Source organism: Physella acuta, unplaced genomic scaffold, assembly GCF_028476545.2.
Source record: "Physella acuta isolate Inbredline_101_S28 unplaced genomic scaffold, ASM2847654v3 ptg001413l, whole genome shotgun sequence".
Classification (NCBI taxonomy): Eukaryota; Metazoa; Mollusca; class Gastropoda; family Physidae; genus Physella; species Physella acuta.
The window spans coordinates 28,454-172,632 of record NW_026732928.1 but is presented as its reverse complement, the minus strand read 5'-3'; the positions used below and the strand labels follow the sequence as shown (position 1 = coordinate 172,632).

General features: G+C 36.6%; 10 protein-coding genes and 1 long non-coding RNA gene across 20 annotated transcripts; 7 read left to right on the top strand and 4 right to left on the bottom strand.

Moving 5' to 3' along the window:
* Positions 1–47,590: 47,590 nt before the first annotated feature.
* LOC131927507 (B9 domain-containing protein 1) lies at positions 47,591–51,795 on the bottom strand. Its single transcript, XM_059283190.1, has 6 exons — positions 51,733–51,795; positions 51,190–51,258; positions 50,910–51,021; positions 50,097–50,193; positions 49,433–49,563; positions 47,591–49,218 (listed from the first exon to the last, which is right to left on the bottom strand). Exons 1-6 carry the CDS (start codon positions 51,787–51,789, stop codon positions 49,073–49,075), a joined length of 612 nt encoding a protein of 203 aa, XP_059139173.1. The 5' UTR covers positions 51,790–51,795; the 3' UTR covers positions 47,591–49,072.
* A 468-nt stretch (positions 51,796–52,263) lies between these two features.
* On the top strand, positions 52,264–59,387 carry LOC131927518 (tetratricopeptide repeat protein 4). 2 transcript variants are annotated; one of them, XM_059283208.1, is made up of 13 exons: positions 52,264–52,287; positions 52,673–52,718; positions 54,074–54,246; positions 54,613–54,721; positions 54,926–55,087; positions 55,349–55,426; positions 55,856–55,923; positions 56,240–56,296; positions 56,500–56,586; positions 56,973–57,175; positions 57,839–57,929; positions 58,084–58,166; positions 58,781–59,387. In XM_059283208.1, exons 1-13 carry the CDS (start codon positions 52,279–52,281, stop codon positions 58,869–58,871), a joined length of 1,257 nt encoding a protein of 418 aa, XP_059139191.1. In that variant the 5' UTR covers positions 52,264–52,278; the 3' UTR covers positions 58,872–59,387. The 2 variants fall into 2 exon arrangements, with proteins under 2 accessions (XP_059139191.1, XP_059139193.1); XM_059283210.1 differs by lacking the exons at positions 52,264–52,287; positions 52,673–52,718 and adding an exon at positions 52,723–52,793.
* A 108-nt stretch (positions 59,388–59,495) lies between these two features.
* LOC131927517 (uncharacterized) lies at positions 59,496–69,021 on the bottom strand. The gene is made up of 4 exons (XM_059283207.1): positions 68,838–69,021; positions 66,714–66,857; positions 64,385–66,304; positions 59,496–60,175 (listed from the first exon to the last, which is right to left on the bottom strand). The coding sequence occupies exons 1-4, from the start codon at positions 69,019–69,021 to the stop codon at positions 60,006–60,008; spliced, it is 2,418 nt and encodes an 805-aa protein (XP_059139190.1). The 3' UTR covers positions 59,496–60,005.
* A 1,356-nt stretch (positions 69,022–70,377) lies between these two features.
* On the top strand, positions 70,378–76,543 carry LOC131927508 (piggyBac transposable element-derived protein 2-like). Its single transcript, XM_059283191.1, has 2 exons — positions 70,378–70,450; positions 75,114–76,543. The coding sequence occupies exon 2, from the start codon at positions 75,115–75,117 to the stop codon at positions 76,429–76,431; it is 1,317 nt and encodes a 438-aa protein (XP_059139174.1). The 5' UTR covers positions 70,378–70,450; position 75,114; the 3' UTR covers positions 76,432–76,543.
* Positions 76,544–84,471: 7,928 nt separating this feature from the next.
* Positions 84,472–92,006, bottom strand: LOC131927512 (monocarboxylate transporter 9). 3 transcript variants are annotated; one of them, XM_059283198.1, is made up of 5 exons: positions 91,218–92,006; positions 89,526–89,779; positions 89,083–89,226; positions 87,747–88,955; positions 84,472–87,152 (listed from the first exon to the last, which is right to left on the bottom strand). In XM_059283198.1, the coding sequence occupies exons 2-5, from the start codon at positions 89,704–89,706 to the stop codon at positions 87,007–87,009; spliced, it is 1,680 nt and encodes a 559-aa protein (XP_059139181.1). In that variant the 5' UTR covers positions 89,707–89,779; positions 91,218–92,006; the 3' UTR covers positions 84,472–87,006. The 3 variants fall into 3 exon arrangements, with proteins under 3 accessions (XP_059139181.1, XP_059139182.1, XP_059139183.1); XM_059283199.1 differs by having other exon boundaries at positions 91,703–92,006; XM_059283200.1 differs by having other exon boundaries at positions 91,726–92,006.
* Positions 92,007–93,817: 1,811 nt separating this feature from the next.
* LOC131927509 (leukocyte elastase inhibitor) lies at positions 93,818–106,314 on the top strand. Of its 5 annotated transcripts, none has more exons than XM_059283196.1 (6): positions 93,818–94,016; positions 98,894–99,274; positions 99,363–99,524; positions 100,024–100,238; positions 101,514–101,612; positions 104,779–105,977. In XM_059283196.1, exons 2-6 carry the CDS (start codon positions 98,920–98,922, stop codon positions 105,109–105,111), a joined length of 1,164 nt encoding a protein of 387 aa, XP_059139179.1. In that variant the 5' UTR covers positions 93,818–94,016; positions 98,894–98,919; the 3' UTR covers positions 105,112–105,977. The 5 variants fall into 5 exon arrangements, with proteins under 5 accessions (XP_059139179.1, XP_059139178.1, XP_059139177.1 ...); XM_059283195.1 differs by having other exon boundaries at positions 93,819–94,007; positions 104,779–105,976; XM_059283194.1 differs by lacking the exons at positions 93,818–94,016; positions 104,779–105,977 and adding an exon at positions 103,859–104,242 and having other exon boundaries at positions 98,783–99,274.
* Positions 106,315–106,998: 684 nt separating this feature from the next.
* Positions 106,999–107,569, top strand: LOC131927516 (leukocyte elastase inhibitor-like). The gene is made up of 2 exons (XM_059283206.1): positions 106,999–107,031; positions 107,243–107,569. The coding sequence occupies exons 1-2, from the start codon at positions 106,999–107,001 to the stop codon at positions 107,567–107,569; spliced, it is 360 nt and encodes a 119-aa protein (XP_059139189.1).
* A 933-nt stretch (positions 107,570–108,502) lies between these two features.
* LOC131927515 (leukocyte elastase inhibitor-like) lies at positions 108,503–109,379 on the top strand (the record flags this gene model as incomplete). The annotated part of the gene is made up of 1 exon (XM_059283205.1): positions 108,503–109,379. A coding segment is annotated over one exon (360 nt), but the record flags the coding sequence as incomplete, so codon positions are not given.
* Positions 109,380–109,565: 186 nt separating this feature from the next.
* LOC131927511 (leukocyte elastase inhibitor A-like) lies at positions 109,566–110,084 on the top strand. Its single transcript, XM_059283197.1, has one exon. The coding sequence runs from the start codon at positions 109,733–109,735 to the stop codon at positions 110,006–110,008; it is 276 nt and encodes a 91-aa protein (XP_059139180.1). The 5' UTR covers positions 109,566–109,732; the 3' UTR covers positions 110,009–110,084.
* Positions 110,085–120,187: 10,103 nt separating this feature from the next.
* On the bottom strand, positions 120,188–123,035 carry LOC131927514 (uncharacterized). The gene is made up of 3 exons (XR_009383654.1): positions 122,513–123,035; positions 121,638–121,753; positions 120,188–121,175 (listed from the first exon to the last, which is right to left on the bottom strand). It is a non-coding gene; the product is annotated as an uncharacterized LOC131927514 (long non-coding RNA).
* A 108-nt stretch (positions 123,036–123,143) lies between these two features.
* LOC131927513 (leukocyte elastase inhibitor) lies at positions 123,144–142,857 on the top strand. 3 transcript variants are annotated; one of them, XM_059283202.1, is made up of 8 exons: positions 123,144–123,270; positions 125,604–125,725; positions 127,375–127,450; positions 127,803–128,303; positions 128,398–128,559; positions 129,062–129,276; positions 129,895–129,993; positions 140,756–142,857. In XM_059283202.1, exons 3-8 carry the CDS (start codon positions 127,414–127,416, stop codon positions 141,077–141,079), a joined length of 1,338 nt encoding a protein of 445 aa, XP_059139185.1. In that variant the 5' UTR covers positions 123,144–123,270; positions 125,604–125,725; positions 127,375–127,413; the 3' UTR covers positions 141,080–142,857. The 3 variants fall into 3 exon arrangements, with proteins under 3 accessions (XP_059139185.1, XP_059139186.1, XP_059139187.1); XM_059283203.1 differs by having other exon boundaries at positions 123,157–123,220; XM_059283204.1 differs by lacking the exon at positions 123,144–123,270 and adding an exon at positions 124,062–124,402.
* The last annotated feature ends 1,322 nt before the right edge of the window (positions 142,858–144,179 follow it).

Below are 144,179 nucleotides of genomic sequence, written 5' to 3'. Positions count from 1 at the left end.
TTCATCCTACCAACCCTGTATCCCCACATGACGCTCACCATGCCCCGACCCTAGTTGAAGGGCATCAGGAGAGGATGTGACAAGCGACAATCTTCCCTCCCTTTACCCCCTACTTGTATTTCTTTCTTTTCGATTAAAATAAAACTGTTGTCAACGCAACGTTTCTTAATCCCATCTACTTCACCTTAAGACGTCTACTCCCACACCACTCCCATTCCACACAAAACCCATCCGCTCACCCCACCCCCCCCCCCCCCACCACACTCCCCCACCACAGCCCACCACCTCACCCACACTCACAAAGAATAATTTCCTTGGGCCACGCGAGTTTGCCTTTAGTTGTCTTTTCTTTAAATTGTGTTAAGTTAACCGAGCGAATGTTGCCCCACCCCACCTCCCTCACCCTGTCTTTGGTCTAGCCCAACCGCCAGGATTTCAACACAGGACCGATGACCTCATAGACCCAATAACGGCCCAAGTGTGAAGGTGCCAGACATGCTTCGTACAATTCCGACAACTTTTTCTCAGTTCTTTTTTAGTCCTTTAAGGCGCCTAACAATGTCAATTTTTTTTCTCGAGGCGCGCAATATTTTTAATACTCAACATAGGTCTTTATGTACAAGTATAATGGCTAAATGTATATACAGGAGATGGATATTTCATTTTACAGCCCAATTAACAACGTATTAATTTTTTTAATGTGTTCACAGAACCACGTTTTCAGCCCCTGTCCCCACTTCAACCTGCATCACTAACGAAACGCAATGAGTTCAAGTGAGGATGGTCAAAATCGAACAGAGAAACATTAATAATTAGACTTGGCGATAGATTATCATATTTTCCATAAATTTATTTACTAAAAAGACAATATATTTATTTTAATATGGAATTTTTATACTATAGAATTACATCTGATGGTTTTAGTGTTTTAATTTTCAATTAGCAGGATAATTAATTTAATTAATTTTATGGGCTAGTGTTCAGTTCTTCGTTCTTAATTTTAGTGTTGGAAGTGGTCGCCTCCAACACAATTAAGGATACGTGTCAACTGGTTATGCGCCATTAAGGCCGTTGACTCCGATTTCAGCCTGCTTTTCTTTTTGGATTTGCTTCCATAGCTTTTGTCCAACCAAGAACAAACTACAAGGCAGCAGTAGTTTGATTTTGGAGTGGCTGACCCAGCTAATGAGCTTCATCTGTCCGAGGGTTCGAACTCGAAACTTTACGGTTTAGAAACCATGAGCTTTACCGACTCGACCACGCTGACCCCCTAGTTAATTAACTACGGTCTATTTGGCCAGGTAAACTGCATGAGAAAATAAATTTGGCATGTGATGCTGCATAAAACTGGCCACAGAAATTGCTTGAGTGATTTCGTTAATACATGTTTTTAAAGTTATCTGTAGAGAATTAACCGCAGAGTAAATTCTTAAGCCTCAAGAGAGTTCCTCGCTAGATAAAATATTTAACACTATCACTGGGATTAATTTTAAGTCTTTAAGTCTTAATCATCATACTAGGAATGTACTGGCTGAATAAATAATAAAATCTCAATTAGACGATCCTCGATTCGCTAAGTTAGGCTTCAGCTTAATGAGGCGAACAGAAAAATAAAACTGATTTATATTTTTACTTGAATTATTTACGTGTGGGTATGTGTGAGAGTATACTGTTCGGCTAAGTCTAAAACTCGTGCACTACGATCTGCAATGTGATGCCTCGCTAATGGAGTGTGTATAATGTAGATCCATTACCTGATGTAATGGAGGCTCGGCGATCAGATATTCACGACGATGCAACGATAATAGGTAGATTTCAATCTTTAAAAGATACACCGTCGCACGCGTTCACAGACAGACAGACAGACAGACAGACAGACAGGCAGACAGACAGACAGACAGACAGACAGACAGACAGACAGACAGACAGACAGACAGACAGACAGACAGACAGACAGACAGACAGACAGACAGACAGACAGACAGACAGACAGACAGACAGACAGACAGACAGACAGACAGACAGACAGACAGACAGACAGACAGACAGACAGACAGACAGACAGACAGACAGACAGACAGACAGACAGACAGACAGACAGACAGACAGACAGACAGACAGACAGACAGACAGACAGACAGACAGACAGACAGACAGACAGACAGACAGACAGACAGACAGACAGACAGACAGACAGACAGACAGACAGACAGACAGACAGACAGACAGACAGACAGACAGACAGACAGACAGACAGACAGACAGACGGACGGACGGACGGACGGACGGACGGACGGACGGACGGACGGACGGACGGACGGACGGACGGACGGACGGACGGACGGACGGACGGACGGACGGACGGACGGACGGACGGACGGACGGACGGACGGACGGACGGACGGACGGACGGACGGACAGACAGACAGACAGACAGACAGACAGACAGACAGACAGACAGACAGACAGACAGACAGACAGACAGACAGACAGACAGACAGACAGACAGACAGACAGACAGACAGACAGACAGACAGACAGACAGACAGACAGACAGACAGGCAGACAGACACACACACACACACACACGCACACACACACACACACACAAATTCCTGTAAGCAAATACTGTTTTATCCCTTCACCAGATGCAATACATAATCTCCAACACAGAAAATAGAAAAATCTAGAAGCCAATCCAAAATGCGATAAACTGTTATGCAAAACCATGAGCACTTTGCGAATTTTAAATTGAACAGGAAGACAAAAATACGTTCTTAAATAGGAAGAAAAATGTCGAAAGGAAAATTTCAGCCTTTGTTTTAAAAAACAATTTTAAAATTCAGATCAGGGTATGTGTAAAAGTGGTTAAGGACATCGGATTAGGCTAATGATATGTGTCACCCACGTACACGTTCTGTTCCGGCGTTGAGCTTTCTAATTTTGACACACATACATACATATAATCCTATTCGGTGTATATAGACGTTTGCTTACTTCAGTGTTTGTGTATATGATTAGCCCATTACTTGTGTAAATGATTCACTCTAAATTTATGTTTATAATTAGCAAGTACTTGTGTCTCCGATTAGTCAGGTATTTATGTCTTTGATTAGCTCGGTGTTTGTTCCTCTGATTAGCTCAAGGCTTAAATAATGTGATTAGTCCATGACGTAAGAGAGTCATTAGCCCGGGGGGTGGGGTACGGGAGAGTCGGAGAGACATCACGAGTACACTAAACAGATAGGTTTAACCTCAGCACGGATCACCTGTGGGCAGGGTGGACTGGCCCACCGGTCTACCAGGGGGGGGGGGGGGGAATCCTGATGGGCCTTAAGGAAAAAATTCTCGGTGGGGGCCCCCAGGAACTGTACTCTACTCTAATAGTCCTGGTAGGTGTTCGATTATTTATTTATTTTATTTTGTTGGTATTTCCTCATTTTATCATTTCTATTCCTTCATACCAAGATGTAATTTTTTTTTAAAAATTCGATTGAGAAAAAAATATAAGTTCAATCTGGGTTTGGGGCCCCTTTTAAACATTTCCCGGGTCTCATGGACACAGCCAGTCCAGCCCTGCCTGTGGCCCAATCACCTGAAAGCCGATCACCTGTGGGCCGGCCAATCACTTGGAAACCTGAAGGCCGACAACCTGAAGGCCGACCACCTGATGGCCGACCACCTGAAGGCCGACAACCTGAAGGCCGACACCCTGATGGCCGACACCTTGATGGCCTACAACCTGATGGCCGACAACCTGATGGCCGACAACCTGATGGCCGACCACCTGAAGGCCGACAACCTGAAGGCCGACACCCTGATGGCCGACACCCTGATGGCCTACAACCTGATGGCCGACAACCTGATGGCCGACCACCTGATAGCCGACAACCTGATGGCCGACAACCTGATGGCCGACCGCCTGATGGCCGACAACCTGAGAACCGACAACCTGATGGCCCGACTACCTGTAGGCTGATGACTTATGGACTTGTCGCCTGTTTGCCGATCACCTGAGAACAACCTGATGGCCCGACAACCTGATGGCCGACAACCTGATGGCCCGACTACCTGTAGGCCGTTAATCTAAGGTCCTGCTGTACGAGCTGAAGAGGTTTTAATGCAAGTCCCTGCAGCCTAGCACCTGTTGGCTAGAGTACAACACTGTGAAGTTTCTCTCCCTGTACAACACTGTGAAGTTTCTCTCCCGTGACCCGCTACAAGCAGATGAAAGGCTACCCGGGGGCGGGATGTGGCACTCACCTGAGCGCCGGGAGAAAAGGTAACAACCACACGCTGGCGCCCGCAAGCAGGTGAAAACTGTTGGAAAATAATTAGGGATTAGGGGAACTTAGGTAGGGATTACATGGGATGAGTGTAAGATGTAGGGATATAGGCCAACTACTTACAGGGTTTAACGCATGTAAATATGACGATGACATTGTTACAGTGGTTATTTCATCAAGGTTGAAATAAATATTTGTAATTTAACGTTTGTATAAATATTGAATGGGAAAGCTATAGAGCGCTAGACTGCTAACCCGAAAGTCTCGAGTTCGAATCCGGGTTAAAGTCAGTAAAACGTCCCTGAGTCCACCCAGCTCTGATGGGTATCAATTAGTGAAGTAAAGGCGGCTGGAATAGTGCTGATCATACCATCTCTTCATATGCCGAAGTCAAGAAACGTGAACTCTACTACATCTACCAAATTGATCGCTATGTCTGAAGAGGAATCTTTACTTTTTTTACTAAGAAAAATCTGCATTAGACAAATTATCATTGACCTTTTATGTCATTCGTGCTTTTGAAAGGTGGTACCTATAGTCTCTCCTCTCTCCTCCCAATGCTTTGGTCGAATCTCCTGTCATTTTATAGCGACGGTGTGGTCTAGCTGTATTATTATTAGTAGGGACACGTGTCAATCCAGGTGGCGCCACACCCGAGGTAGGTAACAAAGTCCTAACGTAACCAAAGGCTATGAGTAAAAGATATCCTCTCCCTGTTAAAGTTTACCTGACCGAATGAGAATAGTTTAACCTTATACCCGATGGACGCATCTTAAAACCGTTTAGCCTACAGATGGGTGCTAGCGTTTTGTGACTCTTCGGAAAAAGTAAATCTGCCTTCAACTTTAAACAAAGAACAGTTTAATCAACTGCTGCCCTAACCGAGCTGGATGAGAGAAAAAACTCACCAAGAAAACGACGATCACATGTCACTCCGAACATCTGGGGAAGCTCAAGAAATATTCAACTCTTCCAAAAAATTGACCGACAAGCGTTTATGGGGCTTTAAACTACACAACTACTGGTCGGTGTTTGGGGAGTTACAGGCGCCAATCTACTCAAACAAGCAGACGTGACAACTTGGACGATACACGGAATTCGTAGATGAGCAACGTCTGTGTTTGCGTGGAAGTTTCTAGACAGGTCTTGTAAGTCAAAACTTGGAGGTTAAAGCAGTGTAAACGTTAAATTCGGTCAGCAATTAAAGTCAACCGAATCTCCAAATATTTTATTCGAATATTTTAGGGGACGAAGTGGCCTAGCGGTGGATAGCTAGGCTGCTAACCCGTTAGTCTCGAATTCAAATCCGGGTTTAAGTCAGAAGACCGTCCCTGAGTCCACCCAGCTCTGATGGGTACCTAACTCACGTTAGGGAAAGTAAAGGCGGCCCGAACTTCAGTTGCCCTATAGGCCGTCAGATTTGGAAGGGGAACTTTACTTTTACATTATGTTTATCTTAAAATGTTATTTATTTGTCAAGTGCAACGTAAGTTGTATAGGCCTACATCTCAGTGCAGAAACTAATAGTTCTATAAATATATACTTTACTGAATTAATACTATGTAGAAAGTTGTAAAAAGTTTTTTTTTTTATGTTTGCAGAGGCTTTGGTTCTATTCAGGACATCGTGACGTCATGTAAAAAATATAGAACGATTGTTTCTAACGTATTGTGACATCATGGGTAATGCAGTTTAAAAAAAACAACTAATCTCTACATTTCTATTTGTTTCGCCACAACTCTAAAACAGTGAGATATAATGAAAAACTGTACTGCAGGATCAGTAAGATGGTCCCATCCCGAGGTTGTAGCTTCAATCACATCATCTACATCTAATCACTGCGTTTGTCTTAGTTTGTCGCTGTTTTAAACCTTGCTCAGAAACAGAGTAAGATAACGAGCAAGTCTCAGGGTTTAAGTGTTGGATGTGGGTTACACCGCGTGATTTAGGAAAAAGAAAATATTATGTTAGAGTTTAAGATAAGATTTAGTATTAAAAATACGTTTTAAGGTTAAAGATATGTTTTAGTATTAAAGATACGTCTTCAGGTTTTAATATAGGGTTTAGTGTTAAAGTTTCATACCATGCTTAGATCTAATATTGTGAAGACTCACTTGATGGTTTGAGTGATAAAATGTAATTAAAGTTAGGTGGCGGTATATATACCATCCTTCTAATTATATTTGTCTCGAATCTAATCAGGGTCCAACATTCAATAAGATTTAATTAAAACGTGACTTAATTAGGATTTAACGATCAGACAATGACCCCGCGGGTCAAATCATATGGTGTCCAGAAACCAGGCAAGCTGAATGCCACGTGGCAGTTTTTAAATACTTGCCCTTGACCTTCCTCTAAGGTGACTTACGACACACCGCTGCTTATGATCCCGCGCTGATCCAGGCCTCCCGCAGCTCAGCTAATGGCACTGGACCGTCCATCTGTGCTGGGGGGGGGGTGAGCTAATGGTGCCGGACCGCCCATCTGTGCGGGGGTGTGACGAAATGCTGGACTTAACCTGTCGTCTGGCATCAGCGGTCTCAGACAGCCAACACCGCCTACAGTACAGGATTATTTCCCTTCGGACACCACCACACCCCTCCCCCACCCTGACGTACACCACCACACCACTCCCCCACTCTGAAGGACACCACCATACCCCTCCCCCACACTGACAGACACCACCACACCCCACCCTAACGGACACCACCATACCCCTCCCCCACCCTAACGGACACCACCACACCCCTCCCCCACACGGAAAGACACCACCACACCCCTCCCCCACACTGACAGACACCACCCCCACTCCACCCTAACGGATACCACCACACCCCTCCCCACTTTGATACTTAACACGGTCTTAAAATAACCGCTCGATTTATCGAATATCGTCTACGCGATTGTATTTCTTTCAATATTTTTGAGTCCGGCTATTTTAAGAATTGTTTAAAACGGAATGCAGTTTCAACGTTTTATAATTGTTTTTTTTAATTAGATAATTATGGTTTCGAAGGTGCACATTTGATCTTAGAGTGTTGGGCCAAGGTTAATAGTTTTATTTTATTTCAGAGCAACCTTATCCGAAACAAAAAACGGAATTTCAAAATAAAATTGCTACACAAAGAGAGTTATCGATCGCTTGTTATTGTGTAAGTTTAAGACAAAAATAATAAAATGGATTTTTCCGTTTCCGGAACCGGCAGCGGTGTGCAAATCGCGGCTCCGGAAATTGATACGACTCGTGTAGGTGACTATAAGTCGCTGTTTTTTTTAAACATGTAAATATTAATTGTGTTTATGTGGAGTTTTTTTTTCGTTTTTTTTTTGTCGGTAATTTTAAGTGATACTAGACTACCGTGTGTTTCGAGGGTTATCCATAAATGACGTCACGTTTGTTTGACGATTTTTATCTTTCCCCCTTCCCTTCCCACTGTCACACATCTTCACACAAAGCCAGACCCCACATTCAAAAAGACGTTACACCTCAGGCAACGTGTTTAAAACACCTATTTTGGCTGAGCATGGGTCTGACCACACTATCCATTCATATGCTGAGAAGACAGAAACAGGTGCACTCTACTTCACCTGCCCCGTGTCCAGCCAAGTCCAGACAAAAGGACAGACAAGACAGACAGGACAGACAGGACAGACAGGACAGACAGGACAGACAAAAGGACAGACAGAACGACGGACAGAAGGACAGACAGACGGAAGGACAGACGGAAGGACAGACGGACGGAAGGACAGACGGACGGAAGGACAGACGGACGGAAGGACAGACGGACGGAAGGACAGACGGACGGAAGGACAGACGGACGGAAGGACAGACGGACGGAAGGACAGACGGACGGAAGGACAGACGGACGGAAGGACAGACGGAAGGACAGACGGACGGAAGGACAGACGGACAGAAGGACAGACATGACAACATAAGGACGTTTTGAACACACAAAAAGATCGTATAAGAACCCATACTGACCATACCCAATAAGTTCACCCATACTGGCTGCAAGCAATTAGCGAACCTCCACGGAATACACATAATATGTTCATCTTATTCAACAAACACTTGTATCTAAAAACTAATCCAGCACAAACCAATCAGTCATTACCATCTGCGCCGTTTCAAAAAGAAAACGCAACTTGTTTCAATTTTCCCTGTCCCTTTCAAGCTTCCCGCTTCTAATGAATTAGTTTTGACGTACAATAATGTAAAACCATGGGGGGAAAAAACAGATTTGTTAAGCTGAGCATCACGGATAAATATCGCGTTTAAACGCACAATCCCAGCTTCTAATTAGGTAAATGTCTTTTAAAATATTTTACCACTCTAAATGTGGATGGCGTTTAAAGGTGCTAGAGTGGTGGGGGGGGGGGGGTAATTTAAAAATAATGACTTTATTTTATTTTTGTTTGGATTGTGGAATTTTAGCGTGGGCGTGATGACGTAGTAATGAGATCCGGTGTGACGTAGCTGGCTGTGAATGTGCCCACAAAAAATGTCATGCTTTGGTTGGAAACTTTCTGACACCATGACGACATTTTTTTTTTGTGCTGTACGCTTGGAGTAATTTTTTTTTAATTACCAGCTTGGTGTAAGGGATGAATATATTTTTGTTGCTTTTTTTTTAAGTTGATTCAATAAACTGTGAATACCGTTTAAAATTTTAGACCAGTCTAAAACTTTGGATGAAGTTTGGCTCCGGGTTAAGTTAGTGCATGGGTGAACTACTGTGAGCCGTGGTTTGGGTCAGGTAGGCAAACTAGAGCCGTGGTTAGCGCCAGGTGGCAAACTGTAGCCGTGGTTAGGACTAGGTAGGCAAAGTGTAGCCGTGGTTAGGACCAGGTAGGCAAACTGTAGCCGTGGTTAGGGTCAGGTAGGCAAACTGTAGCCGTGGTTAGGCTAGGTAGGCAAACTGGAGCCGTGTTTAGGTGAGGTAGGCAAACTGTAGCCGTGGTTCGGGTCATGTAGGAAAACTTTAGCTGTGTTTAGGCTAGGTAGGCAAACAGATTCATCCATTGTGTCGACTACGTCAGTGCACAGCAATCAGACGGCATTGACTTACTCCTCATGGGCCTTCGTCTACCTAATAGGCCATCTTCACCTAGCGGTAGAGAGCTGGACTGCTAATCCGTAAGTCTCAATTTCGAATCCGGGTACAAGTCAGTAGACCGTCCCTGAGTCAACCCAACTCTGATGGGTACGTTAGGGAAAGTGAAGGCGGTCACAGAAACAGGTGAACTTTGTTTCACTTGCCCGATTGACCGTCAGATTTGGAAGGGGAACCTATTTTTTGTGCATGTTGTTTAGGTAACTTCCCAGCCCTTTGGGTCCATTAGGGGACGTAATACAGCTGACCCTACAAAACTTCACTTACCCCGTGGATGTGAGGTTTGAAAGGGAATTTTACTTACTTACTACCTACCATTCAAATGACCTTAACCTATTTCACAGCGACCACCGATTTTATGGTGACTTTGACCTACCATTCAAGTGACCTTCACCTGTTTTAAAGAGACCTTGACCTGCTTTAAAGTGACCTTCACCTGTGCATCCTAAATCAATCGTTTGTCCTTCATTTGAATTTAAGCCGACCTTCTTCTCTTGTCAAACTATGAAAGATTTTGAAATGCCAGTCAGTGGCATGTCAAAGAACTCTGTCCTCTCTGACCTCGGCCAGACATCTAATGTCACGTTTGGCCCCAGCCAGACAGCCAGTGTCACGTTTTGTCACGCCACGTCACACTCTGCGCATCTTCTCCGTGCAGTGTAGCAGCCACATGACCGTAATTTGGCTGCACACTTGACCGCCCTGCTCGGCCCTGCTCTCGTATTCTGCGACGGTGGAATTTTCCCGACGGCAAAGGAGATAATCCGTATAATACTTTTTTCATGCGTGAACTCCCCTTGTGTGTAGGCATCCGGTGCAGACCGCTGTTCTGGTGGAGAACAGAAGAAAATGAAAACATGCGAGCTACTGGCAGTGGGTATGGTGGGGCGGGGGGGGGGGGGGAGTGGGGGGGCATTTGTCGGCATCGCATGGCAGAGGGTAGGGTGAAAAGGGGGGGGGGGGCATTTGTCGACATCTCAAAGCTCGTCCTGTGTTTTCTCCCCTTATTTTGGGGGTTTATTGTAGCTCCATTTGCTTCCCATTTCAAGTCGGGCTAGAGTGATCGGACTTGGAAAATTGAAACGAGACGTATGGATACACTTGACGTCTGATCACTGCGTCTGACTTTTTTTTTTTCAACTAAGGGAAGATCAGTCTTCTTTTTTTAAAAAATTAAATGATCTCCCTTGGTCGATTCAGACGACATCGTGACATGGAATATTTCTAAACTCAGAAACTCTGCAAGACCAAAGTCTACCTTATCGTCTGAGTAAAGTTTGAGCTCTTGTGGTTCCCTGTAGCTGCCAATTACCCCCCCCCCCCCCAGACAGGTGAGAAAGGCACAAGCCAGGCTTTCACATATCATTACGTAACAAGTCTTGCTGTAGAAAGAAAAGACGAATAATTAAATAGTATTTAAGTTGTAATTTGTAGGGAATTAATTTAAAGACCCGTGCTCAAAACGTATACAAAGTAGGCTGTGGAGAGAATTTTTGTTTCGATCGTTTGGAGGGTAGTAATAGAGGGAACTTGTATAGAGAACTTGTATAGGGAACTTGTATAGAGAACTTGTATAGGGAACTTGTTTAGAGAACTTGTATAGAGAACTTGTATAGGGAACTTGTATAGGGAACTTGTTGATGCAACGTGTAGTTTTACCTAGCGTCTATGCTTGTTTTATCGTCAATGATACATCAGATCTAATCATAATCCCAGTGCTATATGGAGCTGAGAAATAAATCTAGTCTTAAGTCTACCCATGACGTTTTATCGTTAACTGAGATTCTCGTTGTTTAGTACAGTCCAACGATGAAGCTAAAATATTGGACGTTATAAAAATAATAATGCAATACTTATCTTGAACAGATTTTCCTTCTTCGTTCTTAATCGTAATGTTGGACTTGATTTCCTCCAACACAATTAAGTATTACGTGTGAACTTGTTATACGCCATATAAGCCGTTGAATTCACTTTCGTAATGCTTTTCTATTGGTCTATGGAAGTTGAGTGTAGTATTGGTCTATGGATATTCCGTACTATTGGTCTATGGCTGTTGAACGGAGTGTTGGTCTATGGCTAACTTTACGGATCTGACCTTGTACATGTCCAGAAATCCCCACCCCTCCCATCAACTGATCAAGTTGACAAGACCCTAAAGTGTCTGGCGTACCTGGTACCAACTAACGACTTCCGTTTTGACGAGTTCACTCACAGAGACCTTATACGGCTTCCTATGTTCCTATAGGAGTTCACGTGCTTACAAAAGTTAACAGCCCAGGGTCGGTCAAGTGGATGTGGGGTGGTCAAGTTGATGTGGGAGAGTCAAGTGGGTTTGGGGTGGTCAAGTGGGTGTGGGGTGGTCAAGTGGATGTGGGGTGGTCAGGTCAAGTGGATGTGGGGTTGTGAAGTGGATGTGGGGTGGGCAAGTGGGTGTGGGGTGGTCAAGTGGGTGTGGGGTGGTCAGGTCAAGTGGATGTGAGGTGGTCAAGTGGGTGTGGGGTGGTCAAGTAGATGTGGGGTGGTCAAGTGGATGTGGGGTGGTCAAGTAGATGTGAGGTGGTCAAGTGGATGTGGGGTGGGGTGGGGTGGTCAAGTGGATGTGAGGTGGTCAAGTTGGTGTGTGGTGGGCTTTTAAAGAAACAGCCTTACCTTAAAATAAATGTAGACATAGCCAGTGCACTATTCAAGCAACAACTGATCTAGAAACCATCACAGAAATAGAGTCAGTTACCCATTACAACAATTTTCGTTCAACATACCCTGTTTTGATCTGATTTCATACATTTGAATTATATATTTTATGCAGAATAATTAATTGGTTTAAATATATAATCAAATTAAAGATCAGACAGAAAGCTGTATTTTTAAAAGACGCATCTATGCTTTATTCAATGTAAATAAAATTATCGCATTAATTTGATTACAATGTTATGGGTCAGGGGGTTTCCTAAGTACATTTATCCTCAGTACATTTATCCTAAGAACATTTATCCTAGAAACTCTTAGTTCGGAAAGGTTGTGTTAAACATCATTGACCTGATTCATGTGTGCCTACTTTTACGGTTTCATGAATGTCTTCTTTTAATTATAACTTTTTTTTTTTAAATAAACCTCTCTTTATCCCCCCACCCCCATTCCATACCAGCACTTGGTACTAGCAGACTAGAGAACTATGACATGGACCAACAAAATGAATAGACAGCAACATCCGGTATTTAGTATAACCCTTTATTCCCCTCCCTCATCCTAATGACACCAGTCAATTTTTCCCGGCCTACAAGTCCTGATACTAAATACTTCCCCAGACAATCTTCGTGCGGCCGAGAAATTATCTCTCCGCTCTAAGTCTCCAAGCCGGCCATTTGAAACACGCGAGGTCTTCGTCTGGGCCCCAAATTTTCTGCACGGAAATTTTTCCTGGGCAATTAGGCTGGGGCTGGGAAAAACAAGGCTCTTTACCGTCTGCTCTGAGCGGCTGACCCAAGTGTCTGCTGCACAGTTCCAGGATAATGTACATTTCGCATTTAAAATGTTTTTCAAAAGATGTTCAGCGTTACTTTGATATCTAAACACTTATGAGCAAGCTATTTATTTATTTTTTTACCTTGTTATAACTGTCTTCACACTGTCCTTCAATGTCCTCTTACATTAATTACTCCTTTCTACCCAATATAATAAGCTCTTTCATTTCACCCCTTTTTAAAGATGCCTTACCTTTTTGCACTATACAACGATTTATCTCCTTCCTGTTATATTTCAATCTCCCCTTAAAATAAATGTCCTTCGTACCCCATATAACGATAGCATCCTTTCCTACCCTATTTACACCAATATCTCCCCTCCCTCCCATGTACATAACGATATATTTCTATGACTATATTTCTCTCTACCCCTCCTCTCTCCATCACCCCATAACTTCCCCCTTCTCCCACAACCTTCAACTTTTTCTTGACCTTTACAACATCGCACACCTCCCCACATACAATTGCTACATAACAGTGCACTTCATCTACCTCTGCTCACCTTCGACATATTTATATAATACCCCTATTTTCTAGCATTCCAATCAAAAAGCATACAAAACAAATCAAATTTAGATTAAACAAACTAGATTAATTAAAATTATTAAGCATCTAAAGCAGTGGTTCCCAACCTTTTTCGAGTGGCGACCCCCTTTTATAAAAAGTAAGTGACCCGCGACCCCCATAAAATTAAAAGCCGAAATTAGTATGGACATTAATAAGGACTAAAATAAGATTTCCTATAAGACATTCAATATGAACTACTCTTGATAACTGTTTTAATACGATGAGTAAAATTGCATGCTATTTACTAAACATTCGCGGTTAAGTTTTTGTTAACGCCAACCTATGTCATTATCAACATTAAATGTATTTCTTAATTTTGTTTTTGAAAATTGTTTTTGTGTTGAAAGTCGATTCTCGAAAATACGTTTGGGTATGAATGGTGAATACTACACCAAAATTATGTGTGCAGTTTTTCATCTTACGCGGAATCATTCTGCAAATCAAATAATTCATCTTGTAATTCATCGGGAATGCTGGCAACATCAAGGGAAGAAGGGAATGTGACATTCTTCTTCTTTCTACTCAGATAAATGGCGCCGCAGTTCGTTTTCAAGAGATTCAAGATGCCCAGAAATCGCTTCTTTCACAATTTTAATTATCTCACAATCAGTTTCATCTACCACACTGCAGAGTTTCTCAAATTTACATTTCCAATATTTATTTTCTTCGCCAATTCTGCAGCTTTGATAAAAATGCCCCGAGATTATCATGGAAAGTGATAATATTCGTTCATTTTCCCTGAAGCTTCAAGTTAAGCTTATGTTCAGAGTTTCTTCCAGGCATCTCTTCGGGCCACCCCGAAATTTTTTTACCGCCCCCCCCCCCCCCCCGAACGAAATGAAATTTATATAATTTATATAGAAAATCTATACTTTTAACAGTGTCCGCCCCCCCCCCCCCCGAAGAAAGTCTACCGCCCCCCCCCCGAAAATTTCAAGTGCCCTCCCCCCCGGAGAAAAAGTCTGGAAGAAACACTGCTTATGTTGATGTTCGATTGTATCTCTCCAACCACTCTGAGTCGTTTTAAGTATACCAAAAGATCTTGTTTCCTTTGCACTCCCAAGAACAATTTGATTTCAAATTTCTATTCAAAAACACGATTCACAACAATTCGTTTGACAGCCAGCGTACTGTAGTGTAGAAGATCAGAACCTCGTGATCTATATTGTCTTTGTTCAGTTTCTTAAAGGTTCCAGATTTAATATAATGTACGACTTTTACTAGAAATGGAGTCTTGATGGAGAGGGCATACTGGTGAATCATGCAGTGGTTAGGGAGCTATATCTTTTATGTTTTCAGAAAGTCCGATGTTGACCTAAACATAGATAGTGCACCATCCGTACAAACCCGCACAGCCGTTTTTAACCCATTTTAGTCATCAAATTTAAAAAAAAAACGTATTTATTTTCTCCACGCTATCTTCACAAAATAGCAACTCTTCTTTGCTATCATCTGAATGAATATAGACAAAGACCAGCAACTGCGAACACGAAGTCACGTCTGTCGATTTATCAAATTGAAAAGCCAACAATGGTGAAGGCTTGATTTAATTAAAAATTTGTTGTTTAACATCTACGGACATGTCTGCTATAAGCTGCTGAATAGTATTATTAGACAGAGATATTTGTTGCATCTTTACTGCACTGGAATCCCCAAGAGTTAATTTAACCATCTTCAACATGCAGAGGTTGATGAGATTTTCTCCTACTGTGTTTTTTTTTTGTTTGGCATTTTCTATCGGGACTTCATTTGATGCTTGCACTAATGCTGTGTTTCCTTGGTGAAAACTTCCTGTTCGATAAAGTCTCTGGCGTTTGCAACTAGCTTCATGCCGACGAAAGAACTCCATATCTTTTTTGGTGTGTTCAGAATGACTTGTCTCAAATGACGTTTTAGTTTTGAAGATTTCATAAACTCGTGACTGAGAACAACTTTATATAGTACTCTTTGCTTCTTCTCTATTCCATTTCCAGGGATGTTAGTAAAGCCGAATTTTAGATATTCTTCTAAATATTTATGTTTTGTTTCTCATTAATAAGGTTTAATATACTAGTTGGCGACCCCCCAGAAAGCCCTTCGCGACCCCCAGGGGGGTCGCGACCCCCAGGTTGGGAACCCGTGATCTAAAGTGTTACCAATCAATGAATTCAATCAGGGGCGGAACTACAGTGCCGCCAGACCCCGCAATGCGGGGAGGGGGGGGGGGGGCACGCCAGTTAGGGGCCCAGAGCCGACCATAATAATTTTTTTTATAGTTAAAAAAAAGTAAATTTTCTTTCATTTTTGACTTGATGGTTGTTTTGTAAAAAATTACCGTAACTGCGGTTGGATTATCTTTATTCTATAGACACCACCCCACGCTCTTGTATATTCTTTTTCCCTTTGTTTTTAAACCACTGTGAAAGACGAGTGTTTCTCATTCGATTAAACGTATCAAAGATAAGCAAATGTTCAAACCACTTTCATGACTTATTTCCCTTTTTTTTAAAATAGTCAAATAGGGGTGATCATAAGCTCCTTTTAATAGATTTGTACTAAACAAATTAAAAAGCAATTACTTCTCTTAATTATTATTTTTTAAATAAAGTAATTACTAAAGAATGACATTGTATAAAAAGGAATTGTATTAAATCAATAATACTTTTTCAAAATTATAATATAAATACAAAAATAACATAAAAATAAACATAACACGAGACACCATTACTTATACAAAGCTTTCATGTTTTATATTATTGTGACCGACTGGTTGTTATGAGGACTTCTATCAAAAATTAATTAAAACTGATTTTCACAAAACACACTAATGCACTTGCACACATGACATGATGTTGAAATTTTTTCAGGTCAGCAATGAGTATCCTATGTTCGTAATTCGTGATTTTATATATATATATATATATATATATATATATATATATATATATATATATATATATATATATATATATATATATATATATATATATATATATATATATCATATATAGGCCTATATAGATATATATATATATGGGGGGGGGGGCCTAAAAACTTTTTTTGCGGGGTGGCCCTTTTTTTTCTAGTTCCGCCACTGAATTCAATATTTTCTTACGCCGATCAACTTATCTCCCCTCCATATACCAACCATACTAGCCACCCGCCTTTTTTAATCTTCCGTGAATAAGTGTTACAATTGTAAATCATTGACTGTCAACAGCAGAATTACAACAATATAATTAAACGAATAAATCTTGAAATAAATGACAACAACAATGTCCAAAGTTACCCAACCATTTCTTAAGCAATTATTACAGAAAAGACAATAGTTGGGATAATGGTTGGCAGTATAATGAGTTTTAAAAGTTAGAGACGAATAAAGGTAAAGTCTTGGTATATAACCAGTGAAACAGATAGGAAGTTACAGAAGGCACAATACAGGACTATAAAGGTAGGGGCTATTAAGGTACTGAGGTTCTTTAAAGAGATACGGAAGTGCTATGAAGGTACTGATGTGCTATAAAGGTACTGAGGTGCCATAAAGGTACCGAAGTGCTATGAAGGTACTGAGGTACTATGAAGGTACCGAAGTGCTATAAAGATACTGAGGTGCTATAGAGATACGAAGGTGCTATAAAAGTACCGATGTAATAAGAAGGTACTGAATGGTGCTATGAAGGTACTGAGGTGCTATAAAGGAACCGAAGTGCTATGAATGTACTGTGGTGTTATGAAAGTACTGAGGTACTATAAAGGTAATCAGGTGCTTCAAAGGTATTGAGGTATTATGAAGATCCTATTGTGCTATGAAGGTATCGAGGTGCTATGAAGATCCTGATGTGCTATGAAGGTATTGAGGTGCTATAAAGATCCTGATGTGCTATGAAGGTATTGAGGTGCTATGAAGATCCTGATGTGCTATGAAGGTATTGAGGTGCTATGAAAATCCTAATGTGCTATGAAGGTATTGAGGTGCTATAAAGATCCTGATGTGCTATGAATGTACGGTGTGTACGAATAGGAGTAGGGTAGGATCAACAGCCGAACCGAATAAACGCAATTTAAAAATTATTGTTTCAAACTTGATTTTGAAGTTATAATTTAATTTGATGCTGAAAAATAATTAAAACAAAACGGTTGCCATGGAAACAGCCATCTCTATTTATTTCTATTTCGTGCTTCTCGTGCGATATCTTGAAGGCCAAAAACAAAGCTGTTACGTTACATGTAATTTGACTCGATTTTCTTTTTTCATTTTTTTTTTTTTTTGTCGGGAGACACTTTTTTGTTCACAGTGCTGCCGATCTTTATTTGGTAGTGTGAGTGACCTTCTTTTGTTAGTGTGAGTGACCTTATTTTGTCAGTGTGAGTGACCTTCTTTTGTTAGTGTGAGTGACCTTTTGTCATTGTGAGTGACCTTTTTTATTAGTGTGAGTGAACTTTTTTTGTTAGTCTGGGTGACCTTATTTTATTAGTGTGAGTGACCTTTTTTGTTAGTGTGAATGAACTTATTTTATTAATGTGGGTGACCTTATTTTGTTAGAGCGGGTGACCTTATTGTTAGTGTCTGTGACCTTCTTTTATTATTATGAGTGACCTTCTTTTGTTAGTGTTAGTGACTTTCTTTTGTGTCAGTGTGAGTGTTCTTTTTTGTCATTGTGAGTGAACTTGTATTATAAGTGTAGTTGAGATCTTCTGTTATCAATGTGTTTGTGATCTTCTATTGTTAGTGTGTATGTGCGTGCGTGCGTGTGTTTATATGTGTGTGTGTGACCTATATTCAGTGTATGCAACCTTCTAATGTCAGTGTGTATATGTGTGTGTGTGTGCGTGCGTGAGCTATTCAGTATGTGCAACCTTCCATTGTCAGTGTGTGTTTTGCCAATTATCAGCGTTTTGTTTTATAAGCCACATGAAAATTCTCAAACAACTGACTAAGCCAAACGTGCGATCGATGAAGAAAAAAATATTGTCTCGGCTGTTTTTGTTTTATTAATTAAATTTCACATTTGATTTCGCCTGGCAGCATCGAAGATTTATTGAATTTCCCAAAAGGTACATCTTCTGTAGGAAGTTGAAGGTTTTTAAAAGAGAAAAAATAATAGTGTTTTAAAATAACCGTACAATGCCTAATGGTTTTTAATAGGAAATGAAAGAAATAAGAACAAAATTATTTGCGATTTTTTGTGTAACAGTGTCATATGCAGAGGCGTAGCGAGGGGGGGGGGGGGGGGGGCGGGGGGTGCGGACCGCACCGGGTGACACCATTTAGAGGGGTGACACCAAGGCAAAAAATAGCAAAATATATAGAGAAAAACTTGAGGGGGGGATGCAAATCAAAAGTTTGAGGGGGGGGTGCAAATCGAAAATTTGAAAGTTTGTCCCCGGGAAGGGTCGCTACGCCTCTGGGGGGTGACACCCTTAAGTGCCGCACCGGGTGACATCCGACCTCGCTACGCCACTCGTCATATGAGACCTGCTTTGTTTAGGCAGACTTAAGGTGGCCCGGTTTAACATTTAAGGCGTCGAGAATTTCAATAGACAAGACAAGGAATCGAACTCGAAACGTTCGGACTGCTAGTCGTTTGTTGTCCAGGGTAACGCGGTCATGCACACAGGCAGAATGTTAGCGCGGAAGTTCTGACAGTGCACCCCTACTCTTCCCTGCTGATGTAGAGGTTCAAGGGGTAGCCTCCAACATTCAGCACTCATTCCAAGATTTCCTCCCAGTATGCTAACTTACCCTCTCCCCTTTTCACCATCGTACTTAACAACTTCCCTCCCAACATCCTAACCTACCTCACCCCCTCACCATCTTACTCAACAACTTTACTGTTAACATCCTAACCTGCCCACGCCCCCCCCCCCTGTTCACCATCGTACTTAATAACTTTCCTCCCATCCTCCCGCCCTACCCCCCCCCCCCCAAAACCCCAATGTATTAACGTGTGGGTATGAGTGACCCCAGCGTAATCCCTCTCCCCCCTCCCCCCCCCCCCCCACCATCATAACAGTACCCGTTGGTGGATCTGAGCCAGACTTCTGACGTAAGGTTAATCAGCCAAAATAATTAGCGTTATCGGCAACAAATTAGCACTGGCTCACTCCTGGCCGTGGTAAAGGTTCCCTCCACGTACTCACGCTTCACGCCTTACATCGGTCCACGCTTCACGCTTCACGTCTTCACGCTTCACACCCTATGACGATCTACATCGTCACGGCTAATAGCAAGTCACGCTTTCTTCACAGCTTTCATCTTTCGCACTGCTTCTGTCAATTATAGTTTAGCCGGATATTTAATTAGATCAGACTTTAATATTTTGTATTGGTTGTGTCAATAATAGTTTTATGCAGCAAGTAGCTAGAAAAGTCCTTAATCTTTCGTATTGTTTCTATCAATAATAGTTTAAACTATAGGTAGTTAGACCAAGCTTTAACATTCGCACCTTTACTGTAAATAATAGTTTCATGCGTATTTAGACAAGTCTTTAATCTTTCCTATTTTTTCTGTATATAATAGTTTAAACTATATTTAGACAAGTTTTTAATCTTTCGAATTTTTTTCTGTTAATAATAATTTTTGTCGTGCGTTGTACATTTTAAAATAACACCATCAGATGTGTCATATATGATAAGTGCCGAAAGATTTCGAGTTCGAATCCAAGTCGTCGGGCTGTGAGTTCAACAGGGTACCTAGATAAATACGTGTTTAAGAGATAGCGTCTGTTTTCGTGTTTATATGAAATCCATATTCCAGTTAAATATTCCCTTAACTACAAAGTATCTATACTATGCCCCTAGTATGTTAAAAACATGTCCAGCATTAGGCAACGAAAGATTTGCTAAAAATATACCTCGCAATACGCTCCAAATACACCACTCAATATAATTCGAAATATATCCCAAATATGACCCGACATATACCACTCAATACACTCTAAATATACCGCTTCATATGCCCCTATTATACCACTTAGTATACCCCATATATACCACTCAATCTGCCCGAAATAAAATGCTTAATATGCCCCTCACCGTCATCTAAAATATCCCTAAAAACATGCCCCCAAGTACCTAAACTATGCCCTTGACCATACGAGATCCTACTAAATTTACCCACAATATACCTCAAACTAAATACTCCCCAATTATGCCCTAAACCATGGTGTTGAAAATGCCTACGAATCTGCCCTAAACAATGCACACCGTCAAGTTCTAACAACACCACTATTTACCATCCTACACTGCCTTCGTCTAACCTATCTAACCAGCATAATATTTTCTCTCATCCTAACCAGAACGTGAAGATTAGTACTAAACTATTCCTAAACCCGTTCCACTATTATCATCATCCCCTTCTCTGTCGTGTCGTTGATCCAGGTGAAATGATGAAAACATGTCGATGAAAGATCAGCAGACGACGAACTACAAAGATATTCGCTTTGTTCTAACGGGCCAATCATCTTTGACCTGAGAAGTTGTTTTTTTTCATTTTAACGTACGGTCTTCGCTGTGCTGTGGTGTTTTTCGTTTATCCCATGTAACGAAGCTTTAGAGATTTTGTATCCCTGGTGTGTTTACACGTAATGCTAGTATACAAACCTCGAACAGACCAGTAGCTATACTTATACATTTATTACTGGATTTTTACGCTTTAGTCTCCGATTTCGTTAGAAATAAATATATTTTATTTTTATTTCTTTAATTAACTGCAGATCTAAGGAATTGCTTGCAATGTGTTCCGTTTGTTGGTTGATGTTTTGTTTGTTTGCTTTTTCCCCATAGACTTTGCATAGAATGTACATAGACTGTAGATAGATTGTACATAGACTGTACACAGATTGTACATAGACTGTACACAAACTATACACAGACTGTACATAGACTGTACATAATCTGTACATAGACTGTACACAGAATGTACATAGACTGTACATAATCTGTACATAGACTGTACACAGAATGTAAATAGACTGTACATAATCTGTACATAGACTGTACACAGAATGTACATAGACTGTACATAATCTGTACATAGAATGTACACAGACTGTACATAGACTACATAAACTGTACATAAGACATTGTTAACACGGCGCTAATATTTGCCTGCAATAGGTAGGTGTCGTTTAAACACATATTAGTGTTGTAAAGGTATGGTTTAAACACATCTGTGTGTTGTGAAGATGTTGTGAATGTGCTATTTACACATATCTGTGTGATATGAATGTGCTATTTACACATATCTGTGTGATATGAATGTGCTATTTAAACACATATGTGTGTTTTTTATGGTGTTTAACCCATATCTCTTTGTTTTGAAGGTAAGTTTAGACCTCTGCCTCTGCTGTACCTTGTTTGAATCCGTGTATCGTTTTCAAGCTTATGTTGATATGTCCTGTTGACATTTCTAACTATCAATGTGGTGGTCAGCCTTATTTTGGTAACATTTCCCACAGTAACTTTTGGAAATACTATATAGTCGCTTTATGTTACCGTAGTTACACATGTAAATTAGTTAGCATCTTCTACAATGGTGGTTACTGTAGGTAAGTTCCCTTTTCAAGTGAAGTAGAGTTCAATTGTTTCTGTGACCTCGGCATGTGAGATGGTGTGGTCAGCACTATGCCCAGCCTCCTTTACTTTCCCTATCGTGAGTTAGGTACCCATTACGAGTTAGCAGTCCAGCTCTCTACCGCTAGACCACTCCGTCTGGTTACAAGTAAACCTTTAAATGGTCTATATTCTACAATGGTGGTCGCCAATCAACGTGTAAAAGCTGGCAACAGCTGTCACCTGTAAACATGATCTGTAGTATTTTTGTTTACGTCTACGTTGAGGTGTACTTTAAAACCCTCCTTCCTCTCTTCCCCTCCCCCCTAATCTTTTGTCCGTTACTTTAATTTATTTTGTTTCCTCGTGTTTTAACTTTTAGTTTTTCTCCGAATAGAGTTTTTTTTTCGGCTGTCTCGTCTTTCTGTAATAACACACAGGATTTTTTTCTGGGATCCTGTGATTTCCGGAAAATGTTATTTCGTTTTGAAATTGGGAATCAGCATGGTGTCTATAATGCTGGGAGGTGGGCAGGTGGGGCGGGGAGAGGTGTACGAGGTTTAAATGGTTTTTAGGGTAGGGGAAAAAAATGGAAGGGTGTAATTAAGTCTTCACCTTCAAGTTGAAAGTTTTCGTTTTTAACGAGGTTAATTTGTAAAACAAAAATCTGCGGGTTTTTTTCCCTTAGGTTTCGTGCTTGGTACCAGTATCGCAGCCACAGACGCCATCACTACTACAGCTACTACCACAACAACAACCACCGTAGCACTATCCCAGCCACCATATTACCATAAACGCAACCGCAAACATCACAACAACCGATCCGTAACTACAGCCACCGCTACTTAAACCATCACTACCACCATCACCACAACTACTACCACAACAACAACCACCATAGCACTACCCCATCCACCATATTACAATAAACGCAAACGCAAACATCATCACAACCAATAACGTAAATACAGCTATTACGACAGAAGGACAACCACCGTAACCACAGCAACCATCACAACCACAACCACAAACATTACCATAAACGCAATCGCAAACATCAACACAACCAGTACCACAACCACAGCCACCGCCACCTCTACCATCGACAAGGCAACCACACCCACAAAAAAACCACCACCATCACCACCTCGGCTGTAAGTCCCTCAGCTAAGTACCATGAGCACAAAACTAATTAAGATTTCAAGGTAAGTTATAATATCCCACTTAAAACAAAATCGCAAGGTCTCTTTCGGCACCGTATTTACGTAGGTTTTTAATTTTTTTACAATAATTGTTGTGATAGACATTATTTACTATTGCTTGCTTTAATTCTTTTAGATATTTACTGTTAATAGCCTAATCTTGTCAGACATTTATAATAAAATCATTATCCTCGGCAGCTGAGTAATGCGAACTTGCATGTCGTAAACAGTAATAGATATGGACTAAACGTTAATGAAGTGTATATAATTGCGAGAAATTACTAGCACAGAATAACAATAACACAGTAGGCTACTTTCAAATGTTGTATCGCAGTTATTTGATGAATGTTGATTCCCCACCCCCGCTATGTTGACATCAACTCTTCCAGTCTGATATTGTTAGTTTAAATCGATCCACTCCCCTCTCCCCCCCCCCCCCAACTTTCCCATGTCGGGACGAGTAGCATTGCTACTTTTCCGAGGACCGGAAGCCTCATTTATCACAGATTTCCATTAGCACAAATCCTCATTCTGGTCTCAGGTCGTAACTAGCCTGCCAGCCCTACCCCCACCACACACACACACACACACACTCACAGATCACTAAACCACTAGCCTCACCCCAAACACACACACATACACACACACACTGGTCACAGGTCGTAACTAGCCTGCCAACACACACACATACATCACTAAACCACTAGCCCCACCCCCAACACACACACATACATCACTAAACTACTAGCCCCCACCCCAACACACACACACACATACATTACATTACTAAACTACTAGCCCCACCCCCAACACACACACACACACACATCACTAAACCACTAGACCCTCCCTCACACACACATTCATACAAATACACCCTGGTCACAGATCATCACTAACCCACTAGACCTCCACACATACACACATACATACACACACATACACACACCCTGGTTACAGATCATCACTAACCCACTAGACCCACACTCACACACACTTAAATTCCCCCCCCCCCCTGCCATTACACACAAATATTATCCTGTCAAAGACCCTTACTAATCCACTAGATTCCAAACACTCCCCCTCACACACAGATACACACACACACACACACACACAAATACACACACGCAGTAATTAACGCCACATGTAATTGGCAGTTAAATCAAAGAAAATACTTTTTCAAACCAATTTAGTTCAAACAAAGACATTTAAAAAAAAAAACAAAGTCGGAAATAAAATCCAGCTGTGGAATTTGAAGACAAAAACAAACTAAAGCTTGAGTCTTGTAAGACAACATGCCCTCCCACAATTCCGTGGGTAGATCAAACAAACCACAGACAGACCTCTCGTTTTGTCTGCGGCATGTCTGTCTAGTACTGGAGCTTAGAGTAATTAGCTCGTCTTTATTTACTCACTGCTTCAAAAACAAACCCTTTCTCTGACGTCTTGACTTATTTATTTTCCTAATGCAACACGACGCGACCCGGTTGTAAAACTAGATGGGGGATACACTTGTGACTTCCTCCCCACAAACTTTTGACGTCCCGTACAAACTACCATAGGTTGGTGCACGTCTCGACGACACACTACCCACAATCCTCAGCGCCTTCATTCTTTTCAAGTTTAAATAACAGAAACCCAATCCCATTGGGTAGTTGGGTAAAAGTGCTCCGCGGAGAACAATACGAGTTAAACGGATAGTTGAGCTCAATGTAGGTTTAGTAGGGGGAAACTCTCTAAACCTACGTACAAGTTCAGACATGCTACTCTTTAACCACGAGCGGATGGCGAGTCTTATAAAATCAATGCGGGTGTAGTGTGTGTGAGGACGAATTCGGTATTTGTCCAAGGCATGTCGAAATTCAAAACATTGACCAAGTCATAAAGTCTCAGTCATTGATCTGGACATGTTAAAGTTCAAGTAGTTGACTGGGTCGAGATCCCATCTTGGACATAGACATAAAATTTAAGACATTGTGAAAGGCGAGAGAGAATGTCAAAGTTGACATAGACATAAACTTTAAGTTATTGCGATAGGCGATAGAGAATTTCAGTGTTGAATGATACAGACATAAAGATTAACTTATTGCGATAGACGATAGAGAATTTCATTGTTGACATTAACATTAAATTTCAATCATTGACATAAAAAAACGTTTCGTTTGAGCCTGCATATCTTATGTTCAGACACCCGAAGGTAAACCAATCGTTTGTCCTATCTCCCTACAATTACTACCTTTAATTGACCATTATTCGCCTGGGACCGCCATTTATTTAGTTTCTATAGACCCTAAGTTCCTTTAGGCCAATATTTACAAACACTATTGAGCGTCTGCAGGACTTAGGTACGGCAAATGTACTTATGATTCACTTACATTACCAAATAGCCTATAGAAAAAAATGTTTTGCTTTTTGTTTCAAATAATATTTTAATATCTGAAATATGTATAACCAAATATTCATCGTTTGGACGAAAAATGTAACGAATTAAGTTGTTTTTTCTACAATGGCATCTGTGTAAATAAAACAGCACACAAATTTAAAATACTTAATCGCCCTTTCGAAAGTCCAACCTGTTTGCTGTCGTCATATAATGTTTTCGTTATTTTACTAATGATTAACTTGACTTTGCTGAAATATAATTTAACAGGCCGAACACATTATCAAGCTATTTTTAGTTCTAAATTTCAATAGGTTAGCACAGCGACTTTATTTATAACAATATATTAACGCTCCTGTTGTCTGTTTGAATTAGCCAACCACAATCTTAATACCTGGATACCTACCAAATAGCGCCATTCATTACTTTCTATTGCACCCGTCCACGTGAGATTCTCCTATTTTCTAGGGGTCATTTATCAAGACAAGAGTTACCTGCCTTGCTCTGAGCTAGTTTTTCAGATGCCTCCAAGACTAAAGTGTCTCGGGCGGGGGAGGCGGGGAAGGTGGGGGAGAGATTAATTGATGGCACAGAATTATGTGCGCTTGTTTGAGAGTTGTGGGTTTGCCAGGGAATTCCTGCACCAGAATCTCGCTGGTGTTCAACATATCTGGAGTTGATTACAAAGTAGAGTTTTAAAAATCTAGCTACGACATTGCAGATGAGTCTTAATTAGCGCTAATTTGAAAATCTAAAATATAGATTATGTATTTCTTTCAGCAAACACTTTAAAGTTAAGTTATTCCAACATTCAAAGTTTCATCCTCAACATAGACGACACTTAATTTAACTAAATACTAAATGCTACTAAATACCCAAATGTCATATAGGCTTTAATGCTTGTGCTATGAACAGCATGAAGTCAGATGTATTGTTATTGAATAGCCGAAAGTAATACATAAGGTTCATGGTACTAAACAGCTCATGGTACTAATGTCAAATTTAATGCTACTGAATAGCGGAATGTCACTTACAAGGCTATTGCAACTGAATATCCGAATGGCAGAGACAAGATTGGTGCAACTGAATAGCCTAACGTAATCACTACACACTGAAGAGGGTGAATAAAATCTAACTAAAAAGTTGATTTTAAAAAACTATTAAATCCTTGAGAACAGAAATCATGGGTACTTGTCGAAAAAGAAAAAGAAACGGCAATAGAAATTAATTTTGTTATTGTTTTTCTAACAACCCATGTTTTTTGTAGGTCTTCACACCGACCGCGTACAGTAACACAAGATTAGGACTAAAATAGCTTACAATCTCTGCTAACAGTAATAAACAATTCTTCAATTTTTACAAAGACATTTTTTTAAGATTGTCCAAGATAAGAAAAACAACAAAATTGTTTCAAAAATGTTTTTACTAACTTACAGAAACACCATCAACTTATCAGCCACAAAATACAATTCCGATGCGATATGTTGGGCTAAAATATTCGTCAGAGAAGACACTAAACCCCCTCAGCGTCTTACACGGAAATCCTTCACCAACTTTTCTAACTGGCTATACACCACAGTAAACCTGAACCCCCACAAAGGACCTACATACGACGTACATCTATAATAAACTCGACCCCCACCCCTCCACACACACATATAGAATACCCCCTCAACACACACATACATACATTTACACACACATATATATAGACCACCCCTCCACACACACATATAGACACACACACTAGAAAAATTCAACATCAAGATCGTAAACCATCATTTGTATGATAAACTTTCGGATTCATTTTTTTTAAGTCTTGTCTTGGTGAGATTGTGGTCAAATTGCAGCTAATGTAGTCAGTCACGTGCTGTTTACCCGGGTCGTCCATCTTGTAAGGTAAACATCTAGCAGACGATAGTCCGCCCACCCCCAGCAGGACGAGAGCAGCAGGACAGGAAGTACTTGTGCTTAATGGATTGATGCCCGTGGGCGAGAACTTCAGTGGCTGGCAGGTAGGGAAATGGCTGAGTTGGCGGGATATTCAAATGTCTTTTTTATAGCTGCAGCTATGGGCAATTTACTATCTTTAACTAATTTGTTTTTATAGGTGCAAACTGTTGGCAGTTAACAATCTTTAACTATTTTCTTTTTATAGCTGCAAGCTATGGGCAGTTTACTATACTCAACTATTTCTTTTTATAGGTGTCGGTTAAGCACCAAGTTGCTAAAATTTCGGTAGTCATAGTGTAAGCATTAGGTTAGTTCTGCAGACAAGTGATTAGACAGTAATGTTGGTAAAACTGATGAGACATTTGCGTTAGTAAACTGATAAGAAAATACGTCAGTAATCGTTCAGGAGATGTTATCGTTAGCAAACAAGACAGAATTAGCGTTAGCAAACAAGACAGAATTAGCGTTAGCAAACAAGACAAAATTAGCGTGACAAACAAGACAAATTAGCCTTAGCAAACAAGACAGAATTAGCGTTAGCAAACAAGACAAAATTAGCGTGAAAACAAGACAAAATTAGCCTTAGCAAACAAGACAGAATTAGCGTTAGCAAACAAGACAAAATTAGCGTTAGCAAACAAGACAAAATTAGCGTTAGCAAACAAGACAAAATTAGCGTTAGCAAACAAGACAAAATTAGCGTTAGCAAACAAGACAAAATTAGCGTTAACAAACAAGACATAATTGGCGTTAGCAAATAAGACAAAATTAGCGTGACAAACTAGACAAAATTAGCGTTAGCAAACAAGACATAATTAGCGTTAGCAAACAAGACAAAATTAGCGTGAGCAAACAAGACAAAATTAGCGTGAGCAAACAAGACTAAATTAGTTTTAGCAAACAAGACTAAATTAGCGTTAGCAAACAAGACAAAATTAGCTTTAGCAAACATGACGCCTATAGCTTTTGAATAAAAGACAATTTTTGCGTTTACAAACAAGAAAACTTTAGCGAACAATAAACAATTTTAGCGTTAGCGAAAATAAGAACTTTAGCCTTAGCGAACATAACAACTTTAGCGTTTGCGAACAAGACAATATTACAATTTGTGTGACTTCTACTACAAGTGCAATTAACAAAACATTATTCTCCATATCCAACCCGATCAAATAATGTAGTATTCGTGAGTCCCTCTTGGCGGGGAAGTAGTGATCTTTGTTGTTGATGTTCTGCAGCAGACAATACCAGGGGCGTAGCGAAAGGGGGGGGGTACCTATGTCCACGGGCGCCGACCCAAGGGACGCCAAAATAAGTTGGAAAAAAATTAAAAGCTCATTTTAGCTGCAGTTTTGAATTATAAATATAAAAATATTGGAGGGGGGCGCCAAATTGAATGTTTGTCCTCGGGTGCCGTGAGGGGTCGTTACGCCTCTGGACAGTACCCTCATCCCTGGTCAACAACCCAATCGTATACAGTGACAAATTTCCTACAACCCGCACTACGCAATTTCCGCCCTAATTTTATGTATATGTGATGGGGCACTTGAGTGACTCGCACATGCGTACACGTGTTATTATTTCATTGGCTAGAAATCCCACGTGACCCATTCACGTGACTGATCAGAATATTGTGTTGTCGTGGCCTAACCGCAACAGATTTCCGTTCGTGACCAACCCTGTGACGGACCGCCATTAGATTCTCAAGTATTTTCACTTCTGCTATCAGCAGACGGGAAATCCATTCGGTAAATATTTTCCCGCCCTTATCGCCGAGTCTTGTTCCAGGAAGTGTGGACTTAAAAAAGTCAAATCGAGGTTGAATTCATTTCTCTGAAACGAATTCTAAAATAGTATAATTGGTTTGGGGTTTTGTTGTTTTCATTGGTGTGTTGTTGTATTTGTGCACTCTTACTCATAGGTCGATGCACCTTCTACTGCAGCTCAAGGTAGAAAAAATTTCATCGAATAGGCTTCAAAATTGCGCCATAAGATTATACACTCTATTTATATGTTCTGACACTCTTTATTTTGTTATGTTTAATTACGCTTATAACATTTTTACTATTGTCGAAAATTGTAAATATTCTTTCCCTAGTAACGTCAAATGTTACAATGCTCTAATATAGATGCCTTCAAATGCTAAAGTGCCCTGATATTAATTCCTTTAAATGTTAAAATGCCCGATATAGATGCTATCAAATGCTACAGTCTCCTGACATGAACGTTACATGACGGCAAGTCACCTCTACCAAGTCCTGAAGTCACCTCTACCAAGTCCTTAAGTCACTTCTACCAAGTCCTTAAGTCACCTCTACCAAGTCCTGAAGTCACCTCTACCAAGTCCTTAAGTCACCTCTACCAAGTCCTTAAGTCACCTCTACCAAGTCCTCAAGTCACCTCTACCAAGTCCTTGAGTCACCTCTACCAAGTCCTTGAGTCACCTCTACCAAGTCCTTAAGTCACCTCTACCAAGTCCTTAAGTCACCTCTACCAAGTCCTAAAGTCACCTCTACCAAGTCCTTAAGTCACCTCTACCAAGTCCTTAAGTCACCTCTACCAAGTCCTAAAGTCACCTCTACCAAGTCCTTAAGTCACCTCTACCAAGTCCTTAAGTCACCTCTACCAAGTCCTTAAGTCACCTCTACCAAGTCCTTAAGTCACCTCTACCAAGTCCTTAAGTCACCTCTACCAAGTCCTTAAGTCACCTCTACCAAGTCTTTAAGTCAACTCTACCAAGTCCTTAAGTCAAATCTACCAAGTCCTCAAGTCACCTCTACCAAGTCCTTAAGTCACCTCTACCAAGTCCTTAAGTCACCTCTACCAAGTCCTTAAGTCACTTCTACCAAGTCCTTAAGTCACTTCTACCAAGTCCTTAAGTCACCTCTACCAAGTCCTTAAGTCACCTCTACCAAGTCCTTAAGTCACCTCTACCAAGTCCTTAAGTCACCTCTACCAAGTCCTTAAGTCACCTCTACCAAGTCCTTAAGTCACCTCTACCAAGTCCTTAAGTCACCTCTACCAAGTCCTTAAGTCACCTCTACCAAGTCCTTAAGTCACCTCTACCAAGTCCTTTAAGCCAGCCCGCACTAACCCACTGGTCAGCACACATCAAGGGCCATAATTGAATCCACGGGATCGATAAACAGGTCAGAATGCCAATATGCTCATATTTACCTCCCTTGTGCCCATAGCCGGGACTCTAAAACGCGTTTGTCCCGTCCCAAATGGCCTGGACTTGAGCCCAATGACCACCACAAGGCAGGTGACTCGGTACTTTGTTAAGGACATCGGCTTTCTGTACTTTAAGGACTGGAGATCTGCATTTCCTGTTTTTTTTTTTCAAAACGTCATGCACTACACCAGCGCGGAAGAACTGGGAGACGTGGGCGTACGCTGAGATAAATAGGTGAGGTATCTCAGTCAGATGGTCGATTTTAAATAAAGAGATGAGGTAAGACAAGATGAGATGGGCTTGCACTGCAGAGGTTATAAATATGTCTATGTAACACAGAGGTACGCGATTATGATTTTTTTTTTAAATTTGAAAATAAAATGGGTGAGATTTTATAATCAAAATTAGGAGATATTACTATTACTGAGGAAAACATGTCATATTTAACAAGGCTGAATTCAAAACATAAGTAACTGGTTAAAGTTTTCCTTAAACGCAGAATAGAATATGTTCTCTGGTTAGCGATATGCCTATATACCAAAGAGTGGTTTAAATAATTTTTCAACAAATTCATTTAATAACTAACCATTAGGTGAGCACTTGCTATCAAATCATCACAATCCTCCACCCACATGACTATAAAGTCCTCTTTACCCCTTGTGCAGCATAGGGCCTCAACTATAACCTTCTATTTTGTCCGGTCCCCGGATGTTGATTTTAAAACCTCACAAGACATCCCTGCTGTCTTCGGTTAGGTAACTTATCAGCTGGCTATCTTTTGCTATCAACTGACAACTCATAGCCATAAATAGATCTCCCAGAGTTCTCTGTCCTGCTGGAGTATTGGCCGCCAACCAAATATCTCCAGAGTTCTCTGTCCTGCTGGGGTATGGGCCACCAACTACAGCTCTCCAGAGTCATCTCTTCTGCTGTGGTATGGGCCACTAACTGCAGCTCTCCAAAGTCCTCTGTCCTGCTGAGGTATGGGCCACCAACTACAGCTCTCCAGAGTCCTCTGTCCGGCTGGGGTATGGACAGCCACCCAAAAATCTCCACTGCCATCTTTCCTGTGCCATTTCCTCAACAAGACTAGATGTAGCCCATGTTTCTTCTAGTGTCAGCTTCAAGATCCCGTCGTCAGGTTATTTGGTCGACCTTCTCTACTTTGGTTTGTTTTCATAAAACCCTCAGCTCTCGCTTATAGTTATATTCATAAGCACGACAAATTCCCTGCTTGATTTTTTTTTTTAAATATTATGACTTTATAATGTGTCTGCTAATCATTAGAATAAAATCTCTGATTTTACTTGAACTGAAATGTAATTTTTATGTCAATTGTAAGCAAACCCAGACAGCATTCACTTCTCTATCACATAAAAAACGTCCCTACAGAACCTTGAGAACTGTACAGAAATCTCACGCATGAAATGCAATAAGAAATAAAAAGGCTGGGATGAAAGGTTTCTTATTGCTGATGAAGTTTGGAGTGGGTGTGGAGGGGCGGGTGTGGGGATGCAGTGATTGAATTGTTTCGTTACGTGGCCATGGCGAAATACAGGGACATTTCCCCACACAGGTCATCACACGTATACAGACACACAGATACACACAGATAAACACAGATACACACACTTATTCTCATAGATACAAACACTTTTGTTGACTCAAAAATATGTACGCATGTACAAAAACACATATCTATACAAACATACAAATACAAACAAACACACGTACACCAATATACAAACATACACATACACACTAATATACAAACATAGAGTCATACACACATACAAACAGAGAGAAATGCAAACATACACCCAAAGTTTTACTCGCATTCACAGACTCACTTTTACTTGAACAGTTTCTCAAAAGTCTATCGTGTAATTGATGATGGTAGTGGTCTATCACCCATCTCTTCCAAAAGATCATCGTGCAGTTGATGATAGTAGTGGTCTAACACCCATCTCTTCCTAAAGGTCATCGTGCAGTTGACATTGGTTGTGTCTATCACCCATCTCTATCATTTTCTCTTTATTTCGTCAAGACTTGCATTAGGGGCATTTCTCAATCCAGCACTGGCTATTCCTTATACTAGTGGCATTCCCTACTCTTTGAGATTTTTTTATTGCTTAAGTTAGTGGTACTGCAAATTTTCAAAACTTTTTTTACTCTACAGGAGAAATTTCTTGTAAAGAAAAATCAAGAATTAAAATTCTTTACGTTATTAAAACAGCCCATTAAAGAAAATGTTATCTTTTGTTGTATGCACCACTCAACCCACCCATCCCCACCCCCTTTTTATAACCTTACGTGTACACATTCAGACGCAGTTGTATTTACCCAGTTAAAATTAGAAAAGCAGTGAGTAGTTATACACGATAGCGGTGAGATTTTACTTTCCACAATCAACTCCACGTGCATGTGTTTGTGCGACCCAATTGATTTTCCCATCCAGACAGCGTCCTCTGTTGATTCTCAATTTAAGGTGAACTCACTATCGAAACATTATATCATAACATAAGTGTTTTGAAATTCGATTTTTGTCTTATTTCTGGATGTTAACTTGTTAATTTTCCCAACACTGCCAACCATTAGAGCTCTCGAATAAACCGGTCTCAGTGAGGGAAAGCTATTAAAAAAAACAGAGCGCTAGAAACCCTTGCTACGCCCCCACGAAAATCTTGGGGAAACTCGAGCATATCTCCAATAATCTTCAAGCTAAGACCTGTGTGGGCATTAATATACGAGATGATGAAAAAATTAGCAAAAAAATTACGGTGAAACTCCGCTTTGAAATAACGTAGATAAATCCGGCATTCCGGTTTTTGTTTTTTATAAATTCTGGGATTTCTGGGTCGGGGATAATATCTGCTGGCTGCCGTAGGAAGTTGGTTTTAACAGCTTGACCCACATATTACAACATACATCCGTTATTAAATCAACCAGCTCATCAAAGGTATTTTGTGGTTCTAAAAAATAGCTGTAGCGTTATTCGGTATAGATTCTTTTCATCAAAGCCTTCAGACTTACAGTTAAGAATTAACGATGAAACCGTAAACCTGTTTAACTTTCTATAAAAGTTAACTTTCATTGAAGTTAGGACATGGGGAGTTAGGACATGGGGAGTTAGGACATGTGGAGTTAGGACAAGGAGAGTTAGGACATGGAGAGTTAGGACATGGGGAGTTAGGACATGGGGAGTTAGGGCATGGGGAGTTAGGACATGGGGAGTTAGGACAAGGAGAGTTAGGACAAGGAGAGTTAGGACATGGAGAGTTAGGGCATGGGGGAGTTAGGACATGGGGAGTTAGGACAAGGAGAGTTAGGACATGGAGAGTTAGGGCATGGGGGAGTTAGGACATGGGGAGTTAGGACAAGGAGAGTTAGGACATGGGGAGTTAGGACATGGGGAGTTAGGGCATGGGGAGTTAGGACATGGGGAGTTAGGACAAGGAGAGTTAGGACAAGGAGAGTTAGGACATGGAGAGTTAGGGCATGGGGGAGTTAGGACATGGGGAGTTAGGACAAGGAGAGTTAGGACATGGGGAGTTAGGACAAGGAGAGTTAGGGCATGGGGGAGTTAGGACATGGGGAGTTAGGACATAGGGAGTTAGGACATGGGGAGTTAGGACATAGGGAGTTAGGACATGGGGAGTTAGGACATGGGGAGTTAGGACATAGGGAGTTAGGACATGAGGATTTAGGACATGGGTAGTTAGGACATGGGGAGTTAGGACATGGGGAGTTAGGACATGGGGAGTTAGGACATGGGGAGTTAGGACATGAGGATTTAGGACATGGGTAGTTAGGACATGGGGAGTTAGGACATGGGGAGTTAGGACATGAGGATTTAGGACATGGGTAGTTAGGACATGGGGAGTTAGGACATGGGGAGTTAGGACATGGAGAGTTAGGACATGAGGATTTAGGACATGGGGAGTTAGGACATGGGGAGTTAGGACATGGGGAGTTAGGACATGGGGAGTTAGGACATGGGGAGTTAGGGCATGGGGGAGTTAGGACATGAGGAGTTAGGACATGGGGAGTTAGGACATGGAGATTTAGGACATGGGGATTTAGGACATGAGGAGTTATGACATGGGTAGGTAGGACATGGAGGACATCGATTAAATTACAAAGTGCTAACAGACATTGATTCGCCGAGACAAACGCCGTGCACTTTGGTAGACAAATCGATCTGAGACTCACAAATCAATCGAACAGGCATTTCACAGACCTATGAGCTAATCGAAGACTAATCTACGTCCTTAATTGAATGCAAATTACCAGTGAAGTGTAAATGTAGTTTTTTTTTTTAATTAAATCTTTAGAAGGAATAATTTTTTTAAACTTGCGAAATGTCCGCTGGCTAGGTCATATACACGTGCTTTGTTATGTATGGTGTCTAGGTCATGTATGTGGGCTATGTTATGTATGGTGTCTGGGTCATGTATGTGGGCTATGTTATGTATGGTGTCTATGTCATGTATGTAGGTTGTTATGTGTGGTGTCTAGGTCATGTATGTAGGTTGTTATGTATGGTGTCTAGGTCATGTATGTAGGTTGTTATGTATTGTGTCTAGGTCATGTATGTAGGTTGTTATGTATTGTGTCTAGGTCATGTATGTAGGTTGTTATGTATGGTGTCTAGGTCATTTATGTAGGTTGTTATGTATGGTGTCTAGGTCATGTATGTGGGTATGTAATGTATGGTTTCTAGGTCATGTAGGCTGCTATGTATGGCGAGTATGTCATGTATATGGGCTATGTTATGTATGGTGTCAAGAGTAGTTCTCATAAGACCATATAACAGCGTCCCTAATATATCCGATCACACATGGTGATGTTGTTGAAGGCAGCTGTAAAACATCCAGATATTGCTGATGTCGGTTATATCGTTCTCAATGTGTGCTATCTTTAACAGGTTTGTAAGTATCGCTACAATTTACTCGTCCTTTCATTGGCTACAATAATCCACATGTAGGTAAGTCCACAGATTGTACATTCACAGATAGTACAAGTCCACAAGTAGTAAAAGTCCACAGCATAGTTTCTTCCAGGCATCTCTTCGGGGGGGGGGGTTCCATCCCCGAAGAAAGTCTACCCCCCCTCCCGGAGAAAGAAGTCTGGAAGAAATACAGGTCCACAGGTAGTAAAAGTCCAGAGGTATTAAAACCACTGTTATATTCTTTAGCATAAGTATATACTTCGCAAATAAATTTTTAAAAAGTGACTTCATTTGTTATAATTTACTTTCCATTTAATTATCAAAACGAAGACACAGTGTGAAAAGGGCATCATTTATCTCAAGAAACTAATGAGGTTTACAATTACATTTGTCTTAATACTAAATCAAGTCTTTTAATGAAGGTTTACAAATCTTCATTGTAGTCTTGCGATAGTAGATGTTAAACCAAATTGTCCTGGCCTTTGACGGAAAAATAATAGACGCTTTGGATTACACTACAGGCAGGGAAAAAATGTAGACGTTAGTTCTGTTAAATGTAGAAATAAGAAAAGTTGAGGCTTGGAACTGTAGAAATAAGAAGTTGACTTTTGGAGCTGAAGAAATAAGAAGTTGACGCTTACAGCTTTAGAAATAAAAAATTGAGGCTTAGAGCTGTGGAAATAAGAAGTTGACGCTAAGAGCTTTAGAAATAAGAAGTTGACGCTTAGAGCTGTAGAAATAAGAAGTTGACGCTTAGAGCTTTAGAAATAAGAAGTTGACGCTTAGAGCTTTAGAAATAAGAAGTTGACGCATAGAGCTGTAGAAATAAGAAGTTGACGCTTAGAGCTGTAGAAAAAAGAAGCTGACGCTTAGAGCTGTAGAAATAAGAAGTTGACGCTTAGAGCTGTAGAAATAATCGGTGACAATTGGGGTTGCAAAAAACTCTTTGGCGGCAAGAGTTGAAGCCTACCGATAAGAGATGAATATTTAGCATTGAAGCTCTTGACTGGTTGCATGCACTACAGGATGCTGATTTTAAACTATCGTTAGCATTTTCACCTGTACACTTTAACGTTGTTGTACGGCATTTCAATGCCTATTTTGTCTGAGCTCATTACCATTTGTTTTGGAAAAAAAAAACGTGCTGATTAGCATGTTTACACCTTTGTCCTTGCGGGAATCTTAAGTTTTACAACTTTTTTTTTTTTTTTTTTTTTTTTTTTTTTTTGAAAGTCGTGTTTGTTAAAAAAATTACTTTGAACGTTTATGTTACTGCAAGTATGGGTGAATGCCAACAGAAAGAAATAGACTCGCGGTCTGCCGGGAGGTTTCGCACTTTACCCACCTCCTGGCTTTAAGAAATAGACCCGCAGTCTGCCGGGAGGTTCGCACTTTACCCACCTCATGGTTTAAAGAAATAGACTCGCTGTCTGCCGGGAGGTTCGCACTTTACCCACCTTTTGGCTTAAAGAAATAGACCCGCTGTCTGCAGGGATGTTTCGCACTTTACCCACCTCCTGGCTTAATGAAATAGACCCGCGGTCTGCAGGGAGGTTTCGCACTTTACCCACCTCATGGATTAAAGAAATAGACCCGCGGTCTGCCGGGAGGTTTCGCACTTTACCCACCTCCTGGTTTTAAAGAAATAGACCCGCGGTCTGCAGGGATGTTTCGCACTTTACCCACCTGCTGGCTTAAAGAAATAGACCCGAGGTCTTCAGGGAGGTTTCGCACTTTACCCTATCTTTTACCGCGGTCCGCTGAGCGAGCCCGAGAGGAAAGTGAATCTTTGCAATACCGCAGCAAGCAGGCGTCTGGCAGAGTCGGCGCTAGACTGGCATCTTTACGTATGGAATAATGAGACAAGAATGGACGAGAGAACTCCGCATGTCTAATTACATCACTGTGGTTTATCGGCGCCATTTTTTAGCCAAGTTTTTTTTTCTTCAAGGATTACTAGCGCCTCTGTGTAACGGCCACTTGGGAATGAGGTTTCTTTGTACATCGATTGTTGTGTTCATGCTTTGTTATCTGTTCGTTCTATTGATGCCGTGTTGTGTCTATAATCCCTTAGAATTTAGTGCCTTCAGTGGCTCAAATTCCCTTAATCTGATGTTATGTCTAAAAGTCCCCTATATTAATGTCATCTTTTTCTCACAATACGTTATACTGATAACATTTTGTTGAATAAGATCTATCGACAATGTTGATACATTTTTTTTTATTTGAGAGGCATCAGACCTATATTATATATAGATGCTGTTCTAGAAAGTTCCTGATCTACTACCAACCTATGATATGGCGTTAACCCGGGTTTATATTCAGATGGGTTTTACTTTGCCTCGATTTTCGAACACTTGGTTGATGGTGTATCAGCTGTTCAATGTGTATCGGCTGTTAAAGTGTATCGGCTGTTAAAGTGTATCGGCTGTTGAAGCTGTATCAGATGTTTAAGGTGTATATGCTGTTGAAGGTGTATCTGCTGTTGAAGGGAATCGGCTGTTGAAGTATCGGTTGTTTGAAGTGTATCGGCTGTTGAATTGTATCGGCTGTTGAAGTATATCGACTGTTGAAGCGTATCGGCTGTTGATGGTGTATCGGCTGTTGAAGAGTATCGGCTGTTGAAGTATCGGTTGTTGAGGTATATCGACTGTTGAAGTATATCGACTGTTGAAGTATATCGACTGTTGAAGTGTATGGACTGTTGAAGTGTATCGGCTGTTGAAGAGTATCGGCTGTTAAAGTGTATCCGTTGTTGAAAGAATATCGGCTGTTGAAGTATATCAGATGTTGAAGTATATCAGCTGCTGAAGTCTATCGTCTGTTGAATTGTATCGGCTGTTGAAGTATCGGTTGTTGAAGAGTTTCGGCTGTTTAAGAGTATCGGCTGTTAAATTGTATCGACTCTTGAACTACTATCACTGAGAACGCGTTATGGTATGTCTGCACGGCATAAGGGAAATAACCTTCGTGGATTTGTGTAAGATGTGCAAAGCTGAACCAGAGCATAGCAGTTGCTTTTTTTTTCGAGGGAGGAGGAGAGGTTAGACAGAAAGAAAACCAATTGATATATGTGACCTTCCGACATGAGTCGAGTCGTTATTCACCATTGGATGTTGAAGGAAGAAAAAACAACATTTGGCAGTGACGTAAATTTTAGATTTTTTTGTTCAATGTTTCTTATTATTCATTAATGTATGCTTGCTAATATCTGTGTGGTGATTTTTTAAAAATAAACTCAAGTGTAAATAATGGAAAATGTTCTAAGTCTTTTCTACGTATTACCTTTTATTTGACAAGGAAATGTTTTTGAAATAGGCGTATTGACAGTTGCCATGTTTCAACTCTACAGTAGAACTGTGATACTATGTACCAACAGCTTTCTATATTGGCATCAACACACCTAAAGATGTAAAGCAAACTAAACGATTCAACAAAAGGGTTTTTAAAGTGTAAGCTGATCAAGTTTAGTCTGAACAATTTAATTTTGTGAATCCGTGTACGCTTTTTTGTCATTTCAACTTTACAACCAATCAGACATTTTTCTCCAGAATGGGGGGAGGGGGGGGGGGGCACTTGAAACTTTCGGGAGGCCGACTTAAATTTTCGGGTGGGGAGAGGGGGTGGACTTTATATTGTATTTTATTATATATATTTCTTTTTCACTTCCGAATATGAGTGGGGCGGTAGACTAGACGTGAATGCGGGGGAGGGGACAAAGAGATGTCTGAAAGAAACTGCTACTAATCCGCTATTCAGTTGTTGTTTTTTATACCGGGCAATGCCAACTTTTTTTAAAGGGATCAATAAAAAAAAATATTGGCAAAAAAATTAGAATAATAATGTTTTCTTTTATTCTATTAGTGAATCCCCCCCCCCCACCCCCACCCTACCTTGCAACAAGCGACGCCCTACTTTGATCAGCATGGGAAAATCCTGACTCGCCGCAGTGTATATGTATCAGATGAAACCATTATCACATACATGTGAAAGTTGCTGCCTGCCCCTTTTTCCTTCTCCGTCCACACCCTCTCTCTGACCGCTTTAATTTGTGTTTATTTTCTTAATTCTTTGAGGCTTGCCTGGCTATGTGTGAATGTAAAGAGATACTTGGATATCAGCGCTGTGAACTCTATCGTTATATATATATATATATATATATATATATATATATATATATATATATATATATATATATATATATATATATATATATATATATATATATATATATACACACAAATATATATATATATATATACATATATATATATATACATATATATATATATATGGAATTTATTATCTGGATGTTTATTATGATGTTTGAAAATGATTGTTGTGGGCGGCATGATTTTATATTAGTAAATAGTTGTATTTATGTAAATAGCAGGATTCTTCAACCCTTACTATGATAATATTTTAATTGTAATGTATCGTTACTTTGTGGTGTTAGAGTCAAGGTTAAGATAAGTGATCATCAATAAAAAAAAATGCCCTGCTATTTTAACCAGAAATATCCAAACGTAAACTGTGGTGTCTCTCTTCCTCCCCCCCCCCCACCCACCCACCCCCACCCCATACCCCTCACCATACTCCAAATCTTTCCTAAAAACGTTTGTTCTTCACATTTTCGACATGTTTCTTAACTTAACTCAACCCCCCCCCCCCCCACCATCTCAGCCCACTTGTCTAAGATCATAAAAACACCTCTCCCCCGCTCCCCCCCCCCCAACAGATGTAGGTGTGACGTCATTTAAAGACAACCCCTATGACATTTGGAACAGGATAAGTGTCGACATTTCACTAAGTGCTACAATAGTTTTTGGCTTATCGCTCACAACATCCTTTCCAAACTTTCTATAAAGATTCCAGTTGTAACTCTATTGATAACCCAACGCCAATGTCTATGTGAATAAAACACCGATTGTATCAAAGTGTCGTGCGTACAATTTCATATCTATTTTCTTTTAGATGTATGAGTTTATTTTATTTTGAAGAAATGAGAATACCATTTTAATGTGAAAACAAAATTACATGAAACGTGAATGACTGTTGGGAGATGGGAGCGGGGTGGAGGGGATGACGTTGGAAAAGGGTGAGGTTGTCGATTTATAAAGCCATTTCAGATTTGAGACGGATTGAAATCTGTCCTATATATTTATGGAGAGAGCTTGCCGCCTTCGTTGCTGGTGGATGTCGTGTATCTCAAATAAAATCTCGGAACTTATTTGTTTTAGGGAGGGGTGGAGTTAGGGTGGATTTTTAGATTGTTGATAACTGATATCAACTCACGTTAACTCGTTTCGTGTGAGATGGATAGATGATGCGCGTGGGTTGTAAAATGTGTTGTGTTGTTAGTTGTATATTAGAAGTTGGATGTGTGAGGTATGTTAGATATTAGATCTATGATGTCTGCGGTGTATTAAATGTATGAAATGGATAGATGCCATGTTTGTGTGTGTGTGTGTGTGTTGATGGCTGTGTGAGGGTTGTAAGTTAAAGATGGGATGGTAGTAGAATGTATTATGTTGTTAGTTGTATATTAGAAGTTGGATATATGTGAGATATTAGATCGATGATCTTTGCGGTCTGTTGAATGTGTGTGGGATGTTAGATATGTCGGATATGTCTGTGGGAAGTTGGATATGTGTGAGGGATGTTTGGTGTGTGTGAGGGATGTTGGATATGTGTGAGGGAAGTTGGATATGTGTGACAGATGTTGGATATGTGTGAGGGAAGTTGGATATGTGTGACAGATGTTGGATATGTGTGTGGGATGTTGGATATCTGTGACGGATTTTGGATATGAGTGTGGAATGTTGGATACGTAAACGTTTTCTGCATGTGATTGAGTTATTATGGGAGATGTGGTAGAGTTTTGGAATAGTGGATTTGTCTCAGCTGCAGGTTGTGTGTAGCTTCTGGCTATGTGTATCTTGTTGGATGTGTATGTTGTTGGATGTGTATGTTGTTGTATGTGTATCTTGTTGGATGTGTATGTTGTTGGATGTGTATGTTGTTGGATGTGTATGTTGTTGGATGTGTATTGTTGGATGTGTATCTTGTTGGATGTGTATGTTGTTGGATGTGTATTGTTGGATGTGTATCTTGTTGGATGTGTATGTTGTTGCATGTGTATGTTGTTGGATGTATATGTTGTTGGATGTGTGTGTGTTGTTAGCTTTGTGAAAAGTATAAGACCTTAAAGAAAATATTGTCAGTATTATCCCTGTAGCTGCATACAGTGGGTCAGAGGTTAAGAGAAGCCTCGCCGTTCTTTTCATACAATACCTAACCTGGGAAAAATCAGTCATTTATAATTTTAACTTTAAATTTAAAAAATGGTCATACAAATGCTAAGAAAATATCACTCAATCACATTTTAAATACATTTCGTCAAGATAATGATTTTCTACTGAATGTTCGCCAAACACAACCTTCAAATACAAGATTTTCAAATTTTGTTTGACAGTTATTTTTAATCTGCTTCTATTATAAAAATAAATCGAATAAAAATTATTATTTTTTAATTGAACGCAAAATATCTTTAGAGCCAAATTTGTTTTTCTGGCGTTTGTGACAGCCGCGTCATCCCGTCATTTTTAAGCAACCAATTTTTAGACTGTCCTGGCACCATTATGTTCTCTGGCCGATGGTTTGAATAGACGTTGTTACTGGTCATAAACAGGATGGGATCATCGTGGTCTTGACAAGTGCTAGGTCAAACACAGGTCATCGCACTAGTTTGACCTCAGCTCTATCTTCTGGTATGTGGCATAAATACATATACATGTATATATATATATATATATATATATATATATATATATATATATATATATATATATATATATATATATATATATATATATATATATATATATATATATATATATATATATATATATATATATATATATATATATATATATATATATATATATACACATGTATATATACATATATATACATGTATATATATATATGTATATATATATATATATATATATATATATATATATATATATATATATATATATATATATATATACATATATACATATATATATATACATGTATATATACATGTATATATATATATACATGTATATATATATATATGTATATATGTATATATGTATATATGTATATATATATGTATATATATACATATATACATGTATATATACATGTGTATATATATATATATGTGTGTCTGTGTGTGTGTCTGTGTGTGTATAACATTAATAAAAACACACATGCTTATTACATTAGCACTGAAAAAAACCAAACGGTCACTCCCTACCACAAACAACCCCTCTCTTGTTGTCTGCCCTTTGATGTGATGTTGTTTTGAACTTATTGGAGGTTCAGATGTGTGAAGTAAACCACAGTTCCCCGTGTTTACTAGACTTACTGCTGGATTTAACATCTGGAACTTATGAAGGGACATGGGGGGGGGGGGGTGCAGATATTGACCCCGGGTGGGACCAGGAAGGTCATTGACCTTTGCTTTTGAAGTTCAGTGTTTAAACTTATCCCCACCGTCGCAAGCCATATCAGATACACTTAAAATAACGTCATAAGTTTCATTTCCATTCCCCTCACACACACGCATACACACACTAAAATAACAAGGTTATAACGAAAATGAACACACTCACGCCATAATTGTTATTTTTAATACAATCAAAATATGTGATGTCACGATATAACCCCCCCCCCCCCCACCTCCCCCAGCCCTACACAGTGCACCAACTTCTCCATCCCACGCTAGGCAAAAAGCTAGTTACAAATTCATAGGAATGTAATACCATTTAGTGTGGTCGAGTCGGTAAAGCTCATGGTTGCTAAACCAGAAAGTCTCGAGTTCGAACCCTCGGGCAGATGAGGCTCGTTAGCTGGGGACAGCCACTCTTCTAGGAGAGACAACTCCAAAATCAAACTGCTCATGGTTGATAAATTCGAAAAAAGTCTCGAGTTCGAACCCTCTGGCAGATAAGGCTCGATCCCTCCCAACACTAAAAATTAAGAACGAATAATAAGAAGTGACCACCCATTAACATTACAATTTACCATCACAGTTTAACATCTCTCCTGTGTCAACGATCATCACCACCATATCCCAACCACCAGTCATCACCCCAACAATCACCACTCCAATCATCCCCAATCATCACCTCTTACCATTAGCAATCATCCTTAATATAAATCTTACCTTTATCCCTACAAAATCTATTATCCCCAACATCATGCATACCATCACACCTACCGTCAACAATCAACCCTACCCTCATACCCTACCCCCACCCCTCACCCTAACCATTACCCCTTACCCTTAAACCCATACCTCTTACCCAGTGTTTCTTTCAGACTTTTTTCTCCGGGGGGGGGGGCACTTTAAATTTTCGGGGGGGGGGGGGGCACTGTTAAAAGTATATTTTTTCTATATAACTTCCATTTCGTTCAGGGGGGGGGGGGGGTAGAGATGCCTGGAAGAAGCGTTGCTCTAACCCCCCCCCCCCCCCTAATCATCATTCCCAACCACCACCTATTTATTGAAGTGATCATTGCTACGTCTCCTGCCCTCTTGCTCTTATTTTAATTCCCTGTTTGTGATCTTTCTCTGCCTCTCTTCTTGCCATTGACATAAAGACCCAGGGGGCAGGGGGGTGGAGGGGGAGGGGGTGGGCGTGGATCTCGATCTATACATTTTTCAAATTGTTTTGTCTGAAAATAAAATAAATTATTCATCCACCGCGAAATGACGACAGAGACGGAAGTCGCGTGTTTGCGCATGTCTGGCGTGACATGGAAGGGAACCCTTTTCGCGTGCCCACGACACATTCAGGCTTGTTATCTCATTGGTTGACTGACCGGTGTCACGTGTTGGCCTCGTCTGGCCTGTCCAGGGGAGACAATTCATACCGGCCATGATCAGACGATGTTGTTAGCACCTGCAGACGACTGTCTTAACGCGGTTTACCTAACGCTCTGATATTTGTTGCTGACACGTTTTCTTGTCCAGCAGAAAGATTTACGTCAACAGAAGAGATTTACATTAAAGGAAAGATAACTGTAAATGTTGGAAAGATAACTCTGGGAATAAAACTTTCGCCATCTTATATGTTTCCAAATTAAAATTGATGCTTGGACATTAGAAGCAAAATGGAAGGAGTAAAATGGCAAACATATCAAAATGGAAGACTTTCGTTTCTGTTATTGGCTTTGGTCAAACTCTAGATTATATTTTCATTATCATTGTAATAATATAAAAGGTATTATACAACGATCAGAGTTTTATAAAGGTTCCTGTCAGCTTAGATATTGCAATACCTATGAGTGGTTGATCATTGTAGATGACGATCGTCAGATATGATAATGTCAAAATAGAGTGTGGGGCGGTGTGGTCGTACGGTAGAGCAGACCGATGCTAATCGGAAAGTCTCAAGTTTGGACCCGGGCCGAATCCGAAGGACGTACCTCAGTCCACTCAGCCTTAATATGTGCCCGGCTAGTAGTGTTGCGCATAGCGCTAGCCAAACTATCCCTTTTTTATGTGAGGCTAGATCTTTTTCCTCTGCCAGGTTCGGAAGGGTATTTTTTTTTATCATGCCCACATGTATAATATACACTAGTGCAATGAAACGATCATCACATTTGCGCTATTATAATTAAATATTCACTATCAGCAGAATGCAATACACACATTTATCATTAGTTTTAAATAATTAAACATTTAAAATGGAATTTTTCAATTATTTTTTTTTACATGTCAACAACATTATAATAAATCAGAATTTTCTTTAAGGAAAGCTCAGAATGGGTCGCTGGAGATCACGGAAACTTCAGAACTATAGAGAACAGTGAAGCTGAAAATGTAACTAAACATGATGTCTTTGGAGATGAATATACCTGAAAAGTTTAAATGAAATCGCTTTATAGTAGAAGTGGATCCACATTTAGTTATAAGATTTGCTAAAAACTAACAAATGGACAGACAAACTGGACATTATGAACTAAATAAAAGCTTAGTTTTCTAAATTATCAAAATTATTATTTACATTTAACGAAACAAAATACATTAAAATATAAGCCTACCTGCCATATCACATTCTTGCTTTTGGTGTCACCCCCAACCTAAATTGATGCCATCAAGCGAGGCTAATATTTCACATTATTTTATTTATTTATTTATTTTGTTTATTTAGGCGAGGGTGTTGATGATAGTGAAAGCTATCTTTAAAAAAAAAAACCAGCCAGTAAACAAAGCGAAGTAACTCTATTTAAATACAGATAAAAATATCGAAAGGGAGAAAACTATATGTTTATTATTGAACGTTATCTTGTTAAATAAATGCTAGGATAAAGAGTAAGCTTGATCTAGGCTGTCAGTGAAATCCTGCGCTCTCTAACGTACCCAAAACAACATCTTGGCCGAAATCGAGTTGCCTGTTTGGCCTTGCTGACGCCCAATCAGGACACTATTGTGTGGTGATCACAGCCAGCCCCATCCCTTCTCGTACTACAACCTCCTGCTAAACGGCACTCCGTATCTGGCCCAATCAGGACACTCTTGTGTTAAACACACACCAGACTCACCCCGCCTGTTAATACAATCTTCTGTTAAACAAAATTCTTTTTACTAACAAAAAAAAAAAAAAAAAAACCTTGCACTACCCAAATCAATCATCTCCACCATTAAACAAAAATTAGCGTTATTGCAAGGGACGTTTGTGTGTGTTCACCACGTAGGCGGAGTTTACCAGAACCTACAATGTGAATGGGACGAAGAGCAATAAATCTATTCTTTAAAAAAAAAAAACGCACTCTCAACATAATAAATCTTCTCTGTGTAATGTCTTGAGTCAGCCAGATATAGAAGGTAATTCTGACTAGTGTTATAATTATTTCACATAAATATTCGAATCACTAGGCTTATGGTGTGACGGGTAGTCAAGTGTTAGTAGGAGTAGAAGAGGGGGGGGGGGGGTGGGGCGTGGAAATAGAGATGAATTTTCTTCTGCAAGGGAAATAACTAGAAAGGTTAGATATAATTTCAGTGTTTTAAGTTTAGCAAAGAAAATGGGGGATAATTTTTGTATACCTGTTCTACTTTCAGTCACATAAGTGGAAGCAGTGTCACTTGATAATTGAGGTGCTGGTAGTTGTATGAATGAATGGGAGTTTTGAATGTGAAGTCTATGAATGAATGTGAATTTTGAGGATACGGTATGTCTGTATAATACATTGCGAAGTAGCATATGTTGATATTTTGTTTCTGTATCACCTGATAAAATATTGTCGGTGGCATACGTTTATATGTTATTTGTAATGTTTGTCGATATGTGGCCTGTGTTGTTAATGAAAACCAGATAAATAACACAAGCCCATTTGGAAATGAACCGGTATAAGCCCACAAGCCCACTGGAAGTGGACCACAAGCCCACTAAAAGTGGGCCAGTATAAGGCCACAGGTCCACTAAATGTGGACCAATATAAGGCCACAGAGCTGCATGAAGTTGAGTAAAGACACAAGCCCACTGGCGTAGAGAAGATTCTGGTAAAATCACCAATGCAGTCCCTTGATGAGTTGCAAATGGAATGCAAACTCTGGTGTTCAAAAAACAAAAAATGCAAAGTGTCATGTTTAATGAAGTTAGCTCAGCACAATTCAACTGGGCTGGTGGGGAAATGAAGAAAAATGAGCTGCCGCGAAGTCCTGACACAACACATTGGTCCCTTGTCCCACACAAATTGAGACTTCAGATTTGTTTCGTTTATTGTAATTTTGTTTTTAAATTCCGCTGGACCGAAATGGAGACATTCTTGGAGTATCATTTGTCTTCATAATGATAACAATATGTGAACTACAACGAAAATTATCTAAGAACCAGAGTGAAGTACATTAAAAAGATTTTATTTTCTACAATACTCCATAAAAAATATATTGATATGAGTCCGTTTTCCATTTTTAACCAACATGCTGACATTTTTTTTTAAAAGGCTAACTAAAAAAACTAATATTACAAGTAGTTATGAGTAGTGTTTTCTTTAACCACACACACAGGGAGTCCAATTTCTCAGTGAAAAGACTCAGCTGACTAAGTAAGCAAATCCCACTAGTAAACGTTGTAGGACTTAATCAATCAAGTTGTCTCCCTTAGATCAACCAACAGAGTTATTTCCCTTTCAACAGCTGCACTCATAGAATTTAGTTTCAACTTCAGAAGTATAAATAATGTTACAAATTACTACATCTTTAAGAAGTTAATTAACCTCATATAAAAAATTAGAAAGAAAATATGTATTGTTTTTTTTTTAAAGTTCAAATTTTTAACAAATTTTAGCATAACTGGATAAAAACTACAACAAACAATTTAATTTCACAGAAACAAATGTTGGCTAAACACAGGTGACATCACAACATTGGCATTAAAACTTCTGACAAAATAAAATAAGAGTTTACATGTGAAAATTAATAATTACAAACTTATACTTATGTATAATTAATAAAATTGGAGGGACTGAGAAAACAAAATGTATGTACAGTATTTCATTACATATTATTTTAATATCTCTGGGAGGGAAAAAACCAGCAAAGTATAGGAAAAATATGCTGCCAAGGTAGGATCCTTTTTCTGGGTTAAAAATAGACCAACTGTGGAGAAATTCCTAGTCTTCAGGACAGATCAACAGATGTATGCAAATTCTTGTGTCAAAGGTTAAACAGCTGACAGACCCAGTGGTGTAGCAATACATTTTGAAGAGCCATCTAATTACTCTGTACAAACCAGTAGGAAGTGACCTTGTTTTGGTCACTGGTCTACCGTAGCCTTTCAATACAGCATTTGTTCAGTTTTTATTAAAAGAACATTAAAGTATCATGAGTCTCATAACATACTGAACTCAATAATGTCATCTAAATGACAATGTTTCATTCAAACAATTCAAACTACATTAGTAACAAAATAATTAAATTTCATCAACCAATATAATTTATGTAATAAAGTAAATGGCTGTGAAGAAAAATAAAACATAAATATTTTGATCTTGTTATTTACACTGAAATCACAAATACCTTCTAATGAAGTTGGCAGCCGCGTAAGTGTTGTAGAACATGACACTAAAACAACATCATAAAACTGATGCAATTTGCCTATAACCATAGATTTTTTTAAATAATCTTCAACAAACATATACATTATTACTGCTTACAGATTATTTTAAATAATATATCAAAACAAAATGAGTAGTTATTAATATATTTAACTTACACTAAGTAGGCTATTGATACAATTAAAATATACACCTCCAAAGGCACCATTGTGACTCATGCTTCGACTATCAAGCTGACAAGACTTGATGTAACTGAATGGTGGAGTGCATTAGGAGCTGCTGATGGCATTGACTGTCTCAGGAATGGATGGATTTTGAACATCAGAGGGTGAAACATCATAGCCAAGCTTCTTCATGTCTTTCATGATGATGTTAAATGATACTGTAACAAAGCCCTGACTTCTCACTCTTGTCACTGAAAAATGACCACAATAAAAAACATTAGCAGATTTAACAAAGTCGTAACCTCCATTGAGGCAGTAATTGCTGCCAAAGTCAGGTTTCTATACATTTTATTTATTTTGTATAGCAAAACTATTATAATTAAAAAATACTCACCTCTCCTCTCCCCCCTGTGCTACTACCTAGGGTTAACCTGTCGCAATAGTCACTTAATGAAAATTACTTACCTTCTCTTCCCTCTCCCTGTGCTACTACCCTGGGGTTGACATATTCAGGGCGTCGACCCAAGAACCAGGAAGTAAATTTTTGGAACAGTGAAGAAGATTCTGGTACAAACATGGGAATTTTAAGGCGATGTCTGAGGAATATTATATAAGAAAATGAGCACACATACAACTACTTTAATTCTGTACATTCAGTTTTTCCCTAATATTAAAACAAAATTAAATTTTATTTCCTTTTGGTGCCCAAGATACATGGGGCCTCTAATTTAATATATAATTAGATTATTTTTTGTGTCATTTACATTTATGATGTCCACATACAATTTTAGACCCCTCCCTCCCTGTCCACACACATCCACCACTTTAGAAAGACACAATATTTTTTGCTGCAACATATAAGCATTTGGATGTTAAATTTAGAGTGTGGTTGTACACATGGATTCATACACATAAAAAGTTGGGTGCTCCCACCCTTTAAATGTGGACATCATAAACTTACACCTTTACAATAATCAGTAAAAAGTAGCAAAGAACTTTTATTTCATTATTTTGTAATAGAGATGTATAAGTTTTTTTTAAAGTTTTGATCACTATCAGCATCTAAAAACTAATTACCAAGACCACGGACAAGTTTTGGTATAATTATCTTTACAGCTACACAACAAACCTTCCAGGTGTAATTGGTACATGGCAAACACCATAACCACGCACAACATCTGTTCCAAAGGCATCCAGGCCATATGCATAGACAACTAGTTGTGGCCCTGTAGGGAGGGTAAAGAAGATGATTAGAAATTAGAATTTAAATTTTATCATCCCATAAATTTAATTAGGGCCTAAATGATTATCTTTCTTTTTTTTATGTAAATGATTTTCATTGTAAAATGTATAAGACATGCCATGATGACCAATGTTCTTACTAAAATGAGAAAGTTTCTTCGGTTTTCATATACTTTCTTAAAGTGGATTTTAAAGCTTAATATTATTATGATTTTAATATTTTTACTTTTCAATAAAATGAAGAATTTAAAAAATTCAATTGCAAGTAATATTTAAGTTTTTTAAAACATTTAGTACTGATACTCCAGTTTTACCATTCTGTTTGCTCTTAGTTAAGTCGACACCCAATAAGACAAAAAATATTTTATTTAAAACCCAAGGAGAAGCTTGAGATCTCAGCTATAAACTAAAATTATCTGCCCTTTTTTAATGTCTGTAGTTCACTTTCAAGTGTGAAAACAAACATCAGAGAAAAACAGAGCACCTGGTTGATTGAGCAATCGTTAGTACTTAATCCTGTTTATCTTTCATTTTTAGTTATCGAGATAGTAATTTCATTTAATTTTTAATGATTTGCTTTGTCATTGAAAATAATTGATCTGAAAAGATTGAAGTTAAAACTGAGTACAGGATTTGATCATAAACCCATCCACAGACAGATAGACATTGCAACCTAAATTTAAGATTAAAAGAAACTTACAGCCTGCAGGACTTGTGCTCTTGAATGTGGCATCGATTGGGAAATTCCAAACAAATCTTTGATATTGATCTCTGGTCTTTTTAGTAATTTGTGTTATACTCTCTTCAAGACCCTTTGAATAATAAATTTAGTCTACTTGATACTTAACTAGAAAAATGTACTCATTTTTAAAAACGACTGTGTAAAATCAAAGTGACTGAAAACTTTACTGGGCTTCGGACAGATGTTTAATAATTGCTAACTAGACTATATAAATAAACCAACAAGAAGAGTTTCTTACTGAAGTGATGGCCCAATCAAGTCCATATGAGAAGCAATACTTGCAGTATATATCATCAAATTCTGGAAACTATTAAAAGCAAAATAAGATTATTGTCTAGATCTAATTATCTTAATTCTAATAAAATATAAATTAACCTGTTAAAATATTCAAATGTGTGAACCATGTAAAATGAATGTTAAAGACTAAAGAGAAAACATGATTATAAAAGTTTGGGAGGGTATTGGCGTTCATTTGAATTTGTTCTTTTTTTATCCTGATAAAACTGCAATCACTTTAAAAAGCAACAATTTGCGACAATAATAGTATAATTGCCATTTGCCAACATTCAAATATCGCGCAGCAGATTTACTCTTAAAGAGCAAGTGACTGTCACTGAACATTGAAGTTGATCTGAACATGTTTACACTTGACAACGATAAATAAATTTTGAATACAATTAAAAAGTAAAGTATAACAAATACAAAAATATGTAAAATAATAAGATCTTTATATGTTTAATGAAAATTTATATTAAAAATAACTTTATTGTGATTAACAAACCTCTGCAGACTCGATTTGTCCGCTCACCATTACCAAAAACACTGAAGGAGCCGCCATTTTAAATTCTTGTGTTACTGTTTGGCTAAATACACAAACACACTAAATGCTACTTTTAATTATATCATAAATTTGTAATAAAACAGTATTTCGTCGTTTTAAAATTAAATATCAACATGTTATTAAAAATCTTTGTGTGTATTTTCAATGAGCAATTACTAAATAAAATAGTTTATAATTAGTCTATTTCCACAATTATTTTAGAATAAAACTGATAATGTCATACTAAAAGTCGATAGGATACAAAATAAGCTCAAACGTTTAAGAAAATAAAAATTACAGCCCTATTCCTAAATCTTTTATGGGCGCACTTGTAACTGTCGGGGAGGGGGAGGGGTGAAATGGTTTTTAAATATTTTCTTTATAAGTATAATATTTAGTCCCTTGTATATCATTTACATTAAGCCTTAGTTGTAAAATTAAAACAAAATAAGGACTTTATTAAAAAGGCATACAAGAAAACTAGTCGGCAGGGCTTTCTTAAATTAAATGAAGCTGGTTTGTATAAATCTGTGCGAAATTGGTTTACTGGTTTTTACGAATATCTTGTTTTTCAAAATATTAATTCTATTGTTTAGATCGTAAATTGTTTTTTATTTTTAACAGAGATGTTTTAAATACTGATAAATCACTTTTTAAAACTACAGTTAGTAACCATCTTTACAGCTAAACAAAATAATGTATATCTTTTGGAAACAAAATTAATTTTAAATTATCAAACATTCCAGACTCTTAGTAGATCTAGATCTAGATTCTATATGTAATTTTTGTGTGGCAAAAGTGTCACTGAAACTAAAATAAGTAAGACAAGGAGTTGATTCAAATATTGGGTATGGTATGCTTTTTTGTTTTTCAAAACTTTCACTAATGTTGGTGTATTTAGGGAGATCGGTGTAGCAGTGTTTGTAAACATAGAACATATTCACGTGGTATGTTGAATGTTGGAAGTTAAATTAAACATTTAACCTGTTGTTTTTTTGTTGTTTTTTTTTTTTGGCTTAGGGGTCTGTTAATAATTTATTTATTTTATTTTCAGTAGGGCTTAAAACTAGCTAAAGCAGACTAACGTCTCAGTCGTCTTAAGTCTTACTTACTTAACTTGATTTTAAAAGTCGTTTGAGAAGAGTAGCGTAGGTAGAGTGTAGAGAAGAAGTGTAGAGTACTGTAGAGCATGGGGGGGGGGTGCTACTGTTCAGTTCAGCTACTGACTGACTCCTACTAAAATTTAAAAAAGAGTGGTGGTGAGGTTACATCAGAGACGTAGTGGCGGGGGGGGGGGGGGGGCATGTCCCCGGGCACCGACTTTAGGGGGCGCCAAAATGGGTTGGAAAAAGTAATCTTACTAATAATCAGTAATTGAAAGTTTGAGGGGGTGTGCATATCAAAAGTTTGAGGGGGAGGGTGCAAATTAAAAGTTTGAGGTGGGGTGCAAATCAAAAGTTTGAGGGGAGGGGTGCAAATCGAAAGTTTGTCCCCGGGAAGGGTCACTACGCCTGGGTTACATTACTATATTTCATTATAATATTTATAACAATACAAACTTAAATAAAGAGTAGGCCTATACAAATGAAAATCTGCATCATAGTTTATGATTATTATTCATTGGGATTTTGGGATTCAATTTCAGTAAAAATTTTGCTTTTAAGAATTGATAGGCCTATATTTATATATTATTAATTGTATTATATTGATATCTGCTCACTTCACCCCCACAAAGCCTACCGATAGTGTGGGGTAAAATTTGACCATGTAATCAACCATTGTCACGCCCTTCTTACATTTTACTGCCTTGCCATTTTAGTGTGATGTCACATCTCACATATTACTAGGACCCCACTCTCTCTTAGGGTCATCCATTTACGACGTCCACAAAAATTTAGAATTTTAAAACCCCCTTCCCCCAGTCCACAAAAGTTGATTTGTGTGGCCATCATAAATGAATGACACCTTCCCCTATCAGGTTACCAGCCACCTACTTTTAAGACTAGATGTCAGACATGTGTTCCCCTCCATTTCCAGCTAATTTTTCAGATATTGCATATAATAAAATAAAAAATATAGCCTAATAATAATATTAATAGTTAGGCCTATGTCCTATATTATATAATACATCCCAACTCCTCATGGATTTTAGTACAACTTTGCTATGCAATATTATTGGGCCTATAGATCTACTCTAAATAGTATTACTCTGTATAGGCCTATTTCATGCTTTTATTTTGCATAGCACTGTTATAATTCAAACATACTGAATACTTTAAATAAGTTTGCTGGTCTTATCCAGACAACATGCCTCCATCAAAGTCTAAGAATGTGATGTCTGATGAGGAAAGAAAACTCATGATTGAGAAACTGAATGCTGATCTTGAGGATTTTGTCGCAGAAAGATCAATCGCAGCGAGAAACAAGAAAGCTACAGATCCTGCAGACAATAGAACCATTGACGAAATTGCAGAGGTAGAATTTTTTTTTTTAAAGTTTATCTTAAATGATACTAAAACCTTGGTTAGAGCAAGTAAAAGCTCAAAAGCCATCAGGAAAAAATGTCCAATAAGACAGAAATAGTAAATTATAATGGGCTAGTAATAAACAGACAAGAATAAAACATGTTTATATAGTACTTATAAATCAACACTGAGTCATTTCTCTAGATTTTGTTTTTATTGTATTAAAGTGAGAAAGCCTCTTAAGTTACTTCTGTTTTCTTTGTAACATAGGATATGATTGCATGTAAAGTTTATAATTTGTATTTACTCAACTGTCAATAATGAAAATCAATCAGTGTGAGCATCCTAAACAGACACTTATTTTATTGTCCTACAGGAACTCAAGAATCATCCAGCATTTATGACAGACATTGACTGGAGCAAACCACTCCCTCCAGAGATCGAGGGCTTAATGCAACTTAAATATGAGACCGAAAACCCAACTGGTAAGCTTATAATAATAAATTTGATTTAAGGTTTTTTTCTACTTACATTCATGCAATTTTTTAATGGTTTTGTTTTTTTATTTTATTTTTTTTAAATACTTTATATTGCTGTTCATGTCATTTCATGGTGCTGTTGATAAAAATATTTACATTTACTTATCTGATGTAAATGTTTAAAAACAATTGATTGTTGTAAAATGCCAGCACGGGCAGATAGCTACAGAGATGAGGGCAATGAGCAGTTCAAGCTGAAGAAGTACAAGATCGCTATAGCCAACTACACTGAAGGGATAAAGAGTCGCTGCCCTGATGCTGAGCTCAATGCAATATTGTATGCTAATAGAGCTGCTGCTCAGTTTTACCTGGGTATGTCTTCCTAAAAAGTAGTTTAAATGCATCATACAATATTTATTAATTTTCAGAAATAATTTTTAACATTTGACGCTACAACTTTTTTTTACCCGTGATAGTATTTGCATAAAGAATTTCAGGTTGTATTTTTTTGGGTATCTTTGCTTATAAAGAAACCTTAAATTAATGCTTTGTAAGGATGAGAAGTTTTATTTTAAATATTGAGATTTATTGGAAAATTAATTGCTATGAGAATGTTTTCTTTTTTTATTTCAGGTAACTACAGATCATCGTTCAATGACTGTATATTTGCACGTAAATTTAAACCTGATCATTTGAAGGCTATCATCAGGGGTAAGCAACTAGGGGGTGATATTTAGTGTTGAGAATTATTTTGACCTACCATAAACTGGAATAACTTTTAATCTTCTTCTTCTTCATTCTTAATTATTAGTGTTGAAGGGGATCAAGATTTATCTGCCAGTGGGTTTGAACTCGAGACTTTGTTCGAATTTATCAACCATGAGCTTTTTGCCGACTCGACCACGCCTCCAACACAATTAAGCGTTACGTGTCAACTGGTTTTGCGCCATTGAGGCCATTGACTCCAATTTCAGCCTGCTTTTCTTTTTGGATTTGCTTCCATAGCCTTTGTCCAACCAAGAACAAACTACAAGGCAGCAGTTGTTTAATTTTGGAGTTGTCTCTCCTAGAAGAGTGGCTGTCCCCAGCTAACGAGCCTCATCTGCCCGAGATAACTTTTAATGATAATCAATATTTCAGGAGCTAACTGTTGTTACAAGATGAGTAAATATGGTGATGCTGTACGTTGGTGTGATGCAGCTCTAATGGTAATATGGTTTATAACACTGCCGTATTAATCACTCTTTTAGTTTATAACAAGTTTATATTTTTGATGCTGTTTTTATGGTAATTTAAAACATGATATTGTAAAAGATATTTTGATTAATAACTTGTTTATCTGTTTTAAATTGAGCTGTCACTCTAAGGATCTTCTTCAATATTACAACAATGAATGCTTATATTGAGATATTCATATTTGTTATTGTTTGTTATGAATATCACATGAAAAGTAAAATTTATTTATTTATCTTACTACAGTTTGTGTTACTGTAATAACAAAAGGAATATTATTGATTGAAACAGGTGGATCCTGAAAATGCAGAAATTTTAGACCTAAGAGTGCAGTCGGATAAAGGGAAAGTAAGTTGTTTTATTTAATCACGCCATGAAGAATCCATGATATTTTTTTCATGCCAGTTTTGTACATTATCTTTTTACATTAATTATAAAAAACAACTAAAAAATTTGCAAAAATTGCACGTTCAGAATAGGACTAAACTATATATGCTTTAATAAAATGATATACTGAAACTGTACATAAATACAATTCCATGTATTCCTAGAGAGCCCAGGAAAGAGATGAAAGAAGGCAGGCTGCTCTTGACAGAAAGGAAGAAGCAGAGGATAGGAAACTGCTACAAACTGTCTTGGTAATGTGCACTGTGATTTTAATTGAAAATAAAATATAAACTTCTGGTTTTCCTTTTTATTTTAGAAGTAGAAAAACAAGGGAGGGAACTAAGGAATGACAAAACAGTCTCATATTGTGCATTAAAAAATAAAAGTTTTTTTTTTTTTAATTCTTCAGTAAAATTAAAGAAATAATTCAGTGTAATTTTTAAAATTCTGCATGTTTGTCTCATAAGACAAGTCTATGATAGTAATAGCAGTTTGACATTGTGTTGACCCTAAAATCCCATCAAATGCTCATATCAGGGATGAATTTTACTTCCCAGTAGACCATTAGGTCTGCAGAGGGAATGTAAATTCTATATACCTCTGCAGTCAGGTGAGCTAACCTGTACTCTACCCACAGGATCGAGGTATCAAGGTGGCCAGTATGAAGGTCTCTAAAGACGTCAAGATTGACCCCCTACTTCTGACTGCCCTGGAGTCTCACAACCCTACAGGGGCCAAAGTCCATCTAGATGACCAAGGTGTCCTACACTGGCCAGTTATTTTCTTCTACCCTGAGTACACAGAGACAGATTTCATCACAGATTTTAATGAAAACTATAGGTCAGTTCATAAAAATTTATATCTTTGATTTATTAACCTTTATTATTTTAATTACTGTAAATAGAATCATATGAAATTGTTATAAAATATCTATTGTAGTCACCACTATGTTAATATCAGTAAAAATACTTGCTTTTAAACACAAATTAAATTACTTGCCTAAGTTTTCAAAAGTCTTTCCATTGATGAAAGAAACCATTTAGAAAATAGAAATTATTTAAGAGTCTCTGTTTCTTACATAGATCTTCTTCTTTCTTCTTCTTCGTTCTTAATTATTAGCGTTGAAGGGGATCGAGATTTATCTGCCAGTGGGTTTGAACTGGAGACTTTCGTTCGAATTTATCAACTATGACTCGACCACGCCTCCAACACAATTAAGCGTTACGTGTCAACTGGTTATGCGCCATTGAGGCCATTGACTCCGATTTCAGCCTGCTTTTCTTTTTGGATTTGCTTCCATAGCCTTTGTCCAACCAAGAACAAACTACAAGGCAGCAGTTGTTTGATTTTGGAGTTGTCTCTCCTAGAAGAGTGGCTGTCCCCAGCTAACGAGCCTCATCTGCCCGAGGGTTCGAACTCTTACATAGATAATACCAAATATTTTATTCTTAATTTCATAGCCTACCTGGCACACATTTAAATACCAAATAATTTTAACCACAGTTTCATAGACCACCTGGCACACATGTTTGGTCCTGAAGTAGAACCACCAACCTGGGACATAGAACATAAATACAAACCCGAAAACATTGAGGTACATTTTGTTTGTTTTACTGGTTGTCCACACTCAATCTTTCTTAACCCTGATATATTTTAATTACTATATTATATCATGATGTATCTAAAATCTTTAACAATTAAATTCACTTGAATGTACTTCATGGCCTTTCTATCCCCTGATGTTTCAGATTTACTTTGAACATAAAGATGAAGAAAAACTTTATCAGGTGTCTTTAGAGTCTACACTGCTGCAAACTTTGAAACATAAAAAGTAAGATGTTAACATTGTTGTACAGATATTTTTTTCATTCTTTTACCTATAAATTGCATCGCCTGTGTATTATTTTTCCAACTTTCTGATTACAACATTGCAGATTTTTGTCCTATGCCTTTTTCTAAAATCCCATAATGAACAAAATATAATTTGCCATTTTTTAATAAAAATTTAATTTTTTAAAATGTAAATGTTGGTCCTGGAAATATTTTAATACCCTCAATCAGGCAGTCTCCCACCCTGCATTCCTTAGTTAGGTGGTACTAAAGTTTTACCACTGAAACAGTTTTGGGAATGTTTTTTATTCTATAAAACTAGATTGAACTACAAATAGATTTTTATCAAGCCTATTGACATTGTAATGAATAAATGAGTTTTTATTTAACAAATTATGATTAATTGGTTTATTACTGATAGATCTTTGATAACTGGCAGGTCTTAAAACATATTTCAACGAGCTTATATATTGAAATATTATTTTAGATTATCTATAATAGCTAAGTATTTGGTTATTTAAAGTCAGAGCTCAAGATTTTAATACATCTCCTGCTCACTGATATGTGTGAAATGTAACATCAATGCCTGAATCATATCTCTGCCTTCTGTTTCAGATATCTGGTGTATGCAGGTACCCCTGGTTTTATTCTAGTCGTCAAAGGTTCCAAATTTAAAGAGGAATTTATGAAAAGATACAAGTATTGATTGGTTTTTTTTTATATGTACAATTATTCCTGAGATATTTTTTGTTAATATATGTATAAGAACTATCTGACTAAAAGTGAACATGTATAAAATATATTTATGTTTTGATTCATCTCTAATGTATTTTAAACACAAATTTGTTGTTAAAAAAACTAATAGAAATTTTAAATTATGGTAATTGGAATTGATTTTACTTTTTACATTGCCAAGATGAATTATTTTAAAATTGTATTGTACACCCTGTGATTTTATTAAGTTTAAATATGCTAGTGGTTTGTACATGTAGTTCAGTAAATTGTCCTTAGTCAAAGAGCTAATCCTACTCTTAAAAAATTTACTATAATTCTGAAAATGTTTCTGCTCAAGGATTAAGTAATATAGAACAAATATATTTAGTTATGTTTAACTTGGTATTAGTAATCTTTTACTATTAGACATACAGAGGCAAAAAAAGTAAGGAAATATTTTAAAAGAATCTTTGTGACATGTTTGTTTTCAAACATGAGATAAATCTAATCATATATAACAAAAATTCAACAATTTGGTTTTTAAAATTATTTTTATGTGAGTTAGGCCAGAGACGCGTACAAAATGTATTTGAAATGTATTAAAACAATAGACTATAACATTACACGACTTGCCTGTCATACTGTCATGTATAGATCACACAACTTTCTCACACTGTCTTGTCTAGATTATTACATTACCTTGTCACACTGTTCTGTCTAGATTACGTAACCAAACAACACATGTATCCATGTCACCTGTTTTGCTGGGGTATCCAGTGCTAGGCAACTCCCAGATGGTAATTTAATTCCTCCATGTCTTACGTATACTGTTAATGGAACTCTACAACTACTGCTAGTTCACCTTGTACTATAGACAAACACAAATGATACATTCACCAACTTGGGACATTACCCTTACATGTCCTATGGTCTCGGGACTAACAAAACATATCATACTCATCTGTCAATTGTATCAGCATTTATCTTCTAACTGGAATATAACTCACTTCTAATACAACTGATGGGTCACACTATACACACGTCAACAACCCTGTATACATACACAAACATGACTCGTACAATCAACTAATCCGTTGTGCAAGTAGCATAGAAATGTATGACTAGCTTAAAGGGAGACCATTCTACATTCTTCCTGCTTGTGTTGTTTCCCCTGGCAAGAGTGCCGGCAGCAGCGATGTAGGGGCATCATGAGCATGATGAGTCCACCCAGTATACAGAGTCCCCCTGCTAGAACTATACCTGTATCAAAGCCACCGGTGCTTTCTTTTATAACACCTGAAAAATACAAGTTTAACAAAGGTTCACGTTTATGTAAGGAAGGTTTCCTCACATATTTATGTAAGGAAGGTTTCCTCACACATTTATGTAAGGAAGGTTTCCTCACATATTTATGTAAGGAAGGTTTCCTCACACATTTATGGAAGGAAGGTTTCCTCACACATTTATGTAAGGAAGGTTTCCTCACATATTTATGTAAGGAAGGTTTCCTCACATATTTATGTAAGGAAGGTTTCCTCACACATTTATGGAAGGAAGGTTTCCTCACATTTATGTAAGGAAGGTTTCCTCACATATTTATGTAAGGAAGGTTTCCTCACACATTTATGGAAGGAAGGTTTCCTCACATATTTATGTAAGGAAGGTTTCCTCACATATTTATGTAAGGAAGGTTTCCTCACATATTTATGTAAGGAAGGTTTCCTCACATATTTATGTAAGGAAGGTTTCCTCACACATTTATGGAAGGAAGGTTTCCTCACACATTTATGTAAGGAAGGTTTCCTCACATATTTATGTAAGGAAGGTTTCCTCACATATTTATGTAAGGAAGGTTTCCTCACACATTTATGGAAGGAAGGTTTCCTCACATTTATGTAAGGAAGGTTTCCTCACATATTTATGTAAGGAAGGTTTCCTCACACATTTATGGAAGGAAGGTTTCCTCACATATTTATGTAAGGAAGGTTTCCTCACATATTTATGTAAGGAAGGTTTCCTCACATATTTATGTAAGGAAGGTTTCCTCACATATTTATGTAAGGAAGGTTTCCTCACACATTTATGGAAGGAAGGTTTCCTCACATTTATGTAAGGAAGGTTTCCTCACATATTTATGTAAGGAAGGTTTCCTCACACATTTATGGAAGGAAGGTTTCCTCACATTTATGTAAGGAAGGTTTCCTCACATATTTATGTAAGGAAGTTTTTTCTCACATTTATGTAAGGAAGGTTTCCTCACATATTTATGTAAGGAAGGAAGGTTTCTTCACGAGCTAAGAGGGCCGGGCGTTTGTGTGGGCAGGGTTTATTTCAGACATTTTTCTCGGGAATTCGTGGGGGCGGACACTGGTTGAAGCATATAATTTATATAGCCGTATATTTTATATAGCCCTATAATATTCAAAAGTGACTTTCTCTAGGGGCATTCCCTCCCCCCCCCCCTTCCACCCCCTAAGAGATGATTGAAAGAAACTGGTGGGAAGAGGTATATAGTAAAAACAAATGGACGCCGCTTATCACGCAACAGGGTTTGCGGCGTTAGACAAAAATTTCTTTTTTTAAAAAACTTTCTGCTGAATTTTTTATTTTCCCACGTAATTTTGTGACGATTTTTCCTGCAGCTGATAAGATTTTAGCACTGTAAATAATGCGTTCATTTTAACGTGTCATTATAAGATCTAGACGCACATATTCTATAATACATTCTATGTAATATGTGTATTTTATAACAAATGTAAAGGCTTGCATATAATTGTGCACATAAGTGTCTCTTATTAGTTTTGCCAAATCACTCAAATTTTCCCTATATTTTAGGAAATATAATTTCCTTTTCCTTAACTTATTCTAGTTTCAAACTTCTTACTTTAAATCTAAGTAAATTGCAATACGCTTTTGGTAACAAGGTTTTTGACAATATACCTTTCGAATGAACAAACATTGTTTTGAGTTTTATTTTAAAAGATACATCTTCAATTGGAGTGGAAAATCATCCGTATACTTTTAGCCAATGTATATATATTAATATATATATATATATATATATATATATATATATATATATATATATATATATATATATATATATATTAATATATATATATATATTAATATATATATATATATTAATATATATATATATATTAATATATATATATATATTAATATATATATATATATTAATATATATATATAAATAATGGCTGTTTGTGGCGAGCGAGGGGGAAAATTTAAAATCGATTAAAATTGAATGACGTCGTTTTCTATGAGCCCTAACTTAATTTTTAAAAAACATGTTTTAAAAAAGCTATAGGCCTATATGTTATCAATGCTCAGCGACGTTTTGTCGTGTGTACATAATGTAAGAATGTATAGACTGTATTCAATCTTCCGTGTTTATAAACAATAGCTGTTGACGGAAATTTGACAACAAACCTACTGCATTTGTAAAATTTGTGTTTAAGTGGCTCAGCACTCATTTTAGCCTCATTGCTCGTTACTTATACTTATATCTGACAAGGCATCACGAAGCGCATAGTTAAAAGAAAACGATAAAAGTGTGTATTTTTTTTTCTTTTCAGGCATGTAATTTAAAACCAGTGTTTCTTTCATTCATCTCTTCGGGGGCGGCGCCGAAGCAAGCACGTACCCCCTTCCCCCGAAACGAAATAGAATTTATAAAGAAAATATACACTTTTACCCGTGTCCGCCCCCCCCCCCCCCCCCCCCACACCAGAAAGTTTTTATGTGCCCCCCACCCCTCTCTCCCTGCATGTTATGACTGATGCAGCTTTACCCTGCTTCTTTCTGACATGTACGCTACTTTCATTCATTGAAAATTGTTTACTTATACGTGTACATAATTCGAAACATTTACTTAAAACTAGATCAGAAATAAATTTAGGATTAACAAAAATTGATAATATAATAATAGAAGCATTTAAAAAACAATACGAGCTATAAGCGAAGTGATTAAACCACGTTTAAAAAAACATTAATACTAAACGTAAAAACAAATAAAAATAAATGAATGTGTTTCATTTTAGCTTGCAATTTAACTGTAAATTGCATTTTTGTTTAATATACAACAAACGTAACAAAAGTAGTTGCTGCAAAAATACACTAATGTAATGAAACAAGAATCAAAATGAAACAATTATCTATACTTTAGAGTTATTTTTCAAAAATTCTTTGTTGATATGGTGAATTTAAATTTCAGTTACATCCCTTGTTATAGTTAAATGGATATATATGGGAGATAAGTTTTATTTCATACTAGCGTACTCGTCTCGCGTTACTGCGATCTAGTTCTACACACCAGATAGACGGAACAATTTTAAGGGTTTCATTAACGAGTTCCAAATCGTGTATTTTTATATGACTTGTGTGACATTGTTTTCTAAAACTTGAGATATTTAACTGTAATAAAGCAGGTGCCCTATTGCTTCGATCTTAGTTGTTGGGGCGTTGGCTTCTCCGCACTACCGCCCAGACGCCCCTCGGCGTTCTGAATGAAAGTATTGAGTGTACGTTAATCACCCTCCGCAAATGTATGGTTCAAAAATCTTCGGCGACATGAACCCCACCAGTTTCATATGCGCATTCACCGAACCCTTCTTAATAGTTCTGTAGTCCACAGCGACAAAATCCGATCGTGAAATCATGAGTCGGGTGTGTCTTGAACTCCGCCGAACCCCGAGCCCATTGAGAATGACTCACCGAACCCCTGTGGTTCGATCGAACCCAGATTAAGAACCACAAAGAAACACGACATTCGACTACAAAACGTGTAGTATTTATTTTACTGTTACACAAGCAGAGTTTCTTCCAGGCATCTCTTCGGGGGAGTGGGGGGTTTCCACCGCCCCCCCCCCCCTAGAAGCAAGTCTACCACCACCCGAACGAAATGGAATTTATATAGAAAATGTATACTTTTTACAGTGTCAGACCCCCCCCCCCTAAAAAAATATAAATATATCAAGTACCCCCCCCCCCCCCCCTCCTTCCGGAGCAAAATGTCTGGAAGAAACCGTACACAAGCAACGTAGAAAACAGCTAAATCAGCGTGTAAAGCAGTACATTTTCTTAACTTGCTTAGCTCATGTCTTATGCTGCGTTAAGTTCTTCAAGTTGATATCAAGAGGTAATTAGTACCACCTAACTGGCCCTTACTTTACTTTACAGGGTTGATACCAGTAAATAATGACTTCGTGGTTAATACATCCAGCACCCTAATACCTCAATTCTTCCCGTAAACAATAATTATTCGTCACTTATTATCAAACACACAAACGGGAAATATTTTTTTTATTCACCCGCTTTCTGATGTATTTTAATTTCTTTTTAATATTTTGTGATTGTTCTTAAACTTAGCTACTTTACCAACCCATGAATGCATAGCTTACTTTATGCACTACAAACCAGAGAACATTCAGAGACTTTGCATTTTAAAAAAAAATAAATAAACAACAGCACAAAGCAACTTACTGGCAATGGGCGGCCCTATGAAAGTGCCTAGTCCATTAGACAACATGAGGTAACCGAGGCCGTTGCCCAGACTGTCCACGCCCACCAGGTCGGTGAGGACGACGATCAGCAGCCCTAGGATGACGCCAAAGGCGAGTCCGCTGATGACCAGCGTCGTCGTGTAGAGGAAAATGTTCTGGAATTGTGGGAAGGCGATGGTGACCGCGCCCATGACGACGCAGGCAACCGTGTACAACGCTTGCCGGTTGACGTATTCAAAATTGCCTAAAATCCCGCCCACGACTCCGCCGACGAAACTTGCAAACCCAAAAGCCCCACTTAACCAAGCCGCTTCCATGAGAGAAAGACCTTTGTCTTGAAGAAATTCCGGCGCGAACGATTGTATGATGGCGTAGCCGGCATTCCACATGATGTTGCTGAGGAAATAAATGTTGAAGCCGTAGTTGGTGAAGATGTAGACATGCCTGGAGGACATGGGAATCACGGACGTTCCGGAAGCGCTTCTGTCCATGTCGGAGACTGACCGGATGACGTCGGAGAAATGAAAGGCGTCGATGTAGATGACGGTGGAGCCGCGAGACCCCAGGGCGAACAAGGAGTGGGACGAGATGTTGCGCGGGTACAGCACGTCGAGGAAACTGCGTCGGTGGTTGTCATGGTTACCGGAGTCGCCGGAGGCGTGGAGTAAATTTTTGTCCCGGTGTTTGACGTTTTTATCCGGAGCCACGTCGACGGTGAGCACGATGCTGGTCGACAGCTGGAGCCTGTCTGACAGGTTGAGCACGTCGGTCGCCGAGTAGCCGGACTCGGTCATGCTGACCTGGTCGATGAACTGGATCGCGCCAAGGTCAAGGCCAAAGTTGTCGTAGTTGGTGACGTTGCTGCAGCAGCTGGCGTAGCTAGACGGCCGCTGGTGAGTTGCATTGTGGGAACTCTGTCTGCTGTCTTCTGCTTTACACCGCAGCTGGTTTTTACCAGCTGGGGTATCTAGTGTACTTTTACCAGCTGGGGTATCTAGTGTATTTTTACCAGCTGGGGTATCTAGTGTATTTTTACCAGCTGGGGTATCTAGTGTATTTTTACCAGCTGGGGTATCTAGTGTATTTTTACCAGCTGGGGTATCTAGTGTATTTTTACCAGCTGGGGTATCTAGTGTATTTTTACCAGCTGGGGTATCTAGTGTATTTTTACCAGCTGGGGTATCTAGTGTATTTTTACCAGCTGGGGTATCTAGTGTATTTTTACCAGCTGGGGTATCTAGTGTATTTTTACCAGCTGGGGTATCTAGTGTATTTTTACTTTCTTCTTTCCTCATTGACCGCTGGCACGTTGCCTTGTTCAAGTCTGACCTGCTCTCTTCCTTTCTACACAACTGCTGTATTTTAAAAGTCGATGTATCTGATTTATATTCTTCCTTGCTTAATGACCGCTGGTATGTTGTTTTATGGGAGTCTGGTCTGCTCTCGTCTATGTTCAGCGACTTCTTCTTTCTACCTGTATGATCATCGGATCTGTTTTCTCCATTACTTAATGTTGTTGCATTGAACATTTCTACCCTACTTTCTTCTCTGCGGCGTTTTATCGGCGTCACTAAAACCATAGCCTCCTCCAGTTTTTCAAGGCGATACTCGTCCGTCAAGACCTTTTTCTTCGGCTGCTTCTGGGTGCCCGCGATGGAAGGCATAGGGGGGTAGCGCAGCAGGGCGGCGAAGATGAAGAGGTGGAGGTTGAGGCCGGCGAGGCAGATGAGGGAGCCCCTCCAGCTGTAGGTGTCGATGAGGAAACCCACCAGCACGGGCATGATGGCCCCGCCCAGACCAGAGCCGCTGGTCGAGACGCCGGTGGCGATGCTGCGGTACTTGTCGTAGTACAGGCCGGTGAGGACGTGGGAGGGGATGTAAGTGCAGCAGTTGCCGAACCCTGGGGGTGGTGGAAGGGGGGGGGGGGGTAAGGTGTCAGAGATTACATTTATTTGGCTTAAATTTATTTGATCGATCACACTTTCATTATTGATGTAATTTAGTTAACAACTTTATCCTATATATTTAGATTAACTATATATAGTTTATATGTGTATATACGTGTGTTGATGTGTTTGTGTGTGGATGTGAGATAATACGCATGTGTATCTGTGTTTGTAGCTTATATAAATAAATTATATGTATTTATAGGGGCATATATATATATATATATATATATATATATATATATATATATATATATATATATATATATATATATATATGTATACACGTGTGTGTGTGTATGTTTGTGTATTTGTCTGTAAGTGTTTTTGAGATCGTCGAAATTTTTAATTTCACCTACTTGCCTGTAAGAACCCCAAAGAACAGGCACATGGTTGGAATATAAGGAAGGAACGGTAATCCCATCAGGCCTATCGCCACCATCACCGATCCACAGAGGGCAATCTTTCTGTAGCAGTACCTGGTCATCAGGAAGCTGACTATTGGCCCTGTGGAGAGTCAAAGTCATATCTGTAACAACAGTCCTGTGCAGAACATTATGGCTTTGCTAACCTTGATAAATAAATACAACGACTAGACCATACATGTCGTATTCACAAATGAACGACAAAACTTGATAGGTGTATGTAAAGTGCTACCAATTAACCTTATGATTTAACGAGTAGACCAAAGACAACTTTAAAATTATCAACAGGTGTGTATAAAAGCCTTCGATTAAACAGGATTATTCTATTGTAGACCTATCTTGCCTATCTTGTTCAGACATTTGTGACAATGTGTGGAGAGGGGGAGATGAGGTTCAGAAAGTATAAAGTCACATTTTTACATTTTTAAAAAAAAGTAATGTTAGTAATTAAATTCTAGCCGTTATTTCGCGTTTTAGAAAACAATTTTTGTATAATTGAAATAGAAATTGAAAAATATGCTCCATTTCACCGAGATCAGTAAATATTTTAAAAAGAAATGTTTAAAAAAATAATAAAACTGTAATGTTGAGGGGGGGGGTGTAGGTTAATGTCTGACGTCATTTTATGGGGGGGGGGGGAGGTCTGTCTTTTTGTTACGGTGGCGTGGGGGGGAGGGGGTAAACATCGTATGTACGGATGACCCCCTTACGCTTAAAACGAATGAACTTGAGGGTACGTATACAAACACTAGATCTACATGTTCTGTCTTATTCAATCAATAGCTTGACTGTGCTTGTACCCACTGGCCCACTCCCGTTGAAATATTCCCTCAATCCACCCTGGCAACTCGCCAACACCACAACAAGATCTGGCAATTATCTTAAAAACCAGAGATCATATTTTTGTTGGGTGCATCCGTCATCAGCTGATCAGCAAACGAGGCGGCTGTGTGAACCACTTTATACCAGGATTAATCTCGTTTGTTATTCATTATAAAATAATAAATTTTGTTAAGGGAAGTTTACTAAACTTTTTTAAATAGATTCAGTCTAACAAAGATGGTATAGGTATTCCAATATTTTTTATAAATGAAAATAAATGTGTTTCATTTTTGTAGATTTTAAGAGTGTTCATAATTAGTCAAATTAATTCAATATTAGTTAATATGAGTCGATGTTAGTCAACTTTGGTCAATATTAATTAGCCAACCTAAGCCAAGAACTGATCAAAGACAATGAGAAAATAATTTTGATAGACCCTATTAGTGATACCACAATACACTTAAAATAATCCTCATTAGGTTTAATTAAGCAGTCAGCATATATCGATATTAGTCAACATTATTCAACTTTGTTCAATGTAGGTTAACATGGGTTAACGTTAGTCAATTTTATTTAACATAGGTCTGTATTCGCCAATTTTAGTCAAAAGTGGTCAATTTTAGTCAACAGTAGTCAACGTTGGTCATCGTCAGTCAACATTGGCTAACTTATGTCAGAAATTAACCAACAGTTGTCAATATTAGTCAAAACTGGACAAATTAGTCAACACTGGACTAATTAGTCAACATTGGACAAATTAGTCATCACTGGACAAATTAGTCAACATTGGACTAATTAGTCAACACTGGACTAATTAGTCAACACTGGAATAATTAGTCAACACTGGAATAATTAGTCAACACGGGAATAATTAGTCAACAATGGACTAATTAGTCAACACTGGAATAATTAGTCAACACTGGAATAATTAGTCAACACGGGAATAATTAGTCAACATTGTACTAATTAGTCAATACGAGTCAATATAAGTCAACACTGGACTAATTATTCAACACTGGAATAATTAGTCAACACTGGACTAATTAGTCAATACGAGTGAAAATTAGACAACAATGATCAATATTAGTCAACACTGGTCACAATTAGTCAACACTGACCAACATGAGTCAACACTGGTCACAATTAGTCCACACTGGCCAACATGAGTCAACACTAGTCACAATTAGTCAACACTGGCCAACATGAGTCAACACCGAATCCACCTAATCAAACAACTCACCCGAGCCGAGATACACGCCGAAGTTGATAGACCCTATGAGCGACACCCCCACGGGCGAGCCCTCGAAGTAGTCGAGCAGCTCGATGTTGTAGACACCTATACTAGCCGTCGTCCCAAACGTCAGCACTTGTATCATGAAGGCTGAGAGTATGATGACCAGTCCCCACACTCCGCCCTCCATCATGCTGACTGTCTGGGGATTATGTGAGTTCTACGTACCAGGGTATACAAAATCAATCGACGAAAAGAGGAAACCGTCACGGCACCGCTCGTACCCCCACCCCACTCCCCTTCACCTCACCCATAAAGAAAACTGTTAGTTAAGTCATACCCAGATAGTGGAAGACCGTGGTACATCAAACTTGACATCTACTGATTGATTAAAACAAACTTCATTTTCAAGCTTCAACAAGTGGACCAATTCAAGCAAATGTTTTCTGTTAAAAGGATGAGAATATTTTGGCGTGTACTATCAATAATACATTTCTAACAAAAAGCCATCGGACAGCCCTCGTATAACTGTGTGGCTTTTGTCTATATTTACAAAATCTATATTGGCAAAAAGTCAAACCTTTGTCGTTGTATTTGTGCCCAACTGTGTCCGGTGTAGTCTACAATTTAACCCTCGCTATGCTTTCGAAGAGTTTTTGATGGGGGGGGGGGGGGGGGCATTAGATGAGAGCTTTGCTTAATGAAAGATGATCAAATGAGAATAAAAATGTTTTTGAATTGTACAATGGGCAATGCATTATTAATGTAGTATTTTATTTATGCCAGTGGTTTCAAGTTTTCCGTCAGTGATTTTTTTTTTAATTGTAGCACTTCCTTGAAAAAGCTAGTAAATCTTGGCGCATCCCTACCCCCTCTTATCTCATAAAATATTGTTACCACAATCTTTATTTTTATTTATATAACGATAGGGTTAAAGCAGCGAATTGCCAGTGGTCGAAAAATTTTGAATCTAAGAAAAAAAATAAAGAGATCGACGATGAATAAATGAAAGAATATCCTATTCATTGCAAAAGTTATTTAAAATATGAGTATTTACATTTTTTTTTAACTATATCTTTTTAATTTTATTAATTGTACATTTCTATGAAACTTTTTGCGCCTCCTTTAGCACAAGTCTGTAGGCCTACCTATTGCTATATGAACGCTCCCACTTTAAAAACCATTCACAATATTGACTCATCTTTTATTTTTGCCACTGTTGTTAATAAAATGATACAAATTGGGTGGTTCGCCTCGCGTGTCACATTTGTATCTATACCTACCGGTTTACATATAGTTTATGTAAGCAAAGAAAACAACATTGATACCCTATCCGGTGAATTGTGTAGCCATATTTTTCCCATCAAGATTAACCCTCTGAGGCCCACTGGGCCACCGGCTACCCACCTGGCTGAAAGCTTCACACTTTTTTACAAAATGCATTTTTTAAATATTTTTTACCTCTAAAGCCCATTGTTCATACTGTGGTACACAAGGGAGTTAATTCTGTTGTCTTATTTTTAATATTACTAAGTCATTTCCCTTTTGAAAATGGTGGCTCCCATGCAGCTTTAAAAATACAATTCACGACTTGCTTTTGAAGAATAAAAACATCATTTTAGGTAAGTTATAAATACTTTTTACGTTTTATTTTAATTTAAAATATATTAATTAACAACTTTGGTAAAATCTTAGTTTAGCGTCGTAAATTCCAACGTAGCTAGTAATGTGCGATGAAGGTAACTAATGAATATTTCTTTCATTTGGCCATATTTATATCATATTTTACATAATATAACAGATAATCGAATAACAAATCACAATCCAAGACCAAACCAGTCATAAATATCCTGGAATTAACTTTAAACTACCCCGTTCGAGACAACAATGAGTAAAAACAAGCAGCGGCCATGTTTCAAAAACAATAAATTGTCTATTCGCATGTCTTTTGTGTTGATTTTATGGTTTAATATGATTGTTTTGTATTGTTTTAATATATGCCTGGGGGTCGTCCATAAATGACGTCACACTCGTAGGGGGGGGGGGGGGGGGAGTCCGTAATTTTGTGACGTTGTGTGATGAGGGGGAGGGGGGGGGGGTTCAGGTGGTGCGACGTCACACTTTTGCATTTTAAAAAAGCAATGTTAGAAAACGAATTTTAGACGTTATTTTGCGTTTTAGAAAACTGTTTTAATACATTGTAATAACAATTGATTAAAATACTCTATTTTGACAGAGTTCAGACAAGATTTTGGAAAAATACAGCTGTTTAAAAACAATTCAACTGCAATTTTGAGGGGGGTTGTAGGCTGAGGTGTGACGTCATTTTAGGGGGGGTCTGGCTTTTTATGACAACGTGTGACGGAGGGGGGGGGGGGGTAAAAATCATCAAAAAAAGCGTGACGTCATTTATGGATGACCCCCTGTATAGTAATATTTTTTTTTAATATAGTTGACATGAATGACTAATAAACCTTTTTAGACTTAATAGTGTGCATCCAAGACCATCACAATTGTTGGGAGGTCGAACTTTTGAACACTTTATTTGCAGTAAGCAAATCAATATTAGATCGCTTATAAATGACGTCGCTCTTAAGATAGTAATGACAGCGTGCATTATTACAGAGCAAACATGTGAACATATTGTTTCAGATAGAAATTGTGATTTGTGGTGGGGAGAGGTTGAGTAGAACTCAGCGTTGTGATTTTGGAGACGGGTCAGGTTTTTTTTTCGTGAAAACGGGATGGTTGTGGGAGAAAGACCAGCTGTAGAAGTATGACGCGTCTTTCATTGGTGATCCATTTTCTCAGTGGGGACGATAGAACTATTAAGAAGGGTCAAGAAATGTAAAAAGCATGTGAGTCGCATTTCTCGAACCCCACCTTTTCATTCCCCCACTTAGCACATCGTCACCGAGTTAACGTTCACACGTGACGTCATGTACCGGTACCGCCGACCGTTAGGCTAATTTTACAGAAAAAAACAACAACAAGCACTGCCTTTTTGACGCTTTTGCGACGTTTAATTTGATTACATAAGTTGGTATTCATTAAACAGCCCCTAACACACAGAGTTTCTTCCAGGCATCTCTTCGGGGGGGGGGGGGGGGGGGGGGGCTTTGCCCACCCGAAAAAATTTTACCACCCCCCGAACGAAATGAAATTTATATAATTTATATAGAAAATATATACTTTTAACAGTGTCCGCCCCCCCCCCCCCCCGAAAATTTCAAGTGCCCCCCCCCCCCCCTCCGGAGAAAAAAGTCTGGAAGAAACACTGCTAACACATCTATCAATCTATCACTCGTCCATTTAAACGTACGTATAGTTATTTCTGCAAGCTTGCTGTCTTGAGACTTTCGGCCCTTTAAAAATGTATTAAGCTCTCACCGTATAAAACTAGACTACCCATATTAAGCTCCAAAAGAAGCTTGGTGAAAACAGGATGGCCGTCCGATTTTGAAGCTGCTCTGCGCTTTATAAAAAGCACAATAAACGATAAGATGACACTCATATTAAAGTAAATTATAGTTCTGAATCTTGATACATTAAAAGTGATATTCGGAAATTAAGAGCCAGACAGTCAACATGATATTTCAATTTAAGTCCAAGAAAATAAATTTCCTCAAACCTTGGAACATTACTAAATTTTCGCGCAGTTTAACGAAATTGAATTTAAGTATTTACGTCATCTTACAAAGCGCGATAGCCTACTGGTGCTCTAACGCGGCCCATGCTAATGGCCGTATTCCTAACGCCGCATTAGACGCGGCTTATTCGTCGGCATGCATTTGGTGGCTAGCCTTTTTGACGGGGATAATGTGTTAAGTTAAGGCCGTTTTGCCAAATGTCTTAAACTAGCAGGCTTGCAACATTTGTGATGATTCGTTTTAAGCAAGGTATACGTATACTAATGCTTATTTATCGTTATTTTGATTGAACAAAGCATTATAGAGGTTCTCCATCAATCACCTAGGTATTTTTACCCGTTCACCTCCTTTCATGAGACCGAAACGTCATAAATTGCGGAGCCGCCTGAGTTGACGTCACAAATCTTCACTCACTCCCGTAGCAAATCATATGTGACATCATTTATGGACAATCCCATATCACTCACTTGGGTACTTGATATTGACATTTCGACAACAAAGGATAACCATAATGTGTCTGGCAGGTGGAGACTTGCGATCGACCATAATGACAACACGCACTTAAGGGGTGGAGTGGCTGATTATTTTAGATGATGCTTTACGAGGGAAGCTGGTGGATAACACATTTTCTCTCTCTGTATATATAAATGATGAAAAACATTTATTGTTGTCAAAATTATGGCTAGAGATCTTAGATAAGGCAGAGCGAAGCGTAATTTTTTACATTAGGGGTCATCCATAAATGACGTCACGCTTTTTTCACGATTTTTACCTCCCCCCCCCCCTTCCCCTCCGTCACACGTCGTCACAAAAAGTCAGACCCCCCCCCCTAAAATGACGCCACACCTCAACCTACAACCCCCCTCAAAATTGCAGTTGAATTTTTTTTAAAACATCGATATTTTTCCAAAATCTTGTCTAAACTATTACAATTTATTAAAACAGTTATCTAAAACGCGAAATAACTTCTAAAATTCGTTTTCTAACATTGCTTTTTTATAATGCAAAAATGTGACGTCGCAACATCTGAACCCCCCCCCCCCCTCATCACACATCGTCACAAAATTACGGACCCCCCCCCCCCTACGAGTGTGACGTCATTTATGGATGACCCCTTATGACTGGTTGTAACATTGACAACAAAAATATGACGGAGGTTGGGGTTTAATTAAGGTAAAGAGAAGTAAAAAAAAATGTCATAAGTTACGATAGAATCACTAAAAAAAACCTGCAATGAAAATATTGAACATTCAAACAATAAGAAAAAACTATATAGTAATAGTAAGATCAAATAAACATTAGTAAAAAAAAACGTGATTTAAAACATGGTTACAAGTTGCATCTCACAATGCTTCTAGAATTAATAAAGTTGTTTGTTAGGAGATTTAGTTTTTAAAGAGCAGAATTTAAAAAAACAAGTTAATTAAAAAAGTCTAGTGACATTTATGCGCAATTTCCTTGTTATCTAAAAATAGCTCTGACGTATAATGCTGGGGTGCGTTCAAGCTAGAAGAACGATCGGTTTGTAGGTGTTTATGTAATTTTAAAATTTGTGCCCGAACGAGAGGATATTTTTGAAAACTTTCTTCGGCAATATTGTTCTAAATTATGGCAGGAATCCATTGGTACATGTTTCAAGTCGTTAAGTGGTCTGGTTGCCGAGATATGGGCAAACAACTTCATTTTTTTGAGGTTTTTTGGCTTTTCCGGGAAATACATGAAAGAAACCCGGAATTTTTATAGCCTATGCTCATCCTCGTAACTTGCTTAACATAATTGCTTTTGGAACTAGTCATCGATATTGCTTCGTTGAGGAGGAGATACGACTTAAAGCTGCGGACACACATCCATCCATCCATCCATCCATCCATTCATTCATACATCCAGAAATGACGGGTTAATAAACGCAATTCTCCAGAATGGAAATTGCGCTAAAAATGCTTTCTTATACGGACTATACAACAAGACAATCATATTTAAATACATTTTCATACGAATAGAAATGAAAGGGAAGCTACTCTAAATAACATTTTTCTTAAGATGGCTGCTTTTTTAATAGCAAATTTACTATCTCGAACAGGGTTGATAAAAATTAATTTCAGGATATTTAAATTGATTTAACCATAAATGGTGATCTATTATTCAATTATTTATAATATGTTATCAAAATATACGAAAATATACTCATATTTAATGATTTAATGACATATTCATTAATTCACTCTCTCCCACATTACTAGTTATGGCCGAATTTACGACGCTAAACTAAGATTTTACCACAACTTTAAATGTCAATATTAATAAAAAGTACGGCTAATTTTTAGTTTTAGACGTTCAAAATTGTTTGGGTTACTGGTGACCCAGTGGGCTTTAATGGTTACTGGTGCACAATGTAACCAAATTGTCATATGGTTTTTGTTGTTTTATTTATACAAACAAAAAAATAGCTTTATTTTTAATTTTTTAGCAATTAAATTTTACATTTATTTAATTCATTTGCAAGATATGGTTTTATTTACACAATTTAGGCATCTAGAATGTAAGTTCTAGATCTACCTAAGATCTAGTGATTATTTTAAATATTTGAATGTATTTTTTTAAATTGTAAATAATTATTGTTTTTTCTTCTTAACAGAATGGCACATTCCTCCAAGACGTTCTACACTACAAGTGAAGTATTGAACATTTTAGATACTATTAACCATAATGAAAGCGACTTAGAAGATGATGTATCATCCACTGATGATGAAGATGAATTATACACCTTAGCAAATGAATATGACAATGAAGAAATAGCTGGTGTTGCAGATACACCAGACTCAGATGAGAATGAGTTGCTAGAAACTCCAGAGTCAGTTAAAACAAAAAACAAAACATATCATTGGCTCAAAACAACATTTGAGCCACCGGATGTCATCTTCAGAGGTGAAAAGCTGCAACTTCCAGACCATTATGAACTGCCATCTCCTCTGCAGTTCTTTGAAGAATTTTTGACTGAGGACATGTTAGATCTTCTAGTTGAAATGACTAATCAATACAGTGTGGAGAAAACTGGCAAGTCGGATGTAATTTTAAAGCTGTGTTCATCTTTGCCACAAAATGTACCTGGACAACCCTCATTCAATTATAAAATTTATGCAGATAACTTTTTTACAGGTATGGCTCTTTTAGTTGAATTGCAGAAGCTAGGTATTCATTATACAGGCACAGTCAGACCTAACCGTATACCAGGAATCAATCTTCAGAATGAGGCTGAAATGAAGAAAAAAGGCCGTGGTATTATGGACCAGCCCATAAAAAAAACCACTAAAATAGTCGCTGTTCGTTGGTACGACACAAGAGCTGTCAATGTACTATCTACATTCTCTGGTACAGATCCCAGAAATCCAGTTAGTCAATTTGAAAAATCCAAATCAATGTATGTCCCAGTACAGAGGCCAGCAGTTATAAAACTGTACAATGAAAACATGGGAGGGGTAGACCTTCATGACTGTTGTGTGGCCAAAAATTCCTACTGCATTAAGTCCAAGCCGTGGTACATGTACATTTTTTGGCAGACCATTAGAATGATGCTTGTGAATGCCTGGCTTTCTTATCGTCGTGTCACTGGTCTGCTTGGATATTCAAAACGGGACACAATGAACCAGCGAAAATTTCAAGCCAGGCTAGCAACACTTCTTATTCAGTTTGAAAATTCCAGTGAAAGGAAACGGGGGCGGCCATCTGCAGAGTGCAGTAAAGAAAGCCTTGTAAAAAGAAGACGACTGCAAACACTTCTGCCCAATCCACAAATAGCAACAGATGGCTACAATCATTTTATAATAAAAAATGACAATCACCAACGATGCAGATTGTGCAGCCTTAAAACAAACAATGTTTGTGAAAAGTGTAATGTTTTTCATTGTTTCACAGAGAAAAGAAACTGCTTCAGGGAGTTTCATTTTAGCTCATGAATGATTGAAATGTTCAAAATTAAAATAAAGTATTATAAAGTTTAAAACAAATGTATCATTTTAAATATTTATGTGTAAGAATAATTGTATTTTCATAACCTCTAAAGCCCAGTGGGTCACCAGTGGAACAAATTGGAAAAGTAGGTCACTGTCAAAATTGTAATTTTTTTATGATTGATATTGATTTCTATCCTAAAAGTATGCATGTACACCAAATGAAATATTTTTCCTACCGTTGCAACATAATTTGGGCCTCTGAGGGTTAACTGTTTTTATTTTATGATGTCTGGGGGAAAGTTGGGATACCCGATACAGTGTTAATTTAAGCATAACTGTGTGTTTCTGTTCCAATGAAAATAATGGGGTATCTGGGTATCAATGATAAAAGTGGGATATCTGGGTACATCCTTATCAATGAAAATGATGGGATATCTGGGTGTTTCAGTGATTTGGGAAAAGTTGGATATCTTTTCATTCAATTCTACAGAATAAACCGTGCATCTACGTTGTTTTAGCTTCAACAAAAGTGAGATATATTATAAACCACATAAAAACTGAGACAAACTTTTTATTTCTTTGACAAAAATGGGATTTCTGGATTTTTTTTTTTAGCTTCAGAAAAAAGGTCGTATATGTTTCTATTCCAAGAAAACGGTGGCACTTTTTTTATGTTTTGTGTCTGAAAAAACAAAGGTTTCTAAATATGGAGGCCAATCCTAAAGTACAGGAAAAATAAGCTTATATTTTATTTATTTGCACAGTTGAAATTGTTGCAAATATCCGTTTGCTGAAAGAAATCTATAGTGTGCCAGAGTGACTCAGAGTAGAAACATTTTATTTCCTCTCTCTCTCTATTCCGTTATCTTTCTTACGTTTTCTGGCTGTTTGCCTATAAGACTAGTAGGACAATAATTGTATTATTAACACAACACATTTTTACATCACTGACATTGCGATCTTTCCTGGCGAGTTGTATATAAGACAATTTGATTTGATTTTACGTATTGTAGGTGAAGAGCATTAAAATAATTTCTGAATTATTTGTGTATAGAAAATGTCGAAACAAACTAACACATATCAATATAAAATACTTCATATAAACTATTTCACGCATACACTAATAGAAATCTACGCATTTTAAAAACATTTTTAAAAATGTATGATGAAAAGAAGCTTTTTAAACTCAAACATTCACACAAGTGTTGAAAAAGTGCATTTAAACAAATCTTCACATCTAAAGAATTCCGTCCTGAGGGAAGTGATTCCCTCGCTTAGATTTGATTATTTGTCTCACGGGAGATGGATTTTTGTTTTCGTTAACTGGTAATGTATAATCAAATTTTATTTACATAAGACCGTCTTCGTGTACAGGATTGTGTGTACAAAATTGAATGCTTATCTACAGGTTGAAACAAACTATCATACAAATAAAGAAGGCCCAGGCATACCGCGATATACATACACACACATACACACACCTACACACATACATACATACATACATGTAAAAAATATGTATATACATATATATATATATATATACATGTATCTCATGTATATATATTATATATATGCATATATATATATATATATATATATATATATATATATATATTATATATATATATATATATATATATATATATATATATATTGCTTATATATACAAATATATATATATATTTATATATATATATATATATATATATATATATATATATATATATATATATATATATATATATATATATATATATATATATATATATATATAAGTTTTTTTCAGGTAACTCTCCAGAGTGGGCATTGACCCTCATCACCCTCCGCCCCCCCCCCCCACCCACCCCACCCACCCGATCAAAATGTCCGAAAGAAACCCTGTATGGATGGAATGAAGAAAGCAGAGATTCTAAGAAACATAACTCTATGTTTGACTGTTCACTAGCGATGGCAGATTGCCAGCATTCAGCGCTGCTGAAACCCGAGCGAATACAAATAATAAAGTAAAAATGCGAATGTAGAAAAGAACGCTTGCATCCCCGTGGGGTGATTTGTTCCGTTGCGGCCGTTCGCCTGGCTTGTCATTTCCGGTAAACAACTGTAAACCGCAGCCACGGACGTCGACAGGTCTGTGTTTTATGGTGCTGATACATCTGAAGTGTGATTGGAAGAAGGCGTTAGGAGAAGGGTAGCCAGTCGGTACATATGTCTGTAGTAGTAGCGTAGCGAGGGGGACATATGTCCCCGGGCGCCGAGCTTAGGGGGCGCCAAAATGGGTTGGAAAAATAAATTGAAAGGTTGAGGGGGTGCAAATTGAAAGTTTGAGGGGGGGGGGTGCGAATCAGAATCTCGAGGGGGGTGCAAATCGAAAGTTTGAGGGGGGGGGGGCACATCGAAAAGTTTGTCCCCGGGCGCCGGGAAGGGTCGCTACGCCTCTGGTCTGTAGCAACCGTCGACTTGAGTATTGGAAAGTGTCCTTGGACCTGTGGCTAATTCAGGAACAGAGAAGGGATATAGAGTTTCTTTCAGGCTTCGCTTCTTAACCACCCCCCCCCCCACCCCCATATAGAAAATGTATACTTTGACCAGTGTCCACCCCGTCCCAAAACAAAAAGTCAGTATGGGGTCATCTATAAATGACGTCACGCTTTTTGTTGACGATTTTTATCTCCCCCCCCCCTCCCCTCCGTCACACATCCTCACAAAAAGCCAGACCCCCCCCCCCTAAAATGACGACACACCTCAGCCTACAACCCCCCCCCCCCTCAAAATTGCAATTGAATTTTTCTTAAAACATCGATGTTTTTCCAAAATCTTGTCTGAACTCTGTCAAAATAGAGTATTTTAATCAATTCCTATTACATTTTATTTAAACAGCTTTCTAAAACGCGAAATAACGTCTAAAATTCGTTTTCTAACATTGCTTTTTTTATAATGCAAAAGTGTGACGTCGCACCATCTGAACCCCCCCCCCCCTCCCCCTCATCACACAACGTCACAAAATTAAGGATCCCCTACGAGTGTGACGTCATTTATGGACGACCCTTATGACTCGAGAGATTGTCATCCCGTTTAAACACGGGCCATTCGGCTAGTATTTTGAATGTTGTATGAACCTGGCAGGGAAAGTACAGATTCAGTATTGGAGTGACCCAACGAGAGACATACACAACAAAACTTCACGAGAATCATTGGATATTTGTAGGATAATAAGTACCAGGCTTTAAGAAGGAAGATATGCGTACTGAAGTGTTTACCTAACTATTTCATCTTGCTCTAGTTCACCATTCCCAGCTCATACGTGACAAGATTAGGTGGTATCCTTAGGAACATCGCTAAATCTGGACACGTTTGTTTTAGCACCATTCAATATGGACACGTTTGTTTTAGCACCATTAAATCTGTACAGTCTAGAATTTGAAAGAAATAATGGAAATGATATACAAAGACAAAGATAAACAAAGAACTCACACTTTTCTGGGCTATAAGGGCAGTATCGCTTCCGGTTGGTTTGATGTTTTTTTTGGGGTTTTTTTTTTGGGGGGGGGGGGGGGGGGGTGGTTCGGTTAGTCAGCTCTAGATATGGCATTGTATACGGGGGAAAATGTAAGTTGAGGGAGGAACAACATATGTAAAAATTTGTACAGATACTAATCGGACTTTGACAAGACTCTCAGCCGGAAATACGCAATGGTCTGTCAATTGTCAGTGACCGAACTACGAGTTTTGGCGGCCGTATTATTAGTTATATGATATATATATATATATATATATATATATATATATATATATATATATATATATATATATATATATATATATATATATATATATATATATAAAACGCAAATGTATGCAATTATCTTCCTTCCTGGAGTTTGATTTCTTGCATTTTGGCGCCCTAGTGACCTCGACTAAAAAAAAAACTAGCACGTGATGAGATTTCCCGCCAGCAGAGTTCATGTTTACAAACATACATCTCAATTGAGCAGTCAGCCCCTCAGCGCGATCATTCCTGCGGTCACATCTGATCCATATCGATCACAAAATTGGGTTTCCTAAACGGCGGTATTTGACGGCCATAACCGCCGCTGTGGTTATGTTTCTTTTTATCGTCGAATTGTAGATGGGATTTTCCCATGACCCATTCAACTAGGGAACTGGGACAAGAGTTTGATGAAGGAAATAAAAATTGGCCTTGAGTTATAGCTGTGCGTTCTAAAGCCTTGATGGCGAACATTTATCTCAAGCGAGGTCTGGTGCTGAAATAGGCGCAGGAAATTATGGTGGCTTAACTTTAATTTCCAATGTTGTTTAAAAATGTGTTTTATATTTCGGATATAGATCTAGGGGAAAATAGGGAAGATAGGTCAAGTTTACAAGATGGAATAAATTGGGTCATTGGTTTAGGTTAACGTTTAATGTCATAAGTTTTACGTCAGGTGATGTCATAACATCTTTCCTAACCTAGAGATGGAGCGGTTGGTTGCGTCTTTAATATATTTCCTAAAAAAAAAGTATATGAAAAATCAAAATTCTTGGAAGAAGAATGGTTTTGATAGCAAAAAAAAAGGGGGAGTGGGGAGAATTTTTTTTTGCGATGTTTACAGGCAGGCTGGAGAGGGGTGGGTGCATGACGGGTAAAATTGGTTGCTGACATGAACTGATAAGTTTGATGGTACATTTATTTAAGGGGTGGTTGTAAAGGGGTTGATTCTCAAGTCGGTCGGGTTGGATGGCCTGTTTGTAATGACTGATAGGGAAGAGGGTTGACAAATGGACGGGTTGACAGGGGATGGGGTTGGTAGAGACGCGAGTTGAAGGGAAGTTCAAGTGGGGTTAAATGGGGTTAAATGGGCAGTGGTTGAACTGAGAAAAGAATAAGAGGGGGGGGGGGGAAATGGTCAACATGTGAGTGGGGATGTCAGTGGGTTTAATGGTGGGAGTTGAGTAAACATGTCGCCCTTTAATCCACACTACTGGGATGTTGGCCTCTAATCCACACTACTGGGATGTTGCCCTCTAATCCACACTACTGAGATGTTACCCTCTAATCCACACTACTGGGATGTTGCCCTCTAATCCACACTACTGAGATGTTACCCTCTAATCCACACTACTGGGATGTTACCCTCTAATCCACACTACTGGGATGTTACCCTCTAATCCACACTACTGGGATGTTGCCCTCTAATCCACACTACTGAGATGTTACCCTCTAATCCACACTACTGGGATGTTGCCCTCTAATCCACACTACTGAGATGTTACCCTCTAATCCACACTACTGGGATGTTACCCTCTAATCCACACTACTGGGATGTCGCCCTCTAATCCACATTACTGGGATGTCGCCCTCTAATCCACAAAAACCTGAACGTTGCTCTCTAATCCACACGACAAGTACGTGGCCCTGTTATCCACAAAACAACGGGGACACATCAAACCAAACAAGCAATTATAAGTGCCATAGTAACGCGACAAAGTATGAGCAAGCCTCAAGGTGGAGGTATCAAACAACAAGTTGTTGTGATGTCGTATCGCCGACAGCTGCCAATAGCGGACACTAATCAAGTAGCACAGATATCTGTAGACCACTCATTAGATTTTAATGGCGTCCTGTCTGCCTCGTACCGAACACCCCGCGTGCTAATACACAGGGTGTCTACACTCTAGACTCTACAGGCTAAAGGTCCTTAAGTCCAACCATATGATTTAAGCAATATCCGACAGAGTCGCGGGAAATAGAAGGAACGGATCCCAGAAATCCACAACTATTAGTCATGTCTTGTAAATTTTTTTAAAGTTCGGATCAGAGGAAGAGTTAAACATGGCAAATATAAAAATTCTAAATCTCTATACTCTATACCAGGGGTCTCCAAACTACGGCCCGCGAGGTCCTCTTATCCGGCCCGCGGCGATCTTTTTGTCCACGGAAAAAACGTTTATTTGTGATGGCTGAGAAATTTGCTCAGAAAAATCACGACATGCCTGGAAGAAACTGGCCCCCGAACATAATATTTAATGCGGCCCTCAGACTGAAAAGTTTGGAGACCCCTGCTCTATACCATAAGATTCTGGTTTAAAAAACACAAAAAAAAGTTTCAAAAACGATAACAATTTATTTCACTTTCACTGTCAAATTTGGATAAAAATTTAATTGATTTTGTAATGTAAATATAATTTAATACAGCGTCGAAGAAGATGCTCCAATTCAACTAGAAGGAAAACTATGTAAATAATAAAATGTTACTATATATGTTATTTTATCTTTTAAAACAAATTATTTTAAGTCAACATCAACACACAAAGTAAGTTACTAGGGATAACTTTGAACTGGGTCGACTGTGGTCAACCATGGACCAGGGTCAAATGTGGTCCAGAGTCAGATTAGGACCCAGGTCAACTGTGGAACAAGGTCAAGTCAGAACCCAGGTCAACCATGGACAAGGGTCAAGTCAGGACCCAGATCAATAAAGGACCCAGGTCAACCATAGACCAGGTACAAGTTAGGACCCAGGTCAACCATGGACCAGGGTCAACTGTTGACTAGTGTGTCTACTGTAGGTCAGTACTTCAGCCAAAGTTCACCTCATCAACCACCTTATAAGTCTACCATGATAAGTTCATGAGATTTGTGGAGTTGGTACTCAGATCATATTTTGCACAAAATTGGATTGCTTAAAAACAATGGTTACAACTTTAGATAAATGTGAACACATTTTAATTTTTTTTTTAAATCAGATATAAATGTACTTTAACAAACCATCATTAAAAAAAATGTTTATCACGAGTTATAACAAAAACATAATTGTCATTACACAAACAAATTTCATTATGCACATACACAGTGGCATCCTTTAAGAATACTGATGATCAGGATGTTGCAAAAGTTAAGTATCAACAAGTCGGCTACAAGATCACTGTCATTTGACTTAGTCACAAGAATAAAAACTTTGTTATAAAAAACAACTTAAAACCTTTACAATAATCGAACTCATTTTTTGTCATATAATTTTCTAAGACGACATGTATTCAAATTACAATATTTTACCTATACCCGTAAACTCTCTCTAAATTCAATGAATTACCAAAATTATATCAACAAAAAGCATTTGTAGAGCTAAGGATTCTGTTGTAAAGGGGAAATTACCCATTTTTTTATTTTATCAGCAAACAAATTATCCCCTCTTATAAAGGAGATTCTCATTTTGGAACAAATATTTAATTTACCAAAGTAGTTTTTAAACTGAAATACCTGAGAAAAAAATTAATAAACAATGTTTAAAACAATTCAATATTTTCACCAGATTTTGAAAAGGCTTGCAAGTTACTTAACAATAATTTTAAACTAAATTACATCACAATAATTCAAAGTAAAAATGTGTAGCAACAATTGTCCTTTTTAAATGCACTAACATAAATGAGCAGACAAAATGCACAGTAATTAAAATATATAACATAAGAATTCATGTCATATTTTGTTATAAATAATGTCTTTTGTAAACAATACACTACCTGAAAGCAACAATAGTGTCTTTGCTTGGCAAAAAGTAATTTAACTACAATCTTAAATTATACTTTAATACTTTAATTATAAAAGTAGAGTATTACTTGGATAAATGTTATGAAAATTAGGCTAAAAATATAATGTATAATTGAATGAAAACAATATACTGTGTCAATATTTACAAACAGTCAGTTTGGTGACGTGTATAAAACAAACAGAACACTTTATGATGTTAATTTGTAGTAAAATAAAAATCAACATTATGCTTTACAAGATCCCCTTAATATTACTTGACTAATAGAGGAAGAAGTTAATTAATGTTATTAATAGTATTATTTATTTTATGTCAATCAATGATGTGTGAAAAAAGTTAAGTCATTTCATTTTGTTTCAATCAATGAAATGTGAAAAAGCTATAAAATTTTACTAGTATACTTATTTTTTGACAGTTCAAAATTAAGAGAATCAATTGTTTACTTCTAAATTTTTTTTTTAAAAAAGCAATACATTTTTTTAAAAATAATGACAGATCTAAAATAAAAAAAATTACTGACCATACAGTTGATAAAAAGAGTTTTAATAATAATTTGAGTGGCACAATAAAATGATTTAAAATTACAATATACTATGATGAACAGTATTTCAAATAGTGTGTGAGTACACAAAGCAAAATATCTTTCAAAACAGTATGAGTAGATTTGTCTCAAAAATACAAGTACATCAGATCACAGTATGAGTAATTTTACTAAAACATCTCCAAGGGTAGAAAAATATCAAGCAAGTTAATATATAATTGATATTGAAAACTCCTACAACAATAATACATAATATACATCACTGACAAGATAAAATTGAAATAAATTAAAACAGTGCAGAACTCTCTTGGGTTTTGAGACAGAAAATGTAAGCTGTAATTTAGTGTAATAATGGTAATAAATTATATGTCAATATATTCTAAGATATTCAGTATAATACTGCATTAAATAAATTATTAGAATCTTAACTCAAAATCTTGAAAAAGCTTAAAATTGTTTAAATTGTTACACTACACATTCGTCAAGCAGATGTGACTGCTTTATCAACAAATAATCAGATTTCAAATAGCGAATAAATTTGATCTAATTAAAATATGTGATACACTCAAATAACAATTTATTTGTGGATGAGTGTCGCTTCAACAAAATGAACTTAAACGTAAAATTCTTTAAGCTACAATATCAATATTTTATTATTACTTAGTTGTAAAATGCAAAAATTCCTAAACTGAAAAAAAAAAGCTTCAGTAAAATATATTGTGACATGATTTGATAAAAATTTAATTACATATCAACTCACTTATGTAATTTCAAGATAAAACTAACTGGAAGTGAAGTTACCAATAAAAGTATTGAACAATTAAAAAGGTCTATCACCCTGTAAGTCTCACAATAATTAAAACAACTTAAAATTGTACAGTCAACTCTTCATGGCCATGGATTTTGTCAGTCAAAAACAATAATTTTTTTTTAAAATCACTTTTCTTGTATATGAGTAATTCAACATTGTACAGTCAATTCTTTATGGCCATGGATCATGTTGGTCAAATAAAGAATTTCAGAGATTCAGCATGGTCAAAACGTCATGGCCTTGTCAAGCCCTAAATATCAGCATAATTATGTAGTACATGACTTCCGTGAGTAGACTCTATGGGCTAAAGGACAAACTGCCGTTCAATGGATGTCTACTAATATTTTATTTTGGTTGGTTTTTTATTATAATCCTGTTTTAATAAACAATGATATTAAAATTGTGCTTCTTTACCTTAACTAAAAGTTAACAATCATTATTGTTGTCTTTTTTTAAACTGAGTTCATCAGAAAATCAATCTACTGCTGTAATATATTCATATAAATATACTTTTTGATGCTACTGTGATCAAACAAACAGAATACATTGGTAGAAAAAGTTGAAATTGTGCTAAAGAAAAAGTTAAGATATTTAAAAGACGCTGATATTGTAAAGAAGTGCTGGTAAAAATGTGTTGAACAAGTGAAGGTGCTACTAGCATGACAACTTCAACAGCTTATCACAGCAATGTCGCAGCTAGGTATGGCTGTGTGGCAGCTAGGTATGGCTGTGTTGCAGCTAGGTATGGCTGTGTTGCAGCTAGGTATGACTGTGTTGCAGCAAGGTATGACTGTGTTGCAGCTAGGTATGGTTGTGTTGCAGGTAGTTATGGCTGTGTTGCAGGTAGTTATGGCTGTGTTGCAGGTAGCTATGGCTGTGTTGCAGCTAGGTATGGTTCTGTTGCAGGTAGTTATGGCTGTGTTGCAGGTAGTTATGGCTGTGTTGCAGGTAGTTATGGCTATGTTGTAGCTAGGTATGGCTGTGTTGCAGCTAGGTTTGGCTGTGTTGCAGCTAGGTTTGGCTGTGTTGCAGCTAGGTATGGCTGTGTTGCAGCTAGGTATGGCTATGTTGTTTCTAGGTATAGCAATGATGCAGCTAGGTATGACTGTGTTGTAGCTAGGTATGGCTATGTTGTAGATAGGTATGGCTATGTGGCAGCTAGGTATGGCTGTGTTGCAACTGTATGGCTATGTTGTGTCTAGGTACGGCTATGTTGCAGCTAGGTACGGCTGTGTTGCAGCTAGGTATGGCTATTGCAGCTAGGTATGGCTGTGTTGCAGGTAGGTATGGCTGTGTTGCAGGTAAGTATGGCTGTGTTGCAGCTAGGTATGGCTGTGTTGCAGCTAGTTATGGCTGTGTTGCAGCTAGGTATGGCTGTGTTGCAGCTAGGTATGGCTGTGTTGCAGCTAGGTATGGCTGTGTTGCAGGTAGTTATGGCTGTGTTGCAGGTAGTTATGGCTGTGTTGCAGCTAGGTATGGCTGTGTTGCAGGTAGTTATGGCTGTGTTGCAGGTAGTTATGGCTGTGTTGCAGCTAGGTATGACTATGTTGTAGCTAGGTATGGCTGTGTTGCAGCTAGGTATGGCTGTGTTGCAGCTAGGTATGGCTGTGTTGCAGGTATGTATAGCTGTGTTGCAGCTAGGTATGGCTGTGTTGCAGCTAGGTATGGCTGTGTTGTAGCTAGGTATGACTATGTGGCAGCATACACTTAGGCGAGCATCTCTGTCTGAATGGCATTATAAACATAGTGATACCTCCAAGAATACAGAGACATCCTGCCAGAATTATTCCCCCTTCAAATCCTCCAGTGTAGTCTCTGACAAGACCTGAAGTAAAAAGATTAGACTGGTGTATCAGCAAAACATGATTGGTTTGAGTTTAACAACTAAAGGCTAAGCTAGAGTAGGGCCAGTAATCATGGGTAAATTTTCTCTTTTATGTAGAATTATGTTGAAAGAGGCAGCAAAACTTACGCAAGTAAACAGTCACATCAACTAACATTAATAAAAGCTAAATTCATTTTACTAGTGTAATACTAACATTGCAACATTATTAAAAGTAACATTACTTGTTAGAAAATACTAACATTAATAAAAGCAAATTTTATTAAATGCTTTGCCAATATAATACTTATGTTAATAAATGCAAACTTCATTTAATGTTATGCAACATGCAATAGTAAATACTAAAATAAAAGCAGAATCGTTTTGCTTTTTGTGTCAACTTTTAACTAATCACTGAGCTCACCTCTGTAGTCAGAATTAATTAAAATAATAAATGTGTGTAATAAACTACAATTGGAACCCTAAACTAAAGAAAAATTGTTGGCTTTAATCATTCAAACTGTTCATTGGTATGTCCAATTAGAACATTATATTTTAATTATCTCTTATACTAATTGTAAAGCAAAGACTACTGACCTGCAATAGGCGGGCCTATAAAAGTCCCTAAACCATTGGACAACATCAGGTAGCCGAGTCCATTCCCAAGGCTCTCAATGCCAATTAAATCAGTCAGAACTATAATCAACAGCCCCAGGATGATGCCAAAAGCGAAGCCAGTCAGGATAAGCAGCAAACAGTACCAGACGATGTGGTCCACAAAAGGGAAGACAACCAACAATAGCCCCATGGCTAAGTTGGACAAGGTGTACAACCCTTGTCTGTTGACACACTGCATGTTGCCGAACACGCCCCCCAGTATTCCACCAATAAAACAACCAAATCCAAAGCCGCCGCTCAGCCAGGCTGCTGTCATGGGGGATAATCCTCGTTCACGTAGAAACTCAGGGGCAAATGAATTTACAATGGAGCCTGCTGCGTTCCACATGATGTTACTGCAGAAGTAAATGTTAAATGCGCAGTTTGTGAAGATAAATATATGCCTTGAGGAGTTAGGCAAAAGTTTAGTGTCAGAGCTATTATTTGCTGTAGGTGCGGCATCTACACTTTTCTCAAGAACAACAACATTTGAGCACCTAGTTGATCCGACAACATGTAATGAATTTAAGGATAAAGAATGATGCTTTGATAAATATTCTGGTAGACGTTGGGGTTTTCTATGTATCAGCATCAGTGAATCCTTTTCACAGTATATTTCATTCTTACCAACAGAGTCCCTGTTAGGCTGGCAGTGATTGTACACAAGATTTTGAGATGTATCCTGCAAGTTGATGTTTTCAATAGAGCTCATATTGGTTCTGCAGCTTAATTTATCAACAAACTCTAACTTGGATAAATCCTGACCAAATTCAAAACTGAGATCGTCATTTGCCATTCTTTGACAGGGCGTGTCTGTTACAGGTGCCAGTGGAATTGAAACAAGCTTGTCTTCAGCAACTTCTTCCCCACCAGGTGGATGAGTATCAGCCGTGAGTTCAATCTCCAAGTCTGCTGGGGGGTCTCGCAGCAGACTTGAGAAAACAAACAGATGCAGGCACAAGCCAGCCACAAACACCAGGGATGTTTTCCACGTGTAGTGCTCTATCAGCAGGCCAACCACCACTGGCATCACGGCTCCCCCCAGACCAGAGCCACTTGTTGTAACACCTGTTGCTAGGCTACGGTACTTGTCATAGTATAACCCACTTAACACGTGGGATGGAATATATGCACAGCAGCAACCAAAACCTATAAAAGATGGATTTTTTTAAATTTTAACTAAAAGAGAAATTGATATAATAAAACTTTTAAAAACTATTCATGTATCATATCAGTGTTAATACAGTAGAACAATTTAATTGAAAAGAGCCCATACCTGTTAGCACCCCAAAAGTTACGCACATGGCAGGTATGTAAGGTAACAGAGGCATCCCCAGCAGGCCAACGACAATGAGAAAAGACCCAAAGAGTGTAATTTTTCTGTAGCTGAACTTTGTCATTAGAAAGCTGACAATGGGTCCTGAAGGTAGAGACAGTTTTATTTTATGACTAAAGAATTTGACACTGTGTTATCATTTTATTGTAGTCACCTTCCAGCTAGGACTAACTAACTGGGGAAACATTTCTAAACTTCTTAAAATATTTTGTTTCAAACAGCAAAAAGTATTTTTTTTCAAGTAGTTATAGAAAAATTACATGATTATAAAAATATTCCATATTTCAAAGAGAAAAATTACCTGATCCTAAAAATATTCCATAGTTCAAAATGAAAAATTACCTGATCCTAAAAATATTCCATAGTTCAAAATGAAAAATTACCTGATCCTAAAAATATTCCATAGTTTAAAGACCCTATTAAAGACACTCCGACTGTTGCACCATCAAAGTAATCCAGGAGCTCAATGTTGTAAACACCAATGGCAGCTGTGACACCAAAGGCCAGAAACTGAATCATGAAGGCTGAGAAAATGATCACCAATCCCCATGTTCCACCCTCCATTGTCAAGTAGTTAATAATACCTCAGCTGTGAGTAATCAGGTGCATATCAGTTGTGCATATCGGCATGAACCATCTAGCGTAAAATGAGTCATATAATAGATAAGATACAAAAAACTAAATTAAGATCTAATGTAACTGTATTTTATTTTATTCGTAAATTTTGCCAGTCATTTCTTAAAGAGTGCAAAATAATATCTTGGATTGACCTGCATGTTAATTGGAAATCTTACTAGACTTATTAACTATTTAAATTTAAAAAGGCTTAAAAATATAAACAATCATGGAAATTAATTAGTTAAATAGTGATTTAATCCAATCACTACTGAAATATTTTTGTCTTCTTAAAACTATAGCATAGACTGTTTTAATCCCTTCTACTCTTCTATAAAGAATATGTGGATGATTAAGTCAAATATCTTGTATGTTAAAATGTATTTTAATATGTATTGAATTATAAGTATTTGTAATGTAAGCATACTGTAGTCTGTAGTCAACAGTCTGTCCTACTTAGTGTTTTACTGATGTAGTGTATAGTTGTGTAGGTGAATGTATTGTGCTCAAATTTGCTTAATGGGACAGGTGATTAAGCCTACTTGACATGTACAATAGATATAAGCCTGTTGCTTAATTTAACTCACACAACCATAGTTCTAATGTTAGACCTGCATGGCAATTGATCTAACTTTTGAACAGCACTCAGAATATTTTAATAATTTTAGCCGATCACGGTGGGGATATGCAACAGTTTTACTCAGCAATTTTTTAAAATTATTTTTGTATTGATTCAATGAATATTATATTAGTAATTTAAAATTAGTTAACTGTGTAACATTTGGAAAAATTGGCAAAACTGTTTCTATTTTGTAGAAAATTCCTTTAGTTGTTTTTTTTTGTATGTATATATATATATATATATATATATATATATATATATATATATATATATATATATATATATATATATATATATATACAAAAAAAACAACTAAAGGAATTTTCTACAAAATAGAAACAGGCCCTGTATAAGGCAGTTGATTAACAAATGAAATTAACTGATGACTGAAAATAAATGGACAATGGGTTAGCCCACAAGTTCAACATGTGTTGGTGCTATGTCTTTTACTTAAGATGCACACCTAATGCTGTAATAGCAATGCTTACAATTGATATGTCAAAAAGCTTTTGCTTGGGTCAATAAGAAGCTACTACTACTCAATACTCATTAATGGCTATTAATAAAAATAAGAACTTTTATCCATGCTGACTTTAATTAGAAGATAACTTAGTAAGTTACAGTTACTACAGTAGAAGATAGTTCGGTAATCTATCGTTTTAGGTACGTAAAGTCGCCAGCGGCTATTAATGTACGAAAACATTACCTCATTGTCAAGGCTTTAATAGATGTATTTTGAACTATATTGTCATATGTTTGTGTCAAATATTATAAATAAATGAATAATAAATCTAAATCAATGGCTAAATATATCGATATAGGCCAGAAATTAACTTACAGCAGTGTTTGAGAGCAAGATTTGCAATATAAACAGCAGCCATTTGTAAAATAGAGTGGCTTCCTCCTGAATCTCCCGATAAGCTTATAAAAATAAAACTTAAACAAGATGGCTGCTATAGTAAATGAGCATGGTTGCATCTGTTGGAAACATCGCTAGTCTTCATTTATTACGGAAAAGTTTTAATTCAATTGTTTAAAAACAGGTAAGTAAATGAAACACGGAAACATTTTTGTATTTTAAAAAACATAAATCCTCCTAAAAATGTGAAATAATTATTAAAATTTAAGGAGTCACCTGTTTTTCACATTACAAGTCGCGGGCGATTTTACGTACCCAAAACGATAGATTACCGGATAGTTCAAGATACTAGGTTCAATTTTAATTTAGTTTGAGTCAAAAGTCTAATGCTAGTGCGAGTAATGTAGAAACTAGACTAGTCAGTACTAGCTAGTTATATCTAGAGAATCTAGTAGTATCATTACTCATTAGTAATCAGTACTCTCACTCAAGTTAGTTGACTCAACAACTAGATCTAAGCCTAAACTGCAACAGTGAGCTGAGATTTGTTTTGACTCTTTTGAGCTCGAGTGTAGGACCAGCCACGTTCACGTTGGAATTAAATTAGATCTAACAATCTAATCTAGATTAGGTTTTTGTCATCTTTAGTTTGTTTTTACATCACGGAGTTTATTTAGAATTTAGTCAAGCTCTAATTACTAGTAATTAGGCTAGATCTAGTAATTAATTCTAGATCTAGATCTAGATCTAATCTTCTAGTAGACTAGACTAAATTTTGCTAAGTTAATTGTAGTTATCGTTACTGCTCTACAAGGATAAGATAATTGTATCGCATTATAAAACTTCTACTTCATAATTAAAATTTTGCCTAATTATTTCTTTTTTAAGTAGAAAGAGTATTGAGATCTAGATTCTAGATCTAATTATTAATATTATTAAGGATAGGCCTATAGTTTTCAAATTTTGATTTCGTTTTTAAGGGGTCATATTTACTATGTGATGCTGATTTCCTCCATCGTTATCCTTAACAACACTGATAGAAACACACCTAAAGAGCTAAAAAAAAAAAAAGATCCATTCATCCCTTACCCACCGAAATAACCACGCACTGGTATTAGACTATTAGAAATTGAGATTAGAACTATTAAAAGGTTTTACGATGTTTTCATCATTTCTGTCCTTTAACAAATACATTAGAAATACTACTTCACAATTTTAAAAAAACCACATTCCCCCTGTCCACTGAAAACTCCCCCTTACCCAGAGGCGTAGCGAGGGGGGGGGACATATGTCCCCGGGCGCCGACCTTAGGGGGGCGCAAAAACGGGTTGGAAAAACAAATTGAAAGTTTGAGGGGGGGGGGGTGCAAATCGAAAGTATGAGGGGGGAGGTGTAAATCAAAAGTTTGAGGGGGGATGCAAATTGAAAGTTTGAGGGGGTTGCAAATCCAACGTTTGTCCCCGGGCGCCGGGAAGGGTCGCTACGCCTCTGCCCTTCTCAAATACGAGAGTCCTACCTACTATATAGGCTTGGTAGGCTTTAGTTGTTTGTTGTTTTTGTTTTTTTTTAGGTTTTTACCTACTTTATGGTCTTTTTGTTTAGGACAAAGCTCCTTTCAGACATCTCTTCGAGGGGGGGGGGGCTATGTCCTAAGCACAGCTACATCTCCGCCCCTCGAATGAAACAGAATTAAAATAGAAAAAATAAATAGGCTACTTTTTACGTTCGTTTTAATGAGAGCGATTCACTAAGGATACGACGGGCTACTATAAACTTTTAGCAAATCAAATCAGACGCCACCGCAGGTGTTTTTTTTTCTCCGCCCTATCTAAAAATACAGTCCAATGTTGTATTAACTTCTTTATTACCATACTCAAGCTGACAGCATGCCAACAAATGTCAAATGCCAAAAGTTCGACAAAAAAAGTGTAGAACGACTTTGGTATAGACTAGGCCTAGACAGAGTTAAACATTAGGATATTTACATAATGTAGACTACTCGTCAGCCTGTTGAAAAGTGACTAATCGCGACTATTGCTAACAGCTGCAGCTTTTCTCGCGTGTCGTACAATGTATTTAATTTACACAGCTGAGACAATAATCCATTGTGTTTAAGGCAATATGCGCAGGCAGGATTTTGTTTTTGAAAGAGGTTTTTGTTTAAAAATAATTCCAAATGTATAAACATAAAACAGCTGTCATTGTAAGGGTACAAAGAATCCCCGGCTTGAAATTTTCGGGAGGGGTGGGGGGACGACTTACATTTCAAGCAGTGTTTCTTTCAGACTTTGATCTCCAGGGGGGGGGGGTTAAAACTTTGGTGGGGGGGGGGTGAAACTTTGGTGGGGGGGGGGCGGACACTGGTAAAAGTATATATTTTCTATAATTCTATAGGGAGAGTGGAAAATTAAAAAATAATTAGATTTAGCCTAGATTCTAGTAAAAATAGAAATATTAGGCCTATTATTAAGACTTCTAATTTAAATATGCCTTTTTTTTTACTGCAAGTACTGTCTTAAAGTAGTGTTGTAGGTTGTGCCACTCCCACGTACCCATACTGACGAAGATCCCGGTAGTTATAAATAATCTAAAAATAAAAATTAGTCAAACCAATGTTTAGTATTTGGACTAGGCCGACATTACTGTCTCTAAATTCAACTAACCTGTAGTCTAATCCAAATCTAGATCTAGATTAGATCGAGATCTGCTTACCTGTGTGTGTTGTTGTTGTAGTGTACCCCTCCTCAAGGCTCACCGGCTCAGCCAAAAGTAAGATTAGTAAGAAATTCATCAAATTATTATTATTTTAATAATAAATAGGCCCTATCGTTTTAGGTACGTAAAATCGCCCGCGACTAGTAATGTGAAAAACAGGTGACTCCTTACATTTTAATAATTATTTCACATTTTGAGGAGGATTTATGTTTTGAAAAATACAAAAATGTTTCATTTATGTACCTGTTTTTAAACAATTGAATTAAAACTTTTCAGTAATAAATGAACACCTGCGATGTTTCCAACAGATGCAACCATGCTCATTTACTATAGCAGCCATCTTGTTAAAGTTTATTTTTATAGACTTATAGCGCAAGATTCAGGCGGAAGTCACTCTATTTTACAAATGGCTGCTGTTTATATATAGAGGATCTATAGCAAATCTTGCTTGCAGACACTGCTGTTTAAAGTTAATTTCTGGCCTATATTGATATATTTAGCCATTGATTTAGGTTTATTATTCATTTATCTATAATATTTGACACAAACATATCACAATATACTTCTATTACAGCCTTGACAATGAGGTAACGTTTTCATACATTAATAGCCGCGGGCGATTTTACGTACCCAAAACGATAGATTACCGGCCCTATATATATATATATATTATATTAAATATTATAATATTTTAAAATTTAGGGCGGATAATCTGTTACCTTAGGGGCCTAACAGACAGTTGAGGACAGCTGGGCAGGTACGTAAAATCGGCCGAGGCTAGATCTAGTTTCTAGAAATATGAAAAGAAGGTGCCTCATTAAAGTTTAGTAATAGTAGGCTAATTGAGTAATTATTTCACATTTTTAGGACTCCTTTCCTAATAGGAGGATTTATTATGTTTTGGAAGTTACAAAAATGTTTCAAAGTTTCAGTAATACACCTGTTTTTAAACAATTGTATTAAAACTTTTCAGTAAAAAATAAAGATTAGATCTAGTGCTGTTGTTAGTTGTTACTAATGTTACCATCTTGTTGTTTTTTTTTTGTTGTAAAATTAGTTAGAGATTCAGGGGAAACCACTCTAACTTACAGATGGCCGCTTTTTATATAGCAAATCCTGCTCGCAAACACTGTTGTTTAAAGTTAATTTCTCGCCTATATTGATATATTTAGCTATTGATTTTGGTTTATTATTCAGTTATATGTAATATAGTAATTTCCTACATAATTTCCTACACAAATATATTACAATACACTTCTATTTAAGCCTACTTAACAATAAGGCAACTTTTTCGTACATTACTAGCCTCAGATGATTTTACGTACCTAAAATGATTACCCTAATTAATTAGGCCTAGTTATGTTACATATGATTAATTAATTCACTTTTCATTTCAGTACAAATTTAAATCATAATTGTTTTATTATAGGCCTAAATTGGCTTAGGAACTAAATGATTTAATTGCAGGTGTTTTTTTTTAAATATATATTTAAGGAGCTTGATAATATCATTATTATTATTATTTAATTCCGGGTAAAAAAAATATTAAAATTAAAAATACTAAAATTGCATAAAGTTATTTATTTTGGAAACATTTTAATTGTCAGTTCTGAAAGCCAAATCACATACCAATGCAACACCATATACCCTGCCCCACACACCCATCCACACCAAAACACCCCACCCCATACACTACATCTTAAAACACACCATGACCAACATTGCAATGTCTCACACAGCATAACCAACACCTCACCTTACTGCACTCACCCTCCACATCTTAGAACTCAGCTCACACCATATCCTTTCCACACCCAACAAACACCACACACTACATCACAAAACACAAAGAGTTCAACAGAGTATAGAGGAAGAGAGTTAAGTAGTGTGGAAGAGGTAAAGAAGAATGTAATAGATTTTAGTAGAAATAAAATAGAGTAATCTATATATTTAATTCTCTATATGGGGATCATACGAGACACTACCAATAAGGGCTAAGCTGTTCCTACCCCGCTCTCTAGGCATATCGCTACCACCCCCGCCCCCACGAGTTTGGTGAGTTGTGGTTTACTCCAAATGTTTACAATCGTAGAGCCGGGTTTAGTGACGGCTATTAGGGACAGATAATTTAGTTTTAAACTATTTGAAACTTAGGGGAAGGTAACTTAGAGGAGCCTGCTTTCACGGGGGGGGGTGTTTATTGTCCTTCACGAGCTACTGATAGTGTTTTAAAGCAAATTATTTCAGTTGCAGCATTGGTAGTGTCGAATTCACAAATTATGAATTACTGAAAGTGGAAAATAAACAATAGCGGTGAATGTTACGCCCTTGGGTCGGCTCGTTTAATAGAATACAGTAGAAAGGAGAAGAATACCTTAAAATGTGAAATAAAGTAGATCATAGAAGTATATGGTATAACATTGTAGTAAAGAGTAAAATATAGTAGAATAGGGCCTTTAGAATAGTATTGAATGTGGTTGAGTATCTCTTTCTTAAAGACCCAGATCCTGCAACCCACATCCCATTATCTTGCTTAGCTTAACCTACACTTCTTTGCACTAACTGAACAATCCACATACTACCACTCAGCCCACTAAATGCCACTTGGCGGGCCACACTCCTATATATCATACATGCACAGCACAAAATACAAAGTAGAATGTAGTAGAAATAAATTGAAGAGAGTAAAAGGGAGTAGAATGGAATGGTATAAATTGGAGTATAGTGGAGTAGAGATGAGTCAAAATGTAGTAACCTTCTAAATAGTTTAAACTGATAGTATACAGCTTGTGATTATGTGACACATAGCTGATGTCATTCTTGCATCAGTCATGATATATTTTCTGTAAAACATGTTAAGTTAAAAAAAACTTCACTTGTATGAAAATACCCTTTTTACAAATAAATTAATGCTTGCATCAAATTACATAATGTCAATCCTGATTTTTATTGCAATAGTATGCTTATATAACATTTCCGTAGAAATTTTTAAGAACCTCATCCCCCACTTAATATTTCAAAAAACATTTTAAAAATAAAATTATCAAAAGCAACTGTTAAGCCTTAAAGGGGGTTCAAAAAAGAAATGCATGAGGTTTGTCAACAATACAAGTGCATTATACTTAGGGGATCTTCCATTTATGGCATCCACAAGTAATATAATTTTAGACTTGATAAGTAGTTTGGTGTTCAATTTAAAGGCATTGAATATGTATCCACATTTGTCATTAAAAATAAACTTTTAGGACACCCCTTCTTGTGGACATCATAAATGAATGACCCTTAAGGTATACAATAAAAAAAATAATGTTCGAAACTATATCAGATTTAAGAATGTAAATTTGATTTTAAGATCAAGGCTAAAGTTATACAAATCTCATCTAGATAATTAGTTCCAAGGAATAATTGCCCAAGGACTAACCATTTGTGCAACTCTTGGTTATATGCTCAATGCAATTTTGTTTTTTGCTAACCTTCTTCAAGTAACTAACTCAATAATTCATTTCCTCAATTTTAAATTTTCGAAAAATAAGCCATCCTACATACACTCTTACCTGTAGAAGCTAATATTTTGTTTAATTTTTGTCACTATTTTTGACATTTTTGTCCTTGTACCAGCACTAATTTTATATTCTGGTGATTTACCATTCTATGTTCACTAAAATTTGATGAAATAAACATCCACAATTAATTGACTATGTATATGTACTGGTTTATTGAATAGTGTATACCCAAACATGCCAGAAAGTAAAACTACATCCTCATTATATGTATGAGAACATTCACATTATCTATTACACATTATGTATTCTGACTATTAAAAATTATTCATTTACTGCTCTCTACATATTTTTTCAATGGTATAGGTTGAGTCAGAAGCCATTCAAAAACCATATGTGGTATTAGCATATAATTTGTTGGTTTTTTGTGTGGTGGTAACATCTGCATTGAAAATTATTTGTAGTGCAGATGAAACAATGGTTACTCATTCTCTTTAGACTGTCTAGCATATAAAACAAAAAGTTTTTTTCTATCATATTCCTTGCTTAATGTCTGTCAATTTCATCACTGTTATTTATCATTAAATTTCTCTTTCATTGGCCATTTATAATTCAGTTTTATGTATTTGTACCTAGATTATGGGCCTGCTAAATGAAATGATAATTAACATTCATTCAATGTTAACCCTTTCTTATCAGTTGCTGAATTCCCCCTCCCCCTCACTTCTTGTTCAAACAAACCAAAACTTGTTTAAGTGTAAAGCTGTTAAACAGAATCATTTCTGCTATTATCAGAACAGGGCAGTGAATCTGATAATGCAAAAGAGATAAATGTACTTTGTTGAATCAAATATTTCTTTTATCCTTTTTAAGCTTAAAATGGGTGAAAAATTACATTTGGCATAGAGGTGGCTATAAATAGTAAACTATCTCCAGGCTAAAAATAATTTTTCTTTACAGTATAGTGCTCAGTATTCTGTTTACTGACATGATATTCTTTGATCAGTCTATAAAGACCTACATTGCAATTTATTGTCATTTGTTAATTTGGTTCTACTCATTTTTTGTAATTAAAAAGTAAATTTTTCTTGATGATTCTCATCTATTAAGAGATTACTAACAAAAACGTGTTATGTATGTATATGTATATATTATAAAGTTAACATTGGAACCATTAATATACCAAGATTGTTTCCTTTTAAGTGGGATTGTAAACTTGCTGATATCGTCAATATTTTATCCTAGATGGCAACTTTAGTGATCAATAAACAATAGAAAGTAACCATCTGGTTACTTCCCCTAGACGTTTATTGAGTTTATAAATAATGAAGCAGTGACATGTGATTTGCCTAGTGTTCTGGGCTGTTATCTTAGTTAACTACATGCTCATAAAGGAGAGGGTTGTGTATTTCTTTAGCTGGTTTCTCTTTTTATTGACAGAGTGTGATAGAAAGCGTTTAGCCAAAATGGATGTTCAACTAGTTTCAGCTGCCAACAACAAATTTGCTTTGGACCTCTTCAAGATTCTCTACGACGGAAACCAGAACCAAAACACGTTTGTTTCACCTTTTAGCATTTCTGTTGCTCTGGCCATGACCCATTTAGGAGCTCGCGAGGAAACAGCTCAAGGAATGGCTAAAGCCTTGCGCTGGGAGACAGATGACGAGGCTAAACTCCATGAGCAGTTTCAGGCTTACGTCACACAGCTACAGACACCAAACGATCAATACCAGCTGTCAACTGCCAATAGAATCTACATAGAAAAAAGCTATGCAGTTTTAGACGAGTTCAAAAACAAAACAAAGAAGTGTTACCTCGCAGGTGTGTTGTTTTTACTAAAGGTCTTAAGCTTTTAGTTTGATGCATATTTTTAGAATCTACTTAACCAATTTTTGTGTTAATCCCACAGAGGCAGTGAGTTCAAATTTTGTGAGTGATGCTGACAATGAAAGACTTCAGATCAACAGCTGGGTCTCAGAACAAACAAAAAATAAAATCAATGACTTGCTGGCCCCTGGTGTTCTTGATGCACTCACTCGCATGGTGCTTGTTAATGCTATTTACTTTAAAGGTACATTGATTTGTGAATATCTTTCAAAAATTACGATAACCTTGTTTGTTGTTGTGTATGGGACTGCTTGTTCGGATGGTATAGTGCACAACTGAAAACCCATATGCCTCGAATTTAGAACCAGGCTCTAGACCGTAGGATATATTAGAGTCCACCTGTTTCTGATGGGTACCTGACTCACGTTAGGGAAAGCAGATTCGGCTGGGCCTATAATGTTTAAAATGCATGTATTGCATTGCATTATTAAGTTTTTGGTAAATAGTTCCCACTGTTTGACATTTTCAATGTTATATGTCTAGTGCTATATCCAAATGTTAATATTCCCTAACTAATGTCTGATTGTTAGAACAGAGTGAACTAGAACAGTATCCCTTTAAAGCAATAAAACTTTTATCACTAGCTCTTCTTCACAGTTTTCCTTCAGTGTTTGTTTATTATTTTTGTGTTTGCTAATACATTTTTAAATGAAAAAAGTTTCTATTTTTGTTATCTAATATAGGCAACTGGGACAAGCAGTTTGAAGTAGAGAACACCAAACCCAAGCCATTTAAAGTAGCCCCAGGACAGACCAAAGATGTGCCCATGATGACAATGACTCATAACTTCCCCTACATTGTAGATGAGGAACTTAAGTGCACTGCTCTTGAGATTCCATACAAAGGGAGAGAACTAGGAATGGTTATTATTCTTCCTGATGAAGATTTTGGCCTTCAGGTAAAAGTTGCAACAATCAAATAGTTTCCTATTGTTTTGATTGACTTGAAATTAAATTTAAATTGTAGTATGTTAAAGTTTGACCAGATACTAAATTAAAAACTTTTAGCCAATCATTCCATTTGTACATTATAAAAAAATATTTAACATTAAGGTCTATTTAAATCTTATAAAACTAGATCTAGATGCTTTCACACATTCAGGAAAAAGTAAGAAATCCATGTTTTATTGACAAATGTTCCAAAATAAAATATGCAATATTTTATTTAGAACCATTGTGTGTACAGTTATAAATCACCAGCCTTGTTTAGATGTATACACTGATAATTTTTTTTTTAAATCAATTATGAGAGGAGAAGCTTTAATTAGTTATGTAAATGTTATGTAGAGACCATAGTATAAAGGTTGCCAATCAATGAAGAATTTTATCCACACCCTTAACATTTCACGTTATCACAAAAAGTGAGACATACTCCTACATCAGGGGTCTGCAACCTTTTGAGACGGAAGAGCCTAAAGTTACAATTTTATTAAATTTTAAAGAGCCACTAAAAAAATTTTTGATTTCAATATTTTATTATTTGATTAAAATTAGGTTAATAAATAATATATTTGATTTGTTATTTATAACACATAGCTTTAAATAACAAATAATATTTATTCATTTAAAATCATACACTTGGTTCTCACCAGGCTTATCTTCCACCCCACTGAACGCAGGGTTAACTCGTACCCCACCGTCCAGTACCCGCTTACAACTAATAAACTACATCGCTCACGTCAAATTAATGATTACTGACGGATAGGGAGAATAAAATAGCATTCCCCGATTAACAATATTCGAAAAAGTCGGGCAGTGGCAAGCATGGAATAGTCGCTACGTGGCTGTCTACAGCACGGCTGTGGGGCTGGGCCTGGTGCCCAGGCAGCTGTCAGCTGTCCGTATACTTTCTAGTGCACATATTCACACTGTTCTCTGATGAGATTTTTCTTCTGTTTAAACTTGTGTTTCTTTACAGTATAATTTTTTATGAGTTTTAAAAATAAAATAATATAACTATTAATATTTGTGCAAGGAGCTGGAGAGCAGCATCTTGACAACAAAAGAGCCGCATGCAGCTCGCGAGCCGCAGGTTGCCGACCCCTGTCCTACATCAAACAAGTCCAATATTCAAAACTCCTCTGATTAGGCTTTTCTGTAACCAGAGTCTATATTCCTGAGAAGTTACACTTTAACCTCTACATGGACATTTATTTTTTTTATTTTTATTCTAGACACTAGTGAATAGTTTGACATCTGAGAAACTGGACGACCTTCTTAGCCAAGTCAGAGGACCAAGAGGGAAAGTCAATTTCTCATTCCCTAAATTTGAGGTAAGTAATTAGTATAATATCTAAGAATTTGTTTATCAGTAAACCACATTGTTGCAAACATGTCATTTAAAATAGCACCAACCATGTTTTCTACAAAAACCTTAGCACTAGACATGTTCACTATTGAACACCCAAGAGTGTCCAATTTGGTTACATTGGATTTCTCTGAGAAGGATATAAAGTATTGCAAGGAGACATGGAAGCAAATCTGGGTTTTTAAACTTCCACCTGATTTACAAGGACCTGCTTATTTAAGCGCATAATCTCAAATTGTTTTTCTGAACGGGTTTAGTCAAAATATAATGCATAACTGTATTTACGAAATTGTTTTCTAAAGCCTTTTATTCTCTTACCAACATTAAATTGAATAGTTAAATTTGTGTACATTTATTTTATTCTAACACCAATAGCATACAAAATATATTAAATCCAATATAGTTTGAAAAAACGTTATTGTTTATACTAAGAATTTTCAAAATATTATACTTATTCTGACATCACAGCAAATTTATGTGTAATGAATTTTGCTATTACTAAACTATTTTGCAAAACAAATAATTTGTCTACTGGCATGCCAATATTTGCTAAATATTTCACCAAAAGCTTTGCTTAATGTCATTAAAAATGTCTAGAGTATGCAACAACTTACTATTAATTATATTTTTCACCTTTTATTTAAAAGCACTATATATTATTTTTAAGTTCTTTTTTTTTACGTTTTGAACATAATTAATTTTGTATTTATTTTTAAATTTTCCAGTAAGTAAATACAGTTATTGAGTATCTTAAGTTTTTATTCAAAATGTAACATCATAAGGTTAAACATCCGTCCCCCATAAAAAGATGTCACATCTCCATTCACCTAAAATATCAATTTGTTGCTTAAACAGCAATCTTTATATATAAAAAACAATATCTGTGTGTCTGGTTTTTATGCATTTCTACACCTTTCATCAGATTGCCATAAAACTTTGGGAAGTTGTTGAGAATACTCCTAATGAGGTTTCTGCAGGAAAAAAATTCAATTTTGCAGGGGGGGGGGGGCGCCGACAGGGTGCAATTTGGCGTCCCTGGTTATCCCGTGAGCACTTTAGCTTCTACGTTCGTTTGAAGCAGTGCAATAGACTATGGATAAGATGGGCCGTTTAGTTTTTACTAAGTTGAATCTGGCGCTCTACAGGGTGCAATTTGGTGCCCCAGGCTATCCGGGTAGTGCTATGGTGCATAAGTCTGTTTTGAAGAGTGTAATAGAATATGGATAAGAAGTAGTATTATAGTCGTTCACTGAACTGAGTGAGGCATGTCCGACCACGCCCAGCTGGGTGCAATTTTCCCCGGGCTATTCTGGGACTTTCTTTTAACCCTGCGTCAATGCATAGGAACGGGCACGCTCGTTTCTTTATAATCAATATATATGAATATGTGAATCTTTTCTTTATTTCAATTTACAATATTTGAAGTGCAAAATAACTGCTAAAATTCAGTTTCAAACATTTCTCTAAAAATGCAAAATGTGTGAGACACGCTTTCTGAACAGCCCTCCCCCTCATCAAACATCATCACATTAATTGGAATCGAGTGTGACATCTTTTAGAGACAACCCCAATACTATTTTTCTTAATTAACTTTGACTCTGATTCAAATCTAAGATTTTGGATATCATTATTGAATATTTCTTTCAGCTAATCTTTTTCTAAAGTCAGGATAGGATATGCTGTAGTTATTTTCATAAAAGTTAATATATTCTAATCAAATAACATTGTTTTTAAATTAATCAGATGTCCATTTTTTTTTAAATGTGCAATTTAATTATATTTAAAGATTTAGTTTAAGGATTAGATAAGGGCACTTTTTATTTTAATTTATTTGTGTTGTATACTAGTAATATGGTTTGGGCATACATTAACTTAATGTGTTTGTGATGTATACTAGTTATATGGTTTTGGTGTTAGTTCTTGTTTAAAATATTGTTATGAGAAAAGCTTCATGTAATGTAAATTAAACAAGTTAATATTATTTTGAACAAAATTAAAAATGTATTTTTTTAATCCTGAAAATAATTCCCATGAAAAACAAGTCCACAGCTTTCACTAACAAATAATAACTATTATGTAGAAATCAGCATTCCAAAGTACCCAAAAATGTATTTCTCATCATCAACTTAAAATAAATCATAACACTGCTCTTTAAAAGTGTGACATAATAAAACATTTACAATGTACAAAGTCCAGTTGCCATGTCAACAGATGACTTCCACTTTCTGCCTCAAGTCTGTGTTATCAAAGCTGGGAATGGGGGCTGCCTTCAGCCAGCAGGCAGCAAATTTTAGCGGAGTAGCCAGTGACTGGGCTGGACTGTACCTTGACCAAGTGGTCCATAAGGCTTTCATTAAGGTCACAGAAGAGGGAACAGAGGCAGCGGCAGCTACAGCTCTAGTCTCTAGCAGGATGAGACGTCAGGCATCCCCAACTCTTCAGTTCATTGTGGATCACCCATTCTTGTTTCTTATACTGGACAATAAAAATTTGAACAACATATTATTTTTGGGATCCGTCACGTCTCTTTAATCACTATTATTAAAAAGGAAATCAATTTGAGTAATTTCATTTCAAATTTTTTAATTCCTGTTGAAATGTTCCAGATATATTTCAATTACATTATTTTAATATTTATTTTCATCTCGTATAGTTTGTTTTTTTTGCTTTTGTTAAATTCTTAATATATTTAATTTAAACTTTTATTTCAATCACAATTGCTTTCAAATTTTTAATTGCACTTTTGTTTAGCAGTGTAGAATAATACATTGTGCTTTCATTGTGATCAGGGTACTAAATATCAGCTTTAAATAAATTTGCTGCTCCTCTTTTTTTTAATCAATTTTTTGTTAAAATTTGCTTGTTTATGTATTGGATGTATCATTCTAAAACATCTGCACTTTAGCTCTAAAACAATTTTATTTTTGATAAACTATTAACATTATTGCAATGTATTCAAATTTTTAATTCTACTCATTTAACAAAACACACTATGTAGCTAGTAATAACAAAAAAAAATCTTAAAGACTTTCTTGTAATGCCTACACTTTCAAATTTTCAGTTTTTTAAATACCGATATGTCATTAGAGGTTCCCCATAATAATTGACCAAGTACAATTTTTTTTAACCAGGTGACCAGCAGCTTCCAGCTAAAAGATCCCTTGTCTAAACTTGGCATGGCTCATGCTTTTGATGCTTCAAAAGCCAATTTCAGTGGCATATCAGGGGTGAACAACCTGGCCGTATCTGCCGTTGTTCACAAGGCCTTTGTTAAGGTCAACGAGGAAGGGACAGAGGCGGCTGCTGCTACTGCAGTTACCGTGATGCTGTGTTCGAGTAGCATATCCATGAAACTTCCTGTGGTCACTGTTGACCACCCATTTTTATTTGTTATTCGAGATCATCGGGCCAATGGAAATATTTTATTTTTGGGCCAAGTTTCTGATCCTGATCTCAAGCAATAAGTTAAATCTTAACTTCATTGCAACTTTTTAAATTTATCTCTTGAAATTGTTTTATTGTGTTCAGTCTTTATGTTTGTCACAGTTTTCTCATAAAAAAGTTTCTCACATAGATTAGAACCCATGTTTTCTTAGTAATAACAATTTCACAGTTGTAACACTTTGAGCAGAAAAATGGTCACTTTTTTCGCTAGTCTTTCAAACATGATATTATACTTTTGGCTTTAATTTTTAATACTCCGTTCTTTCCTTTTTTTTTTTTTTAAGAAATGGAATATAAGTGTACCTATTTGCAATTATAATCTTTACATTATGCAGCGTACTTTAAAAATTGCAATTTTGTTATTTTGTCTTTTTTAAATGTTTTGCATTGTACGCCAGGGTTGTTCAGGGTAATTTTAACTTTACATCAATGTAAAAAAAAAAATAACATCCATTCTTAATAAATGAATTTTTTAAATATAATTAAGACAATTGGTACTGATACCAAAATAATAAATTTAATAAATTAACTGAACCAGTTCTGTTTATGGAACATAAAATGGTCAAATTTTAGCTTTCTCACAGTTCTTTTAATGGACAGAATTTATTAGGTCTGTTAAGTGTAGACTTAGAACATGTGGAGTCATATGCTTAAGCCATTCCTAATTTTTAGAATTGTATTAGTAGTCTAGAAAATTACAATTTATTTTAAGGTCACTTTATTTGTTTCTGTTTAGATATATAATAAGACACCCCTGCCAATCTCTGGGATTTCTTGCTGGTTGTAGAAACAAATGCATCCACTTTGTGTAGTTCTCATATCGTTGCAACACCTATGTACAAAGTTAAAAATAAATTTTACTTTATAAAATTTCATTCCCACTTTTTTATTAACCAGGTAACCAGCAGCTTCCAGCTAAAAGATCCCTTGTCTAAACTTGGCATGGCTCATGCTTTTGATGATTCAAAAGCCAATTTCAGTGGCATATCAGGGGTGAATGACCTGGTTATATCTGCCGTTGTCCACAAGGCTTTTGTTAAGGTCAACGAGGAAGGGACGGAGGCGGCTGCTGCTACTGCAGTTGTCATATTGCAGTGTGGCATGTCCATGCCACCTCATGTGGTCAATGTCAACCACCCATTTTTATTTGTCATCAGGGATCATCGGGCCAATGGAAATATTTTGTTTTTGGGCCAAGTTTCTGATCCTGATCTCAAGTAAAACGTTTCATCTTAACTTCATTGAAGTTTTTAAAATATTAATCTTGATTTGATTTTAAATAGGTTTTGTTCAAACATTGCATTGTTTAAAAAAAAATTCTCGTTTTCGTCCGAGGATTAAGATTGTGCAGCACATAGATTAGAATCCATGTTTTCTTAGTGATACCATTTTTACAACTTAAACCACTGAAGTCTAAATAATTCTCATTGGACTCTTTTGATGGTCTTTCAAACATATTTTATGTTTTTGGCTAAAAGCTATGATTGTAAAAATATTCTGTGATGTAAAAAAAATTTTGAGAAACAGAAAGTTTGTACCTTTTTGCAATTATACTCTTTTTCTTGCATTGTATCTTTAAAAATGCAATTTTGTTATTTTTGTCTTTCTTTTGTTGTTTTAAATTTTTAAAAGTTTAGAACAAATGTAAGCCTGGACTGTTCAGGGTAATTGTTTAATATAAAATGTAAAAAAAAATAAACATATGGGTAATTTTAACAATCATCCATTTTTAACCAATACATATTTTTAATATTTCCGAAAATTTATACTTATATCAAAATTTTTCTTTTAAGTAATTAATAAAAACCAGGTGATGAAATATCAAATGGTCAATTTTTCTCTCTCTTGGAATTATTTTAATCTACATAATTTCTCAGATATGCTAACTTAGCTGTTAAGTGTTGACAATGCACACGCTGAATCACTTGTTCAAGCCATTTGTAATTTTTGAAACAATAATATTTGTAGTCTAGGTAATCAGAATTTATTTTATGATCAGTGTACCTTGCATCAATTTATTAATTGACTTCTTGCAGGTTTGAGAAGCATCTGCATTCTGTTTATGTAGTTAAGTCCTTGCAGCACCTGTGTACACATTTAAAAATAATTTTTAATTAATTAAAACACCATTCACACTTATTTATTAACCAGGTAACCAGTAGCTTCCTGCTAAAAGATCCCTTGTCTAAACTTGGCATGGCTCATGCTTTTGATGCTTCAAAAGCCAATTTCAGTGGCATATCAGGGGTGAATGACCTGGTTATATCTGCCGTTGTCCACAAGGCTTTTGTTAAGGTCAACGAGGAAGGGACGGAGGCGGCTGCTGCTACTGCAGTTGTTATGGTGAAGCGTCTTTGCAAGCCCATGCCACCTCATGCGGTCAATGTCAACCACCCATTTTTATTTGTCATCAGGGATCATCGGGCCAATGGAAATATTTTGTTTTTGGGCCAAGTTTCAGATCCTGATCTCAAGTAAAACGTTTCATCTTAACTTTGTTGCAGTTTAAAAAATATTACTCTTGATTTGATTTTAATTAGGTTTTGTTCAATCATTGCATTGTTTAAAAAAAAAATTCTCGTTTTCGTCCGAGGATTAAGATTGTGCAGCACATAGATTAGAACCCATGTTTTCTAAGTGATACCATTTTTACAACTTTAACCACTGAAGTCTAAATAATTTTCATTGGACTCTTTTTGTTAGACTTACAAACATATTTATGTTTTTGGCTAAGTCTTTGAAACATATTTTATGTTTTTGGCTAAAAGCTATGATTGTAAAAATATTCTGTGATGTAAGAATTTTTTTTTGAGAAACAGAAAGTTTGTACCTTTTTGCAATTATACTCTTTTTCTTGCATTGTATCCTAAAAAATGCAATTTTCTTATTTTTGTCTTTCTTTTGTTGTTTTGAATTTTTTAAATTTTAGAACAAATGTAAGCATGGACTGTTCAGGGTAATTGTTTCATATAAAATGTAAAAAAATAAACATATGGGTAATTTTAACAAACATCCATTTTTAATCAATACATTTTTTTAATATTTCAGAAAATTTATACTTATAACAAAATTTTTCTTTTAAGTAATTAATAAAAACCAGGTGATGAAATATCAAATGGTCAATTTTTATCTCTCTTGGAATTATTTTAATCTACATAATTTCACAGATATGTTAACTTAGCAGTTAAGTGTTGAGTATGCACATGCTGAATCCCTTGTTCAAGCCATTTGTAATTTTTGAAACAATAATATTTGTAATCTAGGTAATCAGAATTTATTTTATGATCAGTGTACCTTGCATCAATTCATTAATTGACTTCTTGCAGGTTTGAGAAGCACCTGCATTCTGTTTATGTAGTTAAGTCCTTGCAACACTTGTGTACACATTTTAAAATAAATTTTAATTAATTTAAACACTATTCACACTTTTTTATTAACCAGGTAACCAGCAGCTTCCAGCTAAAAGATCCCTTGTCTAAACTTGGCATGGCTCATGCTTTTGATGATTCAAAAGCCAATTTCAGTGGCATATCAGGGGTGAATGACCTGGTTATATCTTCTGTTGTCCACAAGGCTTTTGTTAAGGTCAACGAGGAAGGGACGGAGGCGGCTGCTGCTACAGCAGTTGTTATGGTGAAGCGTCTTTGCATGCCCATGCCACCTCATGTGGTCAATGTCAACCACCCATTTTTATTTGTCATCAAGGATCATCGGGCCAATGGAAATATTTTATTTTTGGGCCAAGTTTCTGATCCGGATCCCAATCCATAATTTTACATTATAAACTATATCTTGCTTCAAATTATTGCATCATGTTATATATTTTTTTCCTTATGATATGATTGGTTTTAGACATTTGTTAATGAAGTTGCCATAGCGACTGTGTAAACTTTTTATTGTCAACTTTGTCGCCACATTTCCTGTGAAGCTGTTGTTTAGTTTGATCAAGACAGTTTTAAGCTCTTCATTGCAGAAATTGATTAGTCAGAATATTTTTTATACTGACAGATTTATTTTAAATGTGTTGCAAAATGTTTTAGAGCAGTGATAATGTAAAACTTGTGTTTTTTCTATGAATGTAACACATTAAAGACCAACTTTTTACAACCATTTCCATTAGCCAGGTACTCCAACCATTGATTGACCAAATATTGTATTGCTTAGGTTTATCTGTTTACTGCCAACTTTAATTTTTACAAGTAAAAAAAATAAAATGTATCAAACTATAGTTACTTCCCTTTTTTAGTTGTAGGGTATTAGTGCAGAACAAGGTTTTAAAGTGTTGAAATAAACATTGTATCCTAACACGCTTGTATATATAAATAAACAGTTAATGCACATTTTTTAATTGTTTAAGTAGCTATTGTGAAATTCTATCCCTGTATAAAAAAAGTTTGATGCTTATGTTGCAAATAAGATCAGAGAAATCCATCACTTTTGACAAATACTGCGTTATGAATAATATTTTTAAAAATTTAGTTTATTTTATAACTTAATGAATGTTTACATATTGATAAAATCCACTGACAATCACTGTAGAGTTTTGCAGTCTGTTTTCATGGTAGATTAACAGCTTACCATTTTTCTTTTAACCAGGTAACCAGCAGCTTCAAGCTTAACGATCCCTTGTCTAAACTTGGCATGGCTTATGCTTTTGATGATTCAAAAGCCAATTTCAGTGGCATATCAGGGTTGAATGACCTGTTTCTATCTGCGGTTGTCCACAAAGCTTTTGTTAAGGTCAATGAGGAAGGGACGGAGGCGGCTGCTGCAACTGCTGCTGTCATGATGATGAGGAGCATGCCCATGCCACCTCATGAGGTCACTGTTGACCACCCGTTTTTGTTTGTCATCAGGGATAATCGAGCCAATGGGAATCTTTTGTTTTTGGGCCAGATTGCTGACCCGTCCTCTTAAAAAAATCAGATGTTTATATAGAGATCTAAGCATTAGAAATATTAGTCATTTTAAATTACTTTTCAACATTTTTGTTTAGAAAAGATTTAATGGTGCTGCAATTATATGTAATTAAACTATTTACAGTTGTAATTATAAAATAATCCAAATGACTTTTGAAGATTTCTGTTAATTGAAGTTAATACTGATTTGATTAAAATGTAGTTTGTGATGTTCTTTTAATTGTTATAATTAATTCAACATTGTTTTTTTTAAATAGATTTTTAAAATTAACATGGTCGTTTAAGAAATATTTATCACAACACATACTCTATTTTGTTTTGCTAAAAAATTATTAGTTTATGGTCTATTTAACTCAATTTGTAAAACATCATTAAGACAGATATAATTCTAAAGTAATGCAAATCCAAACAATGGAACTTGCATTTACCATGTTTGTTTTTTTGGTTGTTTTTTTTTTTTTGTTTTTTGTTTTTTTTTGCAGTCAGAAAATGATGTCCAATATATCATGGCATTTATTTTAAACATTAAAGTTTCAAACTTTAAACAAAGCAAAAAATTCATGAACTAAAGGGCAAAAACTTCCCATAAGTGTGGTAACTGTGACAATATGACCAGAAAATGTTTCTACATTTTGAAAAATTGAAGCTCATTAAGTGTAGTTATTGTAAAATCAATGTGTGTTTTTTTTTTACTGTCAAATATACCTGTTGATACTTTCAGCTGATTTATAATATTAATCTGTGATTATTTTTACTTTTGAAAAAAAAATTTTTTATTCCATATCAATATCATAGATTTATTATATAATGTTTTTAAAAATTGTATTAGCTCATTAAAGCTTTTAATATATTCAATATTGTTCTTAGTGGCTTTTATTGGTGCAACACTTCATTCTAGCTATCTCTTTGAATCATTTAAAAAAAATAATGCTCTCTTTTCTGCTACAATAAAACTCTTCTATGCACACTTCTTTTGTTGTCTTTTTAATGATGTATTTCAATTTAATCTTTTGACAGCATTTGACGTCAAAATTCGTCCTTTTCCCGTACGTATCTAATCAATGGCGTAGCCAGGATCGTCTCAAGAGGGGGGGGGGGGGGGGTTCCAATTTTCACCCAGGGACAAGCTTTCGATTTGCACCCCCCCCCCCTCATACTTTTGATTTGCACCCCCCCCTCAAACTTTCGATTTGCACCCCCTCCATACTTTATATATATATACCGAGGGGTCTATGGGGGGGGGGTTTATCACCCCCCTGCCTACGCCACTATAATCTAATCCACATGGCGCAGATGAAGTAGAGTTAATCTGCTTTAATGATCTCAGCATACAAGGGGATACATGTGATCAGAACTATGCCCTGCAGCCTATGTTTCCCTAAACGAAAGTCAGGTACGCATCAGAGCTGGGTGGACGCAGGGACGTCGAAATTAAGGACCAAATTATCTCAGTCTAATTTCTTTGATTGCTAATCTTGAAAAAAAATGTTCATTCATCATTTCTTCTTTACTACATTTAGTGTCCCACTAATGATCACAAGGGCTGGTAAACTTCTAGATAACCAATAAACGAAGTCGTTGAAGTCCCGCGTTCGAACCCACAGGAATTATAAGGCTCGATAGCTGGGGACAGAAAACTCCTAAATTAAAAAAAAAACTGCTGCCTTGTAGTTTGTTCTTGGATAGACAACTACTATGGAAGCAAATCCAGAAAGAAAAGCAAGCTGAAATCGGAGTCAACGGGCCATATAGCACATAACATGTTGACCTAATTACAATTAGAAACCAAGAAAATAAAATCTAAAACGAACATGTTAAGTAGATTTAATGCTAGAACGAGGGAATTGTCCCTCAACATAGAAATGGTACTACCATTGTTGAAATCCAAAAAGGAGCTGTTTTCATAATGAAAAGTTTGACTGGGAATCCCTTTTTTTCAAACATGCCAGTTAATTAATTAGGTTAATTAATCAGTAAAGTTACACCAGTGTGTCAACTGTGCTCTAAGTTCCCAAACTTGCAATTACCACTTTTGATGGTGTGTACGACACCATAACCGTAGCGCTATAACTAGTTGAACTGAGTAAGTACACATTTTCAAGTTTATACTATTAGGCTGCACATGTATGCAAAATGACCACTGCTAAGGTGGCCCTATGTAGTGGAGTTTGCACTAAAACATGTTTTTGCATCAGTACACGATTTTACAGTGGCGATACTGGACTAATCTAGACCTTTAGCACTTATGTGAAGTCTGTTTCACTCGAAGACATGGTAACTCTAACTAAGTCATGATGAGACAACCTTCGGGGATTCTTAATCTGGTCTTTATTGGACATTTGGAAGAAGTATCCAGGTGAAATATACTTCGTGGGGGGGGGGGGGGGGACGCAAACAACAGGAGCCGAACGTTTGCCGGAAGACCATTTTCCCACATGTACTGTTGCAGGAATTAGAAAAACGCCCGAACGGAAATTTGGGCAGATGGGACCATTACTCGAAAGCCACTTGCCGAAAAAAAGTGTAATGTTATACATTATTATTTAATCCCAAGTAAACATTCTTAATTTTAATTTGATATTTTGATAACAAAGGGACGGAGTGGTCTAGCGGTAGAGAGCTGGACTGCTAACCCGTTCGAATCAGGGTTCAAGTCAGTAGACCGTCCCTGAGTCAACCAAACTCTGATGGGTACCTAACTCACGTTAGGGAAAGTAAAGGCGGCTGGGCATAGTGCTGTCCACACTAACTCTTCATATGTCCAGGTCACAGAAACAGGTGAACTCTACTTCACTTGCCCTACAGAGTATAGATCGTCAGGTTTGAAAGGAAACTGTACTTACTTGATAACAAACACAATATTACAAATACAGAAAAAAAGTTATATTATATGTTGCCAAGCAGACTTTCTTAATACATCCATAATAACGGTTTTGCTATTCTGTATGTCTGTCTTTCTGTCTGTCGGGAACGCTCTAGAGAAAACACAAGGAAATTCAAAAGATGTGTAGTGAAAGACCGTGACGTCGCATGGAACAAATAGGAAATTTGGCAAAATTAGGTCGCTGCGTGCTTGTAAAAATCTGAAATCAATCCATTTTATCGTCATTAGCAAACGCTGGTCCGGACTATATTATTTTAAGGAGCGTCGGTTTAAGGAAACAATGCCTGGGTATGAGGTGATAACAGCTTATAATTAAATAAGCTTCACATCTACCATTTTTTGTTGGTTTTTTTTTAAGTACATTACTCGAAAGATTGTTTTACCTCATGGTCGCAAGTACATTTAGAAAACAGCAACGTCTCACGCAGACCAAAGAGTTATCTTAATTTTGTTGGGAGAGTATGAAAGGAGAAAGTTTGAGGCTTTTGACCGACAGTCGTGGATTATCAATATCTGCATTTCTTTGTCCCTAAGCGTGTACAAAACCAAGAATTACTCTACCATATTTTACAGTTTAAACACTGAAACTGTAAGAAGCCAACAATACCAGATGGCAGTTGCTGAAAAACATAAAATTCCTTCTGCCACGGGAAAGCAACTAAAGCCAAAGCAAGTGGGGCAAGTGTTGATAGAGCTCGACACAAAAAGTAAGAAATGTTTTTATGCAGAGTTTCTTCCAGGCATCTTTTGCCCTCCCCACCCCCGAACGAAATAGAATTTATTTAAAAAACATATACTTTTACCAGTGTCCGCCGCCCCCCCCCCTTCCGAAAAATGTTGAACGTCCCCCCCCCCCGAGAAAAAAGTCTGGAAGAAACACTATTTTTATGTTGCATGTATGTTGAGTGAGATAGACCAAGTCGAATATTATGAAGGGGATACTTAAAGAGAAGCTAGTCCTACTACCATAAAAGTAATATTTTGGAGCATTTATGGAAATATAACCTATCGGAGGAACAGATCATGGCACTTGTGTGATTCTAAAACATAAATCTACAAAAGTTTGTCTTGTTATTTGTAACCACGTGTAGTTATAGTCAACGAGACGTTTTCTATTGTGTATTGTATCCAGGGGCGGAACTACAGTGCCGCCAGACCCCGCAGTGCGGGGGGGGGGGCACGCCATTTAGGGACCCATAGCCGACCATAATATTTTTTTTTAGTTATGTTTAAAAATAAACATAACGCGAGAAACCATTACAGATACAAAGCTTTCATGCTTCATATTCTTTTGACCGACTTGACAAAAGAAATCATTAATAAGGCAAACATATATAGAAACAGACAGTGGCGTAGCCAAGGTTTTGTGGGTCCCTATGCAAAAATTATCAGTCAGCCGTTAGGCTACAACGGAGTGAAACGAAGAAATCAACTGCTACTTACGATGTAGGGTTTTAAATAATATAATATTCTGTACATTTTGTATTTTATACGTTCTGATTGTTTATGTATACTATATTATTATATTGACCTACTACCCCTTAGTTTTGTAAAGTTTTTTTACAGGCTTACAGTTAATTTGTTTGTTTTTTAAGTGACCCAACACAGCAGCGTCACAAGGCTGGGGCAAAATGATTTGCAAAATGATGTATAAGTTCATTGAGACCCATTTTAGCTGCTTCTGTATGTTCTATACTTAGAATGGCCAAGTTACTGACCCAAATCTACAATTTGTTTTACAACAAATTAACAACATCATAATGAGCAAATAATGACATTTAAAAATTCGATCATAGACATTAAAATCTCATTCCTGATCACAGTGGAATGTTTAAGAATTGTTATACGTATTTATAATCAGAGCCGGCGTTAGGGGGTGGCAAACGGGGCGGTCGCCCCAGGCCCCGCGCTTGAAGGGGCTCCGCGCTTCAGCAACGCCATTGTTGCCTGAATTAGTTTGTAAACTTAAATAATCTTTGCTGAATCAAATAAAAAAACCCAACTAAATGGCCGAAGTTGTTGGATGTTATAACTGAGGCCACGGCTGATGTTAGTGAGTTACCCTCTACATGGACTGGGACAGACCGTTATTCTAAAGAAAGACATTAGTGTCACACATCGCTGGCACGGTCGACTCGCTATTGTCCTGAGGTGACTGGAGATGGCGGTCGCGAATTGGCCCCCGACCTGACTTGTGAGGTAAAATCGGGAAAAACACGTAAAGAGATACCCTATTGTATGCGGACCGTTAAAGACGTTTTTTTTATTGAGCAGGCGGGGGTGCCTGTAGTAAACAGTCAGTGACCTGATGATGGCTTGCAGAGTAGGAGGGGGGGGAGCGGATGCGGACATGCCCCGGAAATCCAGAGTATTTCTCCCTAAAATCATAATTTATACACTGTATGGGCATCTTTTGTGTAATTATGCATATTCACCACGATACGCTTGATAGGCATCCATAGAGTAATTATGTTCATATTTATTTTGTATATTGTCAGGTCATCTTTAAAAACATTTTGCTTGTATTTATTTTTATATTTTTAAAGGGCATTTATACAGTAATTATGTCAATTTTCATTTTGGTAAACTTTAACGGTATTCGTAAAGTGATTAAGCACATGTTTATTTTAATTAATTGTAGGGATATTCAGAATAATAGTTAAGGCCATAGTGATTCTTGTTTTAAAATAGTGTAGGCACACTAAACAAATTATAAAGTCTATACTGTTTGATACATCGGGCCGAGACCGTTTTATGGTAAAGTTCTCCTGATTTCTAAAACGTCTAAATTACCTGCAGTCCGAGCATGCCGTCGCGAAACTCATAAATAAGATGAAGCTGGCTGTCACATGGTTCACTTTCTAATTATAGACACGGACCTTCTCTTGTGAGAACGCGGTCTTAATCTGTAATGTAATACGCGGACGCTCTATAAACACGCATCTTCTCTTGAATGGCTGCGGTCAGAGATCCAGTAGCCAGTAACGTAGTACCCGAACTGATTTTTTTAGGGTTTGGCATCCCACAGATTTAAATGCACAGTTATCCTTCACCTCACCCCACCAAATTTCACCCACCCCAGTTATCCACCCTACTGAACGTCCATGATTACAATTGAGAGTCATTTCATTTGGATATCTATAGCCGTAAACAGTGTTTTTCACGATTCGAGCTTATTCCGAAATCTATCAATGTTTTGCTATTTTCCCAGGCATCCACACACTTTGAATGCCACTGTTAACACTCGATAAATTGAGAAAATATCGATACTATCACCCGCCACTGTGGACCGATTTAACGTTGCTTCAAAGTGATTTCACCATTTTTCCTCTACACCATGGCTACAAGAGACAGAGATAGATTTCGCAAGTATGAATCAGGTGCATCAAAAGCGAGGAAACGCAGTTTAAGAGAAGAATTAGATAAAACACAAGTAGGCGCGTTGGACAAGTACATACACTATCCAAAGAAAGTCGTTAAACAACAAAAACTTTTTTATTTGGTTGTGGATTCCAACGTCGCAAATGTGGAACGTAACAAAAAGGACTACAATGAGAGTACTACCATTTGTGGTGATGACGGTATTAATGAATCCTCGAGTCATTTATTGTCATCTGCAAACCTCCCGAATTTTGACAATAGGGACAAATCAAGCGGCCATTCTGAAAATGATTCTGGCGAAGATAATTCATTCCCAATGATCGTAAAGGATATAATATATACGATCCGGGTAATTGGGAACATATGTCTAATGCCCTTCGGAGTTTGCTGTTGGAGAAAGGTCCGATCAGATTACCTGACGACCATAATTATCCAATAGATATGGAAAAGAGACACTTTTCAAGGAATTTTTATATTCGGAAGTTGCCAAACAAGGAATGTGTAGATAGGCGATGGTTGGTTTATTCTCAAATAAAAGATGCAGCATTTTGTTTTTGTTGCAAGCTGTATGGAAAATCTTCCGCGGGAAAATTGTCAAACCGGGGTTTTAATGACTGGAGACATCTTGGACAAAAACTGGAAAAACATGAGCTTTCTACAGAACATATTAACAACATGAAAGCATGGCTAGAATCTCTAAAGCGGATGTCCAGAAATACAGGCATAGACAGTAAGATGCTAGATCAAATATATAAAGAAAAACGTCATTGGCGGGCTGTCCTGACAAGAATCCTGGCTGTCGTGCAGTATCTTGCTGAAAATAACAGTGCGTTTCGTGGAAAAACTGAAAAGCTCTACCAACCACATAATGGTAAATTCTTAGGGTTGATTGAGATGCTCGCAAAATTTGATCCAAACATCCAAGAGCACGTTCGTCGTATTAGAGATGGAAAAACACATTATCATTACCTAGGACATCAAATCCAAAATGAATTCATAGAATTGATGGCATCTGAAGTGAAGAAGATAATTATCGCTAAACTGAAACTTGCAAAATATTTCTCAAATATACTTGATTGCACTCCGGACGTGAGTCACAAAGAACAGCTATCGCTGATTGTGCGTTTTGTGGATGCTTCACATTGTGACGTAAAAGTTGTTGAACATTTCATGGAGTTTTTTATTGCTGAAAACACAACAGGCAAAGGATTTTCAGAGTTACTTCTAGCTGCACTCGAGAAATTAGGCTTGGATATTGATGACTGTCGAGGACAGGGATACGATAATGGGGCTAATATGAAAGGAAAACAACAAGGAGTCCAAGCCCATAATCTTCGCAAGAATAGTCGCGCATTTTTCACACCCTGCGGCTGCCATAGTTTTAATCTTGTGTTGGGAGATATGGCGATGATCAGCTCAAAAGCAGTGACATTTTTTGGTGTTCTGCAAAGAATCTATGTGATATTTGCCGGTTCACCTGCAAGATGGAAGATTTTTGGAAGAAGCCGTGCCTTACATCACAGTAAAATCACTGTCAGACACAAGATGGGAATGCCGTATATAGAGTGTAAAAATCATAATGTAAAAAAATTACGCTTCACTCTGCCTTATCTAAGATCTCTAACCATAATTTTGACAACATTAAATTTTTGTCATCATTTATATATACAGAGAGACAAAATGTATTATCCACCAGCTTCCCTCGTAAAACATCATCTAAAACAATGAGCCAGTCCACCCCTTAAGTGCGTGTTGTCATTATGGTCGATTGCAAGTCTCCACCTGCCAGATACATTTTGGTTATCCTTTGTTGTCAAATTGTCAATATCAAGTACCCAAGTGAGTGATATGGGGTTGTCCATAAATGATGTCACATATGATTTGCTACGGGAGTGAGTGAAGATTTGTGACGTCAACTCAGGCGGCTCCGCAATTTATGACGTGTCGGTCTCATGAAAGCAGGTGAACGGGGAAAAATACCTAGGTGGTTGATGGAGAACCTCTATAATGCTTTGTTACCTTGCTCAAAACGAATTATCACAAATGTTGCAAGCCTGCTAGTTTAAGACATTTGGCAAAACGGCCTCACCACACTATCCCCGTCAAAAAGGCTTGCCACCAAATGCCTGCCGTCGAATAAGCCGCGTCTAATGCGGGGCGTTAGGAATACGGCCATTAGCATGGGCCGCGTTAGAGCACCAGTAGGCTATCGCGCGTTGTAAGATGACGTAAATACTTAAATTCAATTTCGCTAAACTGCGCACAAATTTAGTAATGTTCCATCGTTTGAGGAAATTTATTTTCTTGGACTATTATGTTGACTGTCGAAGCTCTAAATTTCCGAATATCACTTTTAATGTATCAAGATTCAGAACTATAATTTATTTTAATATAAGTGTCATCTTATCGTTTATTGTGCTTTTTATAAAGCGCAGAGCAGCTTCAAAATCGGACGGCCATCCTGTTTTCACCAAGCTTCTTTTGGAGCATAATATGGGTAGTCTAGTTCTATACGGTGAGAGCTTAATACATTTTTAAAGGGCCGAAAGTCTCAAGACAGCAAGCTTGCAGAAATAACCACGTATGTTTAAATGGACGAGGGATAGATGTGTGAGTGGCTGTTTAATTGAACACCAACATAAGTAATCAAATTAAACGCCGCATAAGAGTCAAAACGGCAGTGCTTGTTTGTTGTTTTTTTCTATAAAATTAGCCTAACGGTCGGCGGTACCGTTACATGACGTCACGCGCGAGCGTTAACACGGTGACGATGTGCTAACTGGGGGAATGAAAAGGTGGGGGTTCAAGAAATGCGACTCAGCATGCTTTTTACATTTCTTGACCCTTCTTAATAGGTCTATCGTCCCCACTGAGAACACGAATGACGCGTCATACTTCTACAGCTGGTCTTTCTCCCACAACCATCCCTTGTTCTCACGAAAAAAAAAAAAACTGACCCTTCTCCAAAATCACATCGCTGAGTTCTACTGAACCTCTCCCCACCACAAATCACAATTTCTAGCTGAAACAATATGTTCATATGTTTATTCTGTAATATGCACGCTGTCATTACTATCTTAAGAGCGACGTCATTTATGAGCGATCTAATATTGATTTGATTACATTACTGCAAATAAAGTGTTCAAAAGTTCGACCTCCCAACAATTGTTGTGGTCTTGATGCACACTATTAAGTCTGAAAAGGTCTTTTAGACATTCATGTCAACTATATTGAAAAAAAAGAAAAAATTACTATAAAGGCATATATTAAAACAATACAAAACAATCATATTAAACCACAAAATCAACACAAAAGACATGCGAATAGACAATTTTTCAAGGGAAAGTACTCTATTATTCTTTTTGAAACATGGCCGCTGCTTGTATTTACTCATTGTTGTCTCGAACGGGGTAGTTTAAAGTTTATTCCAGGATATTTATGACTGGTTTAGTCTTGGATTGTGATTTGTTATTCAATTATCTGTTATGTTATGTAAAATATGACATAAAGATGGCCAAATGAAAGAAATATTCATTAGTTACCTTCATCGCACATTACTAGCTACGTTGGAATTTACGACGCTAAACTAAGATTTTACCAAATGTCGGACAGTAAGCCTTTTACTAGGTATTCAAAATGAAATTTTTATAATTAAATTAAATAAAATTTAACACTTCCACCTGATAGAGACTGTTTTCATCAGAATAGAAACACCAAATTTATTGATGTATGTCTATTTTTAAAAAAGTTATGAATTTTTTAAAACTCAAAAAATGCGTTCGTTTTTTGAACAGTAAAGGGTCTATTTGAGACCCCTACTAACTTCTACAATAACTAAGTTAGAACTCTCAAATTTCTTGCACACACAGCCAGTAATACAAATAGCAAACCCAATTTTTTTCAAGGTAGTCAGACAGATATAAATAGAAAATTTATTCACATAAAAATGAGCCAAAGCACAATTTTACCGAAGTACGAAAAGGGAGACAAAAAGTTAATTTACAGTCATTTTTAAAAAATCATAGAAAATCAACTAATTAAGCCACATTAATAATATAAATGTTCTAAGAAAGGAAATTCAAACCATGTTAATATAAAATAAGCAGGTAAAGAATTAATAAAGAAAGTAATTAGCGAGACCAGATTCAGCAAGGTCAGTTTATAAAAATTAGAAATTTCATCCTTTTTCAAAAAATTATTAAAAAATATTTAAGTAAGGTATCTTAATAAATTTTACACCAACTTAAAGCACATGATGTTCTTAATATATAATAAACACAGAGACATAAAATAATCATTCTGCAAAACAATACAAGGCATCCTTCCTTAATGCCCAAAATCAAGAATTTTCATTACCTAACATCTTGCAAAAAGTGTTCTTACTTTTAAAAAAGTAATATAAATTGTGTAGGAAACATGTTAGCATTACTTGGTTATAAAAAACTAAATAACTATACTACTTCTTTACTTATATACTATAATAAGAAGAAATTCCATGCATTTTAAAAACTGGCGAAGTAAGATAACTAATTAAACTGAAATTCTTTTTAAATTACCCTAATAGAGTTGTGATGTTCATCTAGTTTTGTTACTCTGGTTCCTAATCATGACTTGTTTAGCATAAATTTACTTGTTACTAGTATATTTATTTCTTCTAGTTAGTTATTGATCAAAGTCAACTTCTGGAAATGTCTAGGTCCTAACTTATACAATTATCAGAAATCTTAGAGCAGGTTCAAAAAGACAGGTCAATATCCTGATTGGGAAAGTTCTCTATGAGGTTGGGTAGCATTGTAATTAATAGTCAATATCCTGGTTGAGTTTGTCTTCTTCAAGGTTACAGATCAAATTATGGAATCTAGTAAGGGATCCTTCCATTGGTCCAGAATATAGAAAATGTCTGTGAATAAAAACAATTAATTAGCATTTCAAATATACTGACTTATATAGCAGGCCTGTATATCTTTATACCAACTTAGATATCAATCATGTAACATTACATCATCTATATATATAATTCTCTTCTTCGAGCCGTTAGAAAACAAGCTGCAAACGCTCTCCCTACCTCCCCACCCCTACATGGTTTTAGTGAGCTGTGTTCACTCTAAATGTTTACAAGCAGAGCCAACGATTTTAAACGTAGGGGGGGGGGGGGGGAGGAGGGGGGAGGGAAGGAAGGGGGGGGTTATGGTCCTAACGAGCTATTTATAGTGTTTTAAAGAAATATTTTCAGTGTCAGCGTTGGTACTGTCGAATTCACAAATTATGAATTATTGAAAATTAGAAACAACTAAATAGCGGCGTATGTTATGCCGCGGGCCGGCTCGTTATAAATAATAAGCAAAGTGCATACAATACTAACATTTGACATATGGTTTCCTTCAAAAGTATTCAGGAGTCCTGTTGTTGCTTTCACAACAATACAAAATTATTGGTAGGCCAATGAGTTTCCCCTTTCTTTTATGCTAATATCTTGCTCTGTAAATAGAATAATAATAATATTAAAAGTAAGGCTGCTCAATGCTTTTTAGATATTAAATGTAAGCACTATAGATAGTTCTACTACTAGATCTAGATCTAAATATTAACATGAAAGCAATAGTGAATTTAACTAATCTAAGTACTACTAAGTAGATCTAGACTAAATCTAGAAACAACTTTGGACTAAACTATTATGGAAGGGGGGCTACATTTTATTTCAAGTCGTCTTTACAATAAATCTAGAGATAAAAAATGTAAAAGATCGTAATATTCTAAAATTTAATGTAACTACTGCACATATATAGAATAGTTAACTATGAAACTAGGAAAGACAAAAAAAAACAATGCTACAATAAATTGAAAGTATGCTGTTAACCGCTGCGGTAATATAATAGTTGAACCCAACACTACGAGAAAGTAAAAAAAAACATGGCGGACAATCGGCTTGAAATATCGACAAAATATTGATAGTTTAATCGGCCGATGTTATTAACTAACATAATTTACTAAAACAAATTAAATTCTATCATCTTTTTAAACATCTTTTTGATTTAATTGTGCATTCCTTTTTTATTTCAGTGACCATAAATTAAATACAACTGACTTTTAAAAAAGGCTAGATAATTTTTTGGAAAAAATTTTTTTAAGCGTGGAGCAATTACCGATAAGCGGACACTAATATTCAAATGTATTAAAGCAGCAGTTAATCATAAATATATAGAATATAGCTAGTAATATAATGTGCATTCAACTTACCTGCACGTGTTTTTAAATCCACTGTAATCAACGAATAAACACAAAATCTTGCTCTGAACCGAGGTCGGGTGTTCCGGAATTCAACACAATCTTGACTCAAGCCGGCGAAATTTAGATGCGGGTCGTCGCGATTTGTATACATTGGTTTCATTTACTGCGGTCCGACCCCATACATGGAGTGTTCATTAAATCGTAACAGTTTTATGGCAAATTGGATGCCCTTTCGGAATATACAACTTTGGCGGCTGTAAAATTATTTTTTCATGGAAAAAAATCATTTTAAAATTTTAAATTGAACATTTTTAGCATTTGATTATATTATAAAGCTGGTAAAGTTATACCATCTTACAGAGCTACCATTCTTCTTTCTAAATCAGTGGTTTCTAATTGCGTATGTGTTATGGGGTCGGACCGCCGCGCGATGCCGCAACGCGACCAAAAATTTTTAAAACCGGCTTAAATTTTTCGGCTCATTTAGAATACCTACTTTTACTACACTCGGTAATGACTAATGAACGATATAGTAATAAATATAAACAATAAACATTCCCTTTACTATATAGAATAATTAGCTTCTCCCGATTTCAAGGTACTTTCCTATTAGATCTAGATATTATTGTACTTAGGCCTACTTACTAGTACTTAGAATAATGACTCATTTCACTCAATTTTTGGCTTATTACTTATTGCCTGTCGTCACTGTTTGAGGTATTAAAAATTTCTAAAATTAAACCTAGATCTAGTAACTAGTACAGAAAGTGAGTATTCCAAGTATAAAAGATTGTAATATGCAATATACAGCTAGTGAAACTGTAGAAAAAGACATTATCTAATCTAGAGGTAATCTATCGTTTTAGGTACGTAAAATCGCCCGTGAGACTAGTAATGTAAAAACTGGTGACTCCTTAAATTTTAATAATTATTTCACATTTTGAGGAGGATTTATGTTTTGAAAAATACAAAAATGTTTTCTTGTTTCATTTATGTACCTGTTTTTAAACAATTCAATTAAAACTTATCAGTAATACATGAAGACTAGCGATGTTTTCATCAGATGCAACCATGCTCATTTACTATAGCAGCCATCTTGTTTAAGTTTTATTTTGTTAAACTTATAGCGGAAGATTCAGGGGAAGCCACTCTATTTTACAAATGGCTGCTGTTTATATAGCAAATCTTGCTCTCAAACACTGCTGTTTAAAATTAATTTCTGGCCTATATTGATATATTTAGCCATTGATTTTGGTTTATTATTCAGTTATCTATAACATTTGACACAAATATTTCATAATATACTTCTATTAAAGCCTTGACAATGAGGTAACTTTTTCGTACATTACTAGCCGCTGCCGACTTTATGTACCTAAAGCGATAGATTACCCTAGATTATGTTTATGTAACTTAAACAGACTAGTTTGCTAATAGTTTTAAAATACATTAAAAAGTTTGTTTACATTTGGTAACCAGGTGGACACACCCACAAAGTCAAAACAAAAAAATATAGAATCTAATATACATTGATGCAGACTCAAGATTCTACTAAATAGAAGGATACATAGGAAAAGTACTTCTCAATGGAGATTCTGAATAAAACAAAACTAAATATTAAATTAAAGTCAACCATCTAGAAAATTATTTAGAAAATATGAAAATAAAGTATAGATCTATATAGCGATTCTCTGAGAAACTATTTCATCGCACTTGTGTGTCATTGATGTAATTGTTTCTTAGAAATGAAAGAAAGGGGCTAGCTAGTTAATGCATATTTAATTGTAATAATACAAAATGAAACCGATAATCTGGTTGCTTCTAAGCTTATCCTCTCATTTTTTTTTTAAATATTGTGAACAGATGAACTGCATTTGTGATGCAAAGTTGAGACGCGGAAAGGTCAGAATTAGTTTTTTGCTGTATAATGGACTTACATAAAGTAAAAACATCAATACACATTTGGAGCACATCATTACCTTCTAACAGAAGTCATTGAAGCTATAAGACCAGTCTGGAGCAGAGGCGTAGCGAGGGGGGGGGGGCGGGGGGGGGAGATATGTCCCCGGGCGCCGACCTTAGGTGGGGCGCCAAATTGAAAGTTTGAGGGGGGGGGATGCAAATGAAAAATTCGACGGGGGGGGGGGGGTGCAAATCGAAAGTTTGAAGGGGGGTGCAAATGAAAAGTTCGAGGGGGGTGCAAATCGAAAGTTTGTCCCCGGGCGCCGGGAGGGGTCGTTATGCCTCTGGTCTGGAGAGTACCTTGCTAAGACATAGGAGATAACAAATTGACTCAATAGAGTCCTTGCAAAGACGTGACCTAAATCACGTGATACCTACGTCCGCCGCTACGGTGGTGTACACCAGACGTAAACACAATCAGCTGTTCACCAGCGCTGGACGCGTTCACTGTATGTAAAGAACCGCACTCGCGGAAAAGGAATAATACGTTAAAAAACTTGAACTCTTAGGAATTGAAGATCCTTATACTGTTATTGACAGTTTCGTGGCCGAAATTTCAAAATAAAAATACTGTTAGTAATACTGTTTGCGTTTAGAGTTTAAGTAGACGAATCTGATCAAATCCAGTAATATATTATAGGTTATCTAGATCTAGTTAATGTAGATTCTAGATTATCTGTTAAGTACAAGATTTAGTAGCAATAGATCTAGTACAACCACACTACTGTAGCAAACGTGAGACCACTTAACTCCTACAAAACCCACACTACAACGGCTTATATAATTCATGGGTAATAACCACTGCTGTTCTTAGATCTCACCCAATCTGGGTAGCATGTTATACAATTTAAGACCCTTATAATCCAGCAGGGAAGTGATCAGACACATTAATACTGATGTTCAACCCTCATGATGGCCAGCCCCCGCCTTTTTCTAGCCCACAATAAAACCAAAGAGGAGTCAGTACCACTGCCCTCCCCTCAACATTTCTCACCTCGATGTCATGTTATGTCATTTACAGCACACATGGCTTATCAGGGGAAAGCATTAACAAAATGATAATAACATCACAGCACTTTGTATTTAAATAATATGTACGACCTTTAAGACCCATTTCTCATATTTCATAAACAAAATAAAGCTTCCTGGTTAATCAGCGGATCAATGGAGCGGAAATTAAATCTCATTAAAGAACTGGAAAATCTATGTCTTTGAAATACAAGTGGGCTGTGGACCAAGACAACCAACCACTGAAGTACTGAGGTAATTTTAACTAATTTGTCTGCTGGACTAGGAACGTTAGTACACTTTTACAGCTTAGACACCAAGTTTAGATTATTTAACACCCAAGAAAAATATCAACTAGCAATGCATGAGTAAGTGGAGATATAGAGAAATTGAATTCTCCTACACGGGAGTAGTTTATACAGAATCCTAAATCCTAATCATTTTATGGTACAAAAATGGAGAATTTTAATAACAATTTGTGTTATCCACTACTCGTTTTATTGCATATGACACACACGTTTTCTAGTAAAAAGCATAGTTACCAAAATAAAAAAATAAATTAGATAAATCGTTAAACATATTTACAGCAAATCTATTATTAACCAAACTACATGTAAGAAGTTTATCCACAATTTATATTAATTTTCTGTCCACTGAATAGATCATAAAATTTTTTTAGGGAAAAATAAAGATTCCAGGCTCACCCATGTCCTAATTTAAAAATAAATATAAATTGTTTTATAAATAGTAAAATGTTGTGTCATTGTCAAAACCAGTCATCTTTATATACAAAGTTATTAAGAATAAATCTAAATTATTTATATATAATAAAGTGCTCTTCCACTAGTCCAAACCTATGTAAGCCCTGCTAGGGGGGGATACTTAAATCTATCTAACTGTCCGGGTCAGTGCAACCGTGGTGAAACCCACGGTGGTATATCTTATCCTTAAATAAAAAACTACTAAAATAAGACAAAAACTTTAACAATTAATAAAATTTATTTACCAAAAATATGGAACCAATGAAAAATCACAAAAAAAGAATAGATAAAAACTACTGACACAAAACAGACAAAACAAAACCAAACAAAACCAAACAAAACACTACGTTCGACTATTTGATGGTGCTGCACCGACTTATGATGTCTAGGATGGTCCAGGCCCTGACACACAGAAACCTCCCTTCATCCATTCTCGACATCCAAAAGTCCACACCAAACAAAACACTACGTAAAACCACTACGTACAATACGTTACGTACAATACATTACGTAGAAAATACGTACACAACAAACTTTTTACACCAAACAAAACACCCAGCCAAGTTGCACAAGCAACCTCACTCCACGCGTGAGGTGCGCCACGCGCCCACACAGAAACCGACCCTGTCTAGATCTTGCCTCAGGTCAAAAGAAAGAAAATCATCCGAGCGGTCAATTTATACTGACCGCTTCGGGCGGAAGGGGGAACCCCGTGGCCGTTCCCCATTGGACCACCATGCACTCACAGATTCGCACAAAATAAATTAATACAAAATAAAAAATCCATTCACCCGCTCACACCTAAATCTATGCATTTCTCATTAGATATGATGTTATTAAAAAAAATAAATCCGATGCTCGGAAGCTGGACGGTTGAAAATCGCCATTTGACACCTAGGACAATACACCTTTATTCTGTATGATAGACAAACGATATGATTTATTTGATAGATTTTTTTTAAAAAAAAAAAGCTGGTTGGCTTGATGTGTTTGATTCTGGTATTTGACTTCCAGGTTACCTATAGCATTAATATTTGAATATTGAACTGGTTGAGCCAAAAAACAACCACAGACTACACAGACATAATTATAATAATTCTGAACAAAACATTTATTCTCTCATTTATTTTTAATTTCCTGCAGGTTTTAACCAGGGAATTACAGTTGGAAACGTTAACAAAAATGGGAAGTATTTTATCTGGGCCCTCTAAACAATCAGGTAGAATGAATGGCTCCCATAGTATTAAGGGCCTTTTAATTATTTTTAAAATCGCATGGTGTTATTAAAACAGATGTGGTTTTTGAGACTTAGATGTGTAGGTTCCAATCGACTTTACAATAGATTGGACGAATTTTATCCTTTTCGTATTCATAAAAAAATCTAAAAATAAAATTTTCCCCAAATGTTCTCATTGAAAATGAAGTGAAGCAAAATTGTTACAAAATTTGACTTCAGTCCCAAATAGTTACATAGTAAACGCCTGTTAAAAGAGTTATTTTTATGGCTATACAATATATTTGTGCGAAAACAAATGAGTAATAACTCTTTATATAAATATAATGTATTTTAGCTCACAAGACTGTAGACGAGCCATTTGTGAAAACTGCCAACAAGACGAGCGTCGAGCCAGTTGTGACAACGACCATCGACGTACCTCTAGTGACAGCTGCCAAAAAGATGTTAGACGCGTCACTTGTCACACCTACCACTGACACCATCGACGTACCTCTTGTGACAGCTGCCAACAACAAATTTGCTTTGGATCTCTTCAAGATTCTCTACGATGGAAACCAGAAAGAAAACACGTTTGTTTCACCTTTTAGCATTTCTGTTGCTCTGGCCATGACCCATTTAGGAGCTCGCGAGGAAACAGCTCAAGGAATGGCTAAAGCCTTGCGCTGGGAGACAGATGACGAGACTAAACTCCATGAGCAGTTTCAGGCTTACGTCACACAGCTACAGACACCAAACGATCAATACCAGCTGTCAACTGCCAATAGGATCTACATAGAAAAAAGCTATGCAGTTTTAGACGAGTTCAAAAACAAAACAAAGAAGTGTTACCTCGCAGGTGTGTTGTTTTTACTTAAGGTCTTAAGCTTTTAGTTACGTTTTGATGTGTATTTTTAGAATCTACTTAACTAATTTTGGTGTTATTCCCACAGAGACAGTGATTTCAAATTTTGTGAGTGATGCTGAAAATGAAAGACTTCAGATCAACAGCTGGGTCTCAGAACAAACCAAAAATAAAATCAACGACTTGCTGACGGCTGGTGTTCTGGGTGCACTCACTCGCATGGTGCTTGTTAATGCTATTTACTTTAAAGGTACATCATTGATTTGTGAATATCTTGCAAAAATTACGATAACCTTGTTTGTTGTTGTGTATGGGACTGCTTGGTTGGATGGTATAGTGCACAACTGATAACAAATATGCTCTAGACCTTAGGATATATTAGAGTCCACCTGTTTCTGATGGGTACCTGACTCACGTTAGGGAAAGCAGAGTCCGCTGGGCATATAATGTTAAAATGTTTAAAATACATGGGTTGCATTGCATTATTAAGTTTTGGTCAATAGTTCCCACTGTTTGATCTTTTCAATTTTGTATGTCTAGTGTTGTGTCCCAAACTTATTTATTCCCTAACTGATGTCTGATTGTTTAATATCTGTTAGAACAGAGTGGACTAAAACAGTATCCCTTTTAAGCAATAAAACTTTTATCACCAGATATTCTTCACACTTTTCCTTCAGTGTGTGTTTATTATTTTTGTGTTTGTTAATGCATTTTTAAATGAAAAAAGTTTCTATTTTTGTTATCTAATATAGGCAACTGGGACAAGCAGTTTGAAGTAGAGAACACCAAACCCAAGCCATTTAAAGTAGCCCCAGGACAGACCAAAGATGTGCCCATGATGACAATGACTCATAACTTCCCCTACATTGTAGATGAGGAACTTAAGTGCACTGCTCTTGAGATTCCATACAAGGGGAGAGAACTAGGAATGGTTATTATTCTTCCTGATGAAGATTTTGGCCTTCAGGTAAAACTTGCAACAATTGTTTTGATTGACTTGAAATTAAAATTAAATTGTAGTATATCAATGTTTGACCAGATACTAAAGTAAAAACTGTTAGCTAATCATTCCATTTGTACATTATTAAAAAAAATATTTACATTAAGGTCTATTTAAATCTTATAAAACTAGATCTAGATGCTTTCACACATTCAGGAAAAAATAGGAAATCCAACATTTTTTATTGACAAATGTTCCAAAATAATAGAGGCAATATTTTATTTAAAACCATTATGTGTACAGTTACAAATTACCAGCTTTGTTTAGATATATACACTGATATTTTTTAAATCAATATCATGAGAGCAGAAGCTTTAATTACGTATGTAAATGTTATGTAAATAGAGACCATAGTATAATGATTACCAATCAATGATGTCACAGAATTTTACCCACACCCTCAACTTAACATTTCACGTGATCACAAAAAGTGAGACATACTCCTACATCAAACAAGTCCAATATTCAAGTCTGTCTAGATTCCTGAGGTTGGTGCAAGATGCACTACTTGAAGCATAAGAGTTACAAAACTCATGTTAGATTTAAACACTACATGGACATTGATTTTTTTTATTTTTTTTCTAGACACTTGTGAATAGTTTGACATCTGAGAAATTGGAGGACCTGCTTAGCCAAGTCAGAGGACCAGGAGAGGAAGTCAGTTTCTCATTCCCTAAATTTGAGGTAAGTAATTAGTATAATATCTAAGAATTTGTTTATAAGTAAACCACTTTGTCGTGAACGTCATTTAAAATAGTACCGGCAGTGTTTTCTACAAAAAACAAAACCTTAGCACTAGACATGTTCACTATTGAACACTCAAGAGTGTCCAATTTTGCTACACTGGATTTCTATGAGAAGGATATAAAGTATTGCAAGGAGACATGGAAAAAAATCTGGGTTTTTAAAAACTTCCACATGATTAACAAAGACCTGCTCAAATCGTTTTTCTGAACGGGTTTAGTCAAAATATAATCCATAACTGTATTTACAGAATTGTTTTCTATAGCCTTTTATTCTCTAACCAACTGTAAATTGAATAGTTAAAATTGTGTACATTTATCTTATCCTAACACCAATAGCATACAAAATCGCAAGCTTGATTTTGATAATGGCTATATTTTTAATATTGTTTTGTATGTTTAGCTTAATGACTAAATAAATCAAAAGTAAGATGTAAGATCAACTCTTAATACATTTAAAATAAATTTTTAATTACTTTTGACAATTACTAGTAGATAATAACTAGTAGATCTTGTCAGTTGCTCTGTACGGGAGATCGTTTCTGTAATATATTGAGATAATTGTGAGGTCAAGGGAACTCACTCTTCTTGTATTAGTTATATTTATAATGTTGTTATGAGTGATGTCCCTTATATATATTGTTCTTCCTCTTCCGCCCTCTTCCTCTTTCCATCATGGCTGAAATAAAGACTAGTTAACAACCAACGCGGCTTCTCGTCAGTGTTTCCAATCCATTACATCTGGCGACGAGGATAAATAATCCACTAGAAAGAGCATATGCTTACTTAAAAAGGAGCTTGCTAGAGCATATTGGCTAAGTATTTCTAGAATAATGGCGCTGTATGGCCAAATCATACATTATTATCTAGATAGGTTAAGCTTTTACCTTGAAGCTAACGACGTGACGATAGAAGCCAAAAAGAGAGCTGTTTTGTTAACAGTCATAGGGCCTCAACAATTTAGGCTATTAAAGGACTTATGCGCACCAGCTAGTCTAACTACCAAGAGCTTTAACGAGCTGAGCAAACTGCTAACAGACCATCATGCGCCTGAACCATCAAAGTTTCTGTGTAGAGCTAGATTTGACGGTAGGACTCGTCAACCAAACGAGTCAATATCAGAATATGTTGCTGCTTTACGTCATCTAAGTAGATTTTGTGAATTCGGAGACACGCTGTCTGACAGACTATGTGAAAAGTTTGTGACAGGTGTAAACAGCCCTGATGTTCAAAGAAAGTTGCTGCTCGAGTCAGATCTAACATTAGAAAAAGCAATACAACTTGCAACTTCATTCCAGCAGTCATCTGATGCGGCGAGATCTCTAGCACCTTCAGAGATCCATGCAGTAAACAGCAGGTTAGTCAATAAAAACCAACCCCATCAGAGCATTTCAACTTATGCTAAACAGCCTGCACGTTCAAATCCTAGATCTAAATCTAGTAATAATTATCAAAAATGTCATCGATGCAAAGGTCCCCATGCATCTCATCGATGCAAGTTCAAGTTAGCAACTTGTTATAAGTGCAGTAAGCAAGGTCACATTGCCAAGGCCTGCTTTGCAAAGTCTTCGTCTGTTGCTAAATCTAGCCAGTCAAGACAGTACCGCAACCAAAGGCAGCACTATGTTAACTCTCACCAAGACTACCTAACCCAACCGATGAACCACTCTACCTGTGAAAATGCTCAAACTGATTCGCAGCCGGATTTCAACCTGTTCTCTGTGAAATCAATAAGTCATGCTCCCATCAATGTACTAGTTAATATCAACGGTAAGAGCATCAGCTTCCAACTTGACACTGGAGTATCTCTAACAGTCATCACAAAGAAGGACTTTGACGCTGTCACAGGAGGATCAGTGCCTCTACAACCATGTCACAAGTGTCTAACAACATACACTGGTGACAATGTTCCGGTAATAGGAGAGTGTATGGTTCATGTAAGTTATAATGGTCAAAGTGTTAAACTTCCTCTTTTTGTGGTTGAAGGAAACGGACCACCATTACTAGGTAGGAACTGGTTAGTTGATCTTAAGTTAAATTGGGAGAGTATATTTTCAGTGATCAAAGCAAGAGAATCTAGTTTTACTTCAATAGATAAAGTTATATCTGAAATTGAAAGTGTTTTTGGTAATTCAGGATTACTAAATGATAGAACAGTGAAGATAAGCATTAAAGACACAAATCCAAGATACTGCAAAGCTAGAGTTCCACCTTATGCAATGAGGGATAAAATTGAAAATGAGCTAAGTAGATTGGAATCTAATGGCATCATAAAGAAGGTAGACTATTCCGATTGGGCAACGCCCATTGTGCCAGTGTTAAAGAAGGATGGTTCTGTAAGAATTTGTGGAGACTATAAAGCCACACTGAATAAGCAAATAGAGCTAAATAGGTACCCTATTCCTAACATTGAGGAAATTTCTTTGAATTTGGCAGGAGACAAATTCACCGACAGAGTCTTTAGTCATGCTTACACTCAACTAGAACTGCATCCAGATTCAAAAGTCTATACGACAATAAACACACATAAAGGACTCTACCAATATGAAAGACTATGTTTTGGTATATCATCCAGCCCTGGAATTTTCCAAGCTGTCATGGACAGTATTTTTAAGGATATTCCAAATGTTTGTGTTTACTTTGACAATGTGTACATAACTGGTAAGAATGACACTGAACATCTTAAAACACTAGATAAAGTCTTGAAAATAGTTGGTGAAAAAGGTTTAAAGATAAACAAAGATAAATGTCAATTCATGCTGACAGAAATTAGTTTTCTTGGTTATATATTAAGCAAGCAAGGTCTCAGACCTCAACCTGAGAAAACAAAAGCCATTAAAGAAGCACCCAAACCTGAAAATACCCAACAACTAAGAGCTTTTTTGGGCTTGATAAATTACTATGCAAAGTTCATAGGGAATCTGTCTGGTAAACTATCACCACTGTACAAGCTGCTGCAGAAAAATGCAACTTCGCACTGGGGTAAACATCAAGATGCTGCTTTTAATACAGCAAAAGAAGCTTTGTCTTCTGACACCTTACTAACCCACTATGACCCAGGGAAAAGACTTATATTAACATGTGATGCTTCACCTGATGGTGTAGGAGCAGTCTTATCCCACATAGATAAAAAGGGTGACAGACCCATTGCTTTTGCCAGTAGATCTTTGAACCAGGCTGAGAACAATTATTCTCAGTTAGATAGGGAAGGCTTAGGCATCATTTTTGGTGTTAAGAAATTTCACAAGTTTCTGTTTGGTAAAGAATTCACCATCTTTACAGATCATAAGCCATTGCTAGGTTTATTTGGAGAAAACAAACCCCTACCTGAGCATGCCTCACCAAGAATTCAAAGATGGGCTATCACACTAACTGCATACAATTATGAATTGAAATACAAACCTGGATCTGAGAATAGTGCAGATAGTCTTAGTAGATTACCTTTAAAAAACCAAAGCCTTAGTTATGTACCAGAAGATGTATTTGTTCTCTTCACCATCATGGATAACTCCAATATAAATGTGAATGATATTAAAAGAGAAACACAAAAAGATGAGTGCTTAATAAAAGTTTATGATTACTGTAAAAATGGTTGGCCTGAAGAGTCAGTGAATGAGGACTTAAAGCCATATAAAATAAGAAAAACAGAATTAAGTCTAAAAGATGGAGAAGATGCAGTCCATTATCAGTCAGAGTTACCTAAACAAAGTATTTGTAACTTAATAAATGATTATGGTGATATGACAATTTCTAATGCTTTTAAAAGAGAATACATTAGTAAGAAGGAATGTGATCATCAAACAACTTTGCTAACATCATTAGCACTTACAGAAACTAAAAGGGTAACATCAAAAGAAAAAAGATTTTTGCCATTTAATACACCCACTTCAAATACTGGATCAAAGTTGCAAATTGATATGGTCCAGGATAGTACTTTTAAACAGTATTTTTGGTTACCAAAAAGCACTATCAGATTACATGAGGAAATTGATCAATCAAAGAAATCTATGTCAGTTAAGGATCTGAATAACAGCATAATACTTTCAGATTCCAATTCAAAAATAGTTCCATTAAATCATGTCAAAACATCCATTGAAAGAGAATTTGGTGTAAATGAGAATGTGTATCTGAGAAATTATGGGAGAAGGGAAAAATGGATGCCAGGTCAAATTGTTCAATGTACAGGACCTGTGTCTTATAAAGTAAAAACAAATGATGGACTTATTGTCCGTAGACATGCAGACCAGTTAAAAATAACTTGTGCAGATAATAAGTGTGAATCTGTCAATCCCACCAAATCTGAACAGTTCACACCAACTCAGTTTGTTCCACAACCAAGTTCTGTTGATATGAGTGAACCAAGTTGTCTAGAGTCAGAAAATGTAAATTCTGGAATTAATGATTTAGATCCTAGACCTCCTGAGATAGAGAATCCATATGGTCAGAATCTTGAGTCACCAAATCAAAAGCCACTGAGAAGGTCAAGCAGGACAATCAAAGTCCCAAATAAGTTAGACCTATGATTTTAAAGGTCAAAAGGACTTTGACATCATTGTTTTGTATTTTAATTATGTTGTAACATATTGTGCATTGTTTGTAAGGATGTAATCTACCATAATGTTCATGTTACAATATAATTGGTGATTTTAGGATACTATCAATTGTTCTATTGAGAGATGTGTTGTTGTGTTCTAAGGGTAAAGGGATGTAATATATTGAGATAATTGTGAGGTCAAGGGAACTCACTCTTCTTGTATTAGTTATATTTATAATGTTGTTATGAGTGATGTCCCTTATATATATTGTTCTTCCTCTTCCGCCCTCTTCCTCTTTCCATCATGGCTGAAATAAAGACTAGTTAACAACCAACGCGGCTTCTCGTCAGTGTTTCCAATCCATTACAGTTTCTTTCCACTTTGATATTGTGAGTGATAGATTCTTAATTCACTTTTTAAAACTTGTTTTATTGCATGAAAACACGTAACCAACTTATAGAAATTTTTTTAAAAATGTAAATACTTTGTAAGACTCTAGCTAGGCAAAATAAATTATGTTTGCAACAAGGTTAAAATAATCCGGGAGTGGTCTCCCCTAAACTTTCTCAAATATTCGTAAATAACACTATTCGAAATGGCACATCACGATATAGACATGATTTTAAATTCATTTTTAATTACTTAAACTTTTAAACACCAAGTGAACGAAAAAAACATGTATGTATAATATTGCGGAATTTTATTAGTACCTTATAAATTCACTTGCGTTTTTTGATAAATCGGAAATAGCGTAAATTACTACTTTCGGTTAACAGAAATTACTCAAAATTTTTACAGAAGGCAGAGAATTAGATTTTTTACTTACTGGTGAAATTTCATTCATCTATGTGCAATAGTACTCAAGTTATAGGCTTTTGAAAATTTGAAAGTAGAAAAGGTTCCACTTCCGGTTATCGGAAGTCGCTGAAAACTTGATATGGATCTACAAATTTGATATAATACTTATATATGAAATTTCATCAACCTAGCTGTAACGGTACTGAAGTTATCGTGTTAAAGGACACACACATACACACCAACACACAGACATACGGACATGATTGCGAAAACTATGTTTTTCCGACTCAGGGAGGTGTAAAACGTAGAGATTTGCAAAAACTTTGAATTTCATTTTTTGCTCGATTTCGCAGGGTTGGCGCCCCGGCAGGGTGCAATTTTGCGCCCCAGGCTATCAAGGTAGCGCTATGGTGCATACATCCGTTTGAAAGAGTGTAATAGAATATGGATAAGAAGTATTATAGTCGTTCACTTAACTGAATCAGGCTCGTCCGACCGCGCCCCGGCTAGGTGCTATTTGCCCGGGGCTATATTGGGACTGTCTTTTAACCCCCGGCAGCGCGTGGGGACGGGCACGCTCATTTCTTTATAAAGTATTAACAATGTATATATGAATCGATTCTTTATTTCAATTTACAATATTTGAAATGCAAAATAACTGCTAAAATTCAGTTTCAAACATTACTCTACAAATGCAAAAGTGTGAGACACGCTTTCTGAACACCCCTCCCTCTCATCACACATCATCACATTAATAGGAATCGAGTTTGTCGCCTTTTATAGACAACCCCATTTTTTAAAAAAAAATTAACTTAGACTCCGATTCAAACCTAAGATTTTGTATATCATTATTGAATATTTCTTCCAGCTAATCTTTTTTTTAAATCAGGATAGAATATACTGTAGTTTGTTTCTTAAAAGTTAATATATTCTTATCAAATAACATTGTAGTTAAATTAATTAGATGTACATTTTTTTTTTAAAGGTACAATTTAATGATATTTATAGATTTAATTAAAAGATAAGATTAATTGTAATATGGTTGGGCATACATTAACTTAATGTATTCATGATGTATACTAGTAATATGGTTTTGGTGTTAGTTCTTGTTTAAAATATTGTTATGAGAAAAGCTTAAAAGCTTGTAAAGTTATTATTATTTTGAACAAAATTTTTAAAAAAATTTTAATCCTGAAAATAATTCCCATGATTGGCACTAAAAATAAGTGCCCGGCTTTCACTAAGGATAACTGTTATGTAGAAATCAGCAGTCCAAAGTACCCAAACAATTATTTCTCATCATCAACTTAAAACATATCATAACACTTGTGACCTACTTAGGTCTTATTTTTTTATTATTTAGTTTTTCATTTATGTAATCGACCTTGGGTGATCTGTGGTGCAATCACCAGTATTTTTCCGTCACGTTGTGTGGTGAAATTTTGCAATAAATTTTAGTAGAGTCCTTGCAAACACGTGACCTAAATCACGTGATACCTACGTCCGCCGCCACGGTGGTGTACACCAGACGTAAACACAATCAGCTGTTCACCAGTGCTGGATGCGTTCACTGTATGTAAAGAACCGCACCCGTGGAAAAGGAAAAATACGTTAAAAAACTTGAACTCTTAGGAATTGAAGATCCTTATACTGTTATTGACAGTTTCGTGGATAATATAAATATGTGGCCGAAATTTCTAAATAAAAATAATGTTAGTAATACTGTTTGCGTTTAGAGTTTAAGTAGACGAATCTGATCAAATTCAGTAATATATTATAGGTTATCTAGATCTAGTTAATGTAGATTCTAGATTCTCTGTTAAGTACAAGATTTAGTAGCAATAGATCTAGACAACCACACTACTGTAGCAAACGTGAGACCACTTAACTCCTACAAAACCCACACTACAACGGCTAATATAATTCATGGGTAATAACCACTGCTGTTCTTAGATCTCAGCCAATCTGGGTAGCATGTTATACAATTTAAGACCCTTATAATCCAGCACGGAAGTGATCAGACTCATTAATACTGATGTTCAACCCTCATGATGGCCAGCCCACACACTTTCTAGCCCACAATAAAACCAAAGAGGAGTCAGTACCACTGCCCTCCCCTGAAAATTTCTCACCTCCGTGATACCCTCAGGGCCCAACAGGGAGAACAAAGTGGAAAGTCCCACTGCTCTCCCCTCAACATTTCTCACCTCGATGTCATGTTATGTCATTTATAGCACACAGAGCTTATCAGGGGAAAGCATTAAGGCATTAAGAATCTTAACTCTGGACAGCTACACACTAGTATACTAGCTACACACTAGGTGCCTACTGTTAACTACTAGACTGTAGGCCCTATGTAGACCTGCAGTTGTATCAATTGTAGACTGGGTCCATTGTTATTATTCTAAACCATCTCAGTCTTATAATGTTTCTAGCTTGATTTGTTTCTTTTATAAACAGTAGATTAAAACAAATTAGCCTAATCATTAACCAAATAATAATAATGTGGTTATTTGTCGTTGGCTGGTATGATCTAGCTAGATTCTACTACTAGGCTACATAAACTTAGTAGACTAATTACTAGATATGCAGTTTAATTTAATAAACTCAGACCAGTATCAGATACATATTGCTGTAAAAAGACACAAAGTAGGTAGGCCTTAGTAATTTATTAGAGCCTTCTACTACAATAATATCAATTACATTCTCGTATAAAAACTTTAAAATTTAATTTAAGTAGCAGATTCTAGATCTAAGTCTAGTCATACAATCTATTTCAATTTCAGAAAATTTCGTTTGCTAAAAAAATGATTAGATTGTAGAGCGAGATTTTAGATCTTAGAGACAATTAAATGCTTTATTAGGCCTACTATGACTACTTTTGATTTATTATGGGTGTATTTGGAATCGAATGTAGATCTAAATTTTGTAATTAAATTTAAGTAAAGAAGTAGATTCTAGATTCTATGTCTACCCAGCGGAGCCAGTCACCCTAAATCCAGAATCTAGATCTATGGTCCGAATTTTGTTTACACCATGTTTAGAGCTAGATTCTAGATCTAGATATTAAAACACTATTATTAGGCCTACTATTAGATCTTATTATTCTTATTATTACTTTTGACTTTGTCTTTTACTATTAGTATTTGTGAAGGTCGAGCATATTTGTTTTATTAATAGTTATCTTTTATAATTAAAATGAAGTTTATTATTTTACTGTCCTTACCTGAAACAAAGTATCGAGAACTGCATTTGATCAGATTCGTCTACTTAAACTCTAAACGCAAACAGTATTACAAACAGTATTTTTATTTAGAAATTTTGGCCACATATTTATATTATCTACGAAACTGTCAATAACAGTTTAAGGATCTTCAATTCCTAAGAGTTCAAGTTTTTTAACGTATTTTTCCTTTTCCGCGGGTGCGGTTCTATACATACAGTGAACGCGTCCAGCGCTGGTGAATAGCTGATTGTGTTTACGTCTGGTGCAGTGGCGTAGGCAGGGGGGGGGGTTAGGGGGGGTCATAACCCCCCCATAGACCCCTCGGTATATATAAAAAGTATGACGGGGGGTGCAAATCGAAAGTTTAAAGGGGGGGGGGGGTGCAAATCGAAAGTTTGAGGGGGGGGGGGGGTGCAAATCGAAAGTTTGAGGGGGGTGCAAATCGAAAGTTTGAGGGGGGGGGGTGCAAATCGAAAGTTTGTCCCCGGGTAAAAATTGGAACCCCCCCCCCCCCTTGAGACGATCCTGGCTACGCCACTGGTCTGGTGTACACCACCGTGGCGGCGGACTTAGCTATCACGAACGGACGTGACGTCATATGAAAGGACTCTATTGTTTATTTTGAACTTTGGCGATTTCCCAACCAATAGTCTTATGACTTTGGGAGTGACCTTCCCTGGTTCTGAGGTAATATAAAAACCCGAAACGCACAGGCTCCTGGCAGCCGCTTATCAGACATCCCGGGAGAGAGTGCGTGTGTGATTATTGTATTCTACAGTTTAAAGCAGCATTTTCCCCCCCCCCTATTATTTGTGATTTAGTGCTTTTCTATAAGTTGTGCTGAATTCCTTGTGCTACATCTGTGATATTTGTAACCTAGTGATTTTTCATCAACTTGAAAGTTGGGTTTTGGTTTATTTTGTACGCTAATATTATTTTGTATAGAAATAGTCACATTTTATACTTGTACTCATATTAAAAGGTTATTTTGGATTAAAGTTGTTATTAGTAACAGAGTTCTCCGTGTCTTTCCCCTAGAAGTTTTGTACGAGTCCACGTTGAGTTTTTGTGTCCGATATTCTTTAGTTGTTGTCATCCGCTAGTAACCATTCCAAAAGAATCCGTACGTTCGCTAGCTCTGCGAATGTTAGAGTGGCGCTCGTAATACACTGCTCTTTAAAAGTGTGACATAACAAAACATTTACAATGTACAAAGTACGGTTGCCATGTCAACAGATGACATCCACTTTCTGCCTCAAGTCCGTGTTATCAAAGCTGGGAATGGGAGCTACTTTCAGCAAGCAGGCAGCAAATTTTAGTGGAGTAGCCAGTGACTGGGCTGGACTGTACCTTGACCAAGTGGTCCATAAGGCTTTCATTAAGGTCACAGAAGAGGGAACAGAGGCAGCGGCAGCTACAGCTCTAGTCTCTAGCAGGATGAGACGTCAGGCATCCCCAAATCTTCAGATTATTGTGGATCACCCATTTTTGTTTCTTATACCTGAAATTAAAAATTTAAACATTTTGTTTTTGGGATTTGTCACATCTCTTTAATCACTAAAAATCATTAAAAAGGAAATAAATTTGAGCAACTTCATTTTAAATGTTTAAATTCGAGTTATAATGTTCCAGTTATTTCAATTGTTACTTTATTTTAATATTTATTTTCATCTCATGTAGTAATTTTTTTGTTTGCTTTTGTTAAATTCTTATTGCTTTTCATTTACAATTTTATTTCAACCACATCTTGCATTTTTGTTAAGTAGTGCAAACTCTATAAATCTGTTTTTATTGTGATCAGGATGCTAAATATCAGTTTTAAATACATTTGTGGTGACCATTTTTATCAATTTTTGTAACAATTTTTATTTGCTTGTTTATTTATTTGATGTATCATTCAAAATCATATGCACTTTAGCTCCTATGCAATTCTTATTAAGTAATAAACTACTAACCTACGTGTTGCAATGTATATAAAAAAATAATTTTAGTGTTCTAAAAAACACATTTTAGCTAGTGACAGCAAAATAAAATCTTAAGACTTTTTAATGATTACACTTTCAAATTTTCAGTTTGTTTAAAACCATTATGTCATCAGAGATTCCCCATAATAATTGACCACATACACTTTTTCTTTTAATCAGGTGACCAGCAGCTTCCTGCTAAAAGATCCCTTATCTAAACTTGGCATGGCTCATGCTTTTATTGATTCAAAAGCCAATTTCAGTGGCATATCAGAGGAGAATGACCTGGATATATCTGAGGTTATCCACAAGGCTTTTGTTAAGGTCAATGAGGAAGGGACGGAGGCGGCTGCTGCTACTGCAGTTATTATGATGTACAGTCGTTGCATGCCCATGCTACCTCATGAGGTCACTGTTGACCACCCATTTTTGTTTGTCATCAGGGATAATCGAGCCAACGGTAATCTTTTGTTTTTGGGTCAAATAGCTGACCCGTCATCTTAAACAAATTCGTTTTTTTATATAGAGATCTAAGCATTACAAATATTTAAAATTATTTTTTAACTTTATTTTAGAAAAGATTTACTGGTGCTGCAATTATATGTAATTAACCTATTTACAGTTGTAATTATAAAATTATCCTAATGACTATTGAAGATTACTGTTAATTGAAGCTAATGCTGATGTGATTAAAATGTAGTTTGTGATGTTCTTTTAATTGTTTTAATTAATTCAAAATGGGTTTTTTAATAGATTTTTAAAATTAACATGGCAGTTTAAGAAATATTTATCACAACACATATTCTATTTTGTTTTGCTAAAAAAATGTTTAGGTTATTGTCTATTTAACTTCATTTTGTAAAACATCATTAAGACTGGGTTTGCATTACTTTAGAATTTAGAATTATATCTAACAATAATACCTGCACTTACCAGGGGCGGAACTACAGTGCCACCAGACCCCGCAATGCGGGGGGCCCACGCCATTTAGGGGCCCATAGCCGACCATAATAAATGTTTTATAGTTTAAAAAATAATTTTCTTGACAGTAAAAGCTTTTGTAAATAACAAACAGATCTACTGCATTAGTGATGTTATACAGTAGCTAACACATCCTGTTGCGTAAAAAAAATATATATGCCTGAGCTGTAGTGTGAAAGATAGGCAAACGTTCAAAACATTTCCGTGGCTTATTTCCCTTTTTTTAAATAGTTAAAAAGGGTTGCTCATAAGCTCCTTTTAATATATGTGTACTAAACAAATTTAAAAGCAATTACTTCTCTTACTTATTATTTTAAAAGAAAAATACATACTAAAAATGACAGAGCATAAAAAGGAAATATATTTAAAAGAAATAATATAAATACAAAAAAATAACTTAAAAATAAACATAACACGAGAAACCATTACACTTTCATATTTTATATTCTTTTGACCGGCTACAATGTAGTAGATAGGCAGATTTACCGCAAACTAGTTCTAAACCTAAAAAAAAATACGAAGCAGACTAATGCACTAACACACATAATATGTTGTAATTTGTTTAAATTGAAAAAAAAAAGATTTTTTTTTTAAAAACCCGATCAGGCCAGAAATGTTTGTATTCTGTGTTTGTATATATATATATATATATATATATATATATATATATATATATATATATATATATATATATATATATATAGGAGGGGGCCCAGCATTTTTCTTTGCGGGGTGGCCCTTTTTTTCTAGTTCCGCCACTGGCACTTACCATGTTGTTTTTTTTTTTTTTTTTTTTTTGTTTTTTTTTTTTTGACATCCAGAAAACGATGTTCAATATATCATTGCATTTAAACATAAAAGTTTCAAATTTTAACAAAACAAAAATTCATGAACTATCAGGCAAAAACTTCCTATAAGTGTGATGACTGTGACAATATGACCAGAAAATGTTTTTACATTTTTAAAAATTCAAGCTCATTAAGTGTAGTTATATTTATTTATTGTAAAACCAATGGGTTTTTTTTTTACTGTCAAATGTACCTGTTGATACTTTCAGCTGATTTATAATATTAATCTGTGATTATTTTTTACTTTTTGAAAAATTGATTTTTATTACATATCAATATCATAGATTTATTATATAATGTTTTTAAAAACTGTATTAGCTCATTATTAAAGCTTTTAATATATTTAATATTGTTCTTAGTGGTTTTTATTGGTGCAACACTACATCGTAGCTATTTATTTGAATAAAAAGCTCTCTTTTTATTTACTGCTACAATAAAACTCTTCTATGCACACTTCTTTTGTTGTCTTTTTAATTATGTATTTCAATTTAATCTCTTGACAGCAAAATTTCGTCCTTTTCCCGTTCGTGTCTAAGTCACATGGTGCAGATGAAGAAGAGTTCATCTGCTTTAATCTTCTTCTTCTTCTTCTTCGTTCTTAATTTTTGAATATGGTGGAGGATTCAGACAACAAGTCCAACTTCGTGGACAAACCGGACTGTGGTTTCCAGTTTGTCAGGTGTCCCATATAATTTTTCCCTGAGTGGGGTGGGCTGGGGCTATACAGAGTACAATCCTGGAGTACGTGCTCCGTGTTTTCCGGGGCCTTGCCACAAGGGCACATTTCGCTACACCCAACCTTCAGTTTTTTGTGCATGTGTTGATTTAGTCTGTTGTGGCCTGTTCTGAGTCGAAAGATTATGTATTGTTGTTTTCGTGTTAAATTGTAATAGCCGTCGTCTTTAATGTAGTGAGGGTGTGTGACAGACCACATTTGCGTTTGTTTGTTTTTAATTATTCTTTTTATTTCTTTTGGGTGTAGCGAAATTACCGGTTGTGGTTTCTTTCCCCCAATTTTTGCCAGCTGGTCTGCGATCTCGTTACCCTGGATCTGGCAGTGGCCCGGGATCCACTGCAGCACAATTCTGCTGCAGGTATTTTTTAGCCTCTCTAGTGCTGTCATAAGTGTTTGAATATAATCTGCTTTAATGATCTCGGCATACAAGGGGATACATGTGATCAGAACTATGCCCTGCAGCCAGTGAAGTAGCTAGGATTTTTGGGCCCTTATGCAAAAATTATCAGTTGGGCCCTTCATCAACCATTAGGCTACAATAGGGAGTTATACAAAGAGATCAACGGCTACTTACGATGGATAGTTTTAAATGATACAAGTATTTTGTATGTGTATTTATACGTCCTGATTGTATATTTGTACTATATTATTATGTAAAAATGTTACAGGCTTATAGTTAATTTGTTATTTTTGTAAGTGACCAAACACAGTAGCGTCACAATGCGGGGGCAGAAGTGCTGTACACATCGGATTACAACATTTAGACGTGACACCATGACAAACTATTGCAGAATTTACTGCCAAAACTATGATGTATCCAGCTAAAATAATAAAAGCGTGATAGGGCTGACACCCCTCCAACAAATGCAGCTTCTTAAATGAACTATGGGGTGGTGACACATTGAGTAAACGCATAGGGGAACACCCAACCTTGTGATGCCACTAACCTAACACAATTTTTTTTTAAATGGTTCATAATTAATTTAGATCTGGGGGTTTCTTTTTTGGCAAAATGGGTTAATTGAAATCTATTTTAGCT

Excerpts from the sequence above, each read along its gene's own strand:
- LOC131927507 (XM_059283190.1), bottom strand. The coding sequence starts at position 51,789 with ATGGCGGCTCCTTCAGTGTTTTTGGTAATGGTGAGCGGACAAATCGAG. Across the intron at positions 50,194-50,909 it reads GAGCACAAGTCCTGCAGGCT|GGCCACAACTAGTTGTCTAT; the intron begins GTAAGTTTCTTT and ends CCCTCCCTACAG. Across the intron at positions 49,219-49,432 it reads ACAGGGAGAGGGAAGAGAAG|TGACAAGAGTGAGAAGTCAG; the intron begins GTAAGTAATTTT and ends GTCATTTTTCAG.
- LOC131927518 (XM_059283208.1), top strand. Across the intron at positions 57,176-57,838 it reads GATTTTAATGAAAACTATAG|TTTCATAGACCACCTGGCAC; the intron begins GTCAGTTCATAA and ends TTTTAACCACAG. Across the intron at positions 58,167-58,780 it reads CAAACTTTGAAACATAAAAA|ATATCTGGTGTATGCAGGTA; the intron begins GTAAGATGTTAA and ends CTTCTGTTTCAG.
- LOC131927517 (XM_059283207.1), bottom strand. The coding sequence starts at position 69,021 with ATGATGGAGGGCGGAGTGTGGGGACTGGTCATCATACTCTCAGCCTTC. Across the intron at positions 66,858-68,837 it reads CGGCGTGTATCTCGGCTCGG|GGCCAATAGTCAGCTTCCTG; the intron begins GTGAGTTGTTTG and ends GACTCTCCACAG. Across the intron at positions 66,305-66,713 it reads GTTCTTTGGGGTTCTTACAG|GGTTCGGCAACTGCTGCACT; the intron begins GCAAGTAGGTGA and ends CACCACCCCCAG.
- LOC131927508 (XM_059283191.1), top strand. The coding sequence starts at position 75,115 with ATGGCACATTCCTCCAAGACGTTCTACACTACAAGTGAAGTATTGAAC.
- LOC131927512 (XM_059283198.1), bottom strand. The coding sequence starts at position 89,706 with ATGGAGGGTGGAACATGGGGATTGGTGATCATTTTCTCAGCCTTCATG. Across the intron at positions 88,956-89,082 it reads AACTTTTGGGGTGCTAACAG|GTTTTGGTTGCTGCTGTGCA; the intron begins GTATGGGCTCTT and ends CATCTTTTATAG. Across the intron at positions 87,153-87,746 it reads TATAGGCCCGCCTATTGCAG|GTCTTGTCAGAGACTACACT; the intron begins GTCAGTAGTCTT and ends TTTTTACTTCAG.
- LOC131927509 (XM_059283192.1), top strand. The coding sequence starts at position 98,836 with ATGCTCATAAAGGAGAGGGTTGTGTATTTCTTTAGCTGGTTTCTCTTT. Across the intron at positions 99,275-99,362 it reads AAAGAAGTGTTACCTCGCAG|AGGCAGTGAGTTCAAATTTT; the intron begins GTGTGTTGTTTT and ends TTAATCCCACAG. Across the intron at positions 101,613-104,778 it reads TCTCATTCCCTAAATTTGAG|GTGACCAGCAGCTTCCAGCT; the intron begins GTAAGTAATTAG and ends TTTTTTAACCAG.
- LOC131927516 (XM_059283206.1), top strand. The coding sequence starts at position 106,999 with ATGCACACGCTGAATCACTTGTTCAAGCCATTT. Across the intron at positions 107,032-107,242 it reads ATCACTTGTTCAAGCCATTT|GTAACCAGTAGCTTCCTGCT; the intron begins GTAATTTTTGAA and ends TTTATTAACCAG.
- LOC131927511 (XM_059283197.1), top strand. The coding sequence starts at position 109,733 with ATGGCTTATGCTTTTGATGATTCAAAAGCCAATTTCAGTGGCATATCA.
- LOC131927513 (XM_059283202.1), top strand. The coding sequence starts at position 127,414 with ATGGGAAGTATTTTATCTGGGCCCTCTAAACAATCAG. Across the intron at positions 128,560-129,061 it reads TAATGCTATTTACTTTAAAG|GCAACTGGGACAAGCAGTTT; the intron begins GTACATCATTGA and ends TATCTAATATAG. Across the intron at positions 129,994-140,755 it reads TCTCATTCCCTAAATTTGAG|GTGACCAGCAGCTTCCTGCT; the intron begins GTAAGTAATTAG and ends TCTTTTAATCAG.